Source organism: Sphaeramia orbicularis, chromosome 14, assembly GCF_902148855.1.
Source record: "Sphaeramia orbicularis chromosome 14, fSphaOr1.1, whole genome shotgun sequence".
Classification (NCBI taxonomy): domain Eukaryota; kingdom Metazoa; phylum Chordata; class Actinopteri; order Kurtiformes; family Apogonidae; genus Sphaeramia; species Sphaeramia orbicularis.
In genome coordinates, this window is record NC_043970.1 from 50083818 (window position 1) to 50192887 (window position 109070).

Below are 109070 nucleotides of genomic sequence, written 5' to 3' on the forward strand. Positions count from 1 at the left end.
GCTGCTGCTCTGCGTCTTCACTGCCATAAAGTTTATTATGGAGGTTGTAAAAAGGTTTCACCACAGAGACGCAGAAATGTTTGTTGAGGAGGCGTGATGAGGCTGATAGCAGCTGAGGACATGTGGACGTCCCACACATGATTTACACAGTTCAGATCTGTTCTCTAGGATAAAAACTATAGTCGACTGATGTCAGGAAATACTGCCTCATTATACACAGATATTTAACACAACAGAAGAAGAGCTAAAACAGCAGTCAAACGAACAAATTTGGTCTTAAAAGCAAGTGATTTAGGAGAACCTTTAAGAGACAACTTTTTTCCTTAAACGTATTCGCTGACATTTATCTGGTGACAAACGTTCATTTATCATTTTAATGCAGGTCATTTAAAGTTTTGTCCAGTTACAAATATTCACAGAATCTGAGACCACTGTTCTAAAATCTGCACAGAAACGCCGTCCGCCGTCGTTCCAAATTCATTAAAACAAGTGAAGGAAATTCTTCTTCTTCTTCTTCTTCTTCTTCTTCTTCTTCTTCTTCTTCTTCTTCTTGTGCTTTGTCCTCAGCAGCGCCTCCTATTGATGCTAATTTTCCATTGTCGATATCAGCTCAACTTGAATTTTTTTTTGGGCACTAAATCATTTTATTTCCATTGCAGGTATGGTACTTAACAATCCTAATAATCTTCAGCAGTTTGTGCAGCATAATTTTTTCTTGCAGTAACAATGCAATATTTATTTAATTTTTACTCAAACACAAACTTCTATCTATCTATCTATCTATCTATCTATCTATCTATCTATCTATCTATCTATCTATCTATCTATCTATCTATCTATCTATCTATCTATCTATCTATCTATCTATCTATCTATCTATCTATCTATCTATCTAATCTTTTCTTCAAGCTGAAGGACCAGGTATTTTAATTGTTTTAACTATTCCTAATGGTTTTTATTGTTTTATGGTGTTACTGAATTGTCTTCTATTGCTTTTATTACCATTATTTCTTGATGTACTCCACTACCTCAGTAAAGTCTTATGGTACCTGCCAATGTCTGAATAACAACAAAGCATGAAAATAGGTGAACATGTACAATTTTTCATAAATCACCTAAGAAATTAAAAATAAATTGTCAAATACAATATAATATTTAATTTAAAAATCTGATTGAAGTCAGTTTAAAGTGGTGAAGCAGAAAAATAAAGCGAGAAAAAGTCTAAATAACCTATTTTAACTTTATTTTTTAGCGTCATTGGGCTTCACGTTATCAGTCTGTGAAAGCGGCAGCCATTTCAGGGCACACCTTGTCCGTCCATCCTGAACAAAATGGCCACCGAGCTGCAGCCTGAGCTCACGGCGTCCGTTCACCAAAATCAGAAAATCTAAATAAATATCCGCTCGAACTTCTAACACCATGTCGTCCAATCAGAGCCATCGACATCACCTCCTCACGGCCGATAGTCACCAGAATGAATGAAAGTCAAAAGACAGGGTGAGTAAATAGCTCCTCAGAGTTATACAGCCGTGTGTTTATGGGCCATTTTACCATAAACTTTCATTTACAATACACTTCCTGCACTAATACGACCATGTTATTGTGGATAAACAGTGTAAAGCTGTAAAGGAGATAATCTAAAGACATGACACCACAGACTACTGGTATTCCCCCGAAAGATGGTTATTTAACAGGTTATATACACGTTTAACAAGCCTGAAGCCAAATGAACTCTAAATATTCAACACGGGAAATTCACACAAAATAATACGACACTATTTATATATGTATATATGTATATGTGTATTTGTGTGTGTATATATGGATATTTGTATATACTTTTTTCTTATTTATTTTATTTTTCTTATTTACTCCCCACCTTTTTTTTTTTTTCTTTTTTTTTTTTAATTTTTGTTTGAATTGTTTTCCTTAACTATTTCTTTGTCTTTTGTTTGTGTTTTGAGTGGTTGGCCTTGGGTAGTGGGTGATGAGTGAAGGGGGAGTTGGCATTCAGGTGTGGCAGTCGATGTCTGTTCTATATTTTTGTACCTCATGCTGTGCATCACTCTGTCTAAAATGTTGAAAATGTTCTATAAATAAAGTGTTTGTTTGTTTTTTTTTATAAAATAATAGTAATAAAACACTTACAATTTAATCTATATTTTAGTCTTTTACAACAAATGTAATAAATATATAATGCATTAAATGCAAATCACTTTTTTAAAAAATGCTCATATAGATATAGTCTAGAAAAATATGAAAATTTTTGTATTATGTTGTAGAAAATATATTTTATTTACTCTGTACCTGGAGCAGTTTGTAGAATAAAAGTTGCACTATTGTTGCTTTACACTAATATTTTGAGGTAATTGTTTGTGACTTAACACATTTTCTAAATTAAAAAAAAATAAAATAAATAAAATAAAACATTTTTAAAAATTATTATTATTATTATTATTATTATTATTATTATTAATAATAATAATAATTAACAGTAAGGAAATTTACATGTTTGATTTCACCCTATTTAATTTAACTTTTAGCTGACTTAATTTTCGGATATCTAATAGTTATTGTGCATTTTTATTGTTTTATAAATTTGCTTTCACCATGGTTTTATCCATGTCTCTTCATCAATTAGTCTTAGTTTTTGCACAACTGTCAGATTTTTTCACCACTTTTTGACTAAATTGTAAATGTTGCATCGCTGATTCTTGACTGTATATAAAAATGAATGAGACAGAAGATAGAATACACTTCACGCTCCATTTAAAGTTTTATTAATAATAATAATAATAATAATAATAATAATAATAATAATAATAAAGTTTAAAGTTTTTGTATTGTTCATACATGGGGTAAAAATATGCATCATATAAAATTAAAGTGAGGTTTATTCATTAATATACATTGAATAATCACAACTTCAGACATTTTGTGCCATTGTGATTGTCAGTCAGACCATTCATCTCATCTGGTGAATTATATTATCACATTATATGTACTATTATAAAGAAAATGTGTAGATTTAACAAAAAAAAACAGCTGGTTTTCTGTACTATTTTGTTAGATGAAGGATTATTGGTCGTGTTTGAGAACTAGAGCCTGAAGCCTGAATCCACTAAACCATCTCATTCTGCTTGTGTCATTTTCTGCCTTCATACAATATATCATCACACGAGGAAGAGAAAAAATTATGTGCAAAAGTTCAGTTGCGAGTCTAATCAGAATTTCTAACAAATCTATGTCCCCATATGTGGACACAGATACATCAAAGTGCCCCGTCCTTGTGACTCGGTGAGATATGAGTTAATCACATATAGAACAGGGACATAAATCAGCTTGTATATGACACGACACACAGGGAGGGGCCGCTTTCATCTGTGTGTTGTTGAACTTCAGTCCTGATATGAACCAGTTAAAATACCATCAGGACTAATCACAGACGACAGCGTAGTCCACAGTATTTCAGCCGTCAGGCGCAATCTAATCCTTCCTCATGTTCATCCATTAAACTTCCATTTATTATGAGACTTGATGACATGATGGGGGAGGAAATATGTAGTTTATAGTAGTTGTTTTTACATAGATAACCCTCTATACGGGCCATTGGATTACTCCTGTTTACAGTCCTACTGAATAACTGTGTTCATTTAACCCTTTCATGCACAGTGGTCCCTCCAGTGGACAGTTCTTCTCCAGCTGTTCTCTTGTATATTCATGGGTTTTTGTTGTTTTAGTTCCATATCAGCCAACACAGTGGACACTTATGCACCATCCCATACACTGACATTCATACCATTACTGTAACTTTGCTTCACTTGATAAACCTGATCTGCAGTGACATGTCTGAGTGTAAATTAATTGCTAATAAAAATTGGGAATATGATCAAATGTGAGAAAACATCAGATTAGCTGCAATAAAAATATTTTGATTCTATAGTTTTCACACAGTATATCACTTTCTGATATTTGCATTCCTTCCTTCAAAAATTATACACATGGTGTCCAGCGGAGTGGACATTTTTGGAACTCAACAAAAAATTATGAAGGTAGATTTGTTTCTTTATTGCTTGAACCAAAAAAATATATTTTTATTGAAAAAAAAAAAAAAAATCACTTCAATCAAAGAAAAAAGTGTTCAAATGCAATTTTTTGGGTCATAATTTTTTTTTTCATTGTGTGTTTTTCATTGTTTTCACAGGTGTGTACCGAACCGAACCGTTTCGGTACACACCTGTTCGGTTCGGTACACAGCTGTACCGAAACGGCACAGTATGCTGAGAAAAAGAAAAAGAAACGAAAGACGTTGTTTGATGCGGAACTTTTAATCCGCGCAAGTTCCACACGGACATATTGAAGGACGCACACATTGAGCCAAAATACCAAATAGCAGCTGATATAAGGTAAAAAAAAACAAAAAAACAACAACAACAAATATGATGTGAATCTGGAAGGAAGAGACTGGAGACCCTCCGCCATCAGTACAGTCCAGTTTGGATCAGTTCAGGTTCAGGTGAAAGACAATAATGAGGAAAGAGACGTTAATAAGACGGACGTTGTTTGGCCCCTAGGAACTACGGAAGTTCTAAAACACTGACACTAGCTCTGTCTGTCTGTCTGTCTGTCTGTCTGTCTGTCTCTCACACACACGCTGTATAACAGACGAATAGAACCCATAGTTGGACGTTAAAAGTATATAAAGTTTCACTTTCGGTTCACGCCTGCATTAGTTACATTAGTTATGGACCCCTCCCCACCCCCCCGGCTCCGACCAAAAAAAAAAAAAATCCCCCCGACAAATCGCACCCTGCACACGCGCATGCACGTACACAAAGTGGCCTAAACAGTTTGTTCTCTGTCCTAAAATAAATAATTGGGTTAATTTTTTGTTGTCAAAGTTGCTCTTCAGTTTATTTAAACAGAATACCAGTTTGTCCTCTTGTTAATGTTGCACTTCATGTGGAATTTTTTTGGTATTTTTCTGCAGATTGTGAACTGACAGAACTGTGATTAGATTTTTGTCGTTTGTTCAAAACTACCTGTCAGAGAAAAGTGCAATACTAATGTTTAAAATACATTTAGTAATATTAATAAATCAATTTATTTTCTATTTGATTTATAGCAGCAGAATTATATTCCTGTTTTTCTATATTCTATTGTGTCCAAAAATTGGGGGAAAATTTTTCAAAAATTCATAAATGTATTATAGACATTTTGAGGGATTTTCTTTCTTCCCGTACCGAACCGAAAAAACCGAACCGTGGCTTTCAAAACCAAAAACGTACCGAACCGAAAATTTTGTGTACCGTTACAGGCCTACTATATACCATAATATGACTGATACTTACTATTAAATAATTTGGTTTCTGGTTTTATATTATTATGAACAAATATAATATGATTTACATAAACACATAATACAATAACACATATATGTAAATACAGATTCATACACAGATCTATACACCCACACATATACATATAAACCTGCATATACACACACACATACACAGCTATACATACATATACATACATATACCACATACTTGGACATCTTTATAACACCCGGTCATACTCAACACCTCCTTCATCCCTGTACCTCTGAAAAATGACCATTAATTCAACTAAAATCTGTAAATTACCTTGGCAGTTTTCACTAAATCCAGCAATTTCACTGCAAATTAGCAATCTAAGATAAAAAAAAATCTACAAAATAATGGCATGATATGAATATTAAAACAATCCTGATGTAATGCAAAGTATTAAAATATCAAATCTGAGTCATTAAACCAACAAAAAAATGTCACTAATTACACAAAAGGGCACATAATGCTTAATGTGTAGAGACATATGTTTAAGAGGTAACCCTCCTAGCATACATTTAACGTCATAGATGTACTGTGTGTGGACATTTACAGATGGATCTGTCCTCCGTGGTCTCTCCAGAGGTTCATTCCATTTCCTTGTTACCTGAATCAGAGGTCAAAGGACAGACAAGGGTGTGATTCTGATGTGATACTGGGCTGTAAATAAAACCGACTCGATGCAGAGAATTCAGAACGAGCCAAACCATGAACACAATAAAAACAATCACAACCCTGAACAACCCTGGTACCCATGCCAACCGATCAGGTTCATAACGAGGACAAGTGTCGTATCTCCATCACTTCCTTTTCATTGGTTAACCATTGGCCAGGTTATAGTCTGGTTGACACACAGACGCCTGAGATAGACTCCGCCCACTTCTGGTCCGGCGACCCGGCGTTTATCATCATATTGTTTACAGTCTCATATCATAATATGATTTATTATGTATTTACTAAAGCATTTTGCACGCTATGACCTCTATTTTCTTCTCAGTGGATCCTCTTTTGTCTAATCATATGAAAATAATTTGGGAAAAAAATTTTGTTTTGAAGACTTTGAGGAATTTCTTAAATTTACGTGTACATAAAGGTAAAATAAAAAGGGAAATGGGTTTGCATTAAGCTGTGTATTGCTGGAATTGTCCCAAAAAGGAAAGTGAACATTTATGAGCACCATTTACCCATAAAAACAAAGCACTACTTTTATGGCAGTTCCCAAATTATTTTTTTTCTCTCTATTTTAACCTTTCTTAGGTGATTTATCACCATTTCTTATAATAATATCCTATGTTTTTTTTTGTTAAAATCATGTCTTCTCCCATATTTAATTCACTGATCATGTAGATGTTCATAAAAGCTCACAGTAAATTTAAGATTATATCAAAACAATGAAAACTGAAGAAAATATGACATTTTTTACAGCAAAATATATCATTGACTAGATGTAAAAATTATCTCCATCCACTGTCATTGATCCAGCTCTATGGGTTTTAGTGGTGAATCAATGATGTAGAAGATATTGGTGTTTCCACGTTCACTACTTAGCGTCTGAACGTCAAATGGGTCATATCTGATGACCATGAAAACATGACAAACTGCATTTAACACCAATTATTTACATGGATTGATAGGATTAGTGGATCAACAGGTATTAAACAGTTTAGATCAGTAGATGGTTTTGGTCAGTGACGGTTGTTGGGTCTTTATGGGTGAAAGTTAATATGGAGTAAATGTCCTGCAATAACTATATGAGTCTAAAGGTGGTATTAGAGGAGGAGGAGGAGGAGGAGGAGAAGAAGAAGACAAAGAATGAGAAGAAGAGGGAGATGAAGAAGAAGAAGAAGACAAAGTAGAAGAAGAAGAAGATGAAGAAGACAAAGGAGAAGAAGAAAATGAAGAAGAGGAAGGCATATAACAAGAAGATGAAGAAGAGGAAGACGAAGAAGACAAAGGAGAAGAAGAAGATGAAGAAGCACAAGACAAAGAGGAAGATGAAGAAGAAGACAAAGAATGAGAAGAAGAAGAAGAAGAAAAAGAAGAAGACAAAGGAGAAGAAGGAGAAGAAGAAGAAGTCTGCTATCATTTCGTCTGCTGTTGCCAAACATGAACTTGAAATCAAGATTCTGCAACTCGATGTTGAAACCTCCAACTTTATCACAGGGCGAAGGTTAATGAGGGGGAAAGGTGAACAATCTCTCTTACACACACACACACACATTCTTTGTCTTCTTACAGTTTTTTTTTTATTATTACTTTGCACTAAGTCTCATGCACAAGCAAACCAATCTTCCAAAACTCATCATAGTCTTCTTAAACCTCTGTGTGCATCAGTACAGGATGTATAAATCAGTAGAATAACAACACAAAGCAGACGGTGTAAATGACAAACATGTTTTCCTGTAATCTTGTAGTAAAGTTTGGTCTTACATGTGTTCAGTATAAGAATGGGGAAAGCTGTTTATTTTATTAAAACACAGTCAGAGAAAAAAACATGTAAATTAAAAAAGACAGAAAGAAAAATTCAGTTACATTTCTTTATCTTTGTATTTACTTGTAGTCAGATATTACCACAGTATGCATTAGTACTTTTAACGCAGTAAAACATCTGATACTTCTTTTATTGTGGGACAAACAATCAGACAGAAATGACCATTAAATACAAATAAAGATGTCATTTGTTTAATATTTTTCCTGTTCTTTTCTTAGTGGAATATTGGGGCCGTGTGGAAACAAAGCTGCAGTAATGTGTGACTTTAACATCACTCCGAATATTAAAAACAAACATCGTGTCCCTTGGGGGTTAAAGGTCACGACCCAGAGGACTCGCACGTCTGAGTCTCCCGAAGCTAAAATGCTAATTCCCCTAAAACATGCTAATGATGTGGAGACCGGCCGGCTCTTCCTGACTCCAGCTTCCCGCAATTGTTTACCCCAGACTGCACCTGTGAAGTGTGGCCAGTCAGTCAGTCATCAGAGGGGGGGGGGTCTGGAGGAAGGGGAGGGGGTGTTAGAGATTCGGTGTGAACTTTGACACCAGGCCTGGAGGCAACGAGAGACAGAGGATGAATGGAGGACGTTAAAAGCCTCAAAGACCGAAACATCCACGACCAAAAGCATCTACTGATCTAAAAGGGTTAATAACTTCACAATGACTAATCCTATCAATACATGTAATTAATGCAGGTTGAATACAGTTTCTCAGCTTTTCAGCAGCATCACATTTATCTTTTTTGGGCGTTCAGATGCTCCGCAGTGAACATGGAAACACCGTCATCTTCTACAACATTGATTCACCAGTAAAAGCCGAAGGGTTTGACAAATGACACTATTATTTGTTGACATATTTTGCTGAAAAAGTATTTTTTTCTGTAGTTTTCTCTGTTTTGATATTATAGGGAGATGAATATATATATTATTAATATTTTATGGAGAAGGGGCAGGATTAAATAAGTTCCACTTCTTCCCACTCCTTTTCGGCATGTAAATTAAACTATTGTGCCATTTTTCTATCTGAGATTGTCTTTAATGTTGATTTTTGTATTATTATTATTATTATTATTATTATTATTATTATTATTATTATTATTATTATTATTTCTGTTTTACTTGTTCACATATATGTTAAATTTCATTGCATGTTCGGAATAAATCACTGAATCAAAATTTAAATTTAATCTAATCTTTGAATGTACTCTGAGATTTTCTGAATATTTACATGGTAAGTAAATTAAATATAGGAAAATTGCAAATTTTCACTAAAAAGTGAAAAATGCATAAACCCAATTCAGTATGAATTTAACCAATAGTTTTGCTGCTACAGACATGTGAAATTTCACCCATTATAAGTAAACGGGGAAAAAAAAAAGTTTTTAAAAATTCATAAAAAATGTGAACTTTACCGTACTATTCCCAAACTGTATTCAGATCTATTCATGATCACTGGCAATCTATAAACACAATTTAGTATAAATTTAACCAATAGTTTTGCTGCTAGAGTGTTAACAAACAAACAAACAAACTGAACCAAAAACAATACCCCTTGCCTCCTCTTTGGGGAGCAGGATAAAAACAGAGAAAACTGGAGAAAGAGTAACTTATTCCGCAAAAACATCAATAACAGAACCTGCAGTGTCTCCATCCACTGTCATTTATCAAACTGCATGGGTTTTAATGGCGAATCAGTGTTGTAGAAGATGACAGTGTTTCCACGGTAACTACGGAGCCTCTGAACGTCCAAATGAGTCTTATCTGATGACCATGAAAAGATGACAAACTGCATTTTATCTGAATTATTTCAACATATTGATAGGATTAGTGGTTTAGAAGTTATTAAACGTTTTAGATCAGTCGGTGATTTTGGTTCCCAGTGGCCGTTTAGGTCTTTGAGGGTTAATCTTTACTATTTAGAGAATGAAATGACACATATTTCTGCCGTTTCATAACTGATCTGAATCCTGCTGCTGTAACTGTGTCGGAGGATCACTAAAGTTCAGTTTTCGGCCTCAGCTGTGATATGTGTGCCGTTTCCTGAGTTGAGCGGCTGTAAAGGTTAATTATTTTAAACGAGGTGTCGTCGTTCTCACGTCTTTATGGCGCTGATGTGTGTGAATGCGTCCATAAAGTCCACATGTAAACACAGGACGAGCTGAAGAAAAGTCGAACAAGGGAGCTGCTCATGTTTATCGTTTCATGTACAGTTTGTTCCAAAGGGGGCGCTGGAGGGTTTTCATTCTGGACGCCTTATCCCGGTGTCCATCCTCACAGAGCCGTAGACTTCAGTACATCTCAAAGGGTGAAGGGCTGTCCCAAAACTGTAAAACTGTGCAGTGATGGGAGTGATATTTTGAGTCCTTAAAGGCCATTTTCTGCAGACTTTACCTGAGAGGATTACCCATAATTCACTGTTATGATGGTAACACTTTAATGCATGTTGTACAGTTACTCAAGCTTCAATGAAAACCACAATATTTATTTCAAACTAATAGTGTTAATCATAGTGTATAGCACTACAATACCTTCATTACCACATGGATTACCCAATAATTAATGCTTCTGTTATTTTCATGTTTGCTAATGATGAGCCAGATCAGTCATAAAACCACTGTTTATGAACATGTTTATACAAAATAGGATATTTGCCATTAAATTACATTCGAACCATTAGTAAGCAGTTGTGAATCTCACTCAAAATAAGAACTGAACCTAATTATGTTCATGCATTTGGCAGACGCTTTTTTCCAAATTCTCAGTGGGTCTGCTCCTACCTATCTAGGTGCACTGATAAAAGCTTATGTTGCCCCACGACCACTCCGCTCGTCTGGGGAACGTTGTCTGGTGGTCCCCAGACCTTGTGCAAGACAATCCAGGCTCTTTTCATGGGTTGTTCCATGTTGGTGGAACGCTCTACCAAGTACTATGAGAACAGAGGCAACCCTGCCTATCTTCAAGAAGCTCCTGAAGACCCAGCTGTTCCAGGAGCACCTCCTGTCCTAGCACTGGCAGACATTCCATTTTAAATATTTTAATAAAGTTCTTCCCAGGATTATCACAGATTTTCCCAGGATTATCTCTGGAACTGCTGCAGTGGTCCTGTCTCTCTCCTGCCTTCATCATCACCACTCACTTATCCTCAACTGCCTCCATGTGTCTCCCCCTACTCCCCCCTTCTCCACCTCTCCCCCAGTCTCTATCTCTATCGCTCTCTCTTTCTCTCTTTCTTTACCCTCTCTCTTTAACCCCAACTGGTCCAGGCAGACGTCCATCCTCCAGAAGTCTGGGTCTGCTCCAGGTTTCTGCTGTTAAAGGGAAGTTTTTCCTTCCACTGTCACCATCACAAGTGTTTGCTCCTGGAGGATTCTGTTGGGTTTCTGTAAATTGGCTCAGAGTCTGGTTTCGACCAACTCGATATATAAAGTGTCATGAGATAACTTTTTTGTTGCGATCTGGCGCTATATAAATAAAATTTGATTGATTGAGTGATTTAATTGGTTTTCCCTGTAAGTCGCTTTGGAAAAAAGCGTCTGCCAAATGTGTAAACATAAACAAAATTGGACATATATGATCATCTCTTTTTCCATAATTCATGCATGAACGAGTTAAATTTGGGATTATCAGTGGAAACCCTAAACTATGAAAAAAATAGGACCAATGGCCCTGTAGCTTACCGGCCAAATTAAAAGCTTTGGGAAATGTATCCAGATGCCATTTATTATCACCCAGTTCTGTGTATTTATTATATTACAAAAATAGCCCATGCTTTGGTCATATTCCAATCAGATCTGTAAAAAAATTAAAATTCCAACTTGATATCACTGATATTTAATGATTTATTGGATCGATCCACTTCCTATCTCTTATAATGGGAAAATTTTTCAAAGACGCACCAAATCCAGAATCAGATCCGGATCGAAATAATGTCAATACCTCATGATGACATCATCATAAAGAAGCTGTATACCAAGTTTGAAGTCAATCAGAACTGGAGTTTCGGAGAAGAAGACGATTGAAATTTTCGTAATGGACTACAGACAACGACGGATGCCACTTGACGACAATAGCTTACAGCCTGTCGGCCGGTAAGCTAAAGAGGAAAAAAGAAAAAGACAAACATCAGATGCGCTGATCCACAGTCCACAAAGTTACACCTTGTATAAAGGATTTAAGATGTTTTATAAAGACACATGTAAAAGATCTGATCACACACGAGTTCATCAACCATTTCCGTTTTTTTTTTTCTCTTGATGATGTTTTTACAGAAAAATATGAAAATAAAAATTGAGAAAATTCATTATTTGATAAGTAAGAAGCCTCAAACTTACTACTTGGACTTATAGATAGATAGATAGATAGATAGATAGATAGATAGATAGATAGATAGATAGATAGATAGATAGATAGATAGATAGATAGATAGATAGATAGATAGATAGATAGATAGATAGATAGATAGATAGATAGATAGATAGATAGATAGATAGATAGATAGTCCATTATTTGAATCTTACTGTATCTATTTCATTGTACTATATGACTATGTCAGTTGAATTTTACTTGTGGATTAATGAAGTTAATTTAATGTTTTCATCACAGGGTGTTTGGATTGTCAAAGTAACATCATGTAACAGGTAGAATACTACTGTTCCATTAGACCTTTTCGAGCCCTTACAGACAGATTGGGTCAAAGAAGTGCAACCACCATGATGTCGCCCTCTGGTTTTGATTGTAAAGCCTTCAGTTTGTTTATTGAACGTTGCATAATTTAGCAAAAATAGACCATACTGACACAAAACTGTGGAGCTGGGAGTTCATATGATACTAAACAATAGCTTACCAAAACATTTAAATTGTAAATTTCATCTAACATGTACTTAATAAATGCCATTTTGCTGCACTTTTAATGTAAATTTTAAGTCACACCTATAATTGAACTGTTTGCCAGGAAAAACTTATTATTTAATAAAAAAAAAAAAAAGTTCTGAAAGCCATGAAATGTTATTAATACAGTGAAAAACCAAAGGCAATAGAGTAAAAAAAAAAAAAATCAAACATCACAGTTTACAAAGTAAAAAGTGCAAAAATACAACAGTCAGGAACAAGAGGCACTATAGAATAAATAAATAAAAGTCCTTTATTTTTAAGGTTGTAATATCAACATGTTCATAATGTTAAACCTCAGTGCATCATGGGATACTAATCATGTCGATCATGTGAAAATAATAAAATAAAGAAAGTAAAAATAAAGGAAAAAATAAAAATTAGGTCACAAATGTAAAAAAGAAGAAGAAGGGGAGGGTGATTAATAAAATAAATAAATCATTAAATTAAATCTAAGGTAGGAAAGCAATAGATCAGTAATATCAATAATTTAATAACTGATTGAGGGAAGACTTACTCTAAATGAAATGAGTCCAATGAATGAATGAGACCAGCAGAATGAGTCTGGAAATCTTCTCTCAAAAAATTATTAACTTATTTTAAAGAGAAATCCGAGTGAAGCTCATGTGAGTCAGCATCTAGTGGCCATCTGTGGTATTACACTTTAAATTGGTTAAAAAAAAAAAAAAAAAGAAAAGTGCTTTATTTCTTAGCTGAAGATGGAAAAGCTAAACAAAAATTAAACAAGTGAGCAGTGTCCAAATGCAACTACAGGCCATTTTTACTGCACTGACAATATTACTGAGTACTTTCCTTTTCATTTACTGTTTACTTCAATGCTACTTCATCTCAGAAACTTTTTTTCTGCCCTATGTTTGTCTGATGGATTTAATTACTTTACATATTAAGGCTTCAACACACAAAACATAGGACCAAATCATGAAATATTCTGTAGAAAATTAAGACGTTCAGACAAATATTTGATTTAGAGTATTTAATTTATGTAAAAATAGAAAAGATTCATGATTTTCTACTTTTCCTTCAGTCTTTTTTTTTTTTTTTTAAATTTGCTATGATGTTTTTTTGACATAGTAAAGACAAACACTGACAATGAACTGATATTTTTGCACATTAAGAGTCATACAAACAGGTAACACAGATATTAAAACCTACAGCAGGAAAAGCAACGTCAGAAAAAAAGAAACTAAAAATGAGAGAATAGAGATAAACTTACAGGAACATGTAAACTGTTTCCGTTAGTGTTTTCATGTCAGAGGACGCTGTGAGTCAACACTTTTGGGAACATGAATCACCTGGAAACCTGCAGCGATAAGAGTCCAGAACCACTTTATGACACCTGAAGATCATTAATCAGCTTTGTACTTTATCAGAAAGACTCATATTCCACACACTGTAAACACACATATTATACTATATTTCATTACAAAGTATGTCAAAAGACACATTTAAAAAAAAAAAAAAACAAGAAAAAGTATGACTACAAATGAGAAAAAGAAAAACTAAACAGACACTGACAATCTCATTTCCCATATTTTTTGAAAGTAAGTGCTGGTAATTTCTCAAACATGAGACAAATTTAAGATTGTAGAATTGAATATACTGAAAGCATCAATTAAAAAAGGCTAATTGTGTAGTAAAAAGAGAAAACAATAAAGTAATGTTTTAAAATCTGTGCATCTTTTTCTTTATGTCACGGTTTTGTGTGTGAAAAGAGAACAATACATAATAAATTAAAGACAGATGAATGAATAAAATTGTGTGTGTGTGTGTGTGTGTGTGTGTGTGTGTGTGTGTGTGTGTGTGTGTGTGTGAAAGAACAGAAAGAAAGAGATCTGACTTTTATGTCATGATTTAATTCGCTGTGTGACGCTCAGTGTGTTTACATGTACTGCCTCCTTGTGGCAGTTTTTTTTTTTGTACCTTGACGAAATGTTACTTTCTATGAAGTGACAGTAAAATGATAATATACTCAGTTATGTTCAATTATCTCCACCCACTTACATTTTATTCTATAGTTTGGTTGTAATTCAGTGAAAGTAAAACTAAAGCAAATTTAAAAAAAAAAAAAAAAAGTTGAAAAAATGTATTTTCTAATCCAGTATTTTATAGATTTACAATTTACACTTCATAGATGATGCCATATCATATCATATAATATTTCTGAAAAACTTGTCTTCAGTCCCTCAATTGTCTAAATATCCATGAGTAAATAACAAACATAAGCTGGCACAGAATTTGGTTTTAGTTTTAATTATGACGACCTCTGACAAACCAGTTCATCATGTAGTCTTCATTTTATCCTTTACACGTCTAATGAAAACTGAACACAGAAACACAATACACGTAACTCTAACCGTCTGAGAATGTCTATATCCTCTGTATAATAAATTGAAAAATGACTTTTATGTTTAAATGCAACAACAATAAGCTGCAACAATAAATTTCCAAAAAGCAGAATTTGGTTTGGGGTAGGGGTAAGGTTAGGCGTAGGGTTAGGTGTAGGGGTAGGGGTAAGGATAGGGTTGGGGTTAGGATTAGGGTTAGGGTTATAAAATATATGTATATGTATGCATATGGGGCATACGAGTGTGTGTGTGTGTGTGTGTATATATGCATGTATGTGTGTGTGTATAGATAGATAGATAGATAGATAGATAGATAGATAGATAGATAGATAGATAGATAGATAGATAGATAGATAGATAGATAGACAAAAATATAATATATAAATATCTTATCTTAATGGACATGGGCGGTACATGAACAGAACAAAAGGAACAGTTTTTGTGTCACAAATGTCACAAATACATGGAAATGAAACAACATATATTAATAAAAAAATAAAAATACACACACACACACACATATATATATTTTTTATTTATTTATTTATTTTTTTTTTTAATTTATTATGTTTATTTATTTATTTATTTATTTATATATTTTGCTGTCACAACATTCTCTCTTATCTTAAGGGACATGGACATTACATGAACCGATCAAAATAAAAAAGGTTGTGTTAAAAACAGGAGCCGGAGAAGAGCCTTTCTAACCAATCAGAGGCCAGACAGGCGGTACCTCCCCCTACCGTCTGCTACCGGCAGGTGTCGCTGTGAGATTTTCTTTGAGCGGAAACGGAAACAGAAGAAGAGTGAAAGGCGCTACGGGGAGAATTAAAATGTCTGCTCCGAAAACCATCCCGAAAGATGCTCAGGTAATGATAGAAAGGCATTCCACATGGCTTTTATTTAACTGTCATCACCTTCTGGAGGAGTACCATCCGGGTCTTTATTTATAAAGTGTAAAAAGGAGATTTTTGATGCGCATTTCTCTCCAAACGTTAGCTAGCTTGTAGGCTAAGTTAGCATTAGCCTCCAGTTTACAACAACAGCTCACAGCTAATGAGCCAATGTTAGAAAATTCAGTGTGACAAAACGTTTGTTGTTTTTATTGGTCCGGGTCGTTTGTGTTTGTGTATTTTGACCGTTTCGTTTTTTTCAAGCAAGGAGTTAACTTTTTGCAGCAGCGAGTTTAACAGCACAACATGTGTCAGCTCAGACGTAAACAAGCAGTGAGGGGTTAAACAGTTCACCATGACCTGTCAAAGTAAAGTACAGCAGGAGGCACTTTAGAGATTAAGTGGTATTCGCGGCTGCAGCTCTAGATTGTTTTCATTGTGGAGGGGAATCTTCAGATTATTTTCTGGATGAATGTTTTGTTGTTTTTTTTAAATCTCACATCCACTCAGTCGTACGAGGGTGGAGGGTTTGAAAACCTGAGGGGACACATTAAACTAATGGTGTTTATCCACCGAATTTATAGCTTCAGACATAAGCTGCAACTATTAGTCGGTTACTTGTTTACAGCAAAATTATACAATAGTCAGATGTGTAGTTTTAATTGTAAAATGGATTTTTCACACTCATCCAACCCTCCTCTTCTGCTTATCTGTTAACAGAATGTGTTTAACTTGTGTTTGTATGTTCTTTGTTTAACTCTTTTGTTTTATAATCATTGTTATATTCTGTGAATCTTTTAAATCTTGATTTTCTCCCCTTTTGCAATGAATAATAAAGCCTTTTTTGATTCTTGATTGATCCCTTAATTAACAGAATTGTTATTATTTTAGACCCACAAATGCAGTTTTCACAGCTTTACTTTAAAAAAAAAAAAAAAAAAAATCAAATAACCACAAAGGCTGTTCATTGCATTGACATTTCATTAAAAAAATGGAAAAATATGTCTTGGAAAAACTGTATTATTCTGTTTTCAATCAATACAATTATTTAATGTAAAAAAAAAAAAAAAAAAAAAAAAGGCAGAAACTTTAGTTTTCTGAGTCTCAGAAGGATATGATCAATGCTTTGTTTCTTCTGCTCTTTGATGATAAACTGCAGTGACCAATCACAAAGTTAATCATCTTGGGCTTTGAAACATTTTTCACAATTTCCTGACATTTTTAGACTAGACAACTCATTCATTAAGTGAGACTCTAATCAAAGCATTTCCGCCTCTTCTTGTGTAAAGAATTTTTTTGGGAGATATTTAGAGTTTTTGATAGGCAAATTAAGTGTAAGAACATCTTGATCGGAATGCATGTATTGTGACTATGCCTTGTATTTAACTCTCTACAATAATGTTAAGCATTCTATAGTTTGATGGCGTTTTACTATGTGTGTGTAGGTGATGATTCAGATCCTGAAGGACATGGGCATCACAGAGTATGAGCCCCGAGTCATCAACCAGATGTTGGAGTTTACCTACAGTGAGTTCAGTTTTATTTAGTGTACATATTTTGAGGAACTCTTGTTTTTGTGTCATTTTAATTCATAATCATAATAACCCTGGTTTATAGGATATGTCACCACCATCATCGAAGATGCCAAAATCTATGCCACACATGCCAAGAAGTCCACTGTTGATGCAGATGACATCAAACTGGCCATTCAGTGTCGGATGGACCAGTCATTCACATCGCCACCACCACGAGATGTAAGCTCCGCCCCCTCACCACTGACAGTTTCAGTTCCTCTTTGTGAGTCTAAAATACCTTTTTTTTCCTCTGTAGTTCCTGTTGGAGGTCGCGAGACAGAAGAACCAGACACCCCTTCCTCTGATCAAACCATACACTGGACCACGGCTCCCCCCAGACCGTTACTGTCTAACCGCCCCCAACTACAGACTGAAATCTATACAGAAGAAGGTAGAGTTCAAAATCAGAGAATCAACGTTGTATAATGAGTCTGATGAAGTCTGAAAACACATGCTCTTTATTACAACTGTTAGGGCCACACTGAAGAGGTGAAAAGGGTATAATCAGAAATGTTCATAATATTAAGAGAGCAAAGTAATAGTTTGATCTGTCATATTCCAGGCATATTACGCGTTAAATTAAAATTCATTAAATCTAGGACAAATTAAGGGAGTAACAAACAGTTTCCCTTTTTATTTTTTTTATGTTGAGGTGCTTTGAACCAAATGCAGGTAGGAGTTGCCTTCAGGTCACCTAGAAAACATGATTATTCTCCTAATAATGAGATTTTTGTCATAAAAAGATAAATTTCTATCCACTGCTATAGTACCTATTTTCATGTATAATCGCAATTTTTATTCTTGTAGTAGAAATACTTTTTCTCAAAATTTTGGTCTGGACACTCCTTTTTTACCTTACAATGCATCTAGAAAATATTCACAGTGCGTTTTTTTCCCCTTGTGTTACAGCCTTATTCCAAAGTAGATTAAATTCATTTTTACCTCAAAATTCTACACACAGACAAAGTGAAAAAAAAAATCAAGTTCAAAGTTTTTGTTTGAAACTTTTGCAAATTTATTAAAAATATAAAACAATAGTATAACATGTACAAAAGGATTCACAGCGTTTGCTATGACGCTTAAAAGTTGAGCTCAGGTGCGTCTTGTTTCCACTCATCATGCTTCAGATGTTTCTATGACTTGATTGGAGTCCACCTGTGGTAAGTTCAGTTGATTGGACAGAAGCCACTCCTCAGTAAAAGGCACATGACAGCCTGTCTGCAGTTTGACAAAACACACCTGAAGAACTCTCTGACCATGAGAAAGAAAATCCTCTGGTTTGTTGAAACAAAGATTGAACTGTGTGTCATGTCTGGAGGAAACCATGCAGGACTTATCACTGGCCCAGTATCACCTTACAGTGAAGCATGATGGAGGCAGCATCAGGCTGTGGGGATGTTTTTAACAGCAGGAACTGGGAGACGAGTCAGGGACGAGGGAAAGATCAATGCAGCAAAGCACAGAGACATCCTTGATGATAACCTGCTCCAGAACAACCCCAAACACACAGCCAAGATAATAAAGCAGAGGCTTCAGGACAACAGTGTCTGAATGTCCTTGAGTGGCCCAGACCTGAACCCCACTGAACAGGTCTGAAAATGGCTGCACACTGATGCTCCTCATCCAGCCTGATGGAGCTGGAGTGGTTCTGCAAAGAAGAATGGGACAAACTGCACAAAAATAGGTGTGCCAAGCTTGTTACATCAGACTTGAAGCTGTAATTGTTTCCAAAGATGCGTCAACACTATTGTAAGTATAGAGCAAACGCTGTGAATCCTTATATCTATGCTATAGATTATGCTATGTCTTTGTTGTTTTTTTATTGTTTATACAATTGCTAAAAGTTTAAAAAAGAAACTTTTTCACTCTGTCGTTATGAGATATTATGTGCAGAATTTTCAGGTGAATTTAAGCTATTTTGAAATAAGGCTGTAACACAAGAAAATGTGAAAAAAAAGTGTAGTGCTGTGAAAACTTTCCAGATGCCCTGTGTCACAAATATGCAAAAAATGTAAGAAATCAGGAAGCGGGCCAAAACTTTTTCACAACACTATACAATCACAATTTTCTTTTAGCAGAAACGCGTTTTCTCAAAATCCATTTTTTTCCATCAGTGTAACCTGGACACTCCTTTTTACCTCACTTATACAGAATTAGCCTGAGATGGATGGATGAATGAATGAATGAAATCTTTATTTCGAACATGTAGACAGTGAAATCAAAACAAAAATCAGCTAACAAAATATAAGTACTGGTACATAAATGACTGATAAGCAAGCAAACAAACAACAAAATAAATAAATAATAATAGTAAATAAATAATAATAATATAAATAAAACAAATGAAATGAAATTATACATGCTCGAAAAGGAGTGGGAAGAAGTAAAAACTTATGTACTCCTACCCCCAATTTCTCAAGATTCATCATGTCTTTCATTCTCTTGAGAGTAATTTTCTGTAAACAGAGCAAACAGGAGTTGATTACACAGAATTCAATCAAAGCATTATGGGAAATGTAGTTGTAAAACATGAACAGAGGACCATATCCTCTTTAATCTTGTTTTGGACATTACAGAAGCTCTAAGTTTTCTTTTCTCTTCAGGTGTCGTCATCCGCCAGCAGGATATCAGTTCCTCGCCTCAGTGTCGGCGCCGTCTCCAGTCGACCGACCACGCCCACCCTCGGTGAGTCAGCGTTAAATGAGCAGTTCACAGTAAAACAGATCTGCAGCTCATCAGGATTTTCATTATTATTTTAATCTGATCATCAGTGTATGAATCATCATCTTTATTTCCAGACTCAGGTGTTCATTTAAAAACAAACGAGCAACAAATAAAAATAAATAAAAAAAAAAACACAGGCCAAACATCACCAAGAATGTTTTGTGTAACTGACAAAAGGACCTGAACATTTTATGTTATTGACTTTTTGCCTTTGATGTCGTCTCCACAGGGACGCCTTCTGTGCAGTCGGTCACCGCTAAAGTCGGCACTCCAGTGTCTCTGACGGGTCAGAGGTTCACCGTTCAGATCCCCCCTCCCTCTCAGACCACCACCCCCAAAACCAGTAAGTCTCCAGATCTCCCAGTGTCACGCACAATCATCCTGTCAGTTGTACTTGACTCAAAATGAAGCACAAACAGGCACAGGATTAAACATGTAATTCAAGTTATATTCACATAAAAGACTGAAAAACAACAATGCTTAAAAGAACAAAGAGCCTGATTCAACAACCATTTGTAAAAGGAAATTTCTTCTTTAATGTTGCCCACAATTTTCGCCAGAAATCTAGCATGAGTGTTTTTTTCCGTTGTATTTGTTAAAAACCAAATCTTGTGCACATCTGAATGCTGTTTTGTGCAGGTTATGTTTAACCCATAAAGACCCAAACCTCCACCTGCGACCAAAAGCATCTGCTGAACTAAAATGTTTCATATCTGTGATCCACTAATCCTATCAATAAGTAAATAATTGGTGCAAAATGCAGTTTTTCATCATTTTATGGTCATCAGATTTGACCCATTTGGACATTCAGAGGCTCTGTAGTTACCTTGGAAACACCGCCATCTTCTCAGGGTTCATACACATTTTTCAAGGTCAAATTCAAGCACTTTTAAGGGTCATTTTCAAATTTTTCCAAATCCATATTTTACAGAAATACATAAAGTCAGGATTATTTATTTCACTTTTTATCACCATGATGTACATTGTATTATACTATAAACATGTAAAATTGTGTTTCATAATAGCAAAGAGTTTAGAGGTTAAAGGAGAACACAAAGTTTTATCCAGAAAAAGGGGAGGCGCTTCAGGTGCACTTGCATTGAGCCAAAGATTAAGATAAAATGTACCTGGAGTCGACCTGAGAACACCGGGGAATTTACTTTTTTGACAAAATTTTATTTTTCAAAACGTATCGCTTCTCTGTAAGTAGCTTTGGCTTGAGTTAATATTAAAAATAAATAAATCACATCAGTCAGAATTGCAAACACTTTCAAGCACTTGAATTGAAAATCAAGCACTTTTCAGACTTGGAAAACACAACATTGAAATTCAAGCATTTTCAAGGATTTTAAACACCCGTGTACACACTGTCGTCTACAGCACTGATTCACCAGTAAAACCCATGGAGTTTGATAAATGACAGTGGATGGAAACACTTGGTTTTACATTCATTTATTGAGATCTTTGCTGAAAAAGTCACTTTTTCTTCAGTTTTGTGTGTTTTGATAGAATAACCTTTAACTCTGAGTTTTCATGATCATCTAAATTAAATATAGGAAAATACATGATTTACAATGAAAAATGGAAAATACAGAGGATGTTATAATAAATGGTGATAAATCACTTAAAGGTTGACCAGAGATAAAAATTCATACAGGAACTGTGACCAAAGTAGCACTTGGTCTTTATGGGTTAAATCAAGCTTCATTAAATCTATATCCCGTTTGTTTCCGTAGCAACGCCATCCACGCCGGCCGTGTCCAACGTCCTGATCAACCCGTCTCTGATCGGATCGAAGAACATCCTGATCACAACCAACATGGTGTCGCAGAACTCCAGTGGAGAATCTCTGAAGAGGAAACACGAGGATGACGACGACTACGACGCTTTGTGACAGTGAACAAGAGTTTTAACAAAATCCTTTAACAAGGTAACATGACCACGACAATTTGTGAAGAAAATCTTTTTTTTTTTTTTTTTTCAAACCCCTCTGTAGTTGATGTAACAAACAATGCTTGATGGTGACAAACGAGATTTTTAACAAAAACCCATTTGTAACAACTACTCATTAGCATGTTTACGCTCCAAACCGGACTGAACCGGATTAACCAATCAGCTAACAGGAAGTGTGACGCTTATGAGATTTCACAATAAAAGTAATTTAAAAGAAAAAAATGCACTGTCTCTTCATACTTCCTGTTTTTTAAAGACTATTCCACATAAAATTTACAACTTAAATCCACATGTTATTTTATATAATACAGGGTTTCTGCAGGTATCAGAAATTCTAATTTAACACCACTTTAAACATATTTAATGGCCGTGTCCACCTGCAGATGCAGTTTTATGTATACATACAGTTTACCGTCAACAGGCTTTAATCTGGTTCTGAACAGTTCCTCCTCTGACCAGTTCTACTGAAACTTTAGTTTTCCTTTTTTTCCAACATTTGCTAATATTTCCCCCCCTCTTTCGCCATGGCATGAGCATGCTCACAGCACGTTGTATTCCAAGCATCAGGTGTTGACTTCGTGCATTGGCCGTAAACAATAGCCAATTACAGGCTCCCACCTGTCAATCATCACACTGTACTTCCGATAAAAATTATTAAATGTTTATATAATCAAATTAACTCATGAATAACAATGCTTTTTGTCCATCAAGTGTATTTAATTTTTTAATGCCTCTGGACATTGAATTTAATGCTTTTTAATGCCATTTAAGGCCTTAATTTTCAGAATATCTATGGTTTTTAATGACCTACAGAAACCCTATTATACAAATGTATCGTCAAAGTGTTCAGTTTAACACAAACAGAAAAGCAGAACATTATTGATATTTGACAAACTGGAGCAACTAAATGTTGATTCAAGTAAATTGTAAAAATTTAGGTTTACTGTGATAAATAATGGCAGATTTTGGCAACAACATGAAAAAAATTATATTAAAGTAGTAAATATGAGAAAAAACTAGGATGTAAACATACTGCACTTGGAGAATAGAAATATGAAGCTGTATTTGACACAGATAAGATGAAATAAATCCTGTAGTTTAACTAATTTCACATCCCAGTGATTCCAAAATGAACCCAAATTCCTCCCTTTTTTTAATCACTCAAACTAATTATTATTTATAAAAGACAAATTAGTGCCTTAACTCTAATGAATATTAAGTTAAAGCATAACTTTAATGCTTATGAAGTTAATTATTGAACACTTTTTTTGTAAACTGTCACCTTCCTGTCAATGTAAATCCATAAAAATTAAGATTGCAGTGAGGATTAGTGGAATATTTTAGATCGAGCAGGTGATTGATCTACATGTTTTATACATTAGTCATGAGAGAAAACTAAAATCATCCATGAATCAATTTGATTAATTTATGGTGAGTTTGATGTTCAGTGATCCAAATTTATCAACGGCTAATTTCAGTATCTGTTCACTTTAACAGTTTCCAAATCAAAGATGATACTTACAGACATAATACATGTCATTAGTTCTTGTCTTGAAGTAACTAATCTGAATATTTCCACTTAAAGTTAAACACTTTTATCAAACTCTTGAGTAAATATAATTAGGAATAAAGTTGGACTTAATTTTCCCCCCTTTTTATATGAATACATGTTCACACATTTTAAGAATTTGTAATTGAATATAAAAAATACTTTTGAAAGTTGTAACCTTAAAGTCACTAAAATCAATAACTCAGTTTATAGTTTTGAGTAATTCTGCTAAATTCGAAATTATCAAATTGTTAGAAAACCTTACTATTGTAAAACTTGTAGTGAAGTAGTTAAAAAAAAAAACTGTCTTCCTCCTATGTTTTACTGCCCAAATTCAACTCATTTCATATTAATACATTCATTTTTACATTTTCCTGCAAATATTATGTAGAAATAATCAATTTGGCTTTAATTCTGTTCAGTTTAATATGCGGTTTTCAATTTGAGCAAATTCAGAGTTAAAGGAGTAATCGTATACATACATCTGTTAAATTGTAACTTTGTATTACTTGAATGAAAATGTAATTTTCCCCTTGTTTTATCATCCAAATTGTTGCGTTATTCTTAATTGTTGAGTTTTTCAGCAAATCCTTCGCTTTATGTCAATATATAGAAATACTTCTACTGAATTATAGTAAATATTCGTCAGTGTTTCCCATAATAAACAGTCGACATCGATGAGTGTTAGTTCATTTTACCTTTAATAAGAAAAAGAAAACTAAAATAAAAATCTCAAAATAAAAAATACATGGCAAAACAATAGACTCTTAAATGATTATGAGAATAATCATGGTCGTGATGATGATACAGTAGAAGTAATAAGTCACCATAATAATAATAATAATAATAATAATATAATAATAATCAGAAGCATAATAATAATAATAATAATAATCTAATCTTTTGTGGTGTTGTGGCACCAGCAGAAATCACTTCATGTTTATAGACATTATGGTAGAAGCATCGCACGGCCGGGGCGTGGCACTTTGTCCAAATATTTTCACACTTAGTAAAGTTTGACCCCACATATGCACGACAAAATAAGGACAGAATCACAGCTCGTACGATTCACAGCACTGCTTGGAAAGAAAAAACCCAAAAACTAAAAACATGCTCCGTGTCGCGTTCTTCTTCTTCTTCCCTTCGAAGTGACGTCGCAGCCTCAGCAGAGGAGGAGCAGCAGGAGGAGGGGAGGGGCAGGGGGCGGGGTTTGGCAGTTTTAAATGAGGGGGAAAAAATAGAACCCAAAACAAAACAGTGGCTTCAAAATCACACCGACAAAGGCAGAACAATGCTCAAAAATGCTCGACATTCTTCTCGTTTTTCTCCTGAAATGAGGCGAACAGAGCGTCTGCAGGTCGGCCCGATCGGGAAAAGTTTGTGAGATGGCAAAAACGTGGCGACCCTGAACGCCTCACAGCCGCCTGGTTTCACTATAAACATGATAAAAAGCTGCTCAGGTCCTTCACATCATGGAGGAAGTAAGAGTTCACGTGTTGCCGTTTGGTTTAATTACATCTTCGACTGCTTTATGGCACGAATTCAATCGAGTCGTTAAAAAAAAAAAATCTAAATTGCTGATTGAATTTTAATGCTTTACTGCAGGAGAAGTTAAGTCGTACAGAGTTTTACATAAATAACTGCACAAAAACAATATGATATGCAAAAAGCTGCGATTTTTTAACTGTAATTTATACAAAGCGTTTGTTTCATGGCATCAAGTTAATTTTATGTCACAATTTCGGGAAAAAGAGAATATGTTTAAGATGTTAAAGGTGCTTGGTTTATTTGAGAAATAATTTTAATAAGATGTTTAAGATGATAAAGTTAAAATGTTTAGTTATAGTTTGTTAAAAAAAACAAAAGTAATACATTTCAGACTAATTTCATATTTAACAGAAAAATGTTAATTTTACGTCAATTTTTAAAATTTTAGATACATTTACAGCAAAATGCAACGTTTCCTTTCGTCAGTTTTTTTGTTTTTGTGTATATTAATACAGATTTACATGCTTTTCACTCATATTTATGACTACTTCAGATTTTTTTTTTTTTTTTTTTTACTGAAATCTTAAAAATCACAACCAGATGCAAGAATTATATCTTTAGAAACACATTATTTTACTTTACATGACAGGTTTTAGTTTCAAGCCGATATCGTACATGAATATCTTTTAAATTGTAAAATATCGTAATCGACTTAACCATGAAATTTGACATTTTTTTGCTTTTAATACATATTTACAGGCTTTTTTTCAGCAAATATGAGCATTTTTAATTTTAGAATTAGTGAAATCTTAAAATCAACACCATGTTTAAACGTTCTCATCCAAGAAAAACATATTTACATGGTCTTTTGACACATTCTTTCAAAATACTCGTAATATAATTAAGCACTGAAAGTTATTTATGAGCAACGACGAACTCTGGCATTTGTTAGTATTTTGGAAATTGGCAACGTAAATATTTCGAAGGCACAGTGCAGTTTACAGCAGAGGTTAAATTCAATGAAGTGGGTTAATTATGAAAAATAAAAAAAAACAATATTAAAAAGATATTTGTGTGTTTTTTAAGCAGAGATGAGGATAAACCAAACGAACAGCAGCGTTTCCCTTTGACGAGCTGATGATCCTTCAATGGCAGCAGAAACACACGTTAACGTTTCAACTCTATTTCGACAGTTTCCCGCTGAGAACTGAACCGTTACGAGGCTTATTTAACAAAACGTCACTAAACTGAACGACAAGCTTTAACATTGCCTGGAAAAGAAAAAAAAAAAAAAAGACGAGGTCCACGTCTGGTCCGAAGTCTGAGCCGATTTTAAGAAACGATTCCAGCACGACGCGAGTTTTATTTGTACTTTAAAGCAGATGTTTCGGTATTTTAAAAACGGACAGATGAAGCAGGAAGGGGACAAATTTAACCTGAAACTCAATGAAAACAAACTGGATTTTAACGTTTTCTTCAAATGTTGATTCTTGACATTAAATAACATCGACTTCGCTGACGTTGGTTGAAAAATGCGCGAACCTGACACTAATGTAGTTTTTTTTTTTTTTGTCTTAAATCCAGTTTAAACTGAGTGAAAAGTTTTTATTTACACAGAAAATGAGGTTTAAATGTTATTTTGTTTGGATCTTCTTAACCATGATGATACTTCGTTGTAGTTGAGCCAAAAATTTGCAAGTTATTTGCTTTAATACAGAAATATCTTTTTTTTGTTCTATAACAACTCAATTTAAATGTTGCTATAAAATGTAAAATGCACATAGGTTTAATAGTTAATCATTTGTAATAGACAAATTTTCTTAAATTGTGACGTGGAGAAAAACTAAGTCGTGAAAAACAGACTCAAGGTGTAGTGTTTTTTTTTAACCAAAAGTATTTGCTCCAAATCTATGTATTAATTAAAATTTAACCTGAAACTCGATGAAAGCAAACTGGATTTAAACATTTTCTTTAACTGTTGATTCTTGACATTAAATAACCTTCGCTGACATTGGCTGAAATACGTGCGAAACTGAAATGTAGTTTTTGTCTTAAATCCAGTCAAATCTAAGTTTAAACTGACTGAAAAGTTTTTATTTACACAGAAAATGAGGTTTAAATGATATTTTCTCTTAACCATATTTGTTTGTAGTTGAGCCAAAAAATTATAAGTTATTTGCTTTTATACAGAAATATCTTTTGTTTTGTAACGTATAAAATGTAAAATGCACAGAGGTGTAATAGTTAATCTGTAAAATGCAACAAATTTTCTTTGTGACAAGGGGGGACAAGTCGAGAATGGTCCATAACTCTGAAAAACAGACTCTAGTTGTACTTTTTGGGCCCAAAACATATTTGCTCCAAATCAGTGTATCAATTCTGCCAATACTTCTTTTCAATTCAACAAAAACTCAAAAGACAGACTTCTTTTTACCTCCAAAATGTGAGAGTTCAGCTAAAACATTCTTCAGCTGAGACGAACAATTACTTTCATTGTTGATCAAGCTGTTTTTCGTGATTTATCGATTAGTTTGTTTTATATCATGCTGGAGAAGACGGAACAAACCAGAATCAAAGAATTTCAACTTTTTATGAAGAAATTTCTTAGTTGTGAACCATCGCAAATACAGTCGTCAACTAATCGATGAATCGCCGCTGCTCTAGACATATAGTAAACCTCCGAAACACACGACTACTTACTTCAGCTTGAATTTGAACTTTTATTGTGTTCTGGGCTTGAACGCAGGTGTAGTCTAGAAACAAAACTATAAGACAAATGTAGATTAATACGCTGCTAAAAATAGTCCCCAACATATTTCCTTCTGTTTCTCTGCTAATAAACTACAGCAGCTGTTTGACGTCTGATATGTTAACAGCGAGAAAAGAGCAAAACTCGAGCCGCTGGAACGCCTCAAAGCGTTTAGACACAGAGAAGCCGTGACGGACATTTGACGAGATGGACGAGGGTTTGGAGTGCGACGAGAGCGAGTGGATGCTGGTGAATCGAGCTTCAGTCGGCGGCGTAAGACTGCTGTGTGTGTGTGTGTGTGTGTGCGCGATGTAAAAAGCATCTACAGTATGTACTCGAAGAAAAACGGCGAACACAGACCTCAACTGCTCGTACAAGATTAATTTTTTTCATCTATGTTTCAAATATATATTCTGTTTGTACAAGGCGGTCGACATTCAAAAGGATCTGAAAGTAAAAGAAGACAGATTTCTACATTTCGGAGCTCACACCCGTCCGACCCCACGACAAACAAACAGCAGAGGTCGAACCGCCGACGTCCGCCTGCAGAAAACCAACAGAAGACAGATGAGAAGACGGCGGCAGCGGCGAAATGAAGCGAGAGAGGAAGAACAGCAGCGAGCGTCCGCTCAGACATGCCCTCATCGTCCCCTCCGGCGGGGGAATGTTAACGTGACGTGTGATGTGTGTGGTGGTTTCGTCGAAGCGAGCGCATGAAGGTCGGCGAGCTCCTAGCAGTCCTCGTCTTTGTCGTCCACGACGCCTTTGAGCCGCAGACGAGCGAAGTCCTCGAAGACGAAGTCGTCGTCCTGGGAGATGCTGCTGAGGACGAGAGACAGACAGACGAGTTACAGACGAGTTACAGACGGTTACGAGTCACCGAGGTTTATGGACGTTACTGTGGAGTTCAGGCTCAGGAGGCCGGATTTGGTTTGTTTTATGTAATAGATGAAGCACAAGTTCAAGTATGTGGACAAAAGTATGTGGACACGTTGAATTCAGGTGTCTTTTTTCTAATAGGGGTCTGGGATTCAAAACAATGACAAACATCAGAACAGTTTTATATTGGGATAAATATTATTGCATCAGTTAGTTTGCTTCCAAAATGCCTCAGTTTTTAGTTTCTCTCGACATTGTTTTTTTCTTTTCAAAACCATGACTGATTTTAAATGTTCTTCCTCTGAATTTCTAAAATATGTTTCATGCACAGACTGTAAATAATCATTCTGCCACAGCTAACCATCTACTTTCTTCACATCTTTAAGGGAATATTGATGTTTGTAAAACTATATGGATATAAATATTGGGACACATGTCTACAGCTGTAAGATGTCCTGTTCATGATTTGAGATAAAAACATCAGTATTTACTTAAAGTTTAAATGGTGAGATGTGAAGAAAGTAGATGGCTAGTTGTGGTAGAAAATTATTTACTGTCAGAACATTTAAAATCAGTCATGGTTTAGAACAGAAAAAAAAAAACAATGTCGAGAGAAACTGAAAACTATCAGAGGCATTTTGGAAGCAAAGATCATTGAAACAAAACTAACCAATGCAATAATATTTATCACAATATAAAACTATATTACAACATTTGTCATTATTGTTTTGTATCCCAGACCTCTGTTTGAAAAACACCTGACTTCAATGTGTCCCAATACTTCTGTCCATATAGTGTAGTTCGTTTCTCTACAGTTTAGAGTAATTTTTTTTATAACATTTTCCTTTTACTCACTACAAATTCTATTAAATACTTCTACATTACATAACTAGTTTGTTACATTAGATTCAAAATGTATTTTAATTTTCAACTTAACATTTTATTGTGTTGTACAGGGTGACACAAAAAAACGGGAACTTTTTAACAATCCAATAAAACAAAGAGTGATGGAAGAAAAATATTTTATTCATAGTAACTGAAACCTTAAACCATGCCATTTAAGAAACAATGATGGAATTTTCATTTTTTAAAAATGACTTCCTGTAGATGGCGTCCTCCTGTATGAATGCATTCTTGAAATCTGCTGTTGAGATTCCTCATTGACCGTTGCAACATCTCAGCTGGGATACTGTGAATTTCATCCTGAATTCTCTGTTTTAACTCATCCAGAGTTCTTGGTCGAGTCGTGTACACTTTACTCTTGAGATAGCCCCACAAGAAAAAAATCACAAATGGACAAGTCCGGCGATCTAGGGGGCCAGGGAACGTTACCGAATCTTGAGATCACACGGTTACCGAACAATTCTTGCACAGCCGCCAATGGTTACTATGGTCAAAAAAATGGGAATTTTTGAAGTGCGTATTGGCAGACATGAGCAAGTGGCAGCACTGCGAGACAGTGACCTTGAGCAGGTAAATACACCCCCATTTTAGTAACCATTGGCGGCTGTGTGAGAATTGTTCGGTAACTGTGTGATCTCAAGATTCGGTAACGTTCCCTGGCCCCCTAGATCGCCAGATTTGTCCGTTTGTGATTTTTTTCTTGTGGGGCTATCTCAAGAGTAAAGTGTACACGACTCGACCAAGAACTCTGGATGAGTTAAAACAGAGAATTCAGGATGAAATTCACAGTATCCCAGCTGAGATGTTGCAACAGTCAATGAGGAATCTCAACAGCAGATTTCAAGAATGCATTCGTACAGGAGGACGCCATCTACAGGAAGTCATTTTTAAAAAATGAAAATTCCATCGTTTCTTAAATGGCATGGTTTAAGGTTTCAGTTACTATGAATAAAATATTTTTCTTCCATCACTCTTGGTTTTATTGGATTGTTAAAAAGTTAGCGTTTTTTTGTGTCACCCTGTACTGTTATTATTCTGTTTGTATATTTTAATTGTGATGTTTTATCTGCTTAGGGATTATGGAGGTAAATGAGTATTTTCACTATATTTGGGCATATTTACATATCATGTTGTTCAATACAGATCTTCATTTATATACCTAATTAATAAATAAATAAAAAGTACAGCTTTTTTCCCATTGTTGCATCTTTTTCAGTTAAAGTTGCATTAACCTTGTCATTCAGAAATATAACTGCCTTGCCTTTAGTAAATGAATGTAAATATGTTAAATGTTAATACCAATGTTTATATTTCATTTCTATACTAACTGCACATTTACTACCCTTAGTTTCCTTCCATTTATATTTGTGTTTTAACTGTTTTCTTTATTTTTTTTTATACTTTACATGATTCTATATTAACCCTCTCCGGTATCCGGGTGCACCTTTTATGCACACTTTGCACTTCGTTTTAAAAAACTTGATATTATTTTTCATAATTTAAATAAGGTTAGAATTCAAAAGTTGTTCATTTTTGCATGATCTTTAAAATTCTGGCCACCAACTAAAATTTGCTCATTGTAAACAAAAGAAAATTACAAGACTAGCATCTGTCTGCCAAGTGTGCCTATAACGCACTATTTCTTCCATTTGATCTGTATGATTAGGGCTGACCTTGATTTACAAAAATCAAATCAAATTAGAGCAGAAAAATAAATCAATATATAAAATTTAATAGTTTGATTTATAGGTGTGCATTTTGGCACACTTGGTGACAGATGCTAGTATTTTTGAACATTTGACCTAGCGCCAAAAATAATCATGCAAATTAACCAATGTTGCTTTAATCATTGACATATGCCAGGCTGTAAAAATCAAATAATGTGATCACTTTTTATGTGGTATACTGAAAAAAAATTAATTTTTTGTGTTTTTTGCATTAAAAAAAAGGGGTTGTTTACATTGCAAACACAGCATTTAAAGGGTTAAAAAGTGTGACAATTATTGACTGTTTGGTATTTATATTTACAGCTCAAGTTGATAAAATAGAAAAAAGTGTAAAAAAAGTTAAAAACAAACTGACATTTTTTTTTGACATTATTCCACAAGTGTGCAAAAAAACGCACACTTGGTGCTTAGTAAGGGCCTTACCGAACAGGATACCGGAGAGTTAAGTATCTCACTAGTACTGGTTATGGTTTTTAATTACCCATCATATTTGCTCCATTTCACGTTTAATGAAGCTTGTTTTTGGTCTTAAACTGATTATATTTGACAGAATCACTACATGATGTAAAAAAAAGAAAGCTCCTATCACTCACTTTGTGTCGAATTCTATCAAGTTGGTGTCGATGGGAGGGTCCATCTCTGGCACGGCTGGAAAACACACGAGAAGCGCACGTTAGTATGTCATGTCGTTGCCATGGAAACCACCTGCTCTGCGTGGAGATCTGGCGTTCTCACCTGACTGAGGGCGCGACGCCGGCGGCTCCACAGGTTTAGGATGCATCAAGATGAAGGGCAGCTCCACCGACACGTCTCTGGAAAACAACCACATCACAAATACTTTATTCTGGAATATTTATATCGAGTTCAAGAAAAACTGTATGTTTTATCTTATTTTAGTGTTCAAGTTACTTTCAGGTGAGTGTTTGCTGAGTTTTTCTTTGCATTCATTATGTCTGTGATAAGAGCAATAAACACTACAACTACAGAGCATCACTTTAATTTTACAGCAAAATAAAGAAACTTACTTTTGACTTTAAGCTTTAAATTTACTACAGATCATTTGTGTAGATTAAGAACTGTTTATTAAGACACAATAACATTTACTTCTGCATATGAAATAATCTGGTATTTATAGATATTTACTGTTTATCAGTAATTTGACTGTATATTATTGTTTGGTCACTGACATACTGTAACTGCAGATTAACAGTGTTTACACATTAAACAGACATTTCTGTAACTACTGTTGGCTCTTAAATCTACTAAAATCAACTTATGTTGTATTTTTTTCTACTTAGTGTTTAGACTGATGAGGAGACACATCTTGGGACTATTAATTTCAGGTTCAGTTTAGAGTCAAACATCTTTATTAACCCTTTCATGCATGAATTATGAAAAAAGTATCTATTTTATTTTTTTAGATTGATTTTAATTCTTAAAATTAGGCTAAAGTTGAAGTGCATTTAGATTTTTTTTTTTAAATATGCTTTTATGAAGAAGATATGTAACCTCCTGAGAAGTTTTGGCTTTATTTTTACATTAAATAACTGCCTATATTTGGAAACATGATGCAACAGTTTTTTCAGGTGCATTTCTTTTTTTTAATGGAATATTCTTTGCAGTGGACAGTTTTTTTATTTATTTTTTAATAAAGTTGTGAAACTTGTCCACAAACATAGACAGGAGGTTAACTTTATAAGATGTATAAGATCACAGATCAGTCCAAACTCTAAAACTAAGATCCTTTTTTTTTCTCATTGTATTGCTTTGGATCTATAGAGACTGCCCCCTGTGGTTTGGAGAATGTTTCCTTTATAACCCTTTGGAAAGTGAGCTTAAACTATGTGGACATCGTGCATGAAAGGGTTAAGGATGTTAAATGTGTTTTTTTCATATATTAAATTTATTTCTAATATTAGCGTCCATGCAGCTGTTACTGTTGTGCAGATGTTTTGATGAATTAAATGAACTGACTGAGTCCTGTTTTTCTTTTTTTAGCACTCATTTTTTTTGTAACTGAACTCAACAAAAATAGCTTTTTCTTAATTTTCCTGTTTTTACCTCCACCAGGAGGTATTGTGATCACTTTGCTTTGTGTGTTTGCATGTTTGTTTGTTAGCAAATTTATGGGAAAACTATTACAACCATCTTTACCAAAATTTACCCACAGATAGGCCTAGGCCCTGGGACCAACCCATTAAATTTTGGGCCAAGTAGGCCAAAGTTCAAGGTCACAGCAAGGTCACAAAATCTACAATTTTCCTATCTCTCATTGTGCAATTTTTAAAAATTTATAAAAAATTCAAAACTCTGATTAGCCTCCAAATTGATCCACCCATAGCTTAGAACAATATCTTGTATCTGGCTCAAAATTATCCACATCCACTGTGGAATGTGGACTCTGTGGACATTTACATTTAACACTGAAAATCCCATTTATGACACATTTAAAATTAGAACTCAACAAATATTGATTAGAATTTAATATAATTTGACATACACATGACTGGTAACAAGCTTCTACTTTTTCTGCTGTATGGAACAACCTTGAAACTTTAATTTAAAAAGAAATAGTCGATCCACACATGCACACTGTTCAGGGTGATTGGCGGATGAACATTTGTTTTTCTTTGTTTTGCTTCTATAACACAATGTAAGAATGGGATAAATGACAGTGCTTACCCTCCACGCGACACCACCAGTTTGACTTTGACTCTGTAGGACACCAGAATCCCAAGAACCTCTTTATTAGTGACGTCCTTCACTCTGCAACACAGACACAGTGTGGTCATGTGACAGTCATGTGACTCTGATGTGTATTGCGGTGTGTGTGTGTTAGTGTGTGCGTTGCTCACATAGTGGACGAGGCCAGGTTGGTGTCTTCGTGTTTGAGTTTTCCGTCCAGGGCCAGGCCTCTCTTCTCGCGGTTCTTGTCGAGCGTCGGGATCAGAGTGTAGACTTTACAGAAGGTGGAGCTGGATGACACCTGGTCGCTATGGAAACACACACATACGCCGAGCTGTCAATCAGATTGACCCCGCCCATCAGGTGACCTCAAATGAGTCTTTAGAGTCGGATCCTTTTACATGTCAGTTTAAACCACCTAAAATGAAACCAGTTACACCAGTTTGACTATTTCAACACACTTCATCAGCTGTTTAACCAATACATTAACTGATTTAACCCATTAAAACCAGACCATAACTAGTTTTGTGCTTTTCTATTCGAAGTCAGATGCAACTTGTGTGTGATAAGATTAGAGATATAAGATCATTAGATTTCATCATCATACATTTTCTGAAACACACATACAGAGAAGGTACAAAGCATTATGGGAAATGTATTTTATTTATTTTTCCGACCTGAATGAGGAAAATGGTACTGACTTGGATAAAAGCAATGTCCCTGAGTCTTCATTAACCCTAATATTCCACTACCAATGTGGAGAACTGTCCAATCAGAATAAAAACGCCTCATGTCACTCACTTCAATAGTAGAAACTGGTCTGATCATAAACTGAGATAATCTGTTCAATAGGAAAATATTAGCCATGCTGTTTTTCTGCTGATGTTTGACCCGGGTGGGGGTAACGTTAGGTCACATGATAAGTTTCCAGGAGGGACAGAAATAAGGAGGAAAAACAAAACTGGTGTGATAGCGACACAAAAGTTTCCACCACTGTGTCACGAATACATAGTTATTTTTTTTTTTATAAGTTATTCTTCTCATATTAACTCTGAACATTTCACAATAATTTATGATAAAACCTGATGGTTTAACTCAAGCTCTGTTTTTTTTCTCCTTCCATTTTTCAATCTGTTTCAGAGGCTGAGAAGTGGAGCTCTAGGGAAACCAGGTTTTAGGCTTTTTAAAGGGATAAATCTATTTAAAATGAGTTTATCTCCCAATATTGGAATAATATCAGTGAAGAATTTGTAAAAATATTGGGATACAAACTACCAAGGACATGTTCTGTGCTATATTTGGGTCATTTAACAGGAAAAGACATGCCAAGTAAGGATAAATATTTGATTAAAATCCTCTTGGTAGAGTCTAAAAAAGCCATCACACGAAAATGGTGTAAAGAGGACCCCCCCCCCCCCCCCAACCTAAATAACTGGAGAAACATTGTGAGAGAAATTCACAACATGGAGAAACTCACTTATATCGTAAGACTACAGCAAGCAACATATGAAGGTCAATGGAAAAAGTGGACAATATACAGGACGACAACTGACACCATGTTCTAAATCAGGGGTGTCAAACTCATTTTCTTCCAGGGGCCACATTCAGCCCAAATTAACCTGAAGTGGGCTGGACCAGAAAAAATAATAGCATGATAGCCAATGAATACTGACAGCTCCAAATTGTTTTAGTGCAAAAAATAACATTCAATTATGTAAATATTTACGTTTACAAACAATCCAAATGAAAAGGATGTGAATAACCTGAAAAAAATGAAATTTGTTAAGAAATATAAGTAAAAATTTATCAATATTATGCCTCAATTTACCATTTATACATGTGCATTATGAATTGGATCTACAAAGACACTAAACACTTAGTAACAGGCAGAATATTGTTAAAACTGCGCTTAATTTTCTTTAGACATTTCAGGTTCATATTTGTTCAGGTTATGCACATTTTATTGTTAAAGGATAGTTTGTTAATGTAAACACTTTCATAATTTAATGGTTTTTTTGCACTAAATCAAAGAGAAAAAAATGGTGTTGTCATTATTTATAGGTTATGATGAGATTATTTTTGAGTTTGATGGCCTAACTTGCACTTTGCAAATTCAACCTGTGGGCCGGATTGGAACCTTTGGCGGGTTGGTTTTGGCCCCCGGGCCGCATGTTTGTCACCTGTGATCTAAATGTTTGTGTTGTGAAATTTGAAAAAAAAAAAAAAAAAAAAAAAAAGTTCATCTGTGAGATCAAAACCATTCAAACCAGTTTAAACACATGATTTATCTTTTAATGCATTTAATCTGTACCTTCAACCAGTTAAAAGTTGAGACGATAGAGAACATTAGATCAGATATAAATAGATTCATGTCCATTATCATCAACTGTTAAATGAGACTGAACTGGGACTTACTCTGCCTCGAGCTGGGCCACTGGACATTTATACTGGGCAGTGCTGAACAGACAGATATCTGCATACTGACGCACTGAAGACAGAGAAAGAACATCAGCACCAGAACAAATAAACGACAAAAATCTAAAATAAAATGTCAGATCTGAGTCTGAGGAACATCCTACCAGAGATCTTGACTCTCTTCACAGTCTTGGTGGAGTTGTTAGTGACGTGAACGTTGACGCTAATGGGCTCCCCGTGGTAATACAGCTACACACAAAGCATGATGGGAAAAAAACAACACAAATTTAATAGTGTTACTTGTATAAAAGCTTTACCTTCTATAAACTTCTGCTCAGTTATGGCTCATTGACAAACTCACAGCCTTATGTTCAGGGTCATACATTAACATCTGCTCTGTTACCTGCTACTGTTTAGTTAATTTAACAGTTATTATATGGTGATATTTACAAGGAGTAGGTCAGTGTTTAAACAAAAAACACAGACAACAAGGAAAAAATAAAGATGAGTTGTGCATATGATACTGATCATTCAACTCACTTGTCAGCGTAATAATTTACATGTATCAGAGTTCCTACAAGTTAAATTTAAGACTTTTTAAGGCCTTTTTTTAAGACTACTTAGAACAGAATTTAAAGTCCATTTCACAGCTTACAGTTGGAACTGAGTCGACTAACGTTACTCTCTTGGCAGCTTGGACATTTAACAAACACATTTATACAGCCAATACAATACAGCCAACAAATTTATGGCAACATAACTTAAGATCTATCACATCAAATTTAATACCTTTAAAATATATTTTTTAAAGGTATTAAATGCAGATATTTATGTTGGTAAAAAAAAAAATGCAATAAGAAGGAGAGTTTTTTTCCATCTGTAAACATTAACTTCAGATACCCATACAGACAGTTTGGTATTTAATACAATATATTCATAAAAACCTTAATAAGTGAACACAGAACAAACACTGAGGGACAATGACTACTGTAAATACTGAGTAATTCAGCTAACCTGATTTAGAGTTCGTATTTCAGCTTTAATTTAATAGGACTATTATTATTGTATTAAAATCACGTATAAATAAAAGGTTCTGCTGTCAGACACCAACTGTTGGTTTCACTTTCACCACAAGGTGGCGACATAAATCAGGGCAGTTACACATGTATACTGAGCTGTGTGATATACATAAACACATGTATGATTACAACAGCGATTTTCCGAGTCATATGTAGAAATATTGTCTAGAATGTCTTCACATGTAGTCGTTACATGAAGTATGTTGACAATTGCCATTTTATATTTAGTGAGTGGAAATGCACCGATTGTGAAACTGAAGCCAGATAACTGTTAAAAATGATAACTGATACTGATCTAAGTTTCCTTTCCTGTTATTTATTCTTTGGTGCTAAAGAAACAAAACAAATTGATCAGAAGAAAAAAAGGGTAGTTTTAAAGCCTGTCAGTGTTTCTTCTTAAAATGAGAACAAATTTACTGAAAAACAACCTTTAATAAAAAGACAACAGTGGCAAACAGTGAAATTACATCTTATTTTCTGGTGTCAGACATTAAAGTCCATGTTTAGCCATTCATTTTGTGTATCCATTTTGGCAACCAGTATTTATATATTTAATTAATCTAATTTAATAAGACTGATGCTATAGTTTCATGAAGGTCTGTAAAAAACTAGAGCAGGGAATGACTCCCTCCATCTTACATCTCTTTACACACATTATGTTATTAACTCACAAGTTGATTATTACTTTATTATAGATTCACCTTCAGTCCAGACCCACAGAACTAAACCAACATACAAAGAGTAAGTAACACACACGATAAACTGAACATATAGATCATAAAGCTGATCACGGATGTCTTAAATGGCCAATATAAAAAGAGCAACAAGGAAAACAACATGTCATCACCGCTCCCTGAAAACATACAAACTGCTATACATCTATTATAAACTTAATTAGAAACCACAAGACTGCTGAACTGAACATTTAATCAAAGGTGTCAAACATTTCAGTTCAGGGGCCACAAACAGCCCAATGTGATCTCAAGGGAGTCGGACCAATAAAATAATAACATAATAACCTATAAATAATGTCAACTCCAAACTTTTATCGATGTTTCAGTGTGAAAAAAAGTAAAATTACATTCTAAAAATATGTACATCCACAAACTGTCCTTCAAAAAATGTGAACATGAACAAACTGAAATTTCTTCAGAAAAGTAAGGGCAATTTTAACAGTATTTTGCCTCAGTTTATCATTTACACATGTTCATTACAACGTACAGATCACAGTGGATCGACAAATACACAAAACATTAAGTAACAGGCAGAATATTGTTAAAATTGCACTAATTTACATAGACATGTTAATGTGTCTTCTCTTGTTGATGAAGAAGTGGAGCAAGCCCTCTCCTCCTGGCCACTTGTTTTATTTGTTCTACATTCTACTACAAAACTTGGATTAGCAACTCACTGTTTGTTCATAGTTGAGGTGTGGACACTGAACTGTACCCGAAAGGGAAGTTTTGTATGACCTGCTTCTCTGAATAAACTAAGAATGTACAAAAAATTAAATAATTGCACTTATTTTTCTTGAGAAATTTCAGGTTGTTAAACACTTTCATTTAATTTTACTTTTTTACACTAAAAGAACACTTGAGTCATCACTTATAGGTTATATGTACAAATATATACACATTGATCTGTATGTGGAACCTAAATTAAAATGATTTTAATATCTTTGATTGTTCATTTCTTCAGTGTAATTTTTGAGTTTCACGAATTCATTCCACGGGCCGGATTGGACCTTCTGGCGGGCCAGTTGTGGCCCGTGGCTGACACCCCTGACTGAAATCTAAGAATCCGTTCAAATAAATTTGGGATTAATTGGGGAAAAAAAAAACATTCTGGCAATTTTTGTGAGCAACATTTATTACTCCTCAAAGTAAGTAGAGAAGCCATCACTATTAACGCTGTTTTCTTTCAGATTTTTTTGTTTATTTCTAGTCACTAACATCTGTTTAACATTCAGAGTCACTGAACACTTTTAGTACCAACAGACTGAAGAACCACCCTAAACCCCGCCCACAGCACAGATACAATCTAACTCCATGGGAAACTCTGATATGCATCATATTCTCATGTTTCAGGTTTGAACTGAGCTGAGCTGCAGCCGTGTGTGTGTGTGTGTGTGTGTGTTTACCTCTTTGTCCAGAGAGGCCTCCAGGTGCAGAGATCTGTCAGACATCAGGAAGCTGCGAGTCGTCTCCACCATCGGCTGAGGACCGGGTTTCTCTGGGGCGTACTGGACCTTCCTGATCACCAGACGCACAGAGTTCCTGCAACACAACGAACACACATTAGATATGCACTAACACATGCATTAAACGCACACCAACACGTGCATTACCACAAATATTAGTTATGCTTCAGATCTTAAGTTTCCATTCATTTCTGTGTCATTCTTAACAGTATTCAAACAGAAATTGTACCTTGGAACCATTATTCATACTCTGGTTTTGTACAAAGAACTGGTCTAGTGGATTCTCCAGTTAAACAGGTGATAAGGGTGTGACAAACTCATTTTAGTTCAGAGGCCACATTCAACCCAACATGATCTGAAGTGGGCCAAACCAATAAAATATGAACACCATAACCCATAAAAAAATGTCAACTTAAAACTTTTCTCTATGTTTTGGATTGAAAAAAGTACAATTATATATTGAAAATGTTTACAACTAAAAACTATCCTTTAAAAAATGCGAATAACATGAACGAACATGAAAAAACAAATATTTCATGAGAAAAATAAGTGGAATTTTTTATAACAATATTCTGCTTCAGCTTCTCATTTGCACAGGTGCATTACAACTGACAGATCACAGTAGATCTGCAAATACACAAAATATTTAGTAACAGGAAGAATAAAATTGTATTTACTTCTCTTAAGATATTTCATGTTCGTATTTGTTCCGGTTAATCACATTTTTTTGTGAAAGGATAGTTGGTAAATGTAAACATTTTAATGTAATTTTCCTTTTTTACACAATAATGAGGAGAAGAATTTGGAGTTGTCATTATTTATGGGATATTATGATGGTATTTTACTGGTCTGACCCACTTCAGATCGAATCTGACTCAATGTGGAACCTGAACTAAAATGATTGTTAATATCTAAGTGTAATTTTCATTCCACGGGCCAGTTTGGTCCCTCTGGGGAGCCAGTTTTGGCCCGCAAACCGTATGTTTGACACCCGTGCAATAAAGCAACAGAGTATCAGTAGATGTTCCATTAGAGCTTAATGACGCAGCAAAAACATTTTTAATCAGTCAGTAAATTAAGATAATCTTTTATTAGTCCCACAACAGGGAAATTTGCAGCGTTACACCAGCACAAGCTTTGGCGATATTAAAAAGTAAGGAGTAAATTAAGATATAAAAAGTGTTAAAATACATGGAAAAAAATTTAAAAGTATAAAGCAGCACTTGATAAAACCAGTAACAATAAATAAGTACAGAAAAATATACGTAAAATGGGCAGTGAACAGTATTTACAATCAGCCTTGTACCTTACTGAGGGCTATATTATCTATAATAATTATTAGTTGCTATATCGTCAATTATCATAATAAATGTTATTTCTTTGGGGTTTGAAGAATGAGTTTTGATCAGGAGTGAAAGTAGAAGAAACCACATGGTTATTGGTGGTTTTAAATCATTAATAAAAGACCCAACAGGACAAAAAAACAAAAAAAAAACACAAGATGATAGTGAAATAAAAGACCTAACATGACAAAAACACCCTAATTTCAGTCTCTGATGCCATGATTTAATTCTTATTTTGTGCAATTTGTTTTAATTAAACCCTTTAACTATCCTACGAAGAAAAACCTGATGAGTAACTCAACCATATGGTCGAGCAGGCAGTTTTAACAGTGTCATTTTTCTGTTCGTGTTTGTACTCATTAAAATTAAAACAATGTTTAAAAAAAAAAAGGTTATTTGTCATGTTTTTTTTTTTTTTTTAATGTCCAAACACTTTCAGAAATTAAGGCAGAACATTCAAACCTATTCTAATGATAAAATATGTTTGTTTTTTAGTAAAATAAACTTCAGCAATGTTAAATTAAGTTACAAAACGCTGGAATATTTTGTGTTAGGGCTGAAAATGAAAACAAAATAAACCCTAAAGACAAAAACTATAAAGGATAAAATAAAGTGGTTATATGACCCAGTCTATGACCACACTGATTCTCATAATAATAATAATAATAATAATATTTGTGATTTTAATTACAACAGATTCCTGATTAACAGTATTAATTATATTCCATTTTTCCTCTGTTGTTTTTTTTTTACTCTATTCCAACACTGTACATTGTCTCGTTACTCATTCAGGTGGTCAAGGTTCAGATGGAGCTGTGACCTTTGACCTCTCTTTAACTGGTGAACTATTGTCCTATTGCTGTCAGATCCATGGGTGTGAACTCACCTCTTATGAATCTTCTCTTCTATTGACTTGGCGCAGAATGCTCTGATCTCAAAGTCGACGCCACAGGCCTGAAAGAAACACAAACCAGTTAAAACCTGTTGAACAGAACGACGGCAGCCGTTGGAGCTGGTTAGACCACGTTTTAATATTTAAACCTCCTCATGTTCTGCTGATTCGTATGGAAACATCTGTGTGTCATTAATTATTAGTCCAGGTTTAAAACCAGTGAAGAACATTCAGTCAGAGGTTTCATTTCCACAAGCAGAAATGAAACAATACCTGTGTTTTCTAATTACACTGGTAAACTATTTCTTTTAATTATCTGCCTCGGATTAAATGTACTAAATCTTACACAATTAAATAAGATAAATTAGAAAACAAATGACAAAAAAAGTGCCAGTTAACTGATCTGTTAACTGTATATGATAAAGAGTTACTGCACAGACATATTTATATTGGTTTATTTACATTTATATAATAGATTTAGAAATGTTCCAATAGAAAGAACCTGTAAGGTGAATGTATTGTCATGTGCAGACTGTGTTTTCAAGTAGATCTAGTTGCTCTGACACAGTTATTCCTTTTGAGTAAAACCCATTGTCTAATTAATTCTCACAATTTAACATTTTGACCCGAGACTATATCATTAAACTACAGCCAACCAGCATTTTGATTTAACCCTTTAAATGCCAAAGTCACAATATTGTGATGTAACTGAATGAAACATGTGTGCCACAAACATGAATGATACACCTACATGATCTACATTTATTCAGTTTTTAATAAAGTACATGATTTGTGCTGTTATTTTAAAGTGTTACTGTACCATCTGTGACATTATGGCCAAACTTTACATTAGAGTAAAGTCTGCATTGGTGGTGGAGATTAATAGGGTTTTTTTTTAAAGGCTGATAAAACAACGATAGTAGCAGGAAACAGGAAAAGCTGATAACTGATTAATCGGCTGATATCAACCCCTGTCACACAAATAAAAACGCCTACATAGAAAACTGAAACATGAAACTCAATGACACTAACAATACTGATGATAAAGTAGAAAAATCTATGTGCATTTTTTTTTTATTTTTAATCTGTTTTTCTCAAAATAGGTGTACATAAATTGGTAAAAAAAAAATAAATAAATGATCATTTAAAAGAAGACATACTATGATAACTGCAGTTTGCTATACAGTGTCTACATATTTGGTTCAATAAATGTGCAAATTACGCACTAAGAAATGTCAAATCATACATATAAACAATACTGAAAAATAAAACATGCTAGAACCTAGACGTTTTCAATCATTCACATTAAATTTGACACTTAACATTTACAGCTGGTCTTGACCATACTCTTAATAACACAATTTCTACTTCCATTTTGCGTCTTTTACACAGAACCTCTCACTGCTATGAAGCAGATGTCATGTTTATTTATTATTTTCACAGTTAACTAAGCCGAAATCTCCCTAAATATGGACTGTCAATAGTTTTTCACAACTCTATGACTGCACAGGCTGATATTGCAATTTCAACTGAATTAACTGTGCAGCTATATCCCAAATTCATAATCCCTGAAATTACCCTTTGGTCACTTTATGATACTCAGGGTTACTACAAGTTAAATTTAAGTCTTTTTAAGACAATTTAGAACAGAATTTAATGCATATTCCACAGCCATACTGGCAAAAATTCTTAACTCCTAGAATTTAGGAAAATTTATTTATTTACTCCAATGCCTTGATTCCCACCATTCTGAGTCATTTCTCACCGGGGGCTGCAAAATTAGCAAGAATTGGTTCCTAATTTTAATATAAATTGTCGAGTTGGAAGTGAGTTGGAAATGAGTAGAATAATGTTACTTTCTTTGCTGCTTGGACATTTAACAGACACATTTAAACACAACACAGCCAACAAGTATCTAACAACATAACTTAAGAAGACCTACCATAACAACTTTAATACCTTTTAAAAGGTAATAAATGCAGATTTGTAAATTCAAGACTTGTAAGACTTTTTAAGACCCCCCGGGAACCCAGGATACTATTATAATGTTCTTATACAGTTGTGGGAAAAAAATTATTAGACCATCAAAAGTCATCCAAAACAATGGTTATGCAATCAAGTCCTAACTCCTGTTTGTATCATGTGACTAAAACAGACAGAAAAGAAAACATGGAATGCCTAAAAGCACTGTTTTTGGCAGTACAATGCCATAGCTATTGATGTAAGAACTGAAGTGATTTTGGTTATTATCAAGAAAACATGGAAAATGGACAGATATCAGCTCTAAAATTAAACTACTATGAGCTATATTTGTTGTTATCATTATATTTGTCCAAACAAATGTACCTTTAGTTGTACCAGGCATTAAAATGAACAAGAAATTGAAGAAAACAAGGGTGGTCTAATAATTTTTCCGTGACTGTATGTTGAAACTGTAGATGTCCAGTAGAATATTACCTGTAAAATCAAACATACTAAACTGGGACACATGTATGGGCACTAGGGTTGTGTTTATGCTTTTAAATGAAACCTGTGTGCATTTGTATTTGTGTATTAATGTGTGTCATCGTTACCTTCCCAGTGTCCTCGGGGCCGGGCTGTAAAGTGACTGAACATGGGAGGTTCTGAGGAATCTGAAAAAAAAAAAAAAACACAGACAGTTTGTTGGCACAGACTGTGATTAAAGGTTAGAGTAGAGGATGCTGGGTAATGTGTGGGACTCACAGTGAAGTAGAAGGGGTGTGCATGCTGGCCCAGTTTCTTCAGCAGCCTCTCCTGCAGCCGGCTGTTTGGTTTCCTCTCCTCGGGGACCGGAGGGAACGCCTGACATGAAATGACACGTCAGTAGTCCACTCTGACACAGATCAGCCGGTCAAATGGGGATTTATCTACAGAGAGCTGTCCTCCTAAAATTTCATGTCACTGTCTTTTAGGCCTGTATGACAGGAGGAAAATCAGCCGGCCAGGGCTTCATCTGACCGATCAAATGTTTGCCTTTGTGTAAGCAGAATTATTTTTGTTCTTCATGGTGATTCAGACAGTCTTACAACATGTGTTTATTGTGTGTGTGTTCATACTTTGATGACCATGAAAATCTAACAAAGAGCCAAACTCCCACCCATTCCGGTTGTGTCCCCCAGGATCTCATTTTGGAAAACAAAAAAAAAAAAAAAAAAAAAAAATGGTACTGCAACCAGTGGAGAGAGAGAAGTAGTTGGAATTATACATTTACATGTACAATGTTTGTCATGTTTAAAAGATAATTTTACAAAATGTATAAGATAATTTTACAGTAGTTTGTGGTAAAACTGTTGAACTACCAAACTGAAAATACGTAAACATCGAGACCAGGTGGCGCAGTGGCATCACATTTACACCTCACAGCAAACAGGGACTAGGTTTGATTCTCAGTTATCTAGTGTTGAGGGGTGCTCTGGTTCCCCCATCGTTAAAAACAGGTGCATAGAGGTTCATTCCCCTGTCGGTGTCCCTGACTACAGCACTGATGAAGATCTGAAGTTCGACTGGATTAGATTAGATTTTATTAATTCCTTGGGAAATTAATATTCCAATACTAGCATAACATCAAATGTACAAATATAATAAATATTACAAGACAAAAAGGACAGAAAACAATAATTACAACAGCTATAAAGTAGAAAAAGAAAAAAAAAATTGTTGTATTATAATATGTACAATATATATATATATATATATATATATATATATATATATATATATATATAGTCAAAAAATAGAACTAATAATATTATTAATAATAATAATAATAATAATAATAGTAATAATAATAATAATAGTAAAGTGATAATGATGATAATAATAATAATAATGATAATATCATCATAATAGCAGCTCACTGCTTCCAGTGTGTGTGGTATGTGCTGATGCTAATTGCTAATGTTGATGCTAGGTCCTCTGTGTAGTAGGATATATAAAATGCAGAGGCTGAATTTATCTACAGAGATAATACAGGAAGTATTAACCTAAGGAGGTCAAGGATGTGACGTCATTATAACCATCTCTCTCCGTGACCTGTTCTAAGTTGGTGAAGATGTTTCTGCACTTTCAGCATCACTAGAGTGTAGAGATTTTAACCTCTTTAATACTTGTTCACCTCAGTCTCAAAGATAAGAAGGTGAAATGTGCCAAGGCAGTTTTGTTGTTGGTGATGTGTATCACATGTGATGAGATGCAGTTCATTGAGCTGTTCAGGACAAAACTAGATGTTTATGTTTATGTTTACGCATTTGGCAGTAGATCTTTCTTTACCATCTTTGCTACAAACTGCTAATTTTTTGGTTTATAAGACTACTTTTGACAAACTAATAATTGAGAAATATGTTTAAGTAATGGCACAATCCAAACAAGATGAAAAAAAATATCTGTCTCTCCAATGACCGCCATTAGGTCCCATAACACACAGCAGAAGGGGCGGGGCTTCGGCTCTCTATACATCTGTCAGCACTACTATGGGTTTTGTTTTATGTTTGTTTTTTTTGGAATAGTGAAAAAGTCCAAAATAAAATACCTTTATAACTTTAAGAGTGTGATATAGATGATGACTTTAACACTAATTAGATATTTTCATCCTTCGGAAATGTTTGGTTAAAAACCTATACAGTATAATGTACTACCTCACTCTTGTTACTTTAAAAAGGACATTAACTAGATGCAGATGAAATAACTATACAGAAAGTCAACCTTTTTGACATCTTCAGAACCAACAGAAATAAAGCTGCCTTCAAATAAAGCTGCCTTAGACCACAATTTCCATTAATCAGTCACGTGTTTGTTTCATAATGAACTGAACATGTTTCATAACACATTTCTTAACTGTGTAAACCCAGGATTACAGCATGTTTGTTTAATTTTTGTCATAACTTTATTTCCTCAGAAAAAACTGTTGAAGTGAACTAATTGAACACACACTCAACAGACCAACAACATCAATGACACAAACAACTCGCAGTAAAACACCTAATTTCCACTGATACTGGATGCATTTACAATGAATATTAGTAACAGAAAGTTTCAACCATTATTTATTATTTTAATGATATGATCCATTACTTTTAATTGATTTTACAGAATTATGTTATTGGGCATTAAGTACTCATCAATTAAAAAACCTTGTGGCGCATTATTTAACACTGTTGACTATCAAGATGATAGAATATTGAATGATGTCTGATGAAACACAGTAAAAAAACAAAAAAAAAAAAAAACAGTTAAAATATTATTACACACAACATCTTTTTCTTAGTCAAACATCACAGGCAAAAGTCAGTACTGTGTGTGTGTGTGTGTGTGTGTGTGTGTGTGTTCCTTCGTAGCTTTATGATAATCACTGGTTTGGTGTTAGATTTTAAGTGTTGTGCAATGTGACAAATGTGGACAGTAAGATGACAAATGGAGTGTGTGGAGTTTTTACCTGGAAGGTGGAGATGTAGAGATCCTTCCGGAAAGACAGACCGAGCACGTCCAGATCCTCACGACCGTAACGAAACGCACAGGTCAGAGTGACGAAGACTGAGGAAAAAGAGGAGAGATGTGAGGAAGAGGAGCAGGGAGAAGAGGAAGTGGAGATGAGGAGAGAGGATGTGGATGAAGAGAAAGAAGATAGTGAGGAGGAGGAGGAAAGAGAAGGGGAGAAGGAGGAGGAGGGGGAGGGGGAGGGGGAGGATAAAGAAAATGAAGAATAGGATGAGAAGAGGTGTGAAGAAGAGGAGCAGGGAAAAGAGGAGGAAGAGGAAGTGGAGATGGAGGGAGAAGATGTGGATGAGGAGACGGAAGGACAGTAGAGAGATGAAGACGAGAGGAAAGAAGAGGAGGAGGTGGAAGAACAGGACAAAGAAGAGAGAAGGCACAGATGAAGATGAGGATAAAGAAAGAGGACAGGATGAGGAGGAGAACCAGGAAAAGGATGAAGAAGGGGAAAAGGAGGAGGATGATAAAGAAGGAAGAATAGGATGGGGAGAGATGAGGAGGAGGAGGAAGGGGAAAGGAGAGACTGAGGAGTAAGATGAGGAGGAGAAACAGGAAGAAAATGATAAGAGGAAGAACAAGACGAGGAAAGATGTGAAGAGATGTAGAGGAGGAGGGGATAGATGAGGATGAGTAAGAGGAGGAGGAAAGAGAGTAGGAGGAGCCACGCTGAAGAACATGAACAACAATAAGAGCCACGTGTCAGGTGCTGTACCTTTACGGTCCTTCAGGTATTCAGGGTCAACAAGGATCACACCATCTGCAACGGAAACAAACAGCTGAGTCACAGCTCAGGTGAAGTCAAACACCACAGTTAAAGCACAAGAGGCTTCAACTCCACCCAAAATTAACCTGAAGGGTCGGAAACAAATACACGATTCCATCAAATTGATTTCTATTAAATATTTTTTGATATATATATATTTTTTTAATTAAACCTTTAATTAACCAGGTTGGTCCCATTGAGTTACAGGATCTCTTTTTTTCAAGGGAGACCAGGCCACAGTCACATAATTACAGTTTATAATAATAAAAGTATTTGCAAACCCAGAAAAAAACATAAAATCTGTCAAAACATTTACAAAACAACAGCCTTATGCGTGTCATTTAGCAGTGAAGCTGAGCAGACTGGGCTGTTGTTGAACACACTGGAAATAATACAAGGATTACAATATAATGCTTTAAGATAAACTGTAACAATGGTGATCATAGTGTAAATTTTTCACCTAATTTTAGCAAAACTTTACTTAACATCTGATCCCAGTTTATGTGATTCATTGGAACAGAAAAGTCCTTTTTTTTTTTTTTTTAAACAGATTTAAACACATGTACAACAGTTTAGATACAAATCAACTGTGAATATCACTTTAAACATCACTGGTGTTTTTCAGATTTCATACGGCATCAGACATTAACGTGGAAACACTCAAAGTTATTATTTTCCAGTGACTCACCAACTGGATCCACATGGTCCAGGTGATCCACAAAATCTCTCTTTCCCAGGTAAACAGTGACCTGCATGAACCAATCAGAGTTGCTCGTTAGGTCACATGGTAAAAAAGAAAAACAGACATTGCTGTAATTTTACTAAGATTTAAAGCAGTTTTACATGAAAGGGTAGATCATCAATATTTATATTATTATTATTGAACATGATTATTCTTCTATTTCTATAACTTCTTTCAGGTCTTTATTTGCAAAAATGGACTATGTGTATGAGTTTCTTGGCCTAAAATTCTCTTTTAAATGTCAAAAGTCACATGTATAACTAGTGGAATGATTAAAATATCATCAAAAAATGATTTGTCTTGTGTCAGTGACTGTTGTACATATTTCTCCTCTGGTCATGTGTTTTGAATTTCAGTCATGTTACAGCATTTGGGGACTATTTCTGAAAATTTTGAGAAAGGTTAGTGAAGACAAACATCATAAAAAATAACCATGCAATAAAATATAAATTAAGTCATAACTTCACTGCTGCTGCACCACTACATTAACCCATAAAGACCCAGTGCTACTTTTATAACAGTTCCAAAATAAATGCTTCTCTAGATTTAAGCTAAAGGTGATTTATCACAATTTATTATATTAAACTGTACTCTGTATTTTGTGTTTTTCAGTGAAAATCATGTCTTTTCCTATATTTAATTTAATGATAAAGTAGAGGTTCATAAAAGATCAGATTAAAGTTGAGGGTCATATCAGAAGCAGAGAAAACTGAGGAAAAAGTGACTTTTTTCAGAAAATCTATCATTAACTGAATATAAAACAAGTGTCTTCATCCACTGTCATTTATCAAACTCCATGGGTTTTACTGGTAAATCAGTGTTGTGGAAGATGAAGGTGTTTCCACATTCACTACTGAGCCTCTGAACGTCTAAACGGGCCATATCTGATGACCATGAAAAGATGACAACTATATTTTACACCAATTTACATGTATTTATAGGATTAATGGATCAACAGGTTTTAAACATTTTAGATCAAAAGATACTTTGGTTGGTGGTAGAGAAGAGAAGAGAAGAGAAGAGAAGAGAAGAGAAGAGAAGAGAAGAGAAGAGAAGAGAAGAGAAGATTTTATCCCACCGTGGGGAAATTTCACACTAAACAACAGCAAGTGCAGAGAAAGACATGTAGAAAAACCACAAACTAGTGAAAAATGAAATACAAAGAGAAAAATAAGAAATTTGGTATTAAATAAATATAGAATTAAAGTTAAATATTATTCATATTGTGAAGAATGTTTGGGTCTAGGGCTGCAACTAATGATAATTTTAATAATCGATAAAGCTGTAGATTATTTTAATAACTAATCGAGTCATCGGATAAACACAAAAGACTCAATTCTCAAAAGCAATATAGGCTGCAGACAAGTCACTAACGATTACATCCCTGAAATGGCTTCGGGTTTAGTTAGCGAGCACCAGCCCGCGACCTAGACTTGTTATGGCTAGAGACTAACAAGCTATAGTCTTCAACCAGCTCTGGTTATAGGCTATCAAACTAGTGTTGTATGTATTAGTTCCAGCTAATGATAGGTAACGTTAGTCTGGTGGCCTGATAAACGGAAACGGATGGAAACGTTATAATTATGACGATAGTGTCAAACTAGCTAGCGGGCTAAAGTAATCACGACACGTAGGCCATCTTAAGCTAGGTTTACATTATGTTCCCAGGGGCCACGGCAGCCCCGTTTGCCTCAAACATGGGATTTTGGCCCTTTTTTATTCCACATTCAAGTTTTGTTATATAAACAGTGCACTACATTTTGGCCAAACGGGGCTGCTGTGGCAACCGGGAACATAACCTAAACCTAGCTTTAGAAATCTGGCCTGGCAACAGAAGCCTCAGCCATGCTGCTCTGCGTTTTCCTCTGTTACACTACACAGTGTGCGGGCATCCCTCAATACTATCGTGCTCAAGATCCAACGAATCGACTGCCGAATTCGTTGCCAACTCTTAAGAATCGATTTAATCGATTTGTTGTTGCAGCACTATTTGGGTCTTTATGGTTTAAGCTTTGCTAGAACGAAATAATACAGATAATTCCCATGCAAGCCTGTGTGCAGAGGTGTGAAGTGGAAATCTCACACTGCAGTGGTGAGAACTGGCCTTAACCTGGATTAAAACCCTCCGTCTACTTTTAGTCACATAAATAACCTGATTAATGACACACTGATGTGATGCTCACCTTGCAGTTGGGGCTTGACTTCTTAAAAACTCTGGAAGGAAAAACAAACAGAAAACACGTTAAAGTCGGTCTGAAGCAGAGAAACGTTGAAACGTTAAACAAACCGTGCCAAGAATCTGAGGAAACACCAGAATATAACACCCGACCACAGTTCAGCGTTTCAACACAACAGGAAACCCAGGAGGAAGTCACCGCAGCTTTTCATTGGACGGTTATTTAGACTGACTGCCAAACTAGTTCATGACAAATCCCTGAGACTCAATCAATAAACAAAATCAATCAATGAACAAATTAAGGAACAAGTAAGTGACAGCAAGAAAGAATCAATCATATCAATCAATAAAGTTCAAAAGTTCAAGAAAACACATTCAGGTGAACAGTAAGGAGTTGTATTTTAATATAATCGATACAGTCTGGTGATCTTTTGAAGTGGTTTACTTTTAACTGATCAATTACCAACACTGTGACTTAAGAAGAAAGTCAGAGGAAAGCATGAAAGAAAACAAACAGCCAATAACACACTTCACCTGCAGCAGTGGTGGATGTTTAACTGTTATATTAAAGGTTGTTGCATAAATCTGTGACTGAATCCATTCAACGACACTGTGATGAAAGACTGAACAGATTTTAAAGCTGTTTTTTTTTTTTTTATAATGAAACACAAGGGAAGTAAATAACAACAAATCAAACATGAATATTGATGTCAGCTGAATTGATAAATGTTGGTAATGACACTGAGCACTGGTTGATGTTTAGTGATTCTGAATTATTTGAATATTTCTTACATGTTCATTTCAACAGTTATCCTTTGTAGAGTCAAGTTAAAGAATAACTAGTCCAACTTTTTTCAGCTCCAAAATATCATAATTTTGTCTTTAAAAATCCACAATCAGTTAAAATCTAAAATGTTTCATTACATATTATCTTGACGGTGATTTTTCTATGACTCATCTATGAACTAGCATCTTTAAAATGTACATAGTATTCTATTCAACATGTTGAGGAAGGACAGGACAGAGAAAAGACTAAATAAAAACATTTAACACCAACACAAAACACATACAACATGAGTATTATCTGTAAATTATCTTGTTTTCTCCTGTTTTAAGAGTGTACTGAATTTTCCAACATGTGCAATTATCCTCCGTCAATGAAATCCCATCCTTTATTTCAGGATCAATAACCAGGGTTCAGACACATTTTTCAAGGTCAAATTCAAGCACTTTTAAGGGTCATTTTAACATTTTTCCAGCACAGCACCTTATCACTGGGGTAAAATATGTATCTACAGGAATACGTATACTCAAATATTTTTTTCACTATTTTATCACAACCATGCACATTGTATTATGCTATAAACATCTAATATTATGTTTCCTAATAGCAAAAAGTTTAGAAATTAAAGGACAACACAAAGTTTTATCCAAAAAATGGAAAGCCACTTGGTGTCCTTCACACACACTTGCACCGAGACAAAGATTAAGATAAAATTTTACCTGGAGTCGACCTGAGAGCACCTGGTAGTTTTCTTTTTTGACATAAAGTTTTATTTTTCACAATGTATCACCTCTCTGTAACTCCCTTTGCTTGACATCTAACCTGGCAGAGTTTATATTATAAATAAATAAATCACATCAGTTATAATTACAAACACTTTCAAGCACTTTTCAGACCTTGAAAACACAACATTGAAATTCAAGCATTTTCAAGGATTTCAACCCCCCGCATGAACCCTGAATAACTGATAATCACCTGTTTGCCTTCTCATATTAATACTGAGGTTTTGAATGCTTGAACGATATTGATTTGTCAGATACAAACTGTGTCTTAACAGTGATGTCAAAACTACCCTACTGAGTTAACATTCATCTAAAATAAAACCAAAGTACCCGTGTAATTATGGTATTTTACACACATTATAGGTTGCTTGGAGCATTAATATTATGTTAAAGTCTGTTTATAGTGTTTGTTTATAGTTTATCTGCATACCTAGTGGTCAAGTGTTCAGTTTGTCCATTTTAACTTGCAGAGCTTGTGTAATGTTTTGATTTGCCGCCGAATGAATAATGACTGAATGAAACGATGAATTCAGACAGCGAAGAATTACACCAACTCTGAGCCACTGGTCTGATTTCTGAACTAGGGATGTGAAGCCTCACCACTGAGGCTGATTCATTACGCATCTCGATACGATACATTAACGATACAGTGAAGCCCCCTCCCAATACAATACACTCCTGTTCACAATGCGACGTGATTCATTATTGATTTGACTTTATGTGTGATTCAATTTGATACAATTCATGATGCGATTCAAAACTATTCAACACAATACAAAGAATTTACAAGCCCACAACTGGTTTTTAAACATCACAATTATTTTGTCCTCTCTCTTTCCCTGTGAAACAAAATAATAAACTTTTGACTTGTGTGTCTTCAGAGGTATGCTGAATATCTCCTCTTCACCTGTTGTCTCTCTTCCCTCCATGTTTACTGTTTACTAACTGCGGCTGCGCCACCCGGCTCCCATATGTTTTAATAAAACGCCAAAAGATAGTGATGGTGCCTTCACCTCAAAAACACGAGTGCAGAGGAGATGAACTATGTAATAATCGATGTAACCATGGGTTTTACCGATGCAGACATGCTAAGAAAGATAAATTGTACATGTAGCTGGCAGTTATATCCGACGCATGCTGAAGCTACCGGTGCAATCGCATCGTAAACGTCTGTCTCGGACCTCCAATTCAAATCAGTGAATCTCTCCATCCCTGGCCTGAACTTCAACATGAACTAGGTGGATTTATTGTCAGTGAAGCAATGGTGCAAAAAGCCACATCAGAATGTAAGAACATTTTTGGTTTGATACAAAAGTCAGATGGGATGAATTCAGCCACAGTCTATGTAATTAATGACACAAATATCATTAGGAAAATGCAGACTAATGTTTCTAAATATTGCGATAATCTTAGGGTTTTTCATCAGATGACAACACCAACAACACTAAGGCATCAAGGAGTGTATGCCTCTACAAAACAGAGAAAACTAGAGGAAAACTTACACTATACGGACCAAAGTATGTGAACACACTGAATTCAGGTGTTTCTTTCCTAACAGGGGTCTGGGATAGAAAACAATCATGACAAATGTCATAATATAGTTTAATATTGGGATAACTATCATTGCATTGATTAGTTTTACTTAAATTATCTTTGCTTCCAAAATGCCAAATGAGATGGTTTATAGTTCATTTCTCTCAACACTGATTTTTTTTACTTCCACCAAGGAGGTTATGTTTTTGCCAGTGTTGGCTTGTCTGCCTGTCTCTGTCTGTCTATGTGCAAGATAACTCAAAAAGTTATGGACGGATTTAGACGAAAATTTCAAGAAATGTTGATACTGGCACAAGGAACAAATGATTAAATTTTGGTGGTGATTGGGGGGGGGGGGGGGGGGGGGGGGGTACTGATCAGCCTTGGTGGAGGTCTGCGCTCTCCAAGTGCTTTTCTAGTTTATTTTTTTTATCCATGACTATAATTTTAAAAGTTCTACCTCTAAATTTTAAGAAATATTGACATGTAGGCTATATCTCAAATCATCATGAACAGGACATCTTACGGCAGTAGACATGATGTGTCCCAACATTTTTGTCCATATAGTTTATAAACATCAATATTTCCTTAAAGTTTAATGGGAAATGCTTCTTCCTAAGAGAGATGTGAAGAAAGTAGATGGTTAGTTGTGGCAGAAAATTAATATTTACAGTCAGAGCAGGAAATTTTTTTTTCAGAAATTTAGAGGAAGAACATTTAAAATCAAGTCATGGATAAAAAATAAGTAAGGAAGTAATTAAATAAATGTTGAGAGAAATTAAGTAAAAACCATCTCCGAGGCATTTAGGAAGCAAAGATAATAAACAAAACTAACCAATGCAATGATATTTATGGCAATATAAAACTATAATATTATGACATTTGTCATTCTTGTTTTGTATCCCAGACCCGTTAGAAAAGAAACACCTGAATTTAATGTGTCCACATACTTTTGTCCATATAGTATATTAATGTTTGGATGCAACTAACCTACACTTTACTAAAGGACATGAACCGACTGAAATTGATTCTACCTCAAAAGATCATCATATGATGTCTATGTAGGTTCTCATTTGCCCAGGTCATTGTTCTTCTAGGTAGTTCTTCTCGGTTCAACTGAACTAGTTTTGCCCTTTTGAAAACATTGTGTCTCCCATCCAAGAGACTTCTTCAGTTGTAATAACTGGTGGGGGAAACTGGACGTATAAACCTGCAGGTGGAGTGGTCTGTGTAGGTGTTAATCTATATGCTAATGAAGAAGTCTCTTGGATCAGAGATGAAACCTTTTCAAAAGAGCTAAACTAGTCCAGTTGAACCGAGAAGAACTACCAAGAATCATCATATGATGTTTTGGCTAGACACTCAGACCTAGTTTGTACTTTCTTTTTATTTATTCTGCACATTCAAGTTAAAAATCATTCCCTTCCTCCAGAGGAAAACAGCGCTGTCAGCGCAAACACCTCTGAACACGTCACAGAGGCAGCAGAAGGTCTGTGGGGACGACCGATCAGAGCAGCTTCATGTTGGGACAGGTCCCACTGTTTACACCAGGATGTGTAATCACCGAGAAATATTCCACAGCAACAGTCGGGACGACACTTTAGCCTGAGAAGAGCTATGGTGTCAAGCACTGAACAGATTAGAGCCAGTACAAGTTAAAAATGAGCACTGAAATAATTTTTTTTCAAAAATCAGAAGATACACACCAGGAACATGTGTTAAAGTCCGTTTATGAGTAGAAAGGTTCCATCAAGCTGCATTATGGGAAAGCTGTCAGAGCTTAACATCAGAGAAGAGGACCTCCGTGGTTCAGATTCAACTACAGTAGAGCTGAAATTAGTCTCGGTGAAGGAGTCATTTACAATTATTGTGGACAAAATTGTAATTGTCTATGATTTGAGTCAGTTTGCCAGGTTATCAAGGAAAATGAACAGATTACTGGTCATTTAGAAATGTACAAACCTATTCCTGAAAAAGATACATCAGTATAATTACATTAACCTTTATATCAGTCTACATATGCGACAGAGAGGGCTGATAAGTTATCTTCATCTCCCACAGTAGATGAGATGTTTCGCTGTATATAATTTCCTTTCTGGTAGATACAGGGGGTTAAAATAATCCTGTGACATATTGATAACTCATGTATTTATTGAGCTATGGCTTTGTATCATTTCCCCCAGTGATTGATTTTCAGAGTATGGCATCTTTCACCGTTCCTATGGCACCAGTTTTTAAGTGGGTTATTTTAGCTTACATGTATTTTTTTTAACATATATTTTTCTTCCAGTGTTGACATCATCGCAGCGTGCAGGACATTGTTCCTATTTTTTTTTTTTTTTTTTTTTATTCCACTCGGTGAATTAAATGTCGAGGGTCTATTTGGGCTGATCTCAGCTTCGTGAACCCACAGCTCAGCTTGTGAACTTCCTCCTGTTGCTTCCTCACTGCACTTCCTCTGCCTTCATTAGGCCGCCGCCCACAAATGCGCCGAACGGTTTAACAGCCACTGATCACGAATAAAGCTTCCCTTTATCTGGCTCTTATTTTGGTAGTTGGTCTTACTTGTCAACTTTGACAATAACTAACACACAGGGGTATAAATCTGTGTCTATTCGCATCAGTTCCTCATAAAGATAATAAATGTCAAATACACAAGAAAATCAACAACTTCAAATGACATCAGAAGAAGAAAGGCATTACTTCCATGAAAGACAAACAGTGAAGTTTGATCTAAAACTGTCAATGTTTAAAACTGAGATTTAATTAATTAGTGAAGGAACAGAATTAAAGAGAGAAAATATTTAGTCTTTACCAATATAAAAACTGGGATGCGACAATACACTTTTCACCCCAACATGAAAGCTCTAATGATGTGTTTTAATCTGTTAGAGTCAGGGTTACTGCCCTGTCTGCAACAACAGCAGCTGAACACCATCTGAACTTGTTTAATGTACAAAATCATGACTTCACAGTGACGACAAAATACTGACGTCAACTATAAGGGTTACGCAAAATGTCACGTCAGGAAAGTAAATTCAGGAAATAAAAGTTGTTATTTACACATTTTTTTGGAGCTCATAATGTGAGGAACGAGGCTGAGCAATTTTGCTTCCTTCTCTTTATATATATATATATATATATATATATATATGATACTAGTAAAAAAAAAAAAAAAAAACTAAGCAAATAGTGCTTACTCATACCCACATCCAGTCGCACAACACTTCACCCCTCCTGCTCACTGATACCCTGCCTATCCAGAGATTGATTTTGAGTCTGAACTTTTGATCTTTTCAAAAACATTTTAAAAAATGCAAAAACTGAGTGAAAGACTTGTGTAAAGAACATGCGTGTGAAATTTGAGAAGAATCAGGTGAATAGTGTCTGAGAAATCAGTTGGGCAAATTTTTTCAAATACACTATATCGATGAAAGTATTGGGACATGTGTTTCTTTTCTAACAGGGGTCTGGGATACAAAACAATAATGACAAATGTCAAAATATAGATTTATATTGGGATAAATACCATTGCACGGCATTGGTTAGTTTTGTTTAAATTGTTATCTTTGCTTCCAAAATGCCTCAGATGGTTTTTACTTAATTTCTATGTCTCTCAACATTGTTTTTTTTTTTTTTAAATCCATGACTATGTTCTATCTCTAAATTTCTAAAATATTTTTTGTGCTCTGACTGTAAAAAACACTTTTCTACCACAACTAACCGTCTACTTTCTTCACATGTCACTTGGGAAGAAAAATCACCTATTAAACTTTAAGGAAATATTAATGTTGATATCTCAAATCAGCATGAACAGGACATCTTACAGCTGTAGACATGATGTGTCCCAATATTTTTGTCCATATAGTTTTTAAACATATAAACACCTAAATTCAACATCTCCAAATACTTTTGTTCATAAAGCATAATTGTAAAAAATAAAAAAATATGTAAATTCTGTGCACTGCACCTTTCCTGGTAGTAAAGAACATGTCAAATTTGAAAAGCATCAGGTGAACAGTCTTCAAGAAATGGGTTGGACAAAAATCTCGAATGGACAGATGGAAGGATGGATGGACAGAATTCCTGGTAAATCTATATACCCCTGCCCTCTGGGGCAGGTGGGGGTATAATGATATACAAGTGAGCATATCAGTTTTCCTGGAAATAGGACTTTGGATGCTGTTAGACAACAGAGAAAAACTGGAAATATAGATGGTGCATTTCACCTCATGTTTGAGAATGAGTCAAGTAAAATAGGGGTGTCCATCAAGTAGGAAAACATCAGTAGAGTACATTGATAAATAATATATTTTGTGTGCCACAAGATAATAAACAGCAACTGGGTGACGGACAAGATATGGACAATATGTAAGCACTGTAAGAAAATAGTATTGTACACCGCGGCTAACACAAGCTCTATGCAAAGACACATACAGAACCACCACAGCTCGCTTCTAAATTCCACTGCACCTTCAAACGGCTAAAGGCCAGACAACACTGACAGACGTCTTTGCACCTAAACTCCCAGAGTCAAGCACCAGAGCCACAGCAATAACCAGAGACATCAGTGTTTTCATTGCAGCTGATATGAGGCCATTTTATAAATTTTGCACATATTGTTTGTGCTTTAAAAAAGAAAGATTTAATTTTATTTGTTGAAAGAAGTTCAACAGTTAAAAGCTTAGGTCATGCATGGATGCAAGTTATAAAACATTTCAAAACGCACCTGCATTGCTTTGTAACTCTGTTAATTAAAAGTCTGTTTGTCCAGTCATATTTAGTCATTTTAGTTTTCTTAAAATTAATGTGAAATATCGTCTTGTCCTTGTGAACCCAATATCGTGTATCGTTTCATCTTGTGAGCTGAGTGTATCGTCACACCCCTAATATTTTGTGTTTGTATAAACTAACTGTGGGTGAGTATGTTTTTGATCCATTAGCCAAACTGAGCAAATAAAGAAAAACATTAATGCTGACAGACACTTATATAAACTCACTAGAGTAGAAACATTAATACAACAACCAACTAATGATGTAATGCACTCCTTAAAAAACCCTAAAGATCAGGGGAAGTTGGACCAACTTTCCGAGTAAGACATCTGGCCTTAGTTAAAATTTCAAAGGGGAACTTGAAAATCCTTAGTATGAATAACACTTTCGGTACATCCATGAGCAACAAGACGTGATGGTGATTTTATACTAAAAAGAACATGAATGCTTTGTCATTTCTTGTCATTGTCTGTGACTGGAAATATAAAGGCCGGAGCTAACTAGTCTACTGACCAAAAACAACAGCATAACATCAATCTTTTACACATGAAAAAGCAAAACACTTAACGAAAAATATCACGTTTATCAGTGATGACTCATTTATTGAGTTTCATGTTACGTCCGTACAAATAAACATCAACAACATGTATAAATCTAATATAAAACTATTTACATGGAGTTTCTGGATAGTTGCTTCTGGTCTTAACTGTTTAAGAACCTAAAGATCCTCCAGAACACACTGTGCAGATTAGTGATGGTTAAAGTAGGCTAAAGGTCAGTGCTGTGTGTGTTCAGTTCTTGTGGTGGATTCACACTCAGCACATAGATGTGACATGTTTTCCTGCAAAACTCGCTGCCCTATGTACAGCTGCTCAGGAAATGTAAACACACTGAGCTGTCACAGCAGAACGACTCATTACTCATTAATCTGCACGGTATTATCATTTACAATAAAATATCAAAGTATTTGCAAAATGTCGTGCCTAAAAGCTAAAAAGATTAATTCACACATTTACGGTAAAAAAAGAAGGAACAGTATTATTTAGTTTTTGCTGAAATGTGTCCTCCGACTAATACAATGATTGTCTGTTTCCGACAGACACATGGGGAACAGGTTGAGAACTTTTCATGTACAGAAAATGAAAACAGGTCAGAAAGTTCAAAATATAGAGCACCAACAGAGTGCGAGGTGATAAATCCCTCTGTCATTACAGCAAACACATGGCATCAAATGAAAGCGGAGTCAGCACTTCCACTAAACTCATGGCTTTATTCTGAATCAACCCGCAGGACGACGCAAAGCTGTGGACGACACTGAAACCGGACAGAAACCATTCTGATCAGAACGGAACACTTCACACAGACACCACATTTACATCACGATTACTCTTAATTTGTCATATGGTCTGATTTTCAGACGGATTGGGCAGATCATGTAATTCACCTTCTGGTTTCCCATCTGTAGAGGCCCACCCTAACCACTGAAAATGTGTTATCTGCACAGTGCTGTAGTAATGTCAACATTTTTTTCATAGTTTAAATTGTTTTTGTTTTTTGTTTTTTTTTACAAATTTTTGTATTTCATAAGCGTCAGCCATAAACAAAAATACCAAATATTCCATAATTGTCATATTTTAAGCCTTTAAATGTCACGTTTGTAATGTAAACAAACCATATTTTTTTGATGTAGAAAACACAATTTTTTTTTTTTTTCCCCCCATATACTACACATAACATGCCCACACTTGAAAACCCTCGGTCTTCAGTCCACACCAAAGTTTTTGCACATATGGACGGACGGACAGAAAACTGATGACAATACTTTGCGGCGAGGGCTGAGGTTAAAAATTGGATTACATATTTTTGCACTCTGGCATATGTCAATGATTAACAGCAACAATGGTTAATACGCTTTATTATTTTTTGTGCTAGGTCAAATGTTAAATGCTACAATATGTCAGTGTGCATTTTTTATTCACTTCGGAGAAGGGTGTTAGTGTAGTAATTTTCCATTGTTTACAATGTGCTGATTTCAGTGGCTGGGTCAGAATTAAAAAAAAAAAAAAAATCATGCAAAAATGAACAACTTTTGAATTCTGACCTAAAACAAATTGTGAAAAAAATTATATGACCTTTTATAACAAGTACAAAGTGTGCATAATATGCTCACCTGGATACCGGAAGGTTAAATAAATGACTGTACTGAAAAAATAACATTTTAACTAATTTTAAAATTCACTTGAAAAGAGCCTGAGCACCAGTGTTATTACTATGTTTTACATAGTGGTACATTATGAGTTATAAGTGTAGGTTCTCATTCTTCTTGATACTTCTTCTCGGTTCAACTGGACTGGCTTAGCTCTTTTAAAAATGTTTCACCTCTCATCCAAGAGACTTCTTCAGAACTGAAGAGAGACAAAACATTTTCATAAGAGCTAAACCAGTCCAGTTGAACTGTGAAGAATTACCAAGAAGTACATTATGAGTTGTTTATAGCAGTAATGTTGCTAGGCTGGTGAGTTTATTTAAATCCATTAGTGATTCTTAGTGTCTGTGCAGTGTTTCCTACACAACCCTGACTTGGCCCAGACATATTAACAACTGCTAAAGTAAATTTAGAAGGTAATTTCCAGGATTTTTACCTTTCAAAATGAGGTTCCACAGTGCAGCATGGTACAGTCTAATTAAACCTGTCATAATCTCGTAAACTGAAAACACTGTTGTGGGTGGTTGTATGTTTTAGTTAGGAACAAAGACAGTGGTTTGTGAAAAAAGTGGTGATTAGGAAACAAAACTAAATCAACTTTTGAATGATCAATGACTGTCACACATTTTATTTCACACTTTTCTAAATTAAATTGAGAGGATGTGATTAAATGAGAGATCAGAGCATGTGGCATAATGTTTACCAAAGACATACAATTATGTAATATTGCTCAATTTTACTGACAAAGTAACATGGACACAGAGCATACTTGTTACCATGGTAAGTAACTTTAACTCCTGTCAATGGGCTGTCAACGTAGTGTTTTTGTTTCACTACCAGTCAGCAGTGACAGTTATAACCGCAATATAGATTTGTATCTGTACAGTTTATAAGTAACTGGTTATAAAGTTCTTCTCACACTGCAAGACAAAGCATGTGTGGTGTTTGGCAGATCTGCTTTACATATTGTAATTAAAGCAGGAAAGTCAACATAATTTATGTTTCAGTCACTGTAACAAACACAGACTCACAAACACAGCAACCTTTGACTTTATATCTTATTTGCTGATTGACTGTTCTCAAATTTCTCTAGGTTATAAACATCTTTTTTTGTGTTTTTCAAAAGATGAACATGATGGATGTTCAAGTTTGCTACTTAGGGGTGTTTTTGGAAAAGTGGGTCAGCTCACTGTTAAAGGTCCTGCACAGAGAATTTGTTTAAAGTGACACCTTCGGCCAGAATCGGTGGTGTTTTTAAGGGACAAAGATTTCACTTCCCATGAGCACTAGCAACTACTGTTGTAAGGGCATAATTCTGGCCAAGGCATGCATTTGATTTGAAGCTAATGACTGAAGAGCGGATCCTCTTTACAACTCTGCATTTCTTTTTTCAAAACAGCAACTTGCAGGATGCAAAGTGACATTTGAAACGAGACAACGAGCAAAGTTCATGAAGTCCGTTTGTAGCGTAGTTTAGTACCTGGCGTGAAAACGAAAGTTAAAACTAACTTTGGAAAACTGACTCCTGCTTCTATGTCTCTTTTAATCCGGAGTGTTACTCACAGACCAATGCTCTAAGACATGTCCCAATAATATACATTTGCATTAGCTTTTCCACAAAATATTCAAGCACTTTCATAAATGACTTCAGTCATTCAACATCTTCATCATTCTGCATTAACAGTTCAGCGCTAGCTGCTTCAGCCTTCTGCATTCACAATATTCTACTTTTAGAATTGTCTTGGCCCTGAAGGACAGTTTAAGTATCCAGGCCCTGGCATGAACATTAAACTCCATACAGAACCATTTCAGTCTGACCTTACAAAGCCCTTAGTTTGGGACTGAAACAATGCTCCAAATAAAACAGATTACCGATGTCACAGAGCTAGCTGTGCAGCAAACGCAGAAGTCTTTAATAAGTGTTTGACTGAGCGACCAACAGCCACTATAGTCAAATACAATGTTTCAGTGCATATGTATAAAGAACGGAAGCATTCTATACCTGTGTAGAAGGAAGAGGGACAACTCTAGGTCTGTTTTCAATCCTTTTAACTCCCTTAGTTCTCTCCATCGGTTCAAACCAATGCAGAGGTTTACCAGTGTTTTAGTCTGTGCTCTACCACTCTACCGTTTAACTTTCTTTTTCTTTATGCCAGTGCAGCTCCAGTTCCAGTGTTCACCATTACAACAAAATAAATCCAAGAAATCCCTTTCTTTAGGAAAAGGACAGCTCTTACTCCTCACTCGTTCAGCTTATGTGTCACTACTAAACTCTGCCGGTCGGTGTGGTGTTGTCATAGTGAAGCAGGTGTGCCGTACATCAGTCCAGTCTTGTTCAACCCGACCAGGGAAGCTGGAAAGAGCATTTGGAAATAACCTATTTGTACTGATAATCTCATTTTAAATTGTGGACTACGATCAGACATATATCTAAAAATATGACTTTTTTCAAGATCACGCAGAAAGTCTGTACAGCACCTTTAACATTAGCAAGTAAACAACAACAGACAGTGACACTGTACGTCCAAACTTTAACTTTAATATTAATTTCATCAGACTGACTTGGGTTGATTTTTCAGAAGCAGTTGTGATTCTCGTGGTTTCAGAGGCTGGTGGTGTGTTTTATTGTGAATCACTCCTCAGTAAAGAGGGAGGTGAATCCCGTGGAGCCCTACTCCATGGACGATGACAGGTGTGGAGTTCCAGTGAGGTGGTTAGGGGTTTCCTGTCACACTGTAACGTAGGTGTCCCATGATGAGTTCACCAATGATATATACATCTTTCCCAGTCAAATATGACACCAGAGCAAAACATGCCAAGACAGTTAACTGTGTGAAGACAGCCGTTACTGATGATGAACAGAGCATTTCATCTATCATATATAACTACACTATATGGGCAAATGTTTTGGGGCACATTAAATTCAGGTGTTTCTTTTCTAACAGGGGTCTGGGATGCAAAACAATCATGACAAATGTCATAATATAGTTTTATATTATGATGAATATCATTACATTAGTTAGTTTTGTTTAAATTAAAATCTTTGCTCCCAAAATGCCTCAGAGATGGTTTTCACTTAATTCCTCTCAACATTGATTTTGTTTTTTTTTTTATCCATGACTATGACTTTAAATGTTCTACCTCTAAACTTCTAAAATACTAAATAATAAACAAGTATAATAAGTAGCCTAAATAATAAATTTCTACCACAACTAACCATCTACTTTCTTCTAATCTCACTTAGGAAGAAAAATCTCCCATTAAACTTTAAGAAAATATTGATGTTTATCAACTATATAGACAAAAATATTGGGATACGTCATGTCTACAGCTGCAAGATGTCTTGTTCATGATGATTTGAGATACAAACATCAATATTTCGTTCAAGTTAAAAAGCAAAATCAATGTTAAGAGAAATTAAGCAAAAACCATATCTGAGGTATTTTGGAAATAAAGAAAACTTAAACCAAACTAGCCAACGCAATGTAAAAATATTTATCACAATTTAAAACTATATTATTGTCATATTTGTCATTATTATTTCGTATCCCAGACCTAGAAAAGAAACACCTGAATTCAATGTGTCCTAATACTTTTATCCATATAGTGTATTTTAACTTTTAAATGCTCAATAACATCGACGGTGTAAATGTAGTTAAAATTATCACGGAAATGCATGCCAAAAGAAAAGTAGAATTATTAGACTGAGCTGTGATACTTTTACTAAATGGCAATGAATTAATACTCAGATTTAAGCCTGCAATATAGGAGAAAAACCTGCAATCTACAAGCATTCACGATTGGAACGATTTATAACAAATGCAGCTGTCACCTAGAAATCTGAACTGGAACTTCACTTGTTCAGTTTATGTGAATGTATGGCAGATGTGTCCACACCTTTATCTCACTGGTGAAATGCTGAGAATGCATGATGTACAAAGAAAACACAATCACCATCATCATCAAAGGAATAAAGACAATAATGTTACTCGTTAATTACACTTCTGACAGTCTTGTGTAATCTACTATGTTGAAAAACTCCTCTAATACAGTAGCAAACTTCAAAGCCTAAAGAGCAAATCTGCTCAAACACCAACATCTAATGATATCAGTTGTGGGCTGCTTAATGTAACTGTTTTGAATGTATAAAAAAATGAATAAGCTGAAAAATAAAAATAAAACATTTGAACCATAATCCTTTATTATCATGTAAAAACACTAATACTGAAGAAGTGCTATTCAGAATGAAACCTAGGAATTGGTATTGACATAATGTGAACATTATGTGGCTGCATATTCTGTTTGCATAAGATAAATTAACAAAATTATTACCTCCGCCAAGGAGGTTATGTTTTTGCCAGGGTTTGTTTGTTTGTTTGTTTGTTTGTTTGTCTGTTTGTTTGTTTGTTTGTCTGTCCGTTAGTGTGCAACATAAGTCACAAAGTTATGGACAGATTTGGATGATATTTTCAGGGTTTGTTGGAAATGGGATAAGGAAGAAATGATTAAATTTTGGTGGTGATCGGGGGTGGAAGGGCCCACGGGGGGGGGCCACTGATCAGCCTTGGCGGAGGTCTGCACTCTCCGAGTGCTTCTAGTTATTAATGTTTCCTAAGGGAAAAGTTAGATTTTTTCTAGAAAAATGTACAATTTTGTGGCCCTACCCATGTACTTAAGACTTCCACAAACTTAAGGGATGATACTGTCACCAAGTCTGCAGCTAAGCCCTTTGAAACCAGCGGATGTGTCTATTTCTGATAGTTTAAAGATAATTTCAGAGATTTTAATTCTTTGTGTCATCGTTAGCACAGTTGGTTGGAAAGTGTCTGATGTTTTATTCTTTAAACAATGATATAGTCAAACATAATACTTTTCATTGTAAACAATGAGGAGAAACAGAATGAGGATCTAAGGACCTTGACAGCTTTCCACCATTATGGTGGAACTGGCTTTTGTGCCTGGGTGGTTGGCATGAGCATCTACATTTGCCAGAAAATTAAAAATTGCAAATATTTGGAGGCCCATGTCCAATTTATAACTAGGATTGTAAAAGACCTGAAGAAAACACAATCATCCAAACAGAGGAAAGATAGAAAACTAAATGCTAACATGATGCCAAAACTAGCAAAAACGAATAATGTTACCCCTCTTTGTGGCTGGAATTTTGTGTTGTGCAACAGTAAACAGCCCTCAAATTATAAGCACTCGTTACCAACACTATACAGATCCCATATTGCTTTCACTGTATAATATACAAAATGACCACATAAGCCAACAACCTTTGAAAACAAAACAATGACAATCTATAGCAGGACAACATCCTGTCATTAAGTGGACTGTTGATGTGTTTGTGGTACTAAATTATTCTCAGAAACAGCAAATAGATGCCAAAAGTGAAAACAGAAGCGACACAGGAAACAGTCATTTACTGAGCTATGGTCAGGCAGAACTCATTAGCAGCATATTGTACAAGAAAATACAAAGGATCAGTTCAATTATTTCCAAAACCAGCAGGATTATGGAACCTAAGTAAAAAACCTCTAGTTGTACAGACAGCCTGCACACCTGTCAGGTAACAGAAAAAGAAACTATGGCTTGAGCAGATGGTGAGGAACAAAAAGGAAGAAAAGGGTTTTTCAAGATTATTTTCAGTGTCTAATACGTGTTACCTTCAGGATTAAACTAGGAAAAAAAGAGACAAAACAAAGAGCAGCAGCTAAACCTCATTAAACACTGAAGGCGTCCCCCAGAGGATTAAAAACACCAGTAAAGCCTCCACAATGTGTCAACACAGCACCTCCAAGCAGAAACAACCCGGACTGGAGGCTGCTCCTGTGTTTACCCGTTCTCTGGGACTGTGCACGGTTCACCTGCATCATTACAGCAGCTTTACCGAATGGAGAACCCGTCAAAATACATTTACAGCCAATTAGCACATGCATACGGAACCCACATCCGCAAATTAGCCGTTTAGCACCGACGTCGAACGGCGAACTGCCCCTGACAAACCACCGATTACAGGATTTCGGTTCAGATGAGCAGAATCAAACCCAGCTGTGTGTCTGTCATGAAGCAGCTGCATCTGGGTGTCAACTCGGCACCGACATGATCCTCAAACCCCACGTTAATTCAATAACACCTCGAGTTTTCCGTGGGCTTTCCACTGGTCAATACCGCCCACTACGGTCCTATTTTGTTATTAAAGCACCGTGGGAATTCCGTCCACAGCCCTAAGACGTATTTCTCGTTAAATTCGCGCAGCTGCAAAGACGCTGACTATATTGGGTTTAATGGCTACTGTTGGTGTTTGCAGGATGTGTTTAGATGGATGTTAGCGGGTAACAGACCCAAATCTGACATTTCTAAGCGGACACTGGAGCTCCATCCTGTCCGCGGTTAGCTAACCCCACCCTGCTGCGCTAACTTCGCCTCCTACCAACGAGGTCACCGCGTTTGAGACACAAACACGAACCAGGTGACTGCCCCGAGATTTCTGTGTGCGGCTGTTCTAGTTAAGCGGGTATATCTGCCCTGCACCACCGGAGAAAACCTCCCCCGCCCGGGCCAGCGTCAGCTCGGCTAACGCTAGCAGAGAAGTGCGTGAGAACGGAAGCTAACTAGCTGTTAGCCTGCGTTAGCCTAGCCGTCCTACCTGGTGCCCGCCTTGTCCCCCATCTCCTCGGCAGGCGGACGGCAGGAAGATCCGACAAAATGAGCCTGGAATCGGTGGAGTCTTGACTTTAGAAAGCGTCTCTGTCCTGAGCAGCTCCGTTCACCCGTCCATCCACATCGGCGCACCGTTAACTAGTTAGTATGCTAATTTAATTTAGCGCCGCCTCGGCTCCTCCAGCTTCCGCAAAGGCTGCTGCTCTCTCTCTCTCTCTCTCTCTCTCTCTCTCTCTCTCTCTCTCTCTCTCTCTCTCTCTCTCTCTCTCTCTCTCTCTTTGTGTGTCCGTGTGTGTGTGTTTTGCAGATCACGTTGCGCAACGCAGTAACATGACAACACGAAGCATTACATGTTAAAAAGACAGAAGCTGTGAGTCACTGATGGACATGTTCAGGTACAGAACATGCAGAACACCTGAGAGCTCAGAATAAACACCAACACATGATAAAAGATAACAGAAATATTCAAGATGTCAGGTTATGAAGAGTAATATCAGTGATTTCATATGTATAACATGTTTAGGTCATACATATAGGATGGGATTATATGGAAAATACATATTAACTCTTAAATAAACATAAATGTTTTTGTCACAATTTCCAAATTATTTTTTGTCTTTCCCCAAGTGACTTATTACCATTTATTAGAATATTGTCCTCATGTTTCAGCAAAAATCAGGTGTTTACTTATAGGCTAAAATTGTCTTAAAGGTCTTATTTCTGTCTTTGTGCATAAGAAATCAATATAAGTGAATCCCCAAAGGAACTTTGTGTTGGTAAATGCAAGTTCTGCAAATTTACAGGATTTCAGTTCTGTTGCAACATGTTGATGGTCAAATGAACTCTGTTTTCAGGTCAAAAATGTCCAATTTCATCACAATTAATGTTATATTTTCATGTCATAAATGGCCAAGTTATATTTTAATTGAATTTACCTGAAAAACAAATATTGTATTCTTTTAGATTCCCCAATTTTTCTTACAAGATTATATCCTACATGTCACGTTTTATTTTTACAGGTTGCAATATGGAGTATCGCGCTGATCCATCCTGCTTATTTTACGCCAATACATCCCAGATAGCAAATATTTTGGCAGTATTATGGCATACATTTGGCATTTTTGGCTTTCTTTTGGCATTATGAAACCCTTTAGGCTTAACTATGGTATGATTAAGGTTATCCATGATAGATATGGAGGCACCAGCAGTATATGGCTGAGTTCTGGCATATGTGTGGTTCACCAAAAGACTGGGCAAAGAGCAGGATCAAGTACAGGGATGGTATGGCGAGTTTTTGGCAAGCCAGAAGATTGACTAAAGAGCAGCAACATCTTATTCCATATATGGATGTGTTTTGGTTGTGTTTTGGCATATTTCTGTAAAGCCAAAACACTGCGCAAAGAGCGGGAATTTCTACCCAGAAGAAAACCCCACTTCATTTTAAAAACATGATCAACACAAATTTTGGGTGAATTTTGGCCTCCTTTTGGCCTCTCTTTGGGACAGTTTTGGCTACTTTTTGCTGGATTATGGGGATTTGGGGCTTTTCTGAGACATTTATGGCTATATTTTGGAAGTCCACAATTAGTTTTGGGTGAATTTTGGCTTCCTTCTGGTTTGATTTTGGCTGGCCTATTTTGGGGCATACATCCACCCAGAACTTTGCCAAAATGGCAAGCCAGTTTTGGGCCAGATTTAAGCCATAATGATTTTGCTATCTGGGATACATTAAGAATGTCACATGTCACTTTTTAAATCAATAGTTTTCTAATAATAAGCATTTTTATAAAGAAATAACAATTCTATATTGTTATTTACTCTTTAGTATGATGATAAACTATACAATAAATAATTATGATCCTAGTTTTTGCACAGGGATCATTGGTGGAAACGGTGACATGGCTGCCGAGCATCAGTATGATGAGATCCGTAACAACCATGTCACATCCATCCACTGCCACATTTTGGGTTTTTGTTAAGCTGTTATTGTTTTAGATCCACAATACTAACATTTATGAATAAGAGGATAATTAGCAATAGAAAGTCTATAAGTTTATTACTAATAAAGTACTGGTACTGACCAGAGCATCATGGGTAATGTCACGTCCGTCCACCAGCAAAGTTTTCACATACACGTGCTATTCAAAATCCAATATTTCTGAAAATAGAGCTTCCACTGTCAAATAATATCTGTGCACAAATGTATTAGCATTATTTCAACACAGTTCTATGCATTTCTTACAACTTTTTTTTTTTTTTTTTGACAAAAATGGCCACTCATTTGACCCCCTAAGTAAATTTTAGCCAAACTGTTTTTGTCACAATTTCCAAATTACTTTTTATCTTTCCCCAAGTGATTTATTACCATTTATTATAATATTATCCTCATTTTTCAGCAAAAATCAGGCATTTACTTATATTTAATCAACTGATTATGTCAGATGTTCATGAAAGCTCTGAGTAAATTCAAAGGTTATTAGATCAAATCTGAAAGAAATTAGGAAAAAGTGATATTTTCAACAAAACATATCATTAACTGTCCATGAAAACGAGTGTCTCCATCCTCTGTCATTTATCAAACTATGTGGATTTTACTGGTGAATCAATGTTGCAGAAGATGACAGTGTTTCCATGTCCACTACGGAGCCTCTGAACGTCCAAATGGGTCGTATCTGATGACCATGAAAAGCATAGAAACTGCATTTTACCTGAATAATATACATGTATTGATAGGATTAGTACAGTTCCTTCATTAACCGTTTTCAACTAGTAGATACCTTTGGGCTGCAGATGTTTGGGTCTTTATGGGTTAAAAAATAAATCAGTACTATGAAAATGCACTGTAACTTTTATTTCGCTATAGATAGTATAAACACAATATGTTTCATGTTTTGTCTGATTGTTTAATTTCATTTGTAAATATACTACTTTGCAAGACATTTATGCTTGCAACACATTTTGAACAAGCTGAAAGTGGCACCACCTAAGCCAAATGAATGTATAATAGTGTGGAGAGCATTAAAAAAAAAGATATTTCCTAGATCTGCTGGTTGTAGTTGGTGATTTTTTTTTAATTAAATTGTTTTTGTTATTCATTATCTGCTGTAGCTTTTCCAAATTATTACACACAGGTATGTCAATAATAGTCCAAAATGATTAGAAATTATACATTTCTCCCCACCCATGCATCTAAGTCTTCCATAAACCTGATGAAAGTGTAATTACTGTAATTTTATTAAAACGAATGCACAGTATTTAGTCTAATAACATCAAATCCCATGACCACATGACCCATCCATCACAACCACAGCCCCTAAACCCCTAAGACAGCGAGAGCAAACACAGGAAATGTTTAAGGACAATGCTTCTGAAAGAAAGATAGGAAGGGATTTGGATATTTCACCCTCTATGGTGCAGAACAGAATTAAAAGACTCAAGGAATCCAGATGTATTTCAGTGTGTAAAGAGCAAGGATGCAAGGATGCAAGTCTAAGCTGAACAACGTGATGGCCGATCCCTCACACAACACCACGTTAAAAGCTGTCATTCATCTGTAACCGACTGAACCACGTGGGTCTGGATTACTGTGGCAAACCTTTATTAAAGCTCTACAATATGGAGTTACATCCACTAATGCCTGTACTGGGCCAAAAAGAAGCTGTATTTTAACTGCATTCAGAGGTGTCACTTTCATCTGTAGGCTCATATGTGTCTGGAATGGACCGATCACTGAGTAGAAACATGGACTGTTCTCCAACCAATCAGCATTCAGATCTTATTAGGGACCAGTCCAGTCCAAACACCATTATCAGAAACAAGTCCAGAAGCCAGAATCTGTCATGGTCTGGGGTCATGTCAGTGTAAAGGGCACAAGTCATCTGCACATATTAATTGTTTTATTTATTATTTACTTAACTTCATTTAACCCATAAAGACCCAAACAGCCACTAGTGATCAAAATCATCTACTGATCTAAACTGTTTAGTACCTGTTGATCCACTAATTCTATCAATCCATGTAAATAATTGGTGTAAAATGCAGTTTTTCATCTTTTCATGGTCATCAGATATGACCCATTTGGACGTTCAGAGGTTCTGTAGTGAACGTGGAAACACCGTCATCTTCTACAACATGGATTCACCAGTAAAACCCATGGAGTTGGATCAATGATAGTGGATGGAGATGCTTATTTCATGTTCAGTAAATTACATATTTTGCAGCAAAATTGATATTTTTGTTGAGTTTTCCCTGTTTTGGATATAATAACTCTCAACTTTAATCTGAGCGTTTATCAACATCTACATGATCAGTGAATTAAATACAGGGAAATACCAGATTTTCACTTAAAAATGCAAAATACACTACAAAAATCAAAATCTTACCAAGTGTATTTTTCTCATTTCTAGTCAAAATATCTTATCACACTTAACCTCCTAAGACCCAGGACATGTCAGCAAAGTAAAAGCTTTTTTTGTTTTTTATTAAATAAGTGCCTATATTGGAAACATCATGATGCAACAGTTTTTTCAGATGCAGTTTTTAAAATTTTTATGGAATGTCCTTTGTGGTGGACAGTTTTCTTTTCTTTTTCTTTTCTTTTTTTTTTGTATAAAGTTGTGAAACTCTTGTCCACAAATGTGAACAGTGGGTATTGGGAGGTTAAAATAGGACATAATCACCTAAAGAGTAACTTGTAAGTGAGATATAAAAACTTATTTTTAAACAATAGATCTTGAAAATCTTATTTCAAGAAATCTTACCAAGGTAATTTTTTTCACTTGTTCCACTGGCATTTTTTTTTTTGCTTAATTCAAGATTTTTTTTTGGCTTAATTCAAGCAAAAAAATCTGCCAGTGGAACGAGTGAAAATTATCTTGGTAAGATTTCTTGAAATAAGATTTTCAAGATCTATTGTCTATCGTCTTACAGAGGATAATATTGGGAGTAAATGGTGATATATCACTTAAGAAAGGTTAAAAATAGAGAAAAAATTAATTTGGCAACAGCCACAAAAGTAGCACTGGGTCTCTGTGGTCTTTAAGATACACAAATGAACAATCAAACAGAATAACAGCTATTCAACCACAATGGTCTGAAAAAAACCTAATGACATTCCTCCCTCAGTGCATTCTTTGTGATGCTCTTAAACTCATTAATGGATGTGAATGTTTTTAATCTAAGGACTTTTTTGAGATTGCATGGTAGGGAAATGCTGTTTTTGATGTGTGGTCAATTATCCTGAAAAGTATGTTGACATTTTGAGGTAACATGTTGCCTTCAAAACGACAATTTTCCCATGAGTATTTCAACAAAACAACATAAAACCACATTCTGCTCACATTATAAAGGCCTGTCTGAGGAAGAGGAGGGTGAGTGTGTTGGAGTTACCTGATGCAGTCCTGAATTCTTCTTAACCCATAAAGACCCAGTGCTATTTATGTGGTAGTTCCAAAATATTTGTTTCTCTATATTTAACTTTTCTCAAGTGATTCATCACCATTTATTTTAATATTATCCTCTGTATTTTGCATGTTTTCAGTGAAAATCTGATATTTTCCTATATTTAATTCACTGATCATGTAGATGTTGATAAAAACTCAGATTACAGTTGAGGGTTATTATATCAGAAACAAAGAAAACTGAAGAAAAAGTAACTTTTTCCAGTAAAATATATCATTAACTGAACATAAACCAAGTGTTTCCATTCACTGTCATTGATCCAACTCCATGGGTTTTACTGGTGAATCAATGTTGTAGAAGATGACGTGTTTCCATGGTAACTATGAAGCCTCTAAACGTCCAGATGGGTCATATCTGATGCCCATGAAAAGATGACAAACTGTATTTTACACCAATTATTTACATGGATTGATAGAATTAGTGGATCAACAGGTATTAAACAGTTTAGATCAGTAGATTGTTTTGGTTGCCAGTAGATGTTTGGGTCTTTATGGGTTCATAGAGAATGTGTGGAGCATCATGAACACAAAAAACTATGATGAAGACCCTATACCACTGCACACCTAAATGATTGCAGAAAAACTTATTTTCAGCCTCTAAACATTTTTTAACTTGAGAAGAAAATACAATGTTTTTAGCAATGTGTTGCAAGTATTACAACTGAAATAAGTGGGGGAAAAAAAGCAGTTAATTTTGTGCAATGAAAAGTCTTTTCTGATGTATTGCTTTCATACAGACGATGGGTGACAGTGTTTTCTATAGACAGGGTCACAAATATAAAAATATATACATAAGAAAAGCAAAATTCAAGCAAGTAAAAGTCTGTAGATAAGACATTACAACTAAATGACCCAGACAGGTAGAGCAAGTGAAAAATGTTAAGATAAACATAAATTCCAGTGGATGCATAACAGACCTGTATTATGTCAACAAAAGTAGTCAGGCAAAACGTCAAGTCTATAAAATGTGTCTTAAGACAGGATTTCGAAACAGAAACAAGAGTAAGTGGGTGGAATATTAGCTGTGAGACTGTTCTAAAACTGCCAATACAGCAAATATGCCTACACGTTTTTGTTTCTACACTTTTGTTAGATATTATTACATGCTAAAGTGCAAAATAAATCAGTGTTCATTTGTTCCAGGCTCCATCAGCTGAACTTTGCGAAGCTGCAATGTGTGATTCATGCACAGACACGTACACACTTCGCTTTTCTGTGTTTAATTGTTGACTGATTGCTGTGAGGGGTTATTTTTTGGCATACAATGGACTATAGCAAATTGTCTGAGATGAAATTCCTCACAGGGACAATAAAGTTTACTTTTTACTTAGAAGAGTGCTTCTTTGTCATTGTTTCGTCTCTGTAGGTGCATAAAAAACTTTAATGCATATATAATTAGAAAAAGTAATACATTCAACCACAATTTACAGTACTGTATTCAGTTATTGCAGCTACAACAGAGAAGTTACTGATTAATAAATACAAGTTTTATTCAGATAAGTGCTTCACAAGGAAAGATAAGGAAATAAAATAATAAGTTAAAACTATGACTTATAAAATGTTTAAAAAATCACAGTAAATAAAGCAAGAGGTTAATTAAAATAAGCACATTTAACTCCAGAGTCCAAAGCAGCCACAGCATTCTTGTTTCTTCTCAGAATATGTGAATAATAACATGCTGAGTGGTAATAAATTTATGTGATTCCAAATAATAATATGCATGCATCATCTATTTGTCCAAAGGTCATTTTTCTTCAAGAGACAGTGGGAGGACTGGACTGAAAATAAAATAAAATACAATAAAACAAAATAAAATGTATGTATATTCCGTAGGATTTTTTATGTTTAATCATTAAAAAGTGCTGCAGTAGCTTGAAAATGACCATACAGATACTTAAGTGCTGTTGTACACAAATACTGTGGCATTAAAAACAAATCTGTCTATGTAGAAATTAATGGGACATTGTTATGATTTTACAATCTAATTATTAAAAATGTCATAGTGAAAGAACAAGAAAAAGAATAAACAGATACATATTTAAACACTGTAAGCATAAGAAAATCAGTAAACCCTTTTAGTCATTCGCACATAGATTTCTGGATTTACCGACCTGCGCTTGAATGCACCGTACAAGCAGCGGACTGAACCAGAGAGCAGCTAACCCAGGAATGATGTTAAAATATGTAATCACACAAACACAATAACAAAATGCAGTTGTTTGGCAGGAAATATTGTGACTGTATCATAGCGTTCTTTTGCGCTGTATACACTCATATTAAACTGTACTCGCATACATGTGGTCAGTAATAGATTCCAGTTCCATTTCAACTGACAGGAAAAAGCTGCATATCCGACATACCAGCACACATTTTTTTTCCTCCTCACATTTTATGATTTTATTCATATTGCCCTGACTGGAGCTGTAGTCAACCAGATGTGGTCCACAGATAACATGTTGTGTTGAGTTGTACTATGTTATGTTATGTTATGTTATGTTATGTTATGTTATGTTATGTTGTTAGGTTATGCTATGTTATAATGTTATTTTATGCTATATTATGCTATGCTATACTATGTAATGCTGTTATGTAATGCTATGTTATGATGTTATTTTATGCTATGTTATGCTATGCTATGTTATCTTATGTTACACTGTTATGTTATGCTATGCTATGTTATCTTATGCTATGTTATGCTGTTATGTTATGCTATGCTATACTATGTTATAATGTCATTTTATGCTATATTATGCTATGCTATACTATGTAATGCTGTTATGTTATGCTATGTTATGATGTTATTTTATGCTATGTTATGCTATGCTATGTTATCTTAAGTTACGCTGTTATGCTATGCTATGCTATGTTATATTATGCTATGTTATGCTGTTATGTTGTGCTATGCCATGTTATATCATGCTATGTTATGCTGTTATGTTATGCTATGCTATGTTATGCTGTGCCGTTATGTTATGCTATGCTGTTATGTTATGCTATGTTATGCTGTTATGTTATGCTATGTTATATCATGCTATGTTACGCTGTTATGTTATGCTATTGTATATTATGCTATGTTATGCTGTTAAATTATGCTATGTTATATCATGCTATGTTACGTTGTTATGTTATGCTATGCTATGTTATGCTATGCCGTTATGTTATGCTATGCTGTTATGTTATGCTATGTTATGCTATTATGTTTTGCTATGCTATGTTATGCTGTGCTATGCTGTCATGTTATGCCATGTTATATCATGCTATGTTACACTGTTATGTCATGCTGTCATGTTATGCTATGTTATATCATGCTATGTTATGCTGTTATGTTATGCTATGCTATGTTATATTATGCTATGTCATGCTGTTATGTTATGCTGTGCTATGTTATGCTATGCCGTTATGCTATGCTGTTATGTTATGCTGTTATGTTATGCTATGTTATGCTATGCTATGCTATACTATGCTATGTTATGTAGTTATGTTATGCTATGCTATGTTATGCTGTTACGTTATGCTATGTTATGCTGTGCTGTGCTATACTATGCTATGTTATGTAGTGATGTTATGCTATGCCATGCTATGTTATACTATGTAATTTATTATATATATAATAGGACAACAACATACTTTAACCCTTTAAGACCCAAAACTGTTTTTATAGTGATTTCCAAATATTTTTTTCTCTACATTTAACTTTTCTGCAGTGATTCATCACCACTCATTTTTAGTGAAAATCATGTATTTTCCTATATTTAATTTACTGATCATGTAAATGTGCACAAAAGTTAGTATGAATTAAAATGTTATTATAAAAAAAAAACTGTGAAAACTGAACAAAAATTCACATTCCAACAAAACATATCATTAACTGAATGTAAAATGAAGCGTCTACAACTACTGCCATTTGTCAAACTACACTGATTTTATGTGGGAAATCAATGTTGTAGAAGATGACAGTGTTTCTGTGTTTACTACGGAGCCTCTGGACGTCCAAATGATGACCATGAAAAGATGAGATACTGCATTTTATCAGAATTATGTCAATATAAAGGGAATTAGTGTTTCAAAGGTTATTAAACATTTTATATTAGTAAACGCTTAGAGTCACTGGTAACTGTTTAGGTCTTTGAGGGTTAACATGGGATGTCACCTGTGATGTGTAGTGAAGTGTAAAGGTTTTCATAGTCAAAGTAGTGAAATGTCCAATTATGTGATGAAAAAAATATGTAGGAAATATACTAAACAAACTCCACAACATTCTTGCAGTAGGATTGGTCTCATAAAATGTACCCACACCTAAAAAAAAACTCTAACTATGAAAAAATGTTGAATGTAGCAAGTTCTACAATTATGAATCATCTGAAACTCTGAAACTCTACAGTTAAAAGTCTGTGTAGTTGAGCTGCTATGTCGACCAAACACAAGGACACTGCAAAAGTCAAGACTATTATATAATCTCATTAAAATATATTGTATTATTCATGTGTAAGGTGTATATTATTACATTAGCTGCATGTATTTATTAATTTTTCATAAATCTTCACCTGTATATTTAGATCTAACTCATACCATATGTGTGATAATTACACTGCTGCGCTTCTTAACACAGTATTACCATGTTTGCAGCTTTTTAAGTTTCAGCTTTTACTGCGTTCCTTGGTTATTTGACTAAATGCAAATCCGAAAACATTTGCATCCTTCTAGTAAAAACAATTCAAAGGCAGTTTCTGCAGTATGAACTCACTGTGGCCTTTTCTGATACACAGTCTGGGGAGAATATGTATTTTTAGTTCATATTGTGCTGCAGAAACAATGAAATACAGTTCATTCAGACCTGATCTGTCAACCCTCAAAGAGAGAGACTGTGGATTGCAAATAAATATAGCAGCTGTTCTGAAATATTTACTAACTACTGAGCTGGTAATTGTATCCTTATGCTTTTTAGGTCCGGTGTATAATATTTAAGAGGGTTTAATTACAGAAATGGAATATAATAGTTATGATTATGTTTTCATCGCTGTTGTTTTTATTAATATCCTACAGACTGGAAGTATTGCAGCTACACTCTGCAACATGGATCCAATAAATGGGTTTGACTGCACTGTTACTGTTCATTTCAGCAGCTTGTAATCAACTTTTCATGTATGATAGATGGGACAGAAGTTTGTAGGATGTGACTCAACACTTATATGACCTGACCAGTGACTTTTCTTGCTTGGATTTTAGCAGGGACCAGCTCGAGTTGCTCTTTTCACCAGAGAAACATGCTTGTTGTTGCACTTGTTGAGACTTACACCCACTTTTGTTTATATGAAATGAAAGAATTCAGACTTGAGGAGAATGCAGACTGGAGGAGAAGGCTGGAGATTGGTACTGTTTAACATAGTAAATCTATATATTGATCGATATGCGATTTCATGTTGAAGTCTTATTGATTGTTAAAGGAGTGATATTTAGCTTTTTTTAAATGGAATTATGCATTTTAAAACATTTCTCTGTGGTCTACATAAACTGTAAATGCTATGCTTAGGTCTGAGTTCTTCATTAATTCAACTCCACAGGTCCATCTTCAACCCTATTTTTGAGCCATGCAGTGTTTCTCAACCTTTTTTGGCTCGTGACCCCATTTTAACATCACAAATTTCTAGCGACCCATGACATTCAAAACGGAGACTTTTTTTTTTTATAAAATTAATTTGTTTTTGATCATGTAATAGTTTGCTAAACTATGTTGTAAATAAATGTTAATTTTAGACGACATTTTGTCTATATAATGTATATTATTGGGGACGGAGGCAGTAAATCCAGGTGTAGATTACTGCACAAAGTGAGAATTTGATTTTCCCTGGTCAGGATATGTACAGTCAGTCCAGCTGTGATTTACAAGGCTGACAATTAATACTGAACAAACAAGAACTCAAACTATGAATTATGAAAGAGCTGCAGCATCTGAAACCGACCACAATGAACATTAGACAGATAAACAGAAGCACAGCGCTTCAGTTTCAGCTTCAGGGTTTGTCGTGTCTTTTATGGATTGTGATTGCCTCTGTCAACTCATCATATATTTTCATTAATAAGTTTTTTTTTTTTTTTTTTTTAATCAAGTACTAGAAATTTCAGGTGACCCCATTTGAATTCCAGGCAACCCCACGAGGGGTCCCGACGCCAAGGTTGAAAAACGCTGGTTTACATGAAAATGGAAAAATTCCGACTTGAGGAGAAGGCTGAGGTTAGTACGGTTTAACGTAATAAATCTACATATTGATCAATATGTGATTTCATGTTGAAGTCTTATTGATTGTTAAAGGAGTGATATTTAGCTTTTCTTAAATGGAATTATGCATTTTCAAACATTTCCTTGTGGTCTACATAAACTGTAAATGCTATGCTTAGGTCTGAGTTCTTCATTAATTCAACCCCACAGGTCCATCTTCAACCCTATTTCTGAGTAATGACACCAGAAAGGTGGTTTTAAACGCTGGCCCTTTAAATGCACATGACCCACTTCAGGCCCCGCCCCCTCCAGGTAGTTGGCTGTTCTGCTCTGTCCAGTTCAACCAACAACTGAACATTTTAGGTAATCAGGTCTAAGTTTGGACATATTTTCAGTTTTTGCTACAACCGCTGCTGCTAACAAACAGTTATGTCGTACTCGGAGAAATGTTGGTCGGAAGTCTTGACCTTATACGTGCAAATGTCATGACGTAACTAGTTATAAAGCGTAACAAATTAAGCAGGAATTGAAATGGGTTGTAGAAATCCACTTGATTTTTGCGAAAATTAATATAAAGATAGCTTTGCAGCAGCTGGAGGGTTCACATTCAAACTTTATCAACTATTAAGGTCCAAATACACAAATAAATGAACCAAAGACTAATAAAAGTGGGTTTAGCAAAATATGAGCCCTTTAAGTAGACAGGAGGTCGCAGAAGCAATCCAAATTTCTGAAACTGTTAGAATGTTGTTTCGAGGCTGTGTTTGGGACAACAACCAACTTTGACTCTGTCACAGTGTGATGTAGGACCATTGTTTTAAGCCCACAGCTCTAGACAGTGGGATGCTCTGTCATCTTTCAGAATCACAGTGTATACCCAGCTTTAGACAGCTTTGTTTATATTTACAGAAGGAGCAGGTCACCTCCATAGTTTCCAACATGTTGCACCATCATGTTTCTACAGTTGCTCAGCACAGACCACAACTTGCTTTTTCCGTTCTGGGTGGCCTCAAGTGTTAAGATGCATTAGTATCACATACCATTTCTGAATATGGTTAATTCATATCCACTTAATTAAAGAACAAACCCTCAAACATAAGTATTACACACTGAATCTAAAGTGGAATTTTGCAACTTTTCAGCTCTTGTCTCTATTGAAGTGGATGTAGTTGATGTGTGTCTTCAGTTTTGTTTCAGTTTCACAAAACTAATAACTTCTCTTTAAACTTTTTTTCCCAGTGATAAAAACTAGAATAGACCAAACGAATTTTTAATAAAAAAAAAAAAAAAAAAGCAGATATTGTATCTTTCTTACCAATAGTTCATTTGGAAATGTCCAACTGAACTACAAATGTAAACAACACAATGTTATCATCAGAGTCTAAAACACCTCGGTCTGATAATTACTCATTTTTTTCTTTCTTCCTTCCTTGGCTGGTACAATATCTTTAATCTAGAACTGCAATACCCATGAGTCTCAGCTGGTGTAGTCTTATCTGTTTATATTTTGAGCTGCAAAATGGATTATCTTTCATATTTTGTTTCTGACCAATCGAGTGCTGTTGCCACAGAGGAGAAGCCAATCAGTGTTGTGCTTAGAATTCTAAATGCAGTATTGTGGAGTGAGAGCCATCGCCATGGTTACTGAATTCCTGTTAAACTGAGGTAGAACTAAAGTGACCTGATTTTAGCTCCTGTTGTGTTTTCATTTTTGTTCTTGACTTTTTTTTTTTTTTTTAAATCACAGGAAACATTTTCTAACATAAAATCTTAGGTTTGTTTGGACAGAGCCAGGCTAGCAGTTTCCATTATTTTCCAGTCTTTATGCTAAGCTAACAGCTTCATGTTTAGTGTGAAAATATTAAAACTACTATAGTTTTTAAATGTTCAATATTTCTTTTGTTAGGTTTTTTTGTTTAGTTGAAGTGATACTTTGACTTTTCAAGTATAGGAAAATGATGATTAGAAGCTAAAAGGTTGGATAAAGGAATACATGACATCAAATATTATTTACAAAACCTGTGTTTATTAAAGATCCTCTTTCACAGATACGTTCTATTCTTGAACACCATTAACCACCATTTCCTGTTACACTGCATTTTTTCAGTGCTAGTTTCAGTTTCAGTTTTAGTCTGTCATTCACTCTAATAATCCTGGCACTGAGGAGAGTGTGATCAGTTTTACGGTGCTCTACAGACTCTTAAATGTACTGTTAAAATTTGACATAATGTGTCACATTGCTATCTTTGACACTTCTCTTTTCAAACACAATTAAAAGGCGCTTTTCAAAGGTTAGAACCATAAAAAGGTAAACAAAAATTGAACAGTAAACAAAGAGAAGTCCTAAAAGAGAACTGAAACAGGTGACTGAGCAAAAATAATCAAATAAAAGACGCAAATTCTTCAAATGTATTTCTGCTTTCGTGGTTTCCCAACAACTCGATCTGGGATATTTGATTTCTTCTGTTAGTTGGAGCCAAAACTGAAGTAGAAAAAGGTCAGAGGTCAGCACTGAAGGAGGCATCAGTGCACTGTCAGAAACCAGGACATGTCTGACAATCTGCAGATGGATGGAAGGACTCATCGGTTTGGGTAAAAAAAAAAAAAAAAAAAAAAAAACATAGCCTGGTCCTTTAAATAAACAGTTCAAATAGAAGTCCACTTTCATAAATAAAAATAAATACAGACTTAAGAATAAACGTTTGATTTAAATGTACATCCTTGTCCTTGCTGCGGCTTCACTTGATTCGTCAGATCCTGATTGTGTATGAGTCCGAGTGGGTGACGTACCGGACCCAGCGCTGAGACGGACCAGGCTGGACCGGCGACAGGCGCAGGAAGCGGATCTGTAGCCCAGTGGCTGTGTACTTCGGCAGCTCGAAGCTCAGACCGACCGGACCGACTTCTTGCATCGAGGCAGAACTGAGGCCAGGGACGTCCAGCTGTAAAACACCATATACAGGGCTGTCAAACAAACATTTCAGCCCAATATGATCTCAAGTGGGCCGGACCAGTAAAAGAGTAACAGTGAAAAAAGTTAAGTTACATTATGAAAATGTTCTCATCTACAAAGTTTCCTTAAAAATCTGAAAAACATGAACCTGAAATGTCTTAAGAAAAATAAGTGTGTTTTTAACAGTATCTCAGTTTTACTATTTACATGTGTATAATATAACTTACAGATCACAGTGAATCTGCAAATACACAAAACATGTATTAACAGACAGAATATTGTTAAAATTGCACTTCTCTTAAGACATTTCAGATTATTCACATTTCTTGTGAAAGGATAGTTTGTAAATGTAAACATATTCATGTAATTTTACATTTTTACACTAAACCAAAGACAAAAATTTGGGGTTGTCATTATTTATAGGTTATTATGATAGTATTTTACTGGTCCAACCCACTTGAAACCAAATTGTATGTGGAACCTGAATTAAAATGATTTTGACGCCACTGACTGTTAATATCATCAGTGTAATTTTTGTATTTCACAAATTCATCCCAGAGGCTGAATTGGACCCTTTGGCGGGCTGGTTTTGGCCTGTGGGCTGTATGTTTGACACCTGTGATGTACAGGGTCAGGTTTGGGGCCAGGTTCATTTTTGGGTGAGTATCTGACTGTGTGTTGACCTTGAACAGAGCAGACAGCTGGGTTCCTCCGGTGAAGCGGGGGACCTTCCAGACCACGGCTCGGCTCTGAGGCTTCAGCTCGGCACTCTGGTCTGGACTGCTGAGCTCCTGAGACAGACTGAACACAGAAGCAACAGGGGTCACATACATGACACACTTCAACAGCAGGCAGCTGGGGGGGGGGGGGTGTTCAGGTAAACATAAAGAATCCGTCTGGGGATTTTGACTTTGACAGATGAACAACAGTGAATTACCATAATCTTAGTCAGGATTGTCTGTGTGTTTGTAACCTGTGATCTTATTCCTTTGTGCTGTTGAGTCTGATGATAATTAAAAACACACTAAGCCTCACTGACTGGATGGACAAGGTGACGTGTTTCCTCCTTATTAAACAAAAGGACTGGCCTAAAATGACAGTTAACAGTAATTTTTACCTACTGTTGCCTTTTGTTTCTTAAGAGGAAACATCCCTGCAGACCGGTAAACTGTAACTTTACCCATTGTTTCCTGTATAGTTTCATCTGTTGAAACCTTTAAACTTGTTCCATGAAGGATCTTTGAAGATGTATTGTTCCTATAGTGACATTTTATGAACATTTACAGCAGGTTTAAATAAAGTTCCCAGGTTATTCTTGAAAAACCTTACATAATGTTTGAGAATGCTCTCTATGGGGTCACTAAAGGTTAGTTGTTACTGAAAAATTTGTAGAACTTTAAAGAATATTTGGGCAAAACTCCACATTGTTGTTGACAAACCTGCTGTTTGGTTCCATTATTCACCTCCTCACCTCATAACTATTACTGTATTGCAGTACTATTACTGCTGTCAATGCGGTGACATAGAGGTGATTTCTCAAAGACTGCAGTGGAAGCTCAGCTTCCCCTAAAATTCCGAAAATTAAATGGTCAAATATGTACGGTTGTGTTGACATTTCATTGACTACAAATGTATTAGAACACGTTCATCTCAAAGATGAGTTCGTTCAGAATCAGCTTTACCATTAATCAACGGATTCGATGTTGTTCACTTCTCATACATTCCCGTTGCGCTGTTTTCTCATTCGATCTCTGCTCAGTGCATTTGCCCGTAGACGCTCAGCATCCATGCACTTCAATGGGACTGAGTGGAACAGTTTTTTTCATTGCCTCAAAACTGGATGATAACTGGATAAATGCCACGATGTTGTCCCGCCCCCAGACGCTCAGTGTCTCGGGGGGTGAATGGAGCTGTGGGCGGAGCTCGGCTGGGCTGGACGCTGGGCTTCCATGTGCTGATTGGAGGATCAGTTGAAAGGCTGAATCCCATTTGATTGACAGCTGTTTTGAGATCTACTCTTTCACTTGACAGAGTTCAGTTTAACACCGTCGCACATTCTGCTGTGAAATCAAGAGAGAAACCACTACGAAATTACTCATTCATTTCTTGCACTGTAAATAAAACACACTCATTTTTACTTCCTTGTTTCAATTTAACATAATTTCAATGTTTTCCTGTTTCAGTAACATAATTTAATCATTTCTTGTTGGAGTTTAATATCGTTAACGGTTGTCACCAGTGGCAACAATTGGAACTACATCGGCAGGTGTAGAAAGGAGCTTCTCTTGTTTAAAAAGGCTCAAGTCTTACACCCACAACACAATGGGCCAAGGCCGTCTAAGCGGCCTAGCTCTGCTGGCCATTGAGAGGACACTGGTCCAGTCCCTGGAAAAGACGCCTACTTGGTACGATAAGGTCACTGACCATTTTCTTAAAAAGGAACGGAGGGACAAATTTATGTTTAAATAACTTGACAATTTTTTTTTGATGTAAGCCGACAGTGAACTTCCCCTGCCTGAAAGATGAGCAGCCGCCACTGCGTTGACATGTACACTTTATATTCTGCTATAATTTATTCTTTATACCACTTATTTATTCTATTTCTACATCTTTTTTTTTTAATTCATGGCATTTAACAAGGTGAGAAACAGTATCTCAATTCTCTGTATGCCCTGTGCATCTAGTGAATTGACAATAAACAAATATTTAAATCTTATAAGATAAGATAAGATAAAGTAGTATAGTATTCAGTATGACCTCTGTTTGGTTTCAGTCAATCTTCAACTCTCTTGGGTCAACTTGGGTCAGATTTTATCTTAAATAAGCTCATGTTAGATTACACACCTTCAGAATGTCCAGAGGGTTTCATGGTCTTTTATTTTTTCTCTGTCCAGATGATCCCATATAGCTCCTACAATATTCATATTTTTTTCTGAAATGCATTTTTGTTTTGTGATAAGATAAGATAAGATAAGATAAGATAAGATAAGATAAGATAAGTCTTTATTGTTGTTGCACCAACATACTATGGTACTGTACTATGATTTAAAAGTAAATATTATAATCATATTTATAATGTATTTGCACATGCACATGGTGTGATATGGGGGGTTACTGAGAACTGTTATACAGTCCGAACTTTTACAATAGGTATTATTTTTAGTGACAGAAAAGCTGTTCAATCTATAAATGTGCCACAGTCCGACCTCCACCCATTTCCATCACTTTCCTTAACAAATGAGCTTCCTGTTGCTGCCGCCACGCTCCTTTGTTAATGTTGATTCTGATGTTTCAAAGTTCACAGTGCTCTGCCACACTGATCACTTGGACATGTTTACGTACAGTGGATAGATTTAAATGTGCTTGACATGCAAACCCATTTCCATGATATTTGACTGAAGGGAGTGTCTTACCTCACACAGCCTTTGGGAACTGGGACGGTGGCACAGACGTTTAAAGCAGCGCTGTGAACACAAATAGACATCATTAGTCACACGGTTGGGGGTGGGTGGGGGTCTTTTCCTGGATGCAAACCAGTGGCTCGAGTTGTTGTGTTTCTTTTTTTCTTCTACCATTGGAGAACTCTGGTAAAAAGCTGTGAAATGTGGAACACTGACCAGGACAGTGTCATGTCTTTGATGTCATTTCTCTGCCTCAGGCTTCTAGAGTCACTAATGGGTCAAAAGTGGAGGTGGGGGTGTGAACTGTAGGTACAATTAACCCTTTCATGCATAGTGGTCACTATAGTGAACAGATATTCTCCAGCTGTTCTCTTGTGTATTCATGGGTTTAGTTGTTTTAATTCCATGTCCTCCTGAGGCCCAGCAATGAATTTTTTGTCCTCTGTAGGGGACTAAAGTTTGACAGTTTTAATTTAAAAAAAAAAATGCTGTTCATTGCAAAGGATATTCCATTAAAAAATAAATAAATGAAAATAATTTAAAAAATGTATCTGAAAAAACTGTTGCATTATGCAGTTTCCAATTGAGATGACTGTTTCATGTAAAAAAGCTAAAGATTTTTACTTTCCTGGATCTCAAGAGGATATCAACCAACACAGTGGATGCTCATGCATCATCTACACTGATATTCAGACCATAACTTTGCTGTTCTTGATAAACCTGATGTGCACTAACATTTTTGAATGTAAACAAACTGCTAATTTTCTCAAACAAAAGTTTTTTTTTTTGCGTATTATCTCCATAACTAGTTTTAGAATATGACAAAATGTGAGAAAACATCAAATTAGCTGCATTAAAAATGTTTTTATTTCATAGTTTTCACACAGTTTATCACTTTATGATGATGGATTTTAAACATATGTGTTTTTGCTTCAAAAATTTAACGCATGGTGTCCAGCTGAGTGGACATTTTTGTAACTCCATGAAAAATAGGTTCATAAGAAAATTCAATCGCACTGTTTTTTTCATGCCTAAAGAGGAATAAAAACACTCAGGAAAAAAATCTTGATTAAGGTTCTCATAATTCATGCATGAAAACGAGGCTTACACTGTCAGGATCCGACAACGAGGGTATATCCCCGAAATCCCCCCAATCCTCTGATATATATAAATCTATCCACGATAATTGTTAGACAGTTGATATGAACTCAGTTTGAGCTACATGGACCTGATAGTGACAGAATAATGGTCAGAGAATCAATTTTTCCCACAAAACTCAACCTAGTGAATGAAAATGACACCATATGAACTCATGAGAAAATGTACATTTGTAAGATGATCAATATGAACCAAATCTTATCTCAATCCGCCTATTATTGCTTGATTTATGTCCAAAAAACTGATTTTAATCTATTAGGATGACTCATAATACTCATAGCGAAGCTGAAATCAATAGTGTTCTTCCACTAGGGGTCCCCTATGTTGGTTATTAAGGGAAAAGAAATCCAACCAAAGCTGTCCTGGTCAATGCATTCCCATCAAGGATATCTGGCGGCAGTTGGGGTAAAACCATTATATCCCTGAAACGCCTTTTTGGCAATATAATAAAATGTGAAGAACCTGAACAAATATGAATAACCTGAAGGTCTAAAGAAAATGAAGTGCAATTTTAAAAATATTTTGCCTGTTATTAAATGTTTTGTGCCTTTGTGGATCCAATCCATAAAACACATGTGTAAATTAGAAGTTGAGGCATAATATTGTTAAAATTGCAATTATATCTCTTGTGAAATTTAATTTTTTTCAGAATATTCACATCTTTTTTATTTGGATAGTTTGTAAAGGAAATATTTTCTTAATGTAATGTTATTTTTAAATGCTAAAACGAAGAGGAGAGTTTGAAGTTGACATTATTAATAGATTATTATACTATAATAGATTAAATAGATAAAATAGATTAAATTGTTTTGGGGTATTTCTGTGGTAGCGCTACACCGCCACCTACAGGCCGGGCATATGTGCTTTAGTATTTTCAGTGGGTTTGCATGGACACAAGTTTCTTGATTTGATTCTGTGTTTAAAGAAAACTTTTTAAAGCAAAAAAGTAATGGATCGCTTTCGTCTCATTGGGGAAAAGGTCTGACTCTGCCCTTGCCAGTTCTCTGACCACGCCCTCTTCCCCCCCCCTCTCCCTGTGGGTGATTGTGTGAGTGGAGGCAGGTGTGGAGGAACCTGACCAGCTGCATCCACTACAGTAATCAACATCCTTAAACAGGCTCAGCCGCCTCCACTCAGCCAGAGCATACTTGTCAGTAAATGCATTCCGGCCATACCTCTTTGTGTTATGGTTGGCCTGAGTACTTGGCTTGGTTTACTACACTTAATATACAGTGATTTGTCCACACAGTTGGAAGTCTATGGATCATATGTTTTTGGGGAGCACTGACTTACAGATCTGTTCCGAAACTTCAAAACAGACCGCATGTGAAAACCTTCAGAACTGGAGTGTGAAAGTCATTTACTTTAAAGAGCCACATTCAGCCCAGATGGATCTCAAGAGGCTCGGATCAGTAAAATAATAGCATAATAACCTAAAAATAATGACAACTCCAAATTTTTCTTTTTGTTTTAGTGCAAAAAATGACATTAAATGATGAAGATATTTACATACATTACAAACTGTCCAAACAAAAAAGATGTGAATAACCTGGAAGACTTGAAATGTCTTAAGAAAAATAAGTGCAATCTTAACTATATTTCTCCTTAACTTATCATTTGTACATGTGCATTACACACAATGTTATGCAAACATTTGATAACAGGCTGATTATTGTTAAAAATTTAGTTTAGTTTATTTCAAATATGCACTAAAAACAAAGTAATCTTACTTAGTCTTTACAAGTGAAACAGATAATAACAAAACAAAACAAACAAACAAAAACCAAAAACCTGTAGCCTACATATACATGAAAACAAAGTATGACTTCATTTGCACATTTGAAAAGGGGTGGGAGAAAGTATAATTTGGTGTTTGGAACTAAATTAAGAACAATTTCTACAATGTTACGTATCAGCTTATTATTAACACAACTTACAGATCACAATGGATCTACAAATACACAAAACATTTAGCAACAGGCAGAAAATCATTAAAATAGTACTTAATTTTCTTTAGACATTTCAGGTTGTTCATATTTGTTCAGGTTATTTTATTTTCCATTTTATTGTTAAAGTAAATATTTTCATAATTCAATTTATTTTTTTCACTAAAATAAAGAGGAAAAATTTGACTGATTTGGAGTCATTATTTACAGGCGTAATGTAATATTGTTCTTTCCACATTAAACCAAGAGTCATTATTTTACTTGAGTTCACATTGGTGTGTATGTGGAACCTGAACTAAAATGAGTTTGACACCCTTGACTGTTAATAACTTCAGTGTAATGTTTGCACTCTGCAAATTCATCCCATGGGCTGGATTGGAACCTTTGGCGGGCTGGTTTTAGCCCGTGGGCTGTATGTTTGACACTCCTGCTTTAGAGACTTTATTTTTCTAGTTTTGTGTTTTTCAGTGATAATTAATAAACTGATTTCCCTGGATTGGATGGAATTTAATCTGTGGTCAATTCTCGGCTATAACAGGATTTTTTTCCTTTTTCACTGGATCATTTTGCCCAATTTCCACCAAAATCCCTACGTGTTAATGATTGATTGGTATGATTTTTCAGGGCCAATCATGAGTATTAGTAATCAAGGATACAGATGAATAATATCTGATATGTCTGTCTTGAATTTCAGAAAAGATTTTGACATTTACTGTGAAAATGATCTGATATAATCATGTTCTTTGGTCAGCCCTTTTTTCAGGTCACTGTGTTGTTGTTTCTTGTTTGTTTTGTTTTGTTTTTGATGTGGATTTAAGCATAGTTTGTGTGTTACCTCTTTGGTGGCAGATCACAACGGAGCTTCAGGTACATCAGCAGCCTGAACAGACAGAACACAAACCCCACTGTCAGCACACAGATCAACCTTCACGACTGCTGCTCTTTGTATTTTCCACTCGTTCTTAATTCCACGATTACATGCTATTTATACAGATGTTGACAATGTAAAAGAAAAACCTAAAGGGGGCGGTCTGTTCCAGGATGACAATGACCCCACGATCAACACACTTTATGTTGGTTTGTCCTTTACTGTGTCACCTGTGTGTAAACATAAAGTGGACCCCCTTTCATTTGCTTTTTTGTAGTTTCAGACTACAGCTGTTTTTACAAGAGCCTGTTTAACATTTATACACACTGAAACTGTAGCTCCAGTTACATTTTGTTATAGTTTTTATTTATTTATTAACCTTTACATAACCTGAGGAAAAAAACATTCCATTGAGATTAAGAACCTCTTATACAAGGAAGTCCTGGCCAAGATAGGCAGCAGCAAATACAACACACAATTATATATGGATGTTCTTCTTTTAGAGTTTTATGTATGGTTTTAGAACTGACTTTTATTGTGTTTTACATATATTTTTAGTTTGGATGTACGGCTGTGATTTCTATTTTGTGTAACTTCTGCTGCTGCTGTCTTGGCCAGGACTCTTTTGAAAAAGAGATTTTTAATCTCAATGATCTTTTTTCCTGGTTAACCCATGAAGACCCAAACCTCCACATCCGACCAACAGCATCTACTGATCTAAAATGTTTAACAACTGTTGATCAACTAAACCGATCAATACATGTAAATAATTGATGTAAAATACAGTTTGTCGTCTTTTCATGGTCATCAGATATGTCCCATTTGGACGTTTAGAGGCTCCATAGTTGCCATGGAAAAACCGTCATCTTCTACAACACTGATTCACCAGTAAAACCCATGGAGTTGGATCAATGACAGCGGATAGAGACACTTGCTTTTAAGTTAAGTTATTGATATTTTTGCTAAAAAAAAGTGACTTTTTCTTCAGTTTTCTCTGTTTTGATTTAATAACCATTGAATTTACTCTGAGTTTTCATGAACATCTAAATTAAATATAGGAAATTAAATATAGGACAATGCGTGATTTACAGTGAAAAATGGAAAATACAGGGAATAACGTTATAATAAATGGTGATAAATCACTCAAGAAAGGTTAAATGGAGAGAAAAATCATTTTGGAAACTGCCACAAAAATAGCACTGAGTCTTCATGAGTTAAATAAAGGTTATAAATAAATAAAAAAATATGCATATAAATGAATAAAGTTATAAGATTACAGCGTTAAAAAACAAAAATAATACTAAAAATAACTGACACATCAGTTACCCATCAGGACTCCTTCAACCACCAAAGTGGACTCTAGAGCTTCCTCAAATACACTACTGTCATCGTTTTCATCATATAATGGATCATTTCTAAACTGTCATCACCAGACACTAGACTAGACTTTTTAATAATTTTACTGATTCACATTTTGCCTGTATTTTAGTTATTATTTTCTTTAATACTGTAAATCTCTTCAGACTAAGGGTAGGTGGATGTTTGTTACCTTCCACCGCTGTCTCTCTCGATGGTGGGAAACAGTCGGAAAGGCGGCGCCGAGGGCAGATCATCACTTAGCTGATACTGCATCACCGTTTGCTGAAACAAGAACAGGAAGGATAAAGGAACAAACAGAGCTGCAAAATAAAAGTGACAGAATCCCGGAGCAGGAGCAGTTTATTTGTATAGTATCTCTGACAACAACACTACTCTTTTATTAGCTTGTACTGTTCTGCCTGCAGAGGAGCAGCAGTGTACAACAGTTTAAACAGTGGTGGCTGATGGGAGAATCTCACCTCGCCCTGACTCGGGCAGAGTCGGAGGATTCTGTGACTGTCGAACTCGTCCAGTCGAACTGCCTGGTGGAAACTGCACTCATCCACCCGGACTGCAGCGCCGTAACCTGAGGACAAAAATACCACCCAAAAAATACCACTGACGATATCACTGCAAATAAAAATCCTTTGATGTGTTTTTGTAATTTTTTCCTTTACCTGTTAATGCCACTTGTATTTATCACATATTCTTAACTTTAAATCCTTGCTCTCTTTTGGCACTGAACTCTGTAACTAGTGCTACACCATATGGACAAAAGTATGTGGACATGTTGAATTCAGGTGTTTCTTTTCTAACAGGGGTCTGTGATACAAAACAATAATGACAAATGTCATAATATAGTTTTATATTGGGATAAATATCATTGCATTGGTTTAATTTGGTTTAAATAATTATCTTTGCTTCCAAAATGCCTCAGAGATGGTTTTTACTTAATTTCTCTCAACGTTTTGTTTTTATCCATGCCTATGATTTTAAATGTTATACCTCTGAATTTCTACAATATTTTTCATGCTGTGACTGTAAACAATAATTTTCTACCACAACTAACCATCTACCTTCTTCTCATCTCACTTAGGAAGAAAAATCTCCCATTAAACTTCACGGAAATATTGACGTTTTTGATCTCAAATCAGCATGAACAGGACATCTTACAGCTGTAGCCATGATGTGTCCCAAAAAACTTTGATCATATAGTTTAAAACATCAAAATTCCCTTAAAGTTCAATGGGAGATTGTTCTTCCTAAGTGACATGTGAGGACAGAAGATGGTTAGTTGTGGTAGAAAATTATCATTTACAGTCAGAGCACGAAAAATACTCTAGAAATTCAGAGGTAGAACATTTAAAATCATAGGCATGGATAAAAAAAAAAAATTATAATAATGTTGATGAAACAGAAATTAAGTAAAAACCATCTCTGTGGCATTTTGGAAGGAAAAATAAAACTTAAACAAAACTAACCATTGCAATACAATGATATTTATCCCAATATAAAACTATATTATGACATTTGTCATTCTTGTTTTGTATCCTAGACCCCTGTTAGAAAAGAAACACCTGAATTCAACGTGTCCACATACTTTTGTCCATATACTGTATGTTAATGTATGTACTTGCTTATACCTACAAAGGTAATTTGACTTAGATCTGACCAGTTTCTAACATTTCACAGATTGGAACACAAGAGCACAAGATTAACTGATAATGAAAGTAAACATTAGTTTGAGTGTTTCAACTTGAAGTGACAGGAGTGATTAATGACCCCACATCTCGTCCTTTTAAACAAACTCCTTCAGTCTAAATCACACTAAATACCGGAAAAACAGATTTCCATTCAGTTTTGACGTTGCCAGATGAATCACCAGTCTGTCACAACTAAGAATAAATAAGGACATGTCAGTCTGTCTGCAGGACAAACACATGATGTGTCAGCCTGGTTTAATGTTGATCTGCAGACACCATGTGACAGCAAAATCACACACAATTCAAATCCCACCGGCCTCAAAACACATTAAACACACAAGGTTATAACTAATCCTGCTTTTAATGCCGTTTATTCTGTTCTTTGACCTCTGACTGTGTGATCATGTGACTGTTATTACCTGACGGACAGCTACAAGTTTCTGTTATTTCCATCAGTTCAGAGACAGAGGATTAAAACACACAACTGTGTCCAAATACTGAAACGTAGGAGTCCAAATCTATGTTAAAAAGCCATCCTTCCACAGGTTTATTTATTTGTTTTAAATTTCAAGTTGCTGATTTGTCATTTTCCCAACTAAAATATAAATCTTCATTTTATCTGTTTGATCAGTAATCAGTGTCAACCTTGTATTTATGTCTTTGTACAGTTGTTTGAACACATTTTGGTGATTAATTAAAGGATAATGTGAAGTGAGCTGGTGATTATTGTGAAATAAACCCAGACAGGATGACGCAGGACTTGAACATGCATCAACTTCTCAATCTGTGTGTGTGTGTGTGTGATACCTCTGAGCTGTGATTTGCCAATGCTAAACTCCTCATTCAGCCCGATGCGCATCTCTGTGAAACAGGACGACAAATTAGAGCATGTTTGAATATACAGTACTATGCAAACATCCTAGCTTTGATGCATTTACAGGGTTGGAATGGGCGTGTATCTTTATTTCTAACAAGAAATATGCAGGAATGATGAGCAGAGTACTGAAACAAACACACAAATCAGAACTAAACAGCTTCTGCAGGTAAAGTTAGTATTCAGTATGACCTCTATTTGGTTTCAATAAATCTTCAACTCTCTTGGGTCGACTGTTGAGATGTTTTCTTAAATGAGCTTGTGTTATATTACACACATTCAGAATGTACCAGAGGATTTCATGTTTTTTTAAATTTTATCTCTGTCCAAATGATCCCATACAGCTTCTACAATATTCATATTTTTTTTCTGAAATGCATTTTTGTTTTGTTGTTTTGTGGTAAGATAAGACAAGACAAGACAAGACAAGACAAGTTAAGATAAGATCAGATCAGATCAGATAAGATAAGATACAATGAGATGAGATAAATTTTTATTGTCAATGTACCAACATACTATGTACACAGTATAACGAAACTGGAGCACTGTGAAAAGAGAAAGCACGCAACAGTAAAAACACTCCCAGCAATAAAAAACAGAACAAAATATACACAGAATAGAATCTACAAAATGTGCAAAAATATACATGTGTACAAAAATAATAAATACAGCATATAAAAAGTAATACTGGTGGCCCGTTGTCAAAAGAAAAGCAACTAGTCATGTCCAAACTCAAGTCTGTTCATTAACACTTTCAGTGCCATGGGCCAATTAAATCGGCTTTATGAAAACAACCTGTAAAGTGCCACGGGCCAATCAGATTGGCTTTGGAGAACACGCCATATTTGTGTACAAACAAACCATCCACCCCCATTTCTTTCTCACATTTCGATGACGTTCTTTCTGTGTCCCCCTTTTGAGACCAAGCAGACGGGAATTTGAGGTCACGCGACCGAATAATATTGTTATATCTCTTTAATGTTTCTTATTCTCCGGTGTTTCATCAGAGGGAGCCCTCCATGCCGGGGGGCGGCTGTGGACTCCGGGGGCTGTGGCGCCTTCTCTCACTGGGGTCCGCTCCTTTCTGGTGGGTGGGGGTCCCAGTTGGCCCTCTCCCACTAGTTGGGATGTGGGGCTGTGTTGCTGGTGCCTGGTCGCCGGGGTCGGCGGCTGCATCCTGGTGCGGACGGCTCCCTGAGACAGCGCCTCCTAAATTGATGTTTTACTTTTACTTGTACATTTTTGTTCTGGTCTACCCGTGCTCAGTCAGTCTTCTTAAGTATGTGTGAGCTTGTGGGTTTGCATGTATATGTGTGTGTGTGTGTGTGTGTGTGTGTGCGGGTGAGTGGGTGGGTGTGGGGCGGTACTGATTTTTAAACTGATATGTAAAGCACTTTGTGCTACAGTTTTTAATGTATGAAAAGTGCTATATAAATAAAGATTATTATTATTATTATAAATTATGCAAATTATGATCAATAATGAATCGGCTGCGTCCGGTGCGTTTTGGATCTAATCAGCAATCGGTCGGATGTTACCGAGCGGTTTCCTGCAGGATTCTTCAAATATTATAAAAATGACGCGAAATACTGAAAAACGTCCAAATTCTGTGGCACTTTTAAGGCTTATTAGCCCCTTAACTGTCTGGCACTTAAAGAGTTAATTAGGGCTATTCCACTGTTGTAAAAACTGTACCTAAGTATAAGAGATGTACTGCTGTAAACAGAACCAGGAGCTGAAACAATATTTAAGATAAGATAAGATAAGATAAGATAAGATAAGATAAGATAGACTTTATTGATCCCACCATGGGGAAATTTCCCAGTTGACAGCAGCAAATACAAAAATAAAACACAGGAAAGTGAAACACAAAATATAAAAAGAAAATTAAGTATTTATAGAAATATTTTCTATTTGTCCATATATTATTACAGACTGAGAAATGCAAATGTGTGGTAGTCTTGCACAAACAACAAAGCTAAAGGCTGCCTAAGAGTTTTTCGAAGTATGTGAGAACATTTCACTTCACCATTAAACGTTCTGATTATGTTTCAGGATTTGAACCATAGGACTCATTTAAACTTACCTGTGCAATTTGGCATGTAGCACTTCACTGTGATCTCCCCTTCAACATCTGCTTTCATTAACATGCCCTGAAAAAAAAGGGGAAGAAACAAAACTAACAGGATCAGAGGAACCTGTAACATGTCTAGAAGTACATACAAACATGTCCATAAACACAAATATCCATGTTCATACATCACATGTAACTTGTTCATAAGCACGTGTGACACGTTAAGGCCGTGTGGACATCCCATTGTCACACAGTGTGTGTGTTATCAGGCTCATGTTACTCACGTTGGAGCCGATGACGATCGTCATTCTCTCAATCACGTCCACAAATATCTCACTCTTTCCTCCCTGGAAAAACACACATGTGGAAAGTTTGAGCTCAAGGGAAGTGAAGCGGCAGGGATCTGGCTATTTACTGGAACATATGAGTCCTACAAACATCGACTCAATCTGCAGCGTGTTGTCAGATCTGCTACGTTTTAATTAGTCCTTATTCTCAATGCTGCGTTTTCTGATTCAGATGTGTGACATACTTTCTGACACTCAGCCATGCATCATCTCTAGTCAGAATTAAAGTTTCCAAATCCTGTGTTTTGTTCTGATCTGAAAACATCTGAATTAATGGCAGTAAATGCTTTGATTATGTTTCAGTATAAAGATACTCCTCTCCTCAGAACAGAACAGAATATAGAACCTACCTGTTCTCTGCTGGACTGGATTGGTCTCGTGGCTGCAGAACTCGGGGCTACTATACTCTGTTGAGTCTCTGCTCCGAACTGCAGCACAACCACAAACAGAAACAGAGTTAAATCCACTGTGGAGGGCTAGAGATAATTATTTCTCTGTTAGTGTGCAGGTTATTTGTCTAATAATTCCCCTTTAGGTTCGTAAAATGTGCTGGGAAAAACATTTAAGTCACAAAACAGCCCTGTTCATTATCTGACTGTTTCTTTTGTTTCCTTCTGTTTGATAAAGAAAAACCATGTCACCTGACAAACCTTTCGTGAAGTTCCCATTTGCTGTGAACATTTACACGGTGATACTGCATCAGGGTTTCAGAGTTTGTGGAGTTTATGTGCAGTGATGGCTTTTTGTTAGTATTATTCCACTAAAAACACATTTCAGGGTTTGACTAAGGTCCATAATTCAACCCCTTATTATTTATTATCTGCCGTAGCTTTTCAGAAATTATGTGAAAAATATTTTTTAGTGCTGTCAAACAATTCTAATTTTTAATCAGATTAATCACAGGGTTGCTGTGGATTAATTTCGATTAATCATGATTAAATATCATTTATTTTTAATCTATATTAATCACGCTTCATTTTGCATGAACAAACAGACTCAAGAAAGAAGGGAATATATATATATGCACTTAATGTGTTTATCAAACACCTTCAACAGGTTCAACAAAACAACTGTAAACAACTGTTCCGTCTTGGTCTTTTTGTCCTCATATTTCCATCCAGAGGGCCAACGTGCTGTTTAGTGTCTTCCATCTTAATGGGTTGGTTCTGCTGCTTGTCGCTACTGGATCAACTGACCATTTCTTCATGCATTACACGAACTCTACTTGGACAAACTGACCCAAATTTGTTGGCAGAGACGTTCAGATCCATTCTACGCTGCAGATGGGTTAATTGCCTTAAAATTTTTAATCAAATTAATCATGATAGATTAATCTGCGTTAACGTGTTAATTTGACAGCCCTAATATTTTTAACTGAAAAATTCTTGCAGAAAAACAACCCAATTCCCTTCACTATTTTTGACAGAAGCTTGAATAAATGCAAGGTTTTGGGTCAAATAACATCATATTTTCAAATACATAATAAAGAAACACAAAAACAAATCTTCTTATTCATTAAATCAACACATGGTTTAGCGAATAACAGGTAATAACCAGTGTTAAAAAAAAGCTTCTTTCTCTTCAGGTTAATCTGGAATCTTTTCCAGAATAGGTGAGAAACACCAGTAGAGTTTTTCTGTTTGTGCATTCATGTTCTGTTCCACAGTCAGTGTTATTTTAGGGACAACCTTGCTCTAGTACTGTGATAGTGCAATAGTGGGATAATGTGATCCGTACCAGTCCAACATTGCTGATGTCAAACAGGCTGAAGGGTCTGGAGGAGACAGCTTCAGTCTGGATGAAGTTCTTCAGGACATCAGAGGACGTGGTCTGGATGTAACCATAGTCCTGACATACAGAAAAAGAGACAAAGACAGAGGGGTCATATCCTGTCTGTCTTCATACAGTATGAGTTCAGCTGATAAGGTCAGTGAACTCACCACCACTTCATCCAGCAGCTCATAGATGAGGGCAAAGTTCATCTGCACCATCTTCTCTGACAGACTGCCGCAGTAATCTTTGACTAGAGCTGCTAACCTGAAGACACACACCACCTGAGTTACAACCAGAGCTCTTACAGTTTTAAGATGCCCATTTGTTATTACATTTTAATTCAGTGTTTCAGTCTGATTTTTGATGCTGACATAGTTTTTCGGGATGCGTTGATGCAAAATTCTTGGCCAGTACTAACACTGATATTTCAAACAACAATGTGGGCAACTGCTGAAACTGATGTTATTTTCTTTTTTTAATTTTCTTTTTGTTATTTATTCCTGACATACTCCTGTCTCACATTTCCACACCTTGGTATTCAACCCCTAACCAAACTCCTCTCAGTCTGTTAAATTTGTACCAGTCTTCAAAGTTATTTAGGTGGTTGAATTAGATACAGAATGGGGGCAAAAGGCCCCCTTTAATACTTATAATATTTATGATTATCAGTGTGTTAAAGCCTCTTTAATATTATGTAATAAGGTAATCATCCACAAGCATTAAAGTATTGATTGAAACCTGATGTCTTCATTCTTGTACATCTCAAAAACATCTATTTTATACCCCCCCTTCTTTTGTCTGAGATTGAGTTTTATATATGACCACTGACAGAAGTTTTTTTTTTTTCTTGCTTTGTACATTATTTGAGCGGTCTTAAATTCAATGTTTGTATGTTCGTCATATCTTATGTTTTTAACTTCCTCTTACTGTTATCTTCATATATGGTAAAACAACTGAACTATACAAACTGTGTAATGCTTTACGATTTGAAATGTCCCTTGTGCTCCCCAAAAAAAGCAACAATCCTCACCAACTTGGCCAACACCTTTTTTCCTTGAGGTTTCCAGCAGATATTATGGTCTAATATCAGACCTAAAAATTGATCTTTTCCACGTCAACCTGCTATTCAATTTCTTATAATTTTGTTCATATATGTAAGGTAACAGCTGGTCATGTGACTAATTAATGTATTTAAATATATCATTGGATGTGCCAAGAGCTGTTTCCATGGTGACACGGTGACACACACACACACACTGTACCTGTTAAGGAACTCAATAATCGTGAAAGGGGAGGAGTCAGCAGTTGTCGTGGCAACCCAATAGAGTCCTCCCTGTCTGACATGGATGAATTGAAGGTCTTTGTGGCTCTGAGGGGATTTAAATATGTCAGATTAACATGTTCATGTGCATAATGTGACTAGTTAAGAAAGGATGTGACGTTACCATGACAACTGGAGGCTGGTCTCCAGTCAGTGTCATCACCTTCTCATAAAATATGCTGACAACATCACTTCCCGCCTCTCCACGGACTGAGAGTTGGGTTAAGAGTTAACATCACTGGATCAACAGAGAACATGATCAATAACAGTAATATTGATTACAGTGAGGATACAGTCTTTGTAGATGAGGTGGTCTCCCTTTGAGGACAAGATGAAGATCTGAGAGATCATCCTGATGGACAGGAACACATTTACATGATTAAACTTTTTGTTAAATATCAGCCATTTCAAAATAACTGAGCCTTAATTTCCCTGGTTTATGTCTGTAAAGATTCATCTGAGAACTTCTATTAAACTGATGTGACCTTGTAAAAAACACAGGTGTCAAACATGTGGCCCAGGGGCCAAATCTGGCCCACCAAAGGGTCCAGTCCAGCCCTTGGGAGGAATTTGTCAAATGCAAAAATTACACAACGATATTAACAATCCTTTCAGTTCAGGTTCCACATTCAGACCAATTCAATCTCAAGTGGGCAGGACCAGTAAAATACTATCATAATAACTTATAAATAATGACAACTCCAAATTTTTCTCTTGGTAAATGTAAATATTTTCGTGTATTTACACTAAAACAAAGTATAATTTCGCAAAAAATGTGAGTAACATGAACAAATATGAACAACCTGAAATGTCTTAAGAGAAGTAAGTGCAATTCTAAGAATATTCTGCCTGTTAGTAAATGTTTTGTGTGTTTGTAGATCAACTGTGATCTGTATGTTATAATGAACATGTGTAAATGATAAACTGAGGCAGAATATTGTTAAAATTACACTTATTTTTTCAGTTTGTTCATGTTATTTACATTGTCTGAAAGGATAGTTTGTAGATGTAAACCTTTTCACAATGTAATTTTATTTTTTTCACTCTTAAACATACAGAGAAGCTTGAAGTTGATATTATTTATATATTATGATGTTATTATGTTACTAGCTCGGCCCATTTCAGATCAGAATTAGTTGAGTGTGGCCCCTGAACTAAAATGAGTTTGACACCCCTGTGCTAGAGGATATGAGCAATAATAGCCACTATACGGTCAGAAACATTTGTAGGTCATTAGCTCCACCTACTGGCCGATGATCTTATGCTTCCTGCAAAGACAAACCACTTCTTACTCCGTTAATTTAATTGATTACATTTTTTTTTATCCGCACAGAAAAAGCTCAATAGTATTTCTCTTGTGTCTGAGCATCAGTCTCCCAATATATTCAGTCCTTACACTTCATGGACTCCATTTCCTTTTTGCCAGTTTTAAGCAGTCTGTGGTCTTAAACCTGACTTCTTTAACTGGTCGATTAATGTGTTGACATACATTATTTCACACACAATTAACCTCTAAGAGCAAACAGTAATGCAGTTTATCGTCTGTTTACATACACTTGTGCATATACATATCAGTTCAAGATAAGGGCTCTAAACATCTTGAAATCACACACTTCATAATCCAGTAAAACTAATTAAGACTATACCGTACATAACTCAAGCCCAAACTGACTTGGAAAATTCAAAAGACGTAATTGAACGATGAAAACTGACGGAAAAATCATTCAAACCAAGTTAAAAATATATAATTCGAATCTGAGTTGGTATTAGAGTTGTAAATATATTGTATGAATCCCTAGTTAAATTCTGTGACCCATTTGTAAGAGTTTGACTTACCTGCAGACTGATTCCACTGCAACCTGAAACGTTTGTTTAGTTCAATTATTGCTAATTAAGCCATAAATATCACTTATGGTTCTTTTACTGAAGCTAATGTTAGCTTAGCTGATTCATGACTGGACATCAGCATTCAGCGGTAAAACAATACTTATATACTTTGAATTTAAAAGACAGCTAATCGGGATGTCATTATAACTTATCTGTCCTTTGTACAATTAAAACTGTTGTTCAAAAAAATTAAAGCCTTAAAGAAATGGGACGCAAAAGTAAGTTAGCTGTTTGGCTATTGACTATTTAGCAGGATATTGTTTACAAACTAGTGGAGTCACAGCGCCACTTCCTGTACCGGCGGAGAAACTGCAGCGTGTTAAAATACAAAATGATGGCAAATGTATCATCGGGACGTATTTGAATTTAGTCCGTATATTTTATTATTAGGGTCTGAGTTTTAAAACAACAGAATTAAGCTTTCTAAAGTAGTTTTGACATTTTATTTTGGTGCAGTTCAGTCATCCCACCACCAGGAGGCAGTACTAGTAAGAGGTCAAACGGAAGTCTCTGAGTGGAGCTGTCCGTTTCCATCTTCAGTTTAATCAACGTCAGTTCACCATGAAGTAAGTAAACAGTTCATTTATTTAGCATTTATTTGTGCTTTTGTCCAGATTCAGAGCTTTTTATATCGTCATATCATTTATTCCTGTCCTCTGCTATGCGCTGACCTGCAGCCCACCGGCTAACAGCCACCGTAGTTCAGTTGTACCCTTTTTTAAACGAAACCGTCTAAAAAAATCAGACGATTTATTGAATCCATTGTCTCTTTGATAAACATTTAATAAGGATTATCAAATATAACTGAAATTATTAATCTGTTGAAATACATGTTGAATACAGTAACCCGTCAGTTTATAAAATTATTTTCTAGTTTCGATCAAACTGCTTGCTTCGTCTCTATTAAATGTGTCCATAAAATTAGTATAAAAGTTAAAAGATTATAATTATTGAGATCCTGACGCTGCAAGAAAAATCTAAAAACACTGAACGCTTAGAATAACGTAATAACTATATAACAACAGTGTGGTGATGATGTTCTCTGTTAAATGTAGGGCATTAAATCAGTGTTATGTAAACACATAAGCATGAATGTCTAAGGAGGAAAAAAGAAAAACAAAAGATGTAACTACACTTTCACTGTGTCTATAATTACCAGATTACTTTCAAGTATGCTATAAATAGTGACATTACTATTTACTACTAGGTTTATGTAATTTATTCATTTGTATCAAAATATTTTTTACTATATTTCTGTATTTATTTTCAACTTGTATGTACCAAATTACTCAATTATCAAGAACGAAGTAGTTTTTGTATACTTTTATTTATTTATTTATTTTTTAAATAAAATGGACTATTTTTGTTGCAACTTTTATTTATTTAATTGTGTATATATATATATATATATATATATATATATATATATATATATATAATTTTTTTTTTTTTTTTTCAAATAATAAATGTTTATTCATTTATTTAAGAAGGGATCCCAAATGAAATACATTAAAAAAAAAAGCTTTTGTATAAATAAAAATAATACATCTTTGTGTTTTTTCCTTGTGATTACATTTCAGTTTGTTTACTTTTTAAAACTACTGTTTAAAAAAATATTTAACCTAATAAATAAATAATTTAAACATTGCAAATTTGGTTAAAAATGAAATTTTCTGTATTTTAAAAATTGTTAATGCAAATAAAAATAATAGTTTTAAATTGTATGCATTATTTTCTTCATTGTAGCTTTAATTTATTTTTAGTGTTCTGTTCATTAACTGGTCCATTCTTTTTCTTCTTCTTTTTAAATGTCTCTTTTTTCTCTGATCTCAGTCCGTTGACGAAGGTGAGGCTGATCAATGAGCTCAACGAGCGCGAGGCCAACCTTGGGGTCAATGAGACAGTGTCATGGCACACAGAGTATAAAGACAGCGCCTGGGTATTTGTTGGTACGTAAACACAACACACAACTCCCATAATCCTCCTGTGTGGCCTCTAACTAGTCACTTTGTGCATTTCCTACAGGTGGGTTTCCGTATGAGCTGACGGAGGGTGACATCATCTGTGTCTTCTCTCAGTGCGTATTTCAGACACGTCAGACACCTTAAATGTCTCACAGCTGCCTTTATTCTCTGATCACAAAATGAAATGTAAGTTCAATTCCTGTCAGGTACGGAGAGATCGTCAACATCAACCTGGTCCGAGACAAGAAGACGGGGAAGTCGAAAGGTTTCTGCTTCATCTGCTACGAGGACCAGAGGAGCACCATCCTGGCAGTCGACAACTTCAACGGCATCAAGGTCAGACCAACACACGATACTCAACTTTTATGTGATGAGAATGAGTTCATTTTAGTACTCTATCGATTAAAATATGCATGTAATTACTTTCAGTGTTCAAATTGCATGTGTGGATATTGACAGATGAAAGTGCGTTAGAATGCCAATGCTAGTTAAAGTAGTGTACTGGAGTCTTTCTGCAACTTTCTGATGTAAAAAAAACATGTAAAACAGGCTAAAGTTTGTGTAAGTGGAGCCACAACAATTGCAGGTTAATTGTTCATTATTTTCTCAATGAAAATATTAATTGTTTGGTCAAGAAAATGGCAGAAAATGCAGAAAAATTTTATGTTTTTTCCAAAGATTATGGCTGACAACTTAAAGATCTTCAGTTTGTCTTAAAGGAGAAAAGAAACTAGAAAATATAAAAATTTGGAAGCCGGAAGCCGGAATCAAAGAATTTTGACTCTTGTTCACTTTGTGTATTATTGGAATAGTTGTTGCTTAATTTAGAAGCTGACAACAAATCGATTAATTCAGTCAATTTACATTTACATTAACTTCATACCCAGTTGAAACAGTATTTAAAACCTTGAATTCTGATCATTAATACGGTTCCTGATATCAGACTGACCAATCACATTCTGAGATGACATCACATCTGGGGAATGTACAGACCTTTAATGTTATCGACGGCGATCACAGCTGACTGAGTTTGCGTTCAGATTAAAGGTCGGACCATCCGGGTGGATCACGTTAAAGATTATCGACCGCCCAAAGACTCGGAGGACATGGACGACATCACCAAACAACTGAGAGAGGAAGGCTGCGCTCCGAAAGCCCCGGAGTTGTCATCCTCCTCCTCCGATGAAGACGATCAGTACGTCATCCCTCTGAAGAAGGTCAAAAAAGGTGAGGTCACTTCCTGTTGGTCGTTTATTGGGATGCTCCAAGTTAAAGGGGTTATATTTTGCTAAACCCACTTTTATTAGTCTGTGGTCCATTTCTTTGTGTATTTGGACCCTAATAGTTCATACAATTTGAATTTGAACCCTCCAGGTGCTGCAAAGCTGTCTTTATATTCATTTTGGCAAAAATCGAGTGGATTTATACAGCCCCTTTGAATTCCTGCTTAATTTGTTACGTCTATAACTAGTAACGTCACGACATTTGCACATATAAGGTCAAGACTTTTGACAAACATTTCTCCAATTAAGACATAATTGTTTGTTAGCAACAGCGGTTGTAGTAAAAACTGAAAATATGTCCAAACCTCGAGCCAATTACCTAAAATGTTCAGTTGTTGGTTGTATTCACGAACACAACACCTGGAGGGGGTGGGGCGTGAAATGGCTCATTTGCATTTAAAGGGCCAGCGCTCAAAACGACCTTTCTCGTGTCATTACTCAGAAATAGGGTTGAAGATGGACCTGTGGAGTTGAAGTAATGAAGAATTCAGACCCAAGCAGAGCATTTACAGTTTATGTAGACCACAGGGAAATGTTTGAAAATGCATAATGCCATTTAAAAAGCAAAATATCACTCCTTTAAAGGGTATCTGTAGGGTACTTCATCATTTCCAGCACTAATTCACATAATAGAAAGGTCCAGTGTGGCGCATTTATGCCGATTTTTTTTTTTTTTTTTTTTGATGTGTGCCTCTCTTGCTTATAAATAATACACAAAGCACAATTAATGCTGTAAGCATGACCAGTACAGGTACACTTTGAATGGCACCACATAGAATTACATTTAATTACAATATTATGGAAATTCAGTACTTTGTGAATTAAACTCATCACTTTGTAACAAAATTTGATACTTTGTTGGTGAAATTTGATACATTATAGAAGAAATTTGATACTTTATCGATGGAATTAGTCTGAAACAATGATCAATACCTTTGAAGTAAAAATCAACACTTTGTAAATGGAATTTGACACTTTATAAACAAATCTTCATACTTTGTGACCAAAATCCAAATTTTATTGATGAAAATCAACATGTTGTAAGTTCAAATCAGCATTTGTCAGCTGAAATTCAATACTTTGTAACTGGAATTCATAACTTTTAAAGCTTGATTTTGAGAATATTGAATTCTGTTCCTTTTTTATGCTCTGTTTATTCAAAGCTTCTGTTCATCTGAATGTGAATGTTCGTCTCTCATCTCAGATAAGAAAGAGAAGAAGAAGAAAAAGAAGAAAGAGAAGAAGAAGGAGAAAGAGAAAGAAAAGGAAAGAAGCAGCCGGGCGGCGCACTCCTCCTCTTCATCACCTTCTCCTCCTCTTCCTCCTCCTGCTGCTGTCAGGGTTAAAGAGGAAAAAGAAGATGCCGGCTATGACAAGTACAACCAGAGGGGGGCGCCAAAGGGAAGAGAACAGAACGGACAGAGGACGAGGGAAGACGAGAGAGACAGACAGAGACAGACAGACGGAGACGAGAGACGCAGAGACGCAGAAAGAGACGTAGAAAGAGACGATAGAAGACGAGACACAGAAAGAGACGAGAGACGAAGAGACGCAGAAAGAGACGAAAGACGAAGAGACGCAGAAAGAGACGAAAAACGAAGAGACGCAGAAAGAGACGAAAGACGAAGAGACGCAGAAAGAGACGAAAGACAAAGAGACGCAGAAAGAGACGAAAGACAAAGAGACGATAGAAGACGAGATGTAGAAAGAGACGAAAGACGAAGAGACACAGAAAGAGACGAAAGACGAAGAGACACTGAAAGAGATGAAAGACGAAGAGACGCAGAAAGAGACGATAGAAGACGAGATGTAGAAAGAGACGATAGAAGACGAGACATAGACAGAGATGATAGAAGAAGAAATGATAGAAGAGACGTAGAAAGAGACGAAAGAATAAGAGACTCAGACAGAGACGACAGAAGAAGAGACATGGACAGAGACCGGTACCGTAAACACTGACAGTCTGTAGAAACCTGCTGACAACGTTTGGTCCAGTTTGTTCAGTTCTGATCTGTGTTTTGTGTTTTTTTGAGTTTATCTGAATATCACACATGTACCATTAAATCATTCTGAGTTAATAGTGGCAGTTAAAGCTGCAGTACTTGATATTTTCAGTATCACCAGGCAAAAATTTGTATGTATATTATGGTTCAAGTGTTCTGACAGAAAACACGATTTTTTTTGCTCTGTTTTCATTTTGTGGAAAATCTGCTCTGTGATTGGTGGATTTATCCGCCTTTAGGTATTTTCAAACAAGTGAATTTCCTTCTGAAATAAACAAAATATGTCTTAAAAATGTGCAACGATTCAGTAAAAAACCTAAAAACAGGCACACATTTCTAACACATGATGCTTCAGAAGAAAATTCATGTCACAGTTTTAGTGTTTGTGCTCATTTTTCTATGAATTTTCCGTAACAGCAGATCGGAGGTAGTTAATAAACACTCCATTAGAAACTGGAAACTTTTTATTATAAGATTAGCAGATACTTTTCTTCAGTTACCTGTAATGTGATGCAGAATAATTGTATTATTCTTGTGAAATGTTTGTATTGTCTTTAAGAATTTTGTAATAAAATGTTTTCAGACCAGTTTATGTTGTTACACAATTACAGTGATCCTGTGCAAGTATATAACAGCAAATGGCTGCAATTTAAAAGTCAGGTAAAGGAGGCTTTGGGGTAATCAGTGGGAAAAATACACAATCTTTGTTGTAAATATCCAGTTTTGGGGAGGTGATGTGTAAAATATGCAAAATGAAATGAAAGTTGCAAAATTTTGTTGTATTTAATTTTTTTTTTTTTTTTTTTCTTGCAGGTATATTTAAAAGCATATTTGAAAAAGACTTAGTGCATTTTCAATCTTGTCAACAGTATTTACAATAAGGATATAACGATTACCGGTGTAACGATAAACCGCGGTAAAATTGCAGATGGTTAGTATTACCGTTTAAATTCTAATTATGATAACCGTGTTTGATTACCACACTTTTAGGGGAAAAAAAACCTATGTAAAGATATGATTTTATGTCAAATATTTGAGTATAGTTTTAATTTATTACAATTTTGATTTTATATACCTAATATTTGGAACCAATATTCACTTTTAAAGTCTTTGAAAAGGTTCGTTAAGTATCTTTGTGTTATTTATGCAATAAATTATATACATTTTTCAAATCGGATTTTATATATTTTTTTGTGTTTTCTGTCCTTTTATGTTGATATAGTAGGTTAAAGTGAAAAAATAATAGACATATGAGAGATTACCTTGTGCTGAAATAAAAGATACCAAACATGGGTATAATAAACATTTGTTTATATAGTATATAAAGGCAAGATCAAAAGGACTGAAAAACAGACAAAATAGGCTCAGACCGCTAAGGGTTAATATTTGAATGTTTCTGCAACAGAAAGTGCATTGTGCCTATTATTTTATTCTTTTTTTTTTTTTCAAAATACGACTTGGTTAAATTATTTCAGTGTTTATAAGTACTTTTTGAACATTTTGAGCACAATTTCAATAATACCGCGATGATAATGATAACCGTGATATGAAATTTTCATATCATTACATCCCTAATTTACAATATAACATTTTCACCAATTCATGAAGCCTTACTGCAGATATTTTCCAGTCACATTTTTAACTTAACATGTAAAAAACACGGCCACACGGCGGTGCAGTGGTTAGCACTCGTGCCTCACAGCAAGAAGGTCCTGGGTTCGATTCCAACACTAGTCGACGGGGGGTGGGACCTTTCTGTGTGGAGTTTGCATGTTCTCCCCGTGTCTGCGTGGGTTCTCTCCGGGTACTCCGGCTTCCTCCCACCATCCAAAAACATGCACTGATAGGTTAATTGGTTAATCTAAATTGCCCATAGGTGTGAATGTGAGAGTGATTGTCTCTATATGTTCAGCCCTGTGATGGACTGGTGACTTGTTCAGGGTGTACCCCGCCTTCGCCCCTATGTAGCTGGGATAGGCTCCAAGCGACCCCCGTGACCCTAGTGAGGATAAAGCGGGTTCAGAAAATGAATGAATGAATGTAAAAAAAGACCAAAAAAAAAAAAAAACAAAACTTACTAAAGTGGCAAGGTTTCACTGTAAAAGGATCGATGTTATTCCAATGCAAACTTTGGTGCTGCTGGTGGATCTACACCCAGGTGAGCCTCTAAAGAAGACCCTCTTTCCTCCTCATTTCAGTTTAACCCCTAGAAGACTAGTTTCAGATGTTTATGGTGCAAGATTTGATCAGTTTGAGAAAGAACAGACTGTATCACACAACTTAAAAAGGGGACTGGGAGCAGTTAATGCAGTGTTTTTTAACCTTAGGGTCAGGACCCCACGTAGGATCACCTGGAATTCAAATGGGATCGCCTGAAATTTCTAG

General features: G+C 35.4%; 4 protein-coding genes across 6 annotated transcripts; 2 read left to right on the forward strand and 2 right to left on the reverse strand.

Annotated features, from left to right (window-relative positions):
- Nucleotides 1-15889: 15889 nt before the first annotated feature.
- Nucleotides 15890-22475, forward strand: taf9 (TAF9 RNA polymerase II, TATA box binding protein (TBP)-associated factor). Its single transcript, XM_030153788.1, has 7 exons — nucleotides 15890-15978; nucleotides 17448-17529; nucleotides 17620-17756; nucleotides 17833-17967; nucleotides 20180-20261; nucleotides 20530-20643; nucleotides 22037-22475. The coding sequence occupies exons 1-7, from the start codon at nucleotides 15943-15945 to the stop codon at nucleotides 22192-22194; spliced, it is 744 nt and encodes a 247-aa protein (XP_030009648.1). The 5' UTR covers nucleotides 15890-15942; the 3' UTR covers nucleotides 22195-22475.
- A 3014-nt stretch (nucleotides 22476-25489) lies between these two features.
- LOC115432782 (arrestin red cell) lies at nucleotides 25490-68315 on the reverse strand. Of its 2 annotated transcripts, none has more exons than XM_030153787.1 (16): nucleotides 68082-68315; nucleotides 51359-51389; nucleotides 49122-49182; nucleotides 48383-48427; nucleotides 47615-47712; nucleotides 44887-44985; nucleotides 44736-44795; nucleotides 42157-42224; nucleotides 39868-40003; nucleotides 36813-36897; nucleotides 36649-36721; nucleotides 34404-34541; nucleotides 34231-34314; nucleotides 32284-32360; nucleotides 32142-32196; nucleotides 25490-28858 (listed from the first exon to the last, which is right to left on the reverse strand). In XM_030153787.1, exons 1-16 carry the CDS (start codon nucleotides 68102-68104, stop codon nucleotides 28771-28773), a joined length of 1221 nt encoding a protein of 406 aa, XP_030009647.1. In that variant the 5' UTR covers nucleotides 68105-68315; the 3' UTR covers nucleotides 25490-28770. The 2 variants fall into 2 exon arrangements, with proteins under 2 accessions (XP_030009647.1, XP_030009646.1); XM_030153786.1 differs by having other exon boundaries at nucleotides 25490-28861.
- Nucleotides 68316-81777: 13462 nt separating this feature from the next.
- Nucleotides 81778-101703, reverse strand: ap4m1 (adaptor related protein complex 4 subunit mu 1). Of its 2 annotated transcripts, none has more exons than XM_030153785.1 (16): nucleotides 101385-101703; nucleotides 99842-99900; nucleotides 99673-99758; nucleotides 99490-99596; nucleotides 98395-98491; nucleotides 98192-98302; nucleotides 96805-96882; nucleotides 96392-96454; nucleotides 96120-96186; nucleotides 93967-94020; nucleotides 91936-92042; nucleotides 91647-91738; nucleotides 90065-90109; nucleotides 86138-86188; nucleotides 83408-83525; nucleotides 81778-82713 (listed from the first exon to the last, which is right to left on the reverse strand). In XM_030153785.1, exons 2-16 carry the CDS (start codon nucleotides 99897-99899, stop codon nucleotides 82522-82524), a joined length of 1326 nt encoding a protein of 441 aa, XP_030009645.1. In that variant the 5' UTR covers nucleotide 99900; nucleotides 101385-101703; the 3' UTR covers nucleotides 81778-82521. The 2 variants fall into 2 exon arrangements, with proteins under 2 accessions (XP_030009645.1, XP_030009644.1); XM_030153784.1 differs by having other exon boundaries at nucleotides 99842-99903.
- Nucleotides 101704-101936: 233 nt separating this feature from the next.
- On the forward strand, nucleotides 101937-107275 carry rbmx2 (RNA binding motif protein X-linked 2). Its single transcript, XM_030155098.1, has 6 exons — nucleotides 101937-102001; nucleotides 103269-103384; nucleotides 103461-103512; nucleotides 103606-103735; nucleotides 104440-104626; nucleotides 105887-107275. Exons 1-6 carry the CDS (start codon nucleotides 101997-101999, stop codon nucleotides 106639-106641), a joined length of 1245 nt encoding a protein of 414 aa, XP_030010958.1. The 5' UTR covers nucleotides 101937-101996; the 3' UTR covers nucleotides 106642-107275.
- Nucleotides 107276-109070: the final 1795 nt, after the last annotated feature.

What these genes read in the sequence shown, in the direction of transcription:
- ap4m1 (XM_030153785.1), bottom strand. Translation starts at nt 99,899, where the DNA reads ATGATCTCTCAGATCTTCATCTTGTCCTCAAAGGGAGACCACCTCATC. An exon ending in CGATCGTCATCGGCTCCAAC is followed by an intron (nt 96,187 to 96,391) that starts GTGAGTAACATG and finishes CTTTTTTTTCAG; the next exon opens with GGCATGTTAATGAAAGCAGA. An exon ending in TGGCAAATCACAGCTCAGAG is followed by an intron (nt 92,043 to 93,966) that starts GTATCACACACA and finishes TTTTGTCCTCAG; the next exon opens with GTTACGGCGCTGCAGTCCGG.
- taf9 (XM_030153788.1), top strand. Translation starts at nt 15,943, where the DNA reads ATGTCTGCTCCGAAAACCATCCCGAAAGATGCTCAG. An exon ending in GATGTTGGAGTTTACCTACA is followed by an intron (nt 17,530 to 17,619) that starts GTGAGTTCAGTT and finishes CCTGGTTTATAG; the next exon opens with GATATGTCACCACCATCATC. An exon ending in TGAAATCTATACAGAAGAAG is followed by an intron (nt 17,968 to 20,179) that starts GTAGAGTTCAAA and finishes TTTTCTCTTCAG; the next exon opens with GTGTCGTCATCCGCCAGCAG.
- LOC115432782 (XM_030153786.1), bottom strand. Translation starts at nt 68,104, where the DNA reads ATGGGGGACAAGGCGGGCACCAG. An exon ending in GGACCATGTGGATCCAGTTG is followed by an intron (nt 48,428 to 49,121) that starts GTGAGTCACTGG and finishes TTTCCGTTGCAG; the next exon opens with ATGGTGTGATCCTTGTTGAC. An exon ending in GTGGCCCAGCTCGAGGCAGA is followed by an intron (nt 34,542 to 36,648) that starts GTAAGTCCCAGT and finishes GTGTTTCCATAG; the next exon opens with CGACCAGGTGTCATCCAGCT.
- rbmx2 (XM_030155098.1), top strand. An exon ending in ATCATCTGTGTCTTCTCTCA is followed by an intron (nt 103,513 to 103,605) that starts GTGCGTATTTCA and finishes AATTCCTGTCAG; the next exon opens with GTACGGAGAGATCGTCAACA. An exon ending in ACAACTTCAACGGCATCAAG is followed by an intron (nt 103,736 to 104,439) that starts GTCAGACCAACA and finishes GTTTGCGTTCAG; the next exon opens with ATTAAAGGTCGGACCATCCG.